The following is a 141322-nucleotide window of genomic DNA, read 5'->3' on the forward strand; positions in this document are numbered from 1 at the left end:
AAAAACAGAAGCTCACTCATTCTCTGCAATTTAAGTGATTTCTAAATCTATTAATTGGTATTTCTCTGCAACAAAACAAAGGAAAAAAGGTTACTGTACCAGACTTCTTTTTCAGAAGGGGAAAAAAAAAGAAAAAAAAGGAAGAAAAAAAAAGAAAAAACAACCAAACACACACATCACTGAAGGAAGTGGACCCTACCTGTTACTAAGAAGTACGATACAGACACGGCCAGCCCCTCTCCTTCCCCCAAAGAAGCAATTTACAACAGTGAGAGGACGTAAGTCAGGGGATCAAACACAAGAGAAGTTTAAAAGCAGGTTTTGGCTGCAGTAGTGATGCAACCTAATGGGGGCAAGAGCAACTTAATGCCACACAAATCCACTTTTCTGGTAGGGCCATAAGGCTCTGAGGCAGCCTGACAGCTGATTCCAGCTCTCCGGGATGTCAGTAGGCAATGCTCTTTAGAAAAGCACAGCCCAGACTTAAGAAGCTTTACTCACTCTTACTTGCTCGTGATGAGTTGCAGTATGTACCACATCAAGAGGCACAGACTTTCAGCATTGCCATGTCTAGTGCTCCTAGCATTAAGCTCGTGAAACAGACTGGGTTTTTTTCTGAAAATTCTGCTTCTAAACTCCATTCTTGCTTACAAAAAAATGAAAAAAGAAAAAGACAGGGTAATATAAACTTAGCAAATTAAAGTTAAATAAAAACACACTACCATAAAATTATCATCACAAACATCAAGAGATAAGACAAGTTCATGATTTTGGAAATAACTGTTTTTTGACTGCTTTAGTCTGACAATAATGGCTATTTGAGAATCTAATATGAAGTGGATCATTTTCTGTTCATATCTGTATGTTTCCCCATATGTCCAGTTCTGGGCTCCCCGGTTGAAGGACAGGGAACTGCTGGAGAGGGTGCAGCAAAGGGCTACCAAGATGATTAGGGGGCTGGAACATCTCTCTTATGAAGAAAGGCTGAGAGATTTGGGTCTTTTCAGTCTGCAAAAAAGACAACTGGGATCTTATCAATGCTTATAAATACTTAAAGGGTGGGTGTCAGGAGGATGGGGCCAGTCTTTTTTCCGTGGTGCCCAGTGACAGGACAAGGGGTAACGGGCACAAACTTGAACATAGGAAGTTCCATCTAAACATAAGAAGGAGCTTCTTTACTGTGAGGGTGGCAGAGCCCTGGCACAGGCTGCCCAGAGAGGTGGTAGAGCCTCCAACTCTGGAGACATTCAAACCCCGCCTGGACGCGTTCCTGTGCAACCTCTCTGGGTGACCCTGTTCTGGCAGGGGGGTTGGACTAGAAGACCTCCAGAGGTCCCTTCCAAGCCCTACCATTTTGTGATTCTGTGATTCTGTAATTAATGGAAAAAGTTTAGGAAGAAAAGCGTATATGAGTTTCTGGTTTGCTTTATTTTGCCAAAACAGGCATTGCCAAGTGGGAACTCGACTGACCTTTTGTGGATGACTAACTTCAAAACACATTGGCTTAGTCTGCTTTACAGTAGTCATTGGTTTATTTCTCCAGTACTACAGTAACGAGGTAAAATTTTTAGTCACAACAGCTCCAGACATCAGCCAACATAAATGTCACATTGGTACTTCATTTCCAAGGGTCAGTGCTGTGTGATAAGCCAAAAATCAGGTATCCCTATTTTAGCCCTTGCCTACAGTCTAGTCAGTCAAGATATATGTATGAAGACAGTAAAATATCCGTAATCTTTTCTATGCATTAATATCCTCTATACCCTGTTTTCTTTAAAAAAGCATTTGGCTTTATATACTTTGTCCACAGCAGCAGCAGATCCACTACAAAACAACAACAAAATCTATACCTATAATGCACATTTTCTCTGATTGTATTGGTACGCCAGCTTCCAGCCATCAGCAATAACAGCTTACTAGTTTTTTTTCTCTTCCTCTACCTTAGTCAGAAGAGGAAAAAAGAAAAACACACTTTTTTTTTCCCTCTAAAACCTATCTATTGATTCTAAAAGCATCTCCTCCTTACTTTGTTTATTCCAATAGATTGTTGTTTGCTTTAGTCCACTATTCTTCTCCTATACAGTTATACTTTAAAAGGAGCAGTTACTTTCTTCTAAGTTTTATATGGATTTTTGTCTTTTACTTATGGCAGTGCTTTATCCTTAATATGGTTGAGGAATATACCACATTTTGCCCTTTTTTCACATTTTCATTTGGTAGCTGCACTTTTTTCTGAATAGTGTAATCCCTCATAGCATTTTTTTTAAACAAATGCATGAAATCTAACAGTTTTAATTCATTAACAAATGCAATTGACAAATATACCAAACATAATATAAGACAACTGTCAATCTGAAAAAAAAATGTTGCTAATAACGAACTATTATTCAATGCTATTACATATCTGAAAAAGCCTAAACAAGCATTTTATTTAAGCATATTTAAGATGTCTGAACCTCTCTTAGCAATACAGCCATCTGTCTTCCATTGCACGTGTAGCTATGAAAAACAATTGTTCATGACTTCAGCGGCCTTGCCCAGTGCACAAGTCAAGCTGATTTTTGCTGAATCAGGGTCTTAGTTCTAAATGATACCAATTTTTCTTTTCAGACTTCAGATTTGCTCTCTTTAAAAAAAATAAAGGGGAGGGGGGGCAGCTTGTTTACATGTTCAGAAACGCTGGAAGAGTAGAAGCTCTGGCAGTGAATAAAAAAATAAAATTAAAAACAGGATGAGATGTACCTTTACCAGAAATTACCAGTAGATTTACTCTGGTAAAAAGTCATTAGTCTTAAAAAATAAAATGGAAACACATAATTCCCATGATTAAGAATAATACACCAACTGTTAGACTAGCAGCATAGCTACTTCCTTATGCTAGAAAATATTTACAGCATTATCCTGTACTTTTAGCCTTCACCACCATGATAAGAGAAAATTATCTGATAGGGGCATGGTACAAATTCATTCATATTGTTTTTCACTTTGGAGGAAAGTACATCAGAATAATCATGTCAGACAACTAAGAGTTTCTATAATGGCAAATGTCACTTTGAAATATTCTGGGACGCAGAGGCTGAGAAAGTATGCCAATTTTGAGTGGTTTTTATTTTCTTATTAAATCCTAAAGGACTGTTGGAGTTGGCATTTCCCAATTCCTATAAAAATAACTTTTTATCATTAAAAAACTTAATATTTTGCTAAAGGAAATGCTTACAACACTAATACTATTAGTCCGTGTCAGAAACTTAACTTTACTAAGTATGTTTTATTACCAAAACATTATATTGCCACTGAAGTGAATTATTATTCTCTCGGTACTTTTCAGTTGACACAACACTGTCATTAGAAAATTAGCTTTCACATTAATATATCGCCAGAGATACATGTACCTCTTCCTGTAACTTGTATGTACACTTACATCCATACATTTCATCCAAACTACAACTAAACACAAATACATTTGTATTCTTGCCTTTTGTCCTTTTCATCCTCATTTTCCTCAGTAGTCCAAACAATCAAGAATTGCACATTTCGTCTGTTGCCAGTGCCTTAATAATTATGATGGAGCTGTAAAGGAAATTATACACTCCGCGGATGATTAAATCAGCCTAAACATTCTACTCTTATGATTCATTGTGGCGTGAATGAAGACACCATGTTCTTAGCCTTATATCTGTCCTGCTAATTTTCCTTCGCTTCATTATTTTTTTTGCCTGGTATCTTTGACCCTTCTTTTGCTTCCCCCCATCATCTGTCTCTCTATTTTTTCTTCTAATTAGGCCACTTCTTTTTTTCTATCCTTCTTGCTCCAGGTATACTTCTGTCCCTGCTCTCACCTCTTTTCCACATTATCTCTTTCTAAGCACAATACCAATGCCACATTTTTTTTCCCTTTCTGATTTGTGAAAGTCTTTCTTTCCTCTGTCCCTGCCCAGGCTTCCTACCCCCTGCCTAAGCTTTTCCTTTCTCCTCTATTATGAGGTATAGTCTCTCTTATATTTCTAGCTCTAAAGTTCACTGAGCTTTTGGGAAGAGAAAACTACAGCTGTGGTGAAACAACATAGGTTTGTCCAAAACTACTGCTGTCAATTCAATTCAGTTATCATCTCTGTTTGTTCTCAAGTAATAGTATAATTGCCCTAATTACTGGAAATTTAGGAATTAAATAAAGTAAAAAACACATACACACACCAAAAAAAAAAAAAAAAAAAATCGAACACCAACAAAAAAACATCAAACCAAAAAAAAAAAAAAAAACCACAAACGCAAACACCAAGACAAATCTCTTGGGGAAACGCACTTACAGAAATCCTTTTGCCAGGAGTTTCACAGACCGCCTATGCTGTGTGGTTGCTTTTTAGATGATTATAACACAGTAAAGCTTAACAGAAATTGCTAGACTAAAGTGATGTACGTTGAAGCATCTCTACTAACAACAAAACGGTACTAACATAATCCAGGTGAAGAGCTTGATCTTAAAGTATACGGTTGTGTGGTTATAACCCTCGTGTAATATACACACTCTACATCTATTCGGTTCAGCTTTTCTGCCACCTAATATTTCAAATCAAGGAGAATGTTATTATATTATTTTGTTTGCAGTACTACCTAAATTGTGAGAAGACTGAGGAAAGCAATGATCAATCAGCAGCCATTTGCAAAGACCCTAGATAAAAGCACATGGAGGAAGAAATGCCATAATAGTAGATTCAGTCTCATACTTAGTCTGTCTTGAAGTATGCTGCATTAAGGCTGTTGTAACATTATCAGTACTTACACGCTTTTGTAAAACAAAATTACACACCTGCACAATGATCCGTACAAAACACCCTCTTTTTCAAGACAACTCTTGAAACTAAATGTGGGCACTTCTATAAATTTTTCCTGATTTGGGTCCTACATTTTAATTTTCTTGTAACCTTCCTATTTATATTTTATAAAGACATTCCTATTTCTTCTCCCATATTGAGAATATTATCTTCTATCTATACACCTTTTCAGCAGGAACACCCATTGCTACAATAACCTCTACTGCCTTATATCTTGCTACAAAACAAAAGGACAGGGAAAATCTTCTGGAAAATTGAGTGACCATAAATTACTATTAGATTAATGGATTCCTTTAAATGTTGCCTTTAGCTTTCTTTTTGTTTTGCCTAAGGGAAGAAGTCAGAAATAGGCCTATGCAAAATAATCTGTGAAGTCAAACAGAGTTTTGTTGGATTAATAGCTTCACAATTTAGTATCTTTTCCTTCTTTTCTTGACTAAAAATATATTACCAATATTTCCAAAGCTGGGTATTAATATATCAAAAAAAAAAAAAAAAAAAGAAGTAGCCAGTTCTCAGAACTATTAAACACCTAAAGAAATCTTAACAATCACATGGAACACATTGAAAAGAGGCTAGCAGTTCCCAAGGCATAAAAGGTTTATTTAGGCATCTAATTTTACATATCCAATATTAGAAGTTTTGAAACGCAAAAATTATGGCAAACTTTACCGGGAAAATATACCTGTGCATAAATGTATTAATGACTGAACAGAAACCATTCCAGTGTATTTATGGTCTGCTACACTTCATATTCAGCAGAAACATATTTGAAAGCAATTCAAAAGAGCTAAAGCGCAAACTGTGAGAAAGAATGAAGAATCTAGCCTTTACTATAAAATGGCATAAACTGGCATAGTGTTAATGAAGAAACAATATCTAACATACAAACTCTGGAAGGACTTTAATAAAGACGGAGAAGGAAATATTAATTTCGGCTGCTTCTGAATGCTGTACACTGGATGAAGTTTTGCATTCACCCATAAATTAGAAGCAGAATTTGAAATCTTACATTGCAGTAATCTAGTTGATGAAATTCTACATCCCACTTTAGGAAAACTGTTAGCACAAGCTTTTAAAAAATTATATTCCGTTCACCGCCCCTCTATATTTTAGAGTCACTTTAAGATAAATAGTGCTGTGATAAGAGGAAAAAAAGCATTAGCGCTAGCATTTCAGCAAAACTATTTTATTCTGAAAAGTTCTGCAGAAATTACACTATGCCAGTGATATTTAATTGTAACATAAAAATTAAACACCATTTACTTGATATAAAATTGGGATAGTATGTAAATTAAGGAAGTTTCAATTCATGTCTTCATACTCACATCTGTTGGCAGTTTAAATAGTTTTAGTGTCATTAATTGTTACAAAAGTGCAAGATTTGCTGTATGCTTGCCACTTAGGACCAAAGGCACAAAAGTCTAATTGAACTAAGTAATTAGTAATTTGTCATTTCCTATTGTCAGCAATTACTTTCCATTAGAAATCCTCACTGAAAATTCTAATTTGAAGTGAGGTTTGCATTTTATTGCTGTCCATCCAAATTAGTTTAAAATTGACAGCTACATTTTCATTTAAAAATTTAAAGATATTAAATGTGCTTGAAGACACTGAGGCATATTATTCCCCATGTGTAGTTGTGATAACATATCTGGACTCAAAAGAATGAGAAGAAAAATCAAAAATACTTCTTTCTTTTCCTCAATTATGAAGTATGTACCAGCATGACATAGTAGGCCGCATCACACTCTTGTTCATGCGAATAGTCCCCTTAAATGGCAATTGAAATGGGTAACACAAACAGAGTATGACACACAAAATTATATAAGGATTCATTGGATTTCTTATCCCTTTTACACAGGGAACCAGAGATAGGTATTGAAAGTGCAGGTGTAACTGGAATGGAACTGTGTATTTTCATACCTTGTCCTGGAGGCTTTTCCTTGTGGTTTTACTGCAAGAGCTATTTTTCTTTTGCTATTTTTCAGACTTTTGTTATTTTTCAGACTTTTCAGACACTGCAGTCAGTTGCAAATGCTCAGCAAGCAGCACGAGGCAGCACTTGGGAGCGCAGGAATGCTGCAGGTTCCCCAGAAACGCACACGGCTGATTAGCCATGAGAAGGTAGAGATTTATAATTGAGACATGTCGAACCGATATGTGCCATCGTTTCAGGGCTCATAACACGAAACTGCTTAGCAAGCAGCAACTTGGTGCCTGGTAAAACGCTTCTACTGCCAGTCCAACACAGTCCTGAAACTATAGGACAACTGGATGTCCCAAAAGGCAAAATGGTTCAACTTTACACAGTTGGCAGAAAGGCAAAAATAATAATGATGTAAATTCACCACTGCCCCAGAGCTCTTTTGCAAGCAAGTTACAAATACAAAAGTAAAGAGCATGGGGTTTTAGTGTGTGGTTTTTTTAATGTAAAAACTGCCAGTTGACAAATGTTTCAACAGTAAAGCTAACAGTTTAGCAGAGGTTCATACTAAACGTGTTCAGAAGCCACCACCTGGATATCAGTTGCTATCCACTTATAAGCCTGCCTCTCATAAAAACACGAACGGAAGATAAAAGGTATATGAAAAGTTTTCGCAACAAAACAGGGGGAGGGAATTTGATGTATTAAGAGTTGGCCAAGTGTGTAGTGATATTTTAATGTATTAATTTACAGAATTAGAAAACTATTAAGACCAGAAGACAACAGAACTGCACGATTGTATGTCTAATAATGGAACAGTTATTAGAGGTGGTATCAAGCACATTTACACTTTAACTGCAGTTCTATAGTATACTGCCATCTCTCTCTTTTTTTATGTGATATGATAATTAACCTTTAAATCCAGCAATGGTGATGAATTTCCCTTAAATAGTTATTCTACATTCATATTTCCTGAAAGCACACATCTTTCATTGAAAATCTCTCTGATAACAAGTTAACACCCATCACACATCACTAGCCCTCTATATTAATTACTGTTAAGTTAGGATATAATTCCTATGAAGAAACATATCCACGTGCTTACAAAAAGCTCCTCACAATTAATACTATAAAAAAGAAAAGTGAAGAATTCTACTGATTCATCAGCAGTAAGTAACAGGCATTGTCCACAATGCTTTCATAGCTGAAGTGGACTGTACCAGAGAGTGCCATAGGCCGCTTTCCTTAAACTGATTCAAGCGCTACCTTCACTAGGAGTAGATTTGTTCATGGTTAAGGGAGGAAGGGGAAAAAAAAAACATGGTACAAAAGAAAACAGAAGGGGAAAAGGTCAACTGGACTCTCAACACAAGTCCACTGGACTGGCAGAAACCTCACTTCAACTGACCTGCTACATTCCACTGCAATCAGTTTTACTTCATACTGCATTGGTAGGAGCTGATTATAATTAGATGTTTGATATGTATTAAAGAAAAAAACTGATCTCCAAATGCATAGACTGCTTCCCAATTATGTGTTTCCTAATTCCATGGGGTGTTCAAAGCTAGGATTTTGAGGTATTTTCAGAATAATAAAGATAGTAGGTATATTACAAACCATTATTCTGCCATTTCTGCAGCTGTGTTTAATTGCCAATAAGGCACTGAACAAAACAGAGAATTAAATTAAAAGTTCGATAAACACTGATCAATATTGTTGTAAATACCAAGTCTATAAAATGATCTTCTCTTTAAATGTAGTTATACTACAGGTACCATGTAGATGATCCGCATTTGAATTTCATGTGTTGCTTGAAAGTTAAATTTCTTTCCAGTAAAATCATTTTGAATCTAGGAACGCTGTCAAAAAAGATTATAAACCTGCCTTTATTTTAAAACTGTTGCTGCCTTATGATTTCGCATTAGCTCACGATCAGCTGAATAAAGAAGTCATCTTCTGTCTAACATGTAAATAAATCATCAGCTTCAGTTACTTTACCACTAGCTGTTTGTCATTCAGAAAAATAATGGTTAATCAATGACTAATCAATGAAGATGTGTAACGTATTAGTTTGCAGTCCTTCATCATCCTATTTTCCTCAATTGCCTGGGGGTTTGTGTTCAGTACTTACAGAATCGATTACAATTGTGAGTGATCATTCAGCTCATGTTGAGAGCTGTCAGCTGTGCTTTCTGCTAGGAGTTTTTACTCTCCTGTTTAATACGAGATGCTAATATTTAGCTGCATCTGACAAGCTAGATACCGTAGTAGAAAATTTTATAAGAAGTGCTTAAGTAACTAATTGCAACACTACATGTCACTTGATGAAGCTAAACTTTTCCTGACTCCTCAATAATCATAAGCATTACTGGCTTGCTGTGGAAAATTAAAGGAAAATAGCTGTCTGCTTGAGTCTGATCATGCCTGCAGCGAAGGTCTAAGAAAGGCAACTGACAATGATGCCTTTGTGCATAACTGCAGGGGGAAAACAGATAATTCTTCAATTTTCATATAAACTGACATTCTTCACCATATGATATTCGTGTGTGTGCTCAATTTCCTACCGGAGCCACTAGAAAAGTTGTACCCACAGACTTTTGATACACAACAACATAAATGAGTAACAAAGGTTTCTATAACAAAAGTAATGTTTCACTGCTTGACAAGACTGTTTGCTTTGAAGCAGATTTAAGCTTGTCACCAACATAAGGAGAAAAGATTGGCTGTTGTTCCCACACACGCCAAATATATTGCTACCAATGTATAGGTTTATTCGCTTTAATTATTGTTTTCATACTTCTCTTAGAAAATGCACGTCAGTGGTAGTCATAGGGTGTGATGGTGGAAACTAATAATTGTTAATGTATTTCATTAAATATTTAGAACTGAGCAGTATTGATTAAAACGGCATGTGGAAGTGCGCGCTTCTAGTAGTTTTAGCTCCAACAGCTCCCTCTTGTGATTGAAATGTCAAAGCTCCCCTGCCTAAACTGAGCTGCATTTGGATGCCCCGCTAAGCTCACCGGCTCTCTTTCCATAGCCAATATTAAGAAAAAGAGGGAGAGAATAGTTGCCTCACCAGAAAATCTTGCTAATGTATCTTTTTAACTTAAAAATTGCAATGTAATTCAATAATCACGGTTAATATCCAAATTTATTCTAGAAAAGCAAAAAGAGTCATTTCTCCATTAATTTAAGGAATATAACTCACCTAAGAATTATTTTCACATTGTAGGGGTTTGTTCAGTTGTGTGGGTTTTTTTAGCTGATGCAATGGACAGGGAAGACAGCAACAGATTTTGGGCAACAAACACTTTCCTACCACAGAGGCTAAAAGCTGCCTTGATACCCATGGTTCTGAAAACAATCAGTGCCTGGTTAACACATAGTGCACAGAAACAGTCCAAATACATCCTCTAATTCAAAATAATATGTGACCCATTAAAAATAGCTACAAAGCAATATTATTACCTTGCTATAGAGAAGACCATTGCCAGCCTTAAATCTTATTTTATTTATATAATTGTGCCCCTCATCTGTATTGGAAATAAAATTACCTTTTAGAAAAGAATAGATATTCAGAATTTTTTGCTTTACATGCAGATTGATATAAATTACCAATTTCTAATACGATCAGAGAAACTGCTAGCATATTTAGTATTACTGCATACAGCTAAATTAAAACCAATTCACTATTATCTACAAGACCAGTATTAGACAAATGAAAATATAAGGCCTACAAATTATGGGTAGCAATAATCTCCCTACAATGAAATAACAGGCAAATACTGTAAAGGAGTAAAACTTCATGCAGCTATGTAGTCACGTTATCCTCAACAGTTGTAAAAACGTGCCAACAATCATTTTATTTAGCCTCCATTTAGAAGAAACTGGTGTTTTAATTTAAGATTGCTTGGTTAAGCTGCCCCCAAGGATCTGAATAAAATTCCTACTGGTAGCTCGGTTGTCTTGCCCCTAAAGCTTCCTATATTACACAGAAATATTTAGATATGGTCAACTCATCTTGAACACCCACCCCAGCTCCCAGCCCTTCCGAATGAAAACACAAATAATTGGTCTGAAATCACAAAGTAAAGGAAACACCAGTTTAAAATCGTGGATGGCATTTTTAATGCAAATTCCTATTGCTTTTTATTTCTTAAGTTCCTTCCCAAAGACTCAAGAACACAAATTGGCAAAACAGACCCATTCCCTCTTAGTTATTTGGTATCTACAGAATAGCCGTATTTTGTTGGACCAGTGAAGAGAGGAACAAAAATACTTGCCCGGTTATATCAAGTTCATACTCTGACTTACCTTGCTTTGTCAGCTCACACTTTTTCTTTTGGTCTGGAAGGCCCGAGCTCATGGTAATACTATTGTCAATAACAGCCAGAGTATAGCGACTAAAATCTTCTCATTTATGACTTTGCAATCCAAACTCTGTTCTGATATTTCATGAAAATGCTTTTCTAACGTACTCTTCTTGAGTGATATTGCTAATCTTTGTGTTTAAAATGAAACATTTACACCAAAACATCTAAGCAGTCACATTACAGAAGAATGAAAAAAGTGCTAACTTTATCCAAACAATTGATAAGAAAAGTCTTATGATTCCTGATGCACAGAACATTTTTCTTTTTTTTTTTAGCTTTTTTTTTTAAAGATATAATCATCAAAACAATGACAAATGAAAGACTCAGAAAAGGTTATGACTTGACAAAGTAACATTTTTAAAACTTGGACACCAATCAAATTGATATAAGCATCAGTGATGCAACACTTTCTGACACTAAAGTCTTTACCACTGTCTAAAATATATAGAATAGCCTATTGTGATTGCTTAATGTCAACTTTTGTTCATAAGCTCTTTCATAAAAGTGAAACAGGGAAAAATGATTTAAAGCAGTTCAATTTGTCTATTTACCTTAATCTTTAACTATTCCCATATGTCTTAGCTACATGATGTATGACTCGCCATAAACCAATTTTTCAAAGATATACAAGACAGAAAAAAGTCAGGCTCCTAACCTTTTATGCACTGAACTTTCATAGACAGCTGGCAAAACAAAACACTTCTAGGCTTCAGAAAAAGCTGAAAGGTTATTTTGCTCTCTTGCTTTTACAAAACATTTGCATCTGTTAAATAAGATACAGTTGAAATATTTCATCATGGCAAACAATCTCAAGGGACAAAGGTCTTTTTAAAAATTTGAATTAAACCAAAAAGTTGATGGCTGCTATTTTAATAGAACAATTAGACTTCCATTTGGGAAGCAAGCACTAGGGTTGTGCACTCTTTTCTGAAAACCAGCCAGTGACACCATATGAATCCTGACATTAAAAATTGAAAGTGGTGTAATCTCACTTTATGGTCATATGCATAACTCAAGGCACTTAGTCTAATGACTGTTTTTCTAAGTATTTAGTAGTAACGCTCACTTTAATATGCATCGGTCTGAAGCACAGGGCAATGTAACACATACCTTTGCTTTAGTTTAGCAAGACTGACAATTTAAAAATTAAGAAACACATTGCAGAATAAAGGCGTCTAACTTACCTAGAATGGTCGGTAAACTGGAGCAAGGCTGAGATGTGTTAATTAGCAGGAAGTTTGAGTTCCATACAAGAAGTTGCAGCACAGGATCCATTTGGGGATTAGGAGTAAGCAGGATACCAGGTAGGATTACTCAAAACTTATTACTCCCACTCTAAAAAAAATTCAAAACAAAACCAGAGAATAAAAATATGCAAAGATGGAAATGGGTTTAGTTTTCTTTTACACATTAAAAAATTGCCTACTGTGGTAAACAATTAAGAAATATAATATGCTCTTTATATTTTAAAATGTCATTCGTATTTTTAATTTCAATTTGAAATATTTAAATAAACTTTTACATTAACGGGCAGAATTATTAACTTCATAACTCAAGACAGCTTCTGATATCAACAGGAGCTAAAGCTTTTCAGTAAGTCTAACAACATACATATTGTCTGTAATTTGGTATCGCTACGCATTTCAAAAACTTTGGTGTCAGACCAGGTAGAGATACGTGACAAAGCATGGGGGGGAAACTGCCTGTAAATTTTCTAAGACTGTATTTTCATAAACCTCACTGGCATAAAATCTGTTTGTGCTAAAACAAAACAGCAAGAACGTACGGGGTGGGGGAGCAAAACAAACGTCTCCTCACCTTGCAACTTTAGAGAAAGAAAAATAGTTTTAATCCAGAATATATGTTTTTATATATATATATATATATTTTGAATCCTAGACTTAAAATGCCTGTTTTTTAAACTTCAAGTAAGCTTGAGAAACTGACTGCAGATCATGTATACAATGTAGGGTCAATGCTGTATTGAATTTCTAGACCATTTTCAGACTACCTTCTGGCAATGGAAGCATTTTGACCACTGACACTCCCTATGGGTATATCTGACTATCCTGGTACAATGCACCATTCCCCATTATTGAATCTACAACAAACTGCTGTAGGTTATTCATTGATTGAGTGTTTAAGTGTATTCTTTGGGAGCAAATGGAGAACGAAATCTGTAAACAATCACACACACAAAATCACCAGAATTCTTCACTCGGAGATGGTTTTCAGTTTCAGCACTTAATTATCTGTATTCTTTGATAAAAACTCTGTCACTTTAAATAAAGATGCACAGGAATTTTGCTTTTAAAAGATACATCAAGCTACAACGTGGAGCTGCACATTTTATCTCAGAGAAAAATTAAGCCATCATTGGCCAATATGACTACATAGGGACATAAGGTTTAAGCACATCTGCCATGCTTTATGCTAACATCTTTATCTAGATCAATTACAATATGCACTATCACCATTAAATAACCAATACAGATGCAGACTGCAACTCTATAATATTCCTAATGGGGGTTAGAACAGATATTAAGAGCTACATTTTCATAAGCTCAAGCAGTAATTGTGTGTGCTTGTACGCCAGTGCATATCTTCAATCAAGCTGTATTTTGATATCACAGGAACATGTTCCTTTTTCTACTTTAACCAGTGCAAAAACCTCTTTCTTTCTCAAATATATATATAGCTCTGAGTTCATTTGTACAGTTTGTCTGCCACTATGTATTTATAGCTATTGCCTGAATGAGTGGTTCATATGGTACTAGGGAGAAAAAAATTTAAAAAAAAAGACATTTGAAGCTTACTTCATCATAATTTCCACCTTTGATTTAACAAAAAATTAGAAAAGGGATCATCCTGAGAATATATACAAATTATATGATTTCAGCTTGAGAAAAAAGTATTTGTTTATGTCACTACAGTACAAAAGCATAATAGAAAGCTTGTATTTCTTAGAGTTAAATCTTTAATTTTACCATGAATCTACAATGCAGCTTTATTATTCCTTCCCATTCTCACTGAAAAACTGTAACTACAATATCATTACTTTCTATTTCAATACAGCACTAGGGATATACAGCAAAATAGCCAGGGATACAGGAGTTTTTGTCCTGTGAAGTCCTTTCCATACAGGTAGCGAAGATTTGACTGCGCTTCAAAGAGATCACAGCCGAGTAGTTTGGAGCCAAACACACAGCAATAACTTTTTTGCTCTATGAACTGAACATACACTGAACTACATTATGATTCCGTTACGCTAATGTATTGAAGAAGGAGGAGAACCTTCATGCTCTGTGCATGAAGACATTGCGACATAAGTTGAGCATAGACTAGGTTAAAAAAAATAGTGTCTGATCTGTCTATAAACCATCTAACTATGCATATTCGCAGAATAGAAAACATGAGGGTGCAGCACAGCAGGACTCCCCAGGTATCATAATTCAAGCATTTTAGCTGCATACGCTCAGCAAGACAACGCTCCCCTGTGCCTGCTGGCACCCAGACACGCGTGGCTGTGTTCAGACTGCGAGTTGGAGGGAGGTCTTCAGCACGGTCCCCTTGGAGAGGTCCCCTCAGAGAGAGCCTTAAGTTCACTGTCAATCCAGAAGGGTTCGGTTCAGACAACCAGGGAGTAAGACTGCAAGTTGCAGCATGGAGAGCATCTGTTCTGCAACTCAGACACTCCCAATAGGCACTTTTGAGTGTACGCTCAAGTGTATTATTAAATTGTGGTAAGGTATCTATTTCCTCTGCTGTCTGATGAGGTTCAAATCCATACCTCCTACCTCCCCACGGGGTAGCTCAGCCATCTGTCAGTAACCCCAGCCTATGCCTTCCCTTCCACTTCACTGGAATCATGCACACATACTTACTTGCTGGGTTAGCGTGGGACTGGGCAGATTCATGTTCAGAAATCCAACCACGCCAGCCTCTAGATGCTTGTCAAATTCCATAGATGTCCAAAGCTGTGCCCAGGAATAGGATTCAGATGCATCCTATTACAAGTACTTTTGTAGGAATCCTAGAATATTTTTCCTGGTCTCCAGCTGCCAGTCCAGAAACATGCAGGTTTCCCATAGCACATCTTCTGGCCACGTGCAGATATGTTGAATGCTCCAAGACTGTCTGAAACAGCACAAAGTATCTACATTTTGACACAGCCTACACTTAAGCCAGCAATAGCCCATAAGGTTCCCAGTCCATCTCAGATACCAGAAGTAGTCTAACCATATTAGCTTTCTTGAGATGTGATGATTAGCACAGTCAGGGTTGACACAGCTAATACGGTTTCATTTTCTTAGCTTATAGTTGCAGGTATCTCTTCACAACAGTCATTGGACTATGGAGACTTACTCTCTTGTTCTGCTTCTAAATACGCTTAGAAGTATCTTATTCTTGAGCACTGAATGACCATGTATTCATACAGCCCACCAGGAAGCTGCTTTCATGAACAAGATTTCACGCACTTTACATGAAACAGTTAACAGGTAAAATACAAACAGCCACTAGAGTAAGGAGCAAAGCACAGATTTCCCTTTCCCAGCAGAGTGCTCCAGCCAGGAATCCTGCTTCTTCCCTTCAGGCCAACACATCTTTTCTGCAAAGAAGGGGAAAAGCAACCTAGATATAGTATAACATAGTGAGGCCTCTCACTGAAAAAGAAGATATGGGTGTGAACCTGATAGAGGTTCAAGTCTCTGCCAGTCTGACCGATGCTCCTTCTGCCGAACACCTCTTACCAGTGGATAGAAATCACTTTCAGGAAAGGAATATCCTGTTTCGTTTTTTGTAAAGAAACAGCTCCAAGGATCAAACACCAAGAGATAAATTACAGTTATAAATACCACATAGAGGTAGATGTTCAAGCTCTGAAAAATTAATGTAATGTTTCAATACCACTTGTAATCACGATTTCTTATTGACTAATTCAGATGATTGCCTTATAAGTGTCTTTGCATAGAAGAGATCAGTAAATCTGATGGCTTATGCTATCAGTAAATCTCTATCAGTCAAACAAGCCAAAGTAGAGGTTTTGTGTTGCAAATGAGGCCCCTAAATGTTAGTTATTGCTACATCCAGTGTCACAACAGCTGTACTGTGACGCTTTAAGGGCATATATACCTGCAGGTCCAAACCCACAACTGTGTAGGCTATACAGAGGACTTAGAAGCCCTTTAAACCACACCTTGAATGTCTTGTGGCTAACTAACTTCATGTTAATAAATCTAATAACAGCAGTATTTTTAAAAAGTAACTCTCAAATTTTTTATTCTTGTATTTTAGCTGGTAGGTGAAGAAGAGAAAAAGGACTTTCTTCCTCCGCATACCAAACACGTATAACAAAGCAAACTATCTTCATAAAGAATTTTTCCTTTGAGACAGTTCTCTGCACATACCTATCTTTAAATTATATTAACACAGAAAAACTAGGGCATTCGGCACCTTTCTGCACAAAAATCTATTATGTTCTATTTCCCATACTGAGGAAGACATCAAGACTGCATGTAATCACCTTGTCACTGTTCCAATTTAAGTGTGGTCAGAACTTGTGTTGTAAACTCCCCTAAGTGGGGCTTAGTCATTTGACAGCAGACGTTTCACTCCCCAAGTCAAGGTTGTTGATTTGTTGAAAGAAATTTGCTCTGCTGCAATATTTATGTCAAAGTTGCTTTGTTTTAAACATAGGGATGACCTTATGTGTAATTACATCAAGAGAGTCACATGAAAGAAGTCGGAGCCCAGTTGGGTGAGCAAGTTGAAATCTAGCAGGGATGTTGTGCTTGCCATTAAGGCTGCGCTGGGAAGAACTCACAATCAAGAAGTGACAAAGCCTGAGACTGCACACACTACGATAGCTCTGCTCCCTGATGCGTGTGTATTACAACACAGTCTTGAAATATATGATCACTTCTTTTTTCAGTCATAATATGTACTTTCTATAGGCAAACATGTGTAGCATCCTATGTTACATATTCCATGCGGAGAAAGTCTTCTAGAACATACACAATGTACACTTACAATAAGGAATATCATTCTAGAATACAGTAAACCAAGTGCAAACAACTTTTATGTTTTCATTCTGCCAAATGTCTAGTTACCTGCTCCCACCTTTTTTGTTGCACTTAAGGGAGTTCTCACTGATGGCTGAAAAGAAATTTGTACCATGGTTGCTACTTCAGTCCATAAGCTTGCCACAGGGAAGACAGACATCTTTAGGGAGTACTGCTGCCACTGCTGAAAATGTGTTACTAAGATCATCCCAGGTTTTACCAAGCATGTGTTAGTAGGCGCTGTTTTAGGAACTATGGGGTAAAGGACAAACAGATTAAGTTTGCTTTTCACAAATAGACATAGTCAAGAGGGAGAACAATTATTATTTTGCTTTCCTTCCAGGGGATGAGAGGAATGCATGATACACAGAAAACTCACTGAAGATTATTTAAACAGGGGTTTGGCTTGACTCCATAGTGCCTGGAAGTTACCCCCCACCTTCTCTTTCTCATCCAGGAAAGCTTCTTCAGTTCCAATTATCGCAACTCAGATATATTCTATAAAATTCTGTAGCAAGAAAGGACGAAGGAATAATTTTTTTAATAATATTGTGTTACTTGTACTGTGAAACTTAAGAGGGGATGGCAGAAGTAGGTAGGGCAATTTGCAAGAATCCTGGTGAATCATAGAATCACTTAGATTGAGAAAGACTCAAGATCATCAAGTCCAACTGTTAACATAACAATACAAAGTCTGCCACTAAAAATGATGAAATATGAATAGTCTGGTTCTCTGCCTGGACAACTGTTAAAGTCTTGCATTTCGAAGATAAGACCTAAGAATTAAGTAAAAGTAAGAATAACCTGAGCCCTATGCCAGGAAATCTAAAGAGCAAAATACCTCAGAAACAGCCTTTTGAAAGGATTGAGCTCTGATCCACCCCAACCCGACTAAGAACAATTTATTTCTTAAGAAACTATTTGAAGAGAAAAAAGTGACTGTCTTCCCTGATTTCTGTATTTTTGAAAATTTATTACTTGCAATTATTAGATTTTCTGGGTACAAGTTAGTCTTTTAATAATCTAAGACCCTTTTCTACGTTAAAGGTTTGTTGGTCTTGCACCTTGACAGATTCAAAAGGCCCAAAATAGAAGCAATACAAGCATATATCTTATATCTTTAAGTGTTTTGTGGTACTAAAGGAGAAAAGTAATATTAGAAGCTAGACTATGACACCTGAGAACAATAAAGTGACTTCTGAAGGTGCTATATTTCGTTTGTATAGAGTATAAGTGAGGTGAGTGCTTTTTTTTTTTTCATCACAGCTCAGAAAATAACTGTTGATCTAGAACAGCTGGAAAAAATTAGTTATTGACATATCAGCTTAGGAAAGGCTTAATGCAGAAGGACAAGGAAAGGGTTGCACATTTAACATTAGCATCGCAGAGTGACACTTATTGCAAATTTAATTACCTAATATGCATATTTGAAAGTTGTCTGAAAATAATCACTGATGACTTATTGTAGTTACAGAAAAATTAGCAGCTCCAACTGCTAAGGACGCTAGAGGCTGGCAGAGGCAATGCTTGCTTCTGTCAGAACAAAGGGAGAAGATGGTGGGAACGTTGCACGTTTTGGTTAACGAAGGTAAGATTATTGCTAATCTGGTGCAGATGGTAGGTAATCAGTCAGTTCTTATGGTGGATTAACAGCTAGGAATAATATCTGGTAGACCCTGAAGAACTTTCTCTTCTTCCTTCTTCTAATAACTCTGCTACATCCAAGTTAGAAAGAAAAAGCCAAATATGTCTAACGTGGTGGGGAATCCAGATGAGAAATATAAGGCCATCTGATTGTTGCTCACCAAATTGACCCTTTACTAACCTATGAGAAACTAGTCAAAATAAACAGACTTTGCCCGTAGCCATCTGAATGCACAAGGTGAGCAGGGATGCCTGTGATTGATAAAACATACAACACTTAGAAGCCCTAGAGCAGAGAGACTAATCCATGAAATAAAAACCTGAAGAAGGGGAAAAAGGCCTCCCAGTCCTGGCTGCAAGCCCCTCCCAGGGATAAGAGCTGTATAAATTTTATCCCATCCCTCTTGATGAGAATGGCTCTGATGATAGTAAATCTACATTGTTGTCACAGAGGTACCTGCCACGTAAGCACCAGCAGCCACCAAATTAGCTTGGTCAAGGCCAAAAGGCGACATAAAACTCAGCAAGAGCTATTTTAGTTTCCTCCAAAAATACTTGAGTATTTCTGCTAAAAATCACTGACATATTAAACTAAACTAAGTTACGTACCTGCTACTAGACAACAGAAGTCAAATTTAATTATGTTTGGCTGCTTCATTCAAATATTGCTTCCAGACATCAGATAACACGACTCAGAAATTGGGAAGTTTAGATTGTAATTATATTTACCTGATATAAATAGTTGCAAAGATTTCACTAGGACTATTTAAATGGAAGCGTGATTGCTGTTACAATAATTCATTCTTACCTGTTACTTTCACTACCTAAATAATCTCCAAATGCCAAGGCATAAGATGACACCTACAGTCACACAACAGAGTTGCCTTACCCTTCTTTACATTGACTAGGATAAGCGTTTAGCCATGTTAGGATCACAGAAACGAACAAGGGTTGACACAATCCTAACTTGCCCTCTTTTTTTTTCAACTATAGCATAAATAAGGTCATCTCCTCTGTAACACAGAGACTGGGCATGGAGAAGAGCCCCTTTAAGGGTTGTCCTTAATTCAGGAAATTAAATTGGGGCCCTTTCTATCCCACCACTCTCCAGCAAAAGGGAGCCCAGAAGGGGAGAGATGTAAATTTGTAAATCAGATTAAAAGCATGTTTGATTTCTTAGGGATCTGAGCTAGACACTGTCACTTACAAGAAAAAAAATTGCTTATGAGTGATCTACTGCACAGCAGGACTTTGGTTGTGGTTACTTGCAACCTGCTCCCTGACAGCTACTCATCCATTCTGTGCTCTGTGAGTCTCAGAGCAGAAGGAAATACTGTCCTGAACGCTTGCTGTTAAAATTAAACTGTTCTTAACAAAACAAGTGGACATCAAGCATCCAGCCCTATTAAAATATACACGAGAGTCACTTGGCTCCTTCGAATGCTGTTTAATATACACTGAGTTTCTGATCAACAGAAGATTGTTTTTCTTCATACAGGCACAACTGCAAAGGGAGCATTTGTTTGAAATTGATCTCCCCAGTGCAAGTTTTAATGTGTTGTTAAGCTCAGCCATTTAAACCAGAACCAGTGAAATAAAACTCTGATGACTCTTAAAGAATTTAAGATTAATGCAGGAGGAAATTACCTTGCCTAGTCATGCCTACTTTTATTAGTACCCTGCAGTTGTGTTTCATTTTGGATGTGGCAAAAGTATGATTTGAAAGTCAAGAAGGCAACTTCTTGCATTTTGTATTTAATTATTGAACACAGAACAATGCTAAAGCTGCATTTCCAAAGTTTGTGGTGTTGTGTTTTGCAAGATTTACTTAACAAAACTGCAGTCATGGCAGTAAGAAAATATGTCTTCCCATGATCATGCAGAGAAATAGCATGTGCATTTTTGAATACTTGTGTCCAGTAATCATTATGCCAGCATTGCAGAATGTGACAATCTGCTTTTTCTTTTCTTATTTTTAGATTGGAATTTTTTTTCTTTAATACACAGATGCAGTCTCCAAACATTTCAATAGGTTCCACTGATTACACACATGGAGTACAAACTTTGAGATTATTCCTGGTATATTACTTTCAATTTTTATTGTAGTATGTGTTTTTAAGGAGAGAGGTGGTTTCAGCTTATGGTGAAGTTGGTTTTATTTATAAGGCTACAGCGTACAGGGAATTCATTAGCAAAACGGCAAAACAAACTTGACCAACTGGGTTAGAGAAGTTCTAAAACATTTATCAAGTTCTCCAGATGAACTGTACTCCTCTTGGCACATCCCAGCACACCATGTGGACTTCTCCCCAACTCTCTGCTCATGAGAGCTACACAGCTATACTCTTGTGCAAACATTTCAGTGCCTAATCATTAGCTACATAGCTCAGAAGACATTCAATATATAAATGGATTTGATTTTAAATTAAGATACCTTTCTGCCGTTTACTTAGGCCTGCGTTTAAATACAAAGCTGAACTGAATGATCTTATCCTTTCCCTACCCACAAAAGCAAGCCTCCAGAAGATGCCTTATCAAAATACACATATAGTAAATAGGAATAGGCTGGTGGAAGGCAGTATACTGGAGAGAAACATTGAAGAGAAACAATTTTTATTTTAGCATAGGTGAATACAAGGACCATGCAAGAATCTCATTTGGTGCTTCATAATTATATTTTTATGGTTGTTCACATGACCAAGAACTGGTCCAAGTAGGAGTATAAGATTTCTAAACATTTCCTAAATATTCTTTTCTTCCTTTTCTGGCCATAAAAAAAAAAAAAAAAAAAAAATAGAAACTTTACAGAGAAGAGTAGCAAGCATTCTTGAAAGTACTTTGAACTCTTCATAAAGAAACATGAGACAAATAGTAAAAATCCTCTGAGGTATGAAATGCTTTCATCATGAAAGGAACTATTACATGCTGAGATTCAAACTTTAACTATGAATTACGCAGAACTCCTTTTAGCTATTTGTGTGTGTGCAAGTATTTAGCACAAAGTCGACAGCTCCAGAGAGACCCAAGCAAATGGTGACTGCCTGAGTCCATGCTTAAACCTGTCTGGTCCACACTGAAGGTTTTTAGAGCAGTCAGCATCACGAGGCAGTATTTTTGGGAACAAAATGAAGAGTAGATTTTTTCCATTTGAAAACAGCAAAGATATTTTTAGAAAGGCAGAATGTAATTACTGAAGCTGGAATTTGGCCAGGTCATTGGCGTTAACTTTCCTCCTTTTGCAAAAAAGTGCCATGAAATCTATAATGACCACAGGTGGTCAGGACCTTGAATTTGCATCTTGTCCAAAAGACCTGAAGTGTGTTATGCAAGTATGCATGGAAAAAGAAAGTATTGAGCTGTCAAAAGGGTAAATTATTCTAGTTAAATTTAAATGTCAAGAAGACTTAAAAACAATATAACAATCTGATCCCTGAATCCCTAAACTCAGTGAGCACTTTTCATTAAGTCACTAAAAGGAATAAACAGAAACAATTTTTAGAGGCTGTAATTTTGTCTCAGAAATTTTACGTGCAGATTGGACCTTCATAAGCAAGAACACCAGCAATTTATTAAATCCAGAATCTTGGGGGGGTAAAAAGAAAGAGGGAGTAAGAGAAAAAACACTGCAACACTATGAGTATCGGCAGTTCCAGGTCAGTCCATGACAGCCATCACTTCTTGTTCTCACCAAGAGAGGGGACTGAACGTGCACTGGAGTCTTCGCCGCAAGAGGTAGCTGTCACACACCAAAGCAATTCCTGTCCTCAAACTCTGGCAGCAGTAGGGACCAGGAATTTTTCTACCACACAGCTCCCGTTGGGATGAGCCCTTTCTCTGCCTGTAATAAGAGCCATCACTGTCCATCTTCCCAGCAGTACAGGAAGGTGCCGGAACTCATGCTTACAAAGAGAATGTAAGGAGTGGAGGTAATGAAGGTGTCTCGTGGAAAAATAATTAATACACATTCTGAAGAAATGGTAAGGGATGGATCATCCTGGGAGGATGAAAGTAAAGAAAGCTGTTTCCCCTAACACCTGCATTCATTCCAGGACCTCAAAAGCAGCCCTTCTCCCCAACTCTTCCTCAAAATCTGTCCCTACCATCACCAAAGTTACTTAAATTCTGCTTATACCACAAAGAAGTCTTATGTCAGCTGAATATCTAGTAGCATCAGTCTTCAGCAAGACATAAAAAATGCATACAACTAAATAAACACACAACTTCAGCTTTATTGTGGAATGCTTTCAGGAAACATTTGCTGCAAATCTCTGTTTGCCTAACTGCAGCCTTTTGCTAATATTGAAGATTCCCCTTCCCTCTTGCTGCTTGCTCTTAAGCCCTTGCCATGTCTAATATTTCATTTGCATAGCCAAACTATGCATGACTACAACAGAATTATTTTTTTAAACTCATCTTCAAAAGTCAGTTCCTCCCACGCACATACACCTGACCCAAGATTTTTCTCTTTATCCGAACTCCTCTTGGTTTGTTACTGTATGTGACTAGCACTGGATGGCAAGAACATCTAGATTTTACCACTACTTTGGCCTGAGTAATTAGATAATTCCTAGGTTCTTGAAGATAGCTTCTTTACTTCTCTTTCTGAGGATTTCTGGTCATGTTTTTTCTTAACAGCCATCACGCTTATTACACAGAATATAATCCCATCTCTTTGAACACAGTAGGAGAAAATCATACTAGGAAAGTTTATTTCTTCATAGTGGAAGACTTTCTAGTCACACAGGAACAAAAAAAAATTGTCCCTGTTTAGCTGAGAGAAACTGTTGTATCTATACGTATGGGGGGGGTTCGTCCTATATTTACACACCACTAGCATATAGCTGCAATTAAACTGAATTTGCACTGCTTACCTATGGCATGAGAAAACCTCTCTATACCACAGTTCATATGCAGTCCTGGACAGCAGCTGATTTGCTTGGCCGATAGTTACATCTCCATTCAGACATCATTAAACAAGTATTTAATCATTCCCTCCTGCAGCATGTCAGAAGGCAGTTTGCACAACCAATATCTCTGCGGAGATGATGTGATTGTACTGCCAAGGGTTGGGCAACACTTACTGATGTGAAACTGTGTTAAACTTTGTGGTGTTCCTACTACTTATCTGTGTGATATCTAAGTATTTCTAGGGTTTATGCCATTGCAACATGTAAGCCTACACTTAAAAGCTTCTCTCTGTACTCTGAAAAATTATTTTCACTCTACAATGAGAGGGAAACAGCCGAAACCACTGAAAGCACAGCAGGACAGGGTTGGGGACATCAAAGGAGCAACAGTTGTGTCACCAGCCAGGTTAGCAGAGACAGCAGGGAAGCTGCACAGAGGATAGAGGACATTAGATGTAATGAATTTCAAATTTTGAAGAGTGCCATAAAAATTCAAAATCAGACAGAAATAGTACAGTTTGAGCAAAACTAAAAAGAAAGCAAGCCAAATATACCATGGAGAGAAGGGACAAGTATTTCCAAAGAAGAAAATAGGAAGAATTAAACAACGAAGGCTGTGGCGAACAAAGAAACAAAGAACAGCACGCAGCATTTCTCTAGGCACGCTAATAGTATCACGGTATTACCAGTTACAGTCAGGATGTCCAGAAGCAAAATTTGCCTGAGCTCATGCACAAGGATAAACACTCAGGAGAAGATCTGAGACTTCAAATATGCACCTCTGGTTGCTGACAGTGGTGCTGTTGTACTCATGATGTTCTACAGCTGTAAGTAGAAGAGATGACCCTTCCTTGGAAACGTAGCTTTAATCAAACTACACAAAATCGTATTTTTAACAATGGTGAGATGTCAGACAAGTTTCCAAGCACAGAAGCCCTTCTTCAGGTGTTTTGACTTGTTTGTAAATTGTGAGCTACCACTAAGTTTCATTTGATTAATTTGGAAGATTAATAATGTAATCCCTCTAACAGTTTAACAGTTTCTGAAACAGCAGTATCAAAAGTACAGTCTACCCAAGCTGCAAGAACATGAAAAACCTACTCCACAAAAGCCTCAGGCCTCCAAACACATCAAAAATTGCCAGAGGACAAAGACAGGCTCTCAAACACCTCACTTGATCTCAGAACACCTTGAGCAACCCAAGAACACCTCGCAGATACTCCTTAAACCCAGACGCTTGGGACTATCCCAGCTCCTCTAGCAGACATGTGGCTCCTTCAAAGATGTACTATGTATATACTCAAGATAAAGAAGCACCCAATACATCTATATCCCAGATTGTCATCTGCCAGCCTTCCTTGAAACCCCACATTAAGCCATTATAATTTATGCTAGAAGATGATCACACCTCAGAAGAAATTCACTTCACAGTAGAAGATTCTGCTTTTAGTCTTCAAACCCCGTGAGTCTAAAGTAAAACCCATCACTGGAATCAAATACCCAACACAAGCTATCCTTTACCTAATGGAAGCAGGCAATCACAGACCAGTCAAGACAGAAGATGACATTAATTGCCGTAACTACACCCTGCTAAAATTATTTATGCCTCTTACAAAGTGGTCCATGGTTTCAGCTAACTAATTCCTAACAACCACTGTGAACTTAAACGCAAATAAAGAACTGACAAAAGGGACAGAAATACTAATAATTACCGCAGAATAATTTTCACAAAAGAACCATTCCATATCTAATTTCTCAGCCCTGAAGTGAGGAAGACCTGAAGAAACAAGTAAGAGACAAGACAGGAACTAACATTCATGCCTCTACAGTGATAACTATAGTGACAAAACAAAGTGACAATGTTTTTTTGGAATATTACAGTTTATTCACCAACCTTCTACCCCCAAATATTGCCTTAATGTTCCACAAATGATAATTATCTGTCTCTTTCTCTGTGCCATGGAGGTTAGTGACCTTGTCACCCCTCTCCTTGTTAATACTTCCCCTTTGCTCCACAGGTCCAATCACCTTTTCTTTCAAATTGCCTAATTGATGAACATAATCAAGTTAAGCTCAGAGCAATTGTTCTCAACCTATATTTAATTTTGAAGGGGTTTTTTTGCTTCTATTTCAGACAGTAAGAATGGCTTTGTGTTCAAAAGCTTGTTTGTCCCTCCCCTCCAACCCTGCAGCTATATCAGTTTTCTTCTTATCAGTCTTATCAAAGAGCTTGAGATAGGGAATAAAATTTGTTCAAACTAACAAAAAAGCTGAAAAACATACCATTATTACCTTACTTAAGCCTTCAGATATGTGGAAACTTTACCTAAAGAGTCAATTTATATCTGTAACCTAAAGTTCTAGAAGAAGAGAGAGGAGAGCACCACAGTTTTCTGTAGTTATTTTGTTCTATAACAATAAAAAAAAAAAGCTAAGACCAAGATGTATCTAATGCAATGATAATAGCCCTAAGACTTATGCAGAGTCCCATGTTAAGACAATTCCCTCCCCCTCAAGTTTTAAACCAAACTTATCATGGCTGCAGCAGCAGGCTTTATGCTAAGCAGAACACTATGCGAAGAATTTTCCAAGCGTCAGTGGTACAGAGCTATGGCTTTTAAAAAAAAAAAAAAAAAAAAAAGGAGAGAGAGAACCTTAAACCTTCTTCTGCCTTATTTCCAACAAAGCTGGGGCTCCTAAGTATCTCATCTCCTTTGAAAAAATTGATAGAGTTTCTGTTGATGTCATGAGACTCTGCTTCTCTGCTTTAAGCCAAGCCATCAGAGGCACAGACCTTCCCTTCTGAGTTCAGGGAACTGACGCCAACTAATGTTAAGAGTCCCAGAATTGTGTATTGTTCCAATGTTGGGCCACCAGGCGCAGGTCCAAAGAATCAAGCTGAACTTTGCAAGTCTTAATACACACTACTGTCTGCTGGAAAAATGCATGTGCTCTGTACTATCAGTGGGGCTGCTGAAGACTAAGTATCATTTTAAAGTTAACCCTTGTATCTTTTCATTTTGGAGCTTTTTTTTTTTTTTCCTTCAAACTAGCACTGATGCTTCGGGTCCTTTCTCCATATCAAGTGACTCAAGGTATACATTTGTCATACTTTAGCATTATATCCTTAAACAGTATACATTTTAACAGTTAGTCCAACATTATCAACAAACCATTCCAAATCACTTCTGTGGCTCTCAATTTTAAATGCCCTGAAAAGAAAAATAGCCATTTTGCAGCTGAGGTGAGACTAATCTATTGCTTCCCTCCCCTCTCAATGCTTTGGGGTTATTTTATTTCTGCTGGAAGCAACTATTGATTTATATTTGCCAACTTGCTTGTCACTGAATAGGCATCTTCATGTAAGCACACCAAGCTATCCGAGAGCTGTACTATCCTTGCTTTCCAGCTCTCAACATGCTTATAATTGAAGCTGCCAATAATACTGAATTTTATGGTTTTCGATGGCAGCTATACCAGCAGCAAGAGAGAAACCACCAAACTGTTCAGCACCTGCAATATCAATAAGATCTGAAAGCAGGTCTCCTGAGGTGAAAGGAGAGTGTATCAAGCCCACCATGCCACCTAGCCCTCAGTGTATTAAGATATTAATTAGTCACTTTCCTTATTATTCAGTCAAAATATGCTGGATTGAAACAAATTAGATTTTTAGCACATATTTCACACATTGGATCAAGTCTTGCAAGGGTTTTCTTTTATTATTTATAAGATCATGTGCTGTCTTCCTGCTGAAAATGAGATGGTCTGCATGAGGAAAAAGGTAAAAGAAAAGCAGAGAAATGAAAATCAGATATTCCCTAATGATATTTAAAAATAGAAATTTTGCTACTGTTACATACAGCATGTTCCATCTTTTGAGATTTAATGGCTCTCTTGTGGTTTAATGGAGAATTACTTTCAGTAATTGATTATTAAAATTTAAAATTGCTAACCATCTTCATTATTAGATGAGCGAACATGTTATCCTTGTAATTAAAAAAGCTTGAGATTCACTTTCATCCTGTTGACAGAACGGGCAGATAGGCTCAGCACTGCAGTGTGATGGTTTCAGGGTTCTTGTTTGACAAAAATAGCCAGCAAGTTATTTGATGATGAAAATACAGAATATCCACAGAGACTGAGCAAAAAAATAACGAACAAAGATAAAATAATAATAAAAAGCCCTACAGACTAATTAAAGTTTTCAGTCCAAACTATCATAAGGCAGAATGCACAGAGTGTTTTCCAATGAATTTCAGTTGAGTTTAGTAAAAAAAGAAAAAATATGCATATTGTTTATGTTACAAATATATATTATGTGATAATTGGAAATTTTTTTTCTGAGATGCAGGGCTATTTTCACCTTTGGGGATTCACTGCTGGACTTCCTACCTGCAGTAGTACAGAGACATGTCCGGGATGAGTCCAAAGACTACAACCGTCCCCCTTAAGAAAGCCTTATAGCTGTACAAAGGTAAGCAGATCAACCTGCTACCTTCAGTCTTCCCAGATCATAAGGAAGGAGAACCAATTTTAAGACAACCTAGTAAGTACAATCCAAAGAGATGAGGGTATGCACAAGAAAAGTAGTACATTTGCCTTTCTGTTGAGACTACCAACAACATTTTAGGCCCTAATTTTAATACCAAAGGCAGAACATAAGAAAAATTGAAAGAAAAGAAATATATTTAATACAAAATTTTAAAGTTAAAAAGCATACCACCTTTCTGGAGCTGTCTGCGTTATGCTGTCAGTTCCCACACTTTGCAAAATTGATACAGGACCATCAAAAGTTCAAGACTGTTACACAGTAGTGGAGCTTCAATCAGCCTGAAAATCATCTTTTCGTCCTATATATTTAATAGCAGTTTCTTTGCCAAAGACATCACTTATATGAATGTGTCAGTATAATTTCTCCAGTTTCTTCAGTGAGACAATTACCACCTACATTGCTTATCATGAAAAGCACAAAGAAGTTTCCAAAATATATTGCAAAGATGTTGAAGAACAATTTTCCCATTGTAATTAGAGTATGAAATATGTTTTTTATGATATTGTGTGATCTTTCTAACCAAATGGTAATATCAGTGTCAAATCTCTGAACTATGGCAAGAGCACAGTCCACAAGCCCCGCAGTATTTATAAACACATTCTCCTCGCTGTTGCAGGTTCTGTTTTTTTCTACTCAGTTCTTGCCCAAGACGGTTCTTTTCACCTCCTCCCCAAAGCACAGGAACGCTACTTACTGTATGTATACGTTATCATATACATTGCACTGTATCAGCACAATGCAATGGCAGATTGAGAATAGTTAACGGCAGGCATTGACACCTCATTCACCAGCAACACCCTGGGATGAAATGTCAATAATACTTTCAAAATACGCCGTGGAAGGAAATCCCAGATCCTCAACAGAGTATGCCCCAATAATAACGTATAAAGTAGTACCAGTTTTGCTCCATATAACTACTAGCAAATGAAGAACAGTAAGTATATGAACTCTGAAATATATACTGTATTATGTTCCAGTCTTAACAATACGTTCACGTTCATTACTGCATCCTGAGCAGCTTACCCAGAAGCAGTCTTTCTAAGCACTATTGCTGCCTTTGCATTACTGCTTCAAGGTGTATTATACCACATCCCTGGTCCAACACTACAAGAATTATGCAAGAGGGGCATTAAACTATTGTTTGAATCACAGAGTAGGATTAAACGAACAGAGCTCGCTAACTTCAGTGTACCTACAAACCTACTAGCTAAAGTGTATTAGTAAATACAAAATACGGAGCTGTCAATATCTGGTCACACAGCCGCTCTTTCTGATTCCATGTCTGTAGGACAAGAGAAATGTGCTTTAAGGTTCCATTCTTCTATTTACATTATCCCAATGAGATAAAAGACCTTATAGAATTTTCCTATTTGAAAAGAAAAATGAGTACGGTTTTCCTGTCTAACAGGATGCAAGATGTACATAGCCATTCAAAAAAACCTATGGTTTGTTTTTAAACATAGACAAACTGGAGCTTAAGGTGTTATGATTTCACACGGCTGGTGTTACATGTATAGCTCTGAAAATTACCTACATTTTACACAGATCTGAGATTCTCTTTATCCTCCAAACTGCAAAAATATTTCCATCAGAAACGACAGAATCACAGAACAAATTAGAATGGATTGCAATGAAGAAAGAGTTCGCTATTTCAAGCTTATCTACATGAATCATTTTGCGTTTTTATGCATCCCTTATTTGAACACTAGACACCTTGAGACTCAGTGGCAAATAACAAAATTCCAAAGTTAAAGTATTCCTGAGAGTGAGTACAGCAGGGTAAGGTCCAGGGAATTAAAAATTGAGAAGGCGATAGGACTATTTGCAGGGATAGAACCACAAGAACTGTATCTTTCATTACAAAAAACAAGTTATCCCTGTGGCTTCAAAAATTATGTGGAAGTTGTTTGTGCATTCCTGTGATATTCCACAATATTAACAACCCTGATGTCCATTCTACTTCATTGTGCCGGCACTTAATACCAGTATTAAATGCCTTAGCAGTGCAAGATTGAGGACCAGCTTTCACCCTCTTTTGTGATAGGCAAATCTATATCACAAAGGCATCCTAATGCTAAAGACATGGATGGGATTAGGAACATTAAAAAAAAATAGTTCTTGTATAGCTCTGTTTTCTTTATCCTGTGAGGCACAGAGCAAGCAGAATACTGGCAGACAACAGCAACATCTAAATCATAACACTTTTGCACACTCAAAACATCAGCAGATTACCTGTTAGGCTCAGTCTACAGCTGAGATTAAGGTTAAACAGAAGGATGTGAAAAAGTTAGATTTGTTGATTCATTTGAGCAGGCTGTCATGGATAGCAGGAAGTATTTCGTAGGCATCCAATGGATTTTGCTTCCTTTTGGTCCTGTACTGTTCAGTTATGAAGGCTTAGAGAGATGGGTGTTGAATGGACTACATTTGATAATCATAGAATCACCAAGTAGTCCCACAACTTTGTGGGATAGGGGGTGGAGGAAATCAGGAAAGGGCCAGGTGGAAGCAAGTCTCAAAGGCTTTATATAAATAGTAATCCCACTATGGTCCACAGAGCCTGAAAGCTGAGTCAAAGAAGATGGGTAAAGAAAAGGCAATTTACATTTGCTGCAATTTGCCCTTTCCTTTAAGGGCATTGAATTCCATGTAACAAGCTCTTCCATAAACAGTGCCAGCATGAAGCATCTTTTCAGATGTCTAGATGTAAAGATCTTAACTCTAAGGTTTGTTTCGAGGAGGGGAGGGATGTGCAGGGGGTTAACACTCTAAAAAGGTACAGAATACAGCTTGGCAAAAGAGCCTCAAGGTCCAACTGTCCATGATATGGAGTGACACAAAGCTAGTGCAAATATCCATAGAATCACACAACCACATAAAGCACATGTAAAAATCAAAACCCTGGGCATGCTCGTGCTTATCTTTTCTTAAGAAACTCATCACATTCTCCTGCATGAAAACACTAAATCCCTTGAACTTCACCAAAGGATCTATTTCCATAAGACACTTATTAAAATTACAGATTGCTCTAATTTAGTATGTCATTAACTAATGTTGTTGTGGTTGGATTACAAACCCACTGTCACCCTTACACGTGATACACCGGGTATCAGTTGGATGTTTGGCTCTGTGCCTGGTTACAGCATGGGAGACCCAAACCTTCAAAGCTGGCCTTGTGTCCTTCTTCCCTCCTGAGAGGGTTTCTCCTTGTCCTTACATGGCTCTTATTATAGCAACAGAATACCTAAAACCTAGTGCAAAGACAAATAAATCTCTATCAGCAAGGACAGAGTAGAAATGAACTAAATTAGGCAATATATTTATTCCAGGAGTCCATTAATGTTAGACTCACATCATCCTGCGCTTACTTTATGTAATGTACATGCATTGCTTATGCATGCAGGAAACCCTTTTTCCTCTCCTTGTTTTGGTCTTGGGTCTTACACACATCACCCTCCATCCAAGCCACTTTCCACTCTACTAATATTCTAAATGACTAGCTTATAGTAAGAAGCTCCTTGGATTTTATAGTTTTATGTACAATGAGACAGGAAAGAAAAAAAACTGGGTGGTTTTTTTTTTTCAAGTGAATCAGCTGAAATTACGTATAATTTAACAAGGATGTTTCTTTAACCAGGATGCAGAGAAAAAAATTGATTCTTAAACTTGCTTAGCAGTATCAGAAGACTACTTGTACTGACTACAAAAATGTGGGTTTATGGAGAAACATTTTTTAAAAAAAATACAGGAGCATTTACAATGGAAAATTCTACATTAAGTTTCATAGAGGAATAAAAACCAAACACATATTAAAGCAGGGAATTTACTTCCAACATCAATCAGAATCTCAGAGATCTGAGAGAATACAAAACCAAAAACCAACCAAACTCCACCACACGAAAAAAGCCCATACATCTTTTTTGCTTCTTCTGGATGCAGGTGAAATCTGATGCTAGTGAAACTTGCACTATTATTATATACTGTTAAACATTACTGTTAAATTTTCTTATGCATATCTACATTAGTTCAGGTAATGAAAGAATCTATCACATGGCAATTAACACTTCATTTACAAAAGGATGCACAAGTTCTTAGGTACTGCATTGGAAAGGGGCTATTAGTATGTTTTTCAATAGCTTAACTACCGAGACAGATCAAATTCACAACATTACAACTGAAGTACCAGTTTGAATACTGTTCCAAAAAGATAAAAGGGAAAGGTGGGGTACCTTGAAGACTTTTTTCCAGATAGTGCCAGTGACACAGACAGATATGATACGATCTTATTCTACTGACAACTTTCAAATAAGCCTGAAAAATAGCGTTCCAATTAAATCGATAATCTTGTTAAAAACTAATAACTTCAGCTGATAATTACAACAAGCCACCACAGAATATTTTTCTCCCTATCAAGCTATATTCTATATGTGCTCTAGATTTAGAGGTCTATGCCACAACCTGCACAAGTAAAGTAAAGCAGAGTATCAACAACTGAAAATAAGACTTCATTAAGAGAGGCACGCTTTAGTTTTATAATAAACTGCTAAGTGATTGAAGTTTCACACCGTTGTCTTCACCCAGAAAGTTTCTGATAGGCTTTTTCTTTCTGTTGTTGTAACCATGACAATTGCTAACTATAATATAGCTATCCATTTAAAAATATCGTCATTAACATAAAGTTTGATCTTGCTGTAGGGAGTACAACCTTCAAAAGATTGATAACTACCTCAGTTAACAAAATTTTCATGCCATAGCAAATGAAACAATTGGTTTACAGATACATTCAGCAAAAAGGATTTTCAAAATTCCCTGTCAGGTTTTTCCGTTGCTTTAAATCTATACCTGCTCAACTTGCAGGATCTACTTTAGCTTGCTGAACTCCTTCAAATCCAGCTCTATTACAGCGCCAGAGGGATTTACACGTGGGTTTGCTTTTATAAACCACAGGCTGAAGACAAGCAATGTGTGACACCTCCGAGACAGCGACCCAGTCTAGCACAGCGATGACTGTGAATCTGGACTACATTTACTGACAGACAGGGGGAACCTCCTCAGGGTATATGGAGGTACAGTCAGTCACCCACCCCCACCACCTCCAAGGACCTCAAAGCTTCACAACACCAGTCCCACAGCACTCACGCCCTGGGGCAGGAGACAATTCAAGCCTCTGAACCCTAAAAGCAACTCTGGATGCTCCTGACTTCCATCAGCTTGCTGACTTCCTGCTACCACCGTGCAAGGAACTCTGCTCAGCCCCACCAAGGACTTCTATCAGGATATCACGTCCCTCTCCAAATCATAACTGAGCTGCAAAAATGCATCCCTTGGATCTTAGATCAAAGTACCATAGAGCCTTCTGTCCCACATGCTCTGATTGCTCTGCTTTTGTACTCCTTTCCCAGCAGAAAAGAGTCAGTGGTTCTCAGCCAACAGTAAGCTCCCATTTAACTAAGTTGTTCATGAGCATAAACTACTAGCAACACTTGGATTTTATGAAGATACCAAGTGTCACTGCAGTAAAGTGTCTCCAAAAAATCCAATTTTAATTTGGTTGTTTTAGCAGAATAAAGAAGTGGAAATAAACAAGTAAATAAAAGTAATTTAAAAAAAAATTAAACGTACACAGGTAAGTCCAGAAACAAAGAATAGCAAGCATACTCATATCAATGCTTTGCTAATTAAGCATATATCCACTAACTGTACAGTAACTAAATTAATTAATTCCCATCCCTGGAAGGGTTCAAGACAAGGTTGGATGCGCCTTTCAGCAGCCTGGTCTAGTAGGAGGTGTCCCTGCCCATGGCAGCAGGGTTGGAACTAGATGGTCTTTAAGGTCCCTTCTAACCTGAACCATTCTGTGATTCTATGAAAAGTAGCATGTAGCCCACAAGATTTAAACAATTTTTTCTTCTTAAAATAAACAGAAAACCTGATGTACGTGCCTACACAAACAAAATATTCTTAGCTCTTTATAGAAATCATACAATGTACTATCAAAAAGCATGCAAACTGAGGACCAAGTTCTAGTCTGATAGCACACCCAAAGCATAGCATTTGCCTCTACGGGAAGCAAGATGATGGGTGTACGGATGTGCAGAATCCAACCAACATGGTGTAGGGAACAGATATCATTTCATGTTGCACAGTGAAAGCAGTTTTTATTTGCTCTCTCTGCTGAAAATATTTTTTTTTTCCTCTCTGCAATATTTTTATGAACTTTGTCACTCTTCCTCACAGAATCAATGAATGAGTTTTGTTTGTGGTTTGAGGTTTGTTTTGTTTTGCTCTGCTTGTGGAGTTTTGGGAGAGGTTTTTTGTGGGGTTTTTTTTGTTTGTTTTGTTTTGGTGTTTGGGGTTTTTTTGTTTGTTTTGTTTTTTGTTGGTTTTTTTTTTTTTTTTTTTTAATTCAGAGTGGTCACGCACACACACTGACTCACCACCTTGGGAGCCACATACCCTTTACTACGAAATGTTGTTGGTCCAAGAGTAGAGCCACATGGTAGCCCTCATTTAGAGCCACAGGAAACAGTGGTTAAACTACAATTGTGTTAACTAAAAGCACAGTGCATTGAAAATAATTCATTTTCCATTGCTTATAATTTATATTTTTTTCTATTCCATACTTTTGCACAAGTACTGCGATCGCAACATCCAAACTGTTGTACACGGTTTAGCACTCAGAGCTTATAATTTAAGGAGCATGACAAATCACAAATATACAAGGAGTACTGAAAATATTAACCATCCTGACAAAAAAAAAAATATCAGTGCAACGATTATAAAAGTATGCTGATCTCTGAACTTGTGGCTAGTGTTTAGTCATGGACTCTACAAGCATTTTGTTATTGCTTTATAACATACCAAACGGTGTAGGTTACAGATGTTCAGTTTCTCAGTCCCGCTTTTGCAAGCGGAGTGCCGAAAGCCTGTAGCCAGTCTCAGACTGCAGCCCAGCAGCAGAGTATGTTACAGTTCCCTGCTGTGCCCAGCACACTGATGTGAGAAGTGTAAGAGAACAAGGACAAAGCTTTGCCTCTCCAGCTCTAACAGTTCTGGAGTGCCCCATATAACAGCCAAGACAGCAGGGCTTTTATTTAGCTAGACCAACCTAGAACCTAGAGTACCAGCTGTCCAAAAAAGGACACCATCTCGCATTAACTAAGAAAATGAATTGAACTATCACGTTTTATCTGGAGCCAAAGCAGTGCAGAAAAGCAGTTCAGTGGCTGCCAGGAAGAAATACGTGCTGCTTCCAAAACTGATTAGGTAAAGAACTGCAATTTTAACAGTTGTCTTGTCTTTGGGGGTTGAGGGGGAGAAAGAACAGACTGAGAGACATTTTAGCATTGTAAATATGTGTCTTATTACACACACATGCTGCAAGCTGCCAGCTCAAATGGGATGATTTCCCCCTTCTGAAGGATTTTGAAAGAGACACCATTTTGATTAAAACCCAGGGAAAACTTGAAGCCATAAGAGCAGAGGGAACAGCTCCTGCTCAGAACAGGAGAAAACAAAGATCCTGTTGTTTGTAACTGCCCTGATCCCAGGTCATGTTAGCTTTTTTGTGGCATTAGGCAATGGCTGCTTAAAGACTGTCTTTCTGCAGTCCAGGGGACAAAAACACAGCAGTGTAGATCATTACTTTTCTGATAACACTAAAAAACCTAGGGTACAGTTGAGCTGCTAATAAAGCCTGCAAAAGCCATTTTCTCACACCCCACATACTCTTCTGGTGTGTCTTCAAGGCACAGTTATTCCTTTTTAATCATAGATTACCTGTTAGCAGCTCTTCGTCAAAAGATTCCCAGCCTCTCTTCCTTTGCTGCGTAGGAGGTAGCTATCACCTAGTCTTTTAGCTTTCTCCCTCAATTCCTGCAGAAAAATCTCACCCTCCAATCCTCGAGTCACAAGTGTTCCTCTCTGCTCAGGGACCGTCACCACCTATCTTCTCTTGTCTGGTTGCCCAGTACATTTGATTCTCCCTCTCTTGAGGCAGAGCTCACCACAGTCTTTTATGCCTGCCTCCTTAGGACTCAGCCAACCGGGAAGGTTTCTAGGCTTCTCTTGCCAACCAGGAAGGTTTCTAGGCTTCTCTTCGGCCTGGTGGAAAGGAAGTTGCTCTGTAACGCATGCTGAAGCAAGTATTACTAAAGCTTATGATCCTTTTGGATCTTCCCATCACTTTTGCAGTTTTTCATCAGTAAACCAAGTACAGATCTGTGACCTTCCTCCAATCTCTCCTGCATTGGAATTTCAAATGCGATAATTGCCACATTTTGTTTCAATAGGATTTTTACTTCTATTAAATTTAAACCAAGTATGAGTTGCAAATTGCTTCTAGCCTAGGGCAGACACATCTTACTCCAGGGCTTAATACTTTATTTGACCCTAGTTTGACTTCATATCAGGATCTACAAGACTAATCAGAGGGGTAGCTTCAAAGAAGCTTCAGGCATTAGCGTTTTAGACCTTTTGCTTAGAAATTGTTCCTCTAAGAACAACCACAACATGAATAGTAGTCAGTGTAAGAACAAGGCAACTGTTTCCACAAGCTTTTTCTTCCAAACAGGAACAAAAGATTCAAGGAGCAGCAAGTCCTCTACACACAGCAGTGATCTTATCTAAGAAAGGTTACACATAAGGCAGTAACACAGGTACCACGAGGTAGAATACCAATGCGCACAAGCACCTTAATATGTGCAATTGTCAGTTTCTCCTCCTCAGGAATTCCAGCCTCCTACAAACACAGTCAAGAATACAGACCGCGCCTACAATAAATATGCCTATAAGTAGCAGTAGTCATATTTTGCATTTACAGTAAACTCTAATGGATGCAGATACACAGCACTTAAAAAGGTCTGAAAGCTTCTGATCTTCTTGTTCAGTTCATTGCTTTGCATCTGGAAGGGCTATAGGAAATCTTTCCCCTGCACATTTTTGACCCTTTTGCCAAAATTCACACACTTGATATCTTATATACAGTGATAGATGAAGCTGCTTTTTCACCTCTGTTTGCATGCCATCCCTAAAACTCCGGACATTATTAACCTCTGTTTTTCAGCATCTAATAGATGTCATCAGAAAAACAGTTTTAATAAATGCATCCTGGAACATTCCGTTTGGAGCTATGGTACAATATGTGAAAGGAAAAATAATGATAAGTGATAAATGGGATAAAGATTTTAGGGAAATTTTATTGTATTTAATTAATCTACCATTTTTACTTAGTTGCTTTCAAGTGAAATGGCTTTTTACCAACTCCTTTTGAAAAGGTTAGAAGGGTATTCCCTGAGCTACAATCATTAGCATATAGATGTCTCTAAGTGTTAATTTCTGTTTTCACTGAATGAATGTAATTTAAAATGAGGCCCTTTCAAATCAGTTAACTTTGGCCATTTGAGAAAGATAAGAAAAACGGACTCAAGCATGAACCCCAGCAAAACCTGCTTCTTAAGGATAAACATATGTCACTTTTTAAGACTCTGCATTGCCACAAGCTGCAAATGATAGATTTCAGGGAAATTATGGGAAAGGGCGGGTGCTGGGATTAGAGTCCTACCACTAGGTGACAGAATCCATTGATAGGGTTAACAATAACAAAAAAGAAGGGTTATTTTTATGGTTCTTTTTTTAAGAGAGTTGAAAACCAGCCTAGAAATTAGAGTTGTGGCAATTAGTTTCATACCTACAGCAAAACTTGTTGAATTTCTTCTTTTTCAGTTTTATGCAACAAAGGAAGGATAATTTAGGAGCTGATCCAGCTCCTAAATTAATAAATGATATACCAACTATCATCTTCAGCTGGATCAGGCTCAAGAACGTTCTGAAGTTCTCATTTTAAAATCACCTAATACAGGTTCAGTATGATGTACAATGAACCTCTGACACAGCTGTCCATCCAGGCATGCCACATTTCCCAGGAAGAGAGGATTTCTCTTCAGCAGGTCTCCAGCGTATATACACTCTATAACATAGTCAATAAAGACAGAGAGCATTCATAGTTAAACATGTCTCATTCTCCATCATAAAATTATATCCTCATCAGATCATAAATTTCCTGAAACTACATTTTTTCCCCCAGAGTTATCATTTCTTGCTTGAATATCTTTTAACTCACAGGAGGAAAAAAAAGAAAAGAAACAACCAACCAACGTCAGTCTTGGAGAACATGCTTTCTCATGAGAAATATGAAATTTGGGAAAGTGAGGAAAGGAAATATGCCCTAACCTACGTAGAAATTCCACTTGTTCTGGCAAATCTACAAGGATTAGATTCTATTTAGTTTGCACATACTGAAATGATCATTGCCATATTTTGGCAGTCAAAGTCCTCAGAAAGCGTGTTTGCTCTGAACATACCAGGATCTGGAGAAGTCACAAGCCACACTGTTTTCTTGGCAGCAGGAAATCCCTACGGTGTGGCAAGCACTAGAAAGGAAACCAGGAAGACCATTTGTTGTTTTCACCCATACAAGATATAACTATATTAGGGAAGGGAACAGCACAATGATCTGAAAATCAAAACCAAGAGTCAATAAAAGGAGAGACTAATGCCTTGTCAGCCCTCTTTCCATAAGGAGAAAGCAACAGCAGCCAGAAGGTTGAGTCTAATAGATGAAAGTTGAAGGGACAGAAAGTCAGACCATGAATTCATCAGACACATCAAAAACATAAATTAAAAAAAATCCCTGAAACCCAGGTTCTACACTCTTGTCCATCAACGGAGATTAATATTTTTCTCCTTCTAAATTACTTCTTTTTGCCGCTTCTACAAGTTGCTGCATTAAGTCAAGTGAAGTAAAGATTCATACTGTAGGATATACCAGATAGATTGGCCAAGAGAAGTCAACGTTGTTCCTTACATACAAGTTTTCTCTTGTTCCCTACTTTATAATCAAAACCAACTAATTATACTGAAATGGCATTGAGGTTGCAAAGTCAATATTCAACAGGGAGGAAACACTACATTTAATGAGCACTGACAATTATATGTGTGTCCAACCTACTCTTTTGAGTTCAAATGAAGTTGTCTTCCTGAGAAACATAATGTCAGTGCAAACTTTCACATCTAAATACTCTAGTCAATGTGTCTCAGCCATGCTTGAGATCAGTTCCTCTTGCCTTGGCCTTCCCTCTCCTCTACCAACAAGCAAACGGCAGGCCAGCTCACACCAGCTGTAGTAAGGATACAAGTGTATTTGGACTTGGACTAAAAGCAGCAATATGGTATATGAAATAAATTGAACAGATGGTAACATTCAGCTTTGATATTCTTTTTTACCCCAGACACTTTTCTGCATCAGACTTGCTTGAAATATGCTGATTATGCAAACCCTGAAAATGAGCTTTATACTCTTCAAATAAATATACATACATTATCGAATCTAATACTGTGCAGCAAATATGTAAACAGACCAACCCCTAGCTGGTATTGCTATGAATCCTTGCTAATAAATCCAGCTTGTTTCAACAAGTCATGCAGTGGCACTGCAGGTAACTCCAGTCTCTGCTCTTGGATACGAGTTGGCCACAGAGGGAGGGATTTCCCACCCATGGAATTCTTCACAAGATTTCCCCAAATTTATGCTATGTATGAACATTGTCTACGCTATATATTGGCTTCGACAGCCCTGTTCTATGAATAAGAAGCATTTACACGTAAAAGGCTGAGTGAAAGTTATGAAATCACCTTCCACACTTATGAGTATATCTACGCCATCCTTTGCCTAGTGCTTTAAACGAATTCCAAGTTAGACTTTTATTTTGGTTTCCACCCTGGAAGATATTCAGGAAAAGCATGATATACTTTTCACCCTTATTTAAATCCCTGAGATTCTATTTTGCTTTTTAAGTTTTTCTACATATAGTTCCCATACAGTTTCAAAAAAGTTCAATAGCTAAAGTTCTTCACATTATCTCTTCCACAACAAAAACGTAAGCATGTTTTTAGCAGAGCTGTAAATAAAAAATGTCACTGTATTCTGTATTTTTTTGCAAGGCCCTTCATGTAAGCAGAATCCTTGTGCTCTGTTCTTAGTGTGTATGAAATGTGCACAGTCTTTAGAAATGCAGATAATCAAAAAAAGAGCCACTAGGGAAACAAAGTAATAACATTAGCTAATGCCACACAGTAATGTTTATTTAACAAATCTGTGTTGCATGCCTGACATTTCCCCTGGCATCAATTTATTTTGTTTTGCTTTTCTCTGATAGCAGCACAAATGCATTTAAAATGTAAACTTATTTTACACCTACCAAAGTGTATACACAATATAATAAAAACATATACATCTTTTTTAATATCTTATGGGAATACATACTGGAGATGTGCAGAAAGCCCAACAGCCAAAGTAAATGATCTAGATTATGGAAAATGTTCATTTTTAGCTTTCCCAATAGCTACTAAAACTGCAATTGTCAGTGCACTGTACATCACTGCATTATGTTATTTATAAAGTGCCACAATGTGACAAAATGATGCTATCCATCAGGATCCAATCTTAACTGAAAGTGGCAGGGGAAGTGGAGTGGATGGAAAGATATCTTCACAGTCCGTTCAAACTGGCAGTTTGGAATAGTTACCAATGGCAATTTTCAGAAGTTTAATTTACTGGTCATTTGTAAAAGTGTACACAAATGATTCTTTGAACCAAATTAGAAAAAAGTTTCTACTTTCAAACTTCTCTGTAACCAAGCTATCTCTTGCTCCATTTTCCTCCCAGCCAAATATCATACCATTTTATTCATGCCACTCTTGCTTTCTTCTTTAGAGTCCTAGATTTGTCAGCCTTTCTTTTCAGGATCAGTACCTTTCTTCACTTAGAAAGCCAGCCCAACCAGCTATCTCCAAGAAATCCTCTTTAATTTCCCTTTTCTTTGTTGTCCAGCAGCTTCTTATCTTTGCTGCCTCACTGGACATTTTCAGAATGTTGAAATGCCAAATTTTATGTCTTCTCTTCTAAAATATTCAAGTTGTGTCAGACAACACTGGACAACACACCAGGCAGGACAACATCATCTCTCTCACATATACCCACATTCTGCTTTCACACTAACTAGAAGTTTTTTAAAATAGAAAAATAAAAAAGGTGTCATTAAATTCAAAGTAATGAGAAAGAATAACCTGAAGCACACACATGCAACGATTGGCCATAAGTTAGACACTACCACTCCAAAAATGTCAGTTCACTGCCCAGCAGAGGTCAGAAAAATAAATGGAGTATTAAAAACTGTAAAGAAGGAAAACAAGAACAGAAACAAACAAAAGTCTCAAAACATTACGTGACTTTGTAAAGCCAAATACACACAGATCTTTCACTCTAAGTGCAGCTCTGATAACCTCATTAAAGGAAAGCAGAGAGTTCAGAAAAGCACAAGAAGAATCATCAGGAATATAGAAAATGTCCAGAAGGGAGGGAGTTCAACTCTTCTACAAGTCTCTTTCCCCAGCAAAAGAGAACTACACCCCCATCTGTGAAGTAACAAACAGTGAGGTAAAGGTGATGACGGGTCATCTGCTCACTTATAAACATCTGGTAAACATATCAAGCAGCATGTTTAAAAACCCACAAAGAACTTCTTCCACACGAGAAGTGCAACTCTTTGCCTGAGAGGTGGTGTAAGTCAAGAGTATAAATGGGACCAAACAGAGCTGAAAATAGCTTCTGGTCCAGTAATGACTAATTAAGAACAGATAAGATGCAGCCTACAGTAAGAAAGTTCTCTAATGACAGACTGGCTGCAGAAGGATGTGCAACAGGGAGGGTCTCCATATAGCTCCTCTTTCCTCTACCAGCATTTACGTTGACCACTGATAGGAAGAGAATATCCAGTCCATTAAATTAATTTGGAAATACTACCAAAAATCACAACGAGCATTTCCCCACCCTGACCAGTATTTGGGGGATGAGGGGAAGAAAAATGCTCTTTAAGTAGCTGTTCCTAGAGGCAAAGGGTACTCGACTTTTCAGACTGTTTAATCTCATTTCTTCAATGCTCCATTCTGCTTTCTCCATCTCTCATACAGAGCCAGTCAGCCTGCCTTTCCACCTCCAGTGATCATTAGCAGATTTCCAGGTGCAGGAATCTGGGGCAGAAGGTTTCACAGGAGAGAGGATACATCAAAATTATTTGTTGACCCAAAGGAAATTATAGCCTTCAACTAATCTGCATGGGCCCACACCTCCAGTTATCAGCCAAAGTATTCGGGAACTGAAGAATGAAAGTAAACTGACTGGAAAAGGTGGTTTAACAAGGAATCATACACACATAGGTAATTTTTGGCTAGACTGAAATTAATACTGCAAGGTTTATGTTTTGTTAAACTATCCTTAAGAAAAAGGCCTAGATAGAGAAGCTATTTTATATCATGGCAGTCTTACTGCTATTGCTGCCACAGCGGAATCTGGAAGGATATGCTGCCATATGGTCATATTTGCTCAGTTGCCCAGCTCCATCTATTTTCTTCTCCAATACAAGAGCAGCTTGTGTTGTGCAAAAAAAAAAAACCCCACCAACAAAGAACACCATTAAATGAAAAGGTATTCTTATAGGTATAATTCATCATTTTAAAATCTGTTAGCACAGACATAAATATCACTGTTTACTTATTTGACTGATAACTCTTTTACCTGCCATAAAGCCAGAACGTGACTGCTTACCCATAGCAGTGTTCTGCATTATTAAAAAAAATAATTAAAAAGTCTGTATGCAATAATAGTGACAACTGAATGCCATTAAATATACTAATAGCACATTGATATATTTGGTATAGTGTTAGTAGGTACACGGTACATTGGGTACCAGCAGTATAACACTTGAACAAGTTCTATGCAATTATTTTGAGTCTGCCACCTTAAAAACAGTTTAGCTAATATTCGATGGAAAGCAAACAACCAAAACCACACCTCCTTATCTGACCCCAGTGTATCACACCAGCATGATTCTCTTCCTTCTATCACCAGGATCAACACTGAGTAATTTGGCAGATATCTCAATTACGAAGTGGAAGACGCCTTCAATGTCAAGCACCTAGTTCTTTGGTACACTTTTCCACAGTTTCATGTACTTTTGCTCTTTATTACCTCTGCAGAAAACTCTTATCTTGTTCAGTCAGCAGAGGAAAACTAAAAGTCTTACACAAGTAAGAATTTTAGTCACTATATTTATTACACATTCAGCAGCTTGATATAATGAGCCTTTATCATTCTTCCTTCTAAAGATGTTTTTTCCAGCACAAACACTGGGCAATATAGAAGTGTTTGTGTCAGACTAACATGTTACTCGCTGTAGTCTATGCTGTTTTCTTTCTCTTCTTCAGTGCCAGTGTTGTCTATCCTCACATGGCATCCCTCTAGTCCTTTCTCTACCACAACCGTTTTTCCTAAACTGTTAGTTGTCCTTCCCTGGCTCTATCCCAAGTTCAAAAACCTTGAAAAGTTACAGGCAAGATCTCCTATTGGATGTCCATGGTGTAATCATTACATGATTTTGGAAGAGTCAATCGTAGAGAATGTGCCAGAGCCACTACTCCTTGAAGCTTCACTTTTTCTTGGGTTTCTACTACGCAAAGTATCTCCCATGCATACATGAATCCTTTGGTTTGGATGGAAACGGTGGGTTGTTTTTTTTAAATTATTCATCATCAAAAAAAAAAATTTTTATACACTCATATTGGGGGTTGTTTCCCTGCCCCTGCTTATGCCAGAGATACTAGAATGTGTTACAAAACATAAAACCAAGGCAGGAATCTAATTTAATACACCGGAAGCAGTAATGCCCTGGAACCAACAGAGAACTGCTGCTGACACACTTCATTTAGATAAGAAATTTACTCCTCTTCCCACGACTCACAAATAACGTACACATATATTTTCAGCGAGATGAAAATCTGTTTAAGATCACTAACTAGAAATTAAGAACTACTTTGCACGAACAGATTTTCCCTTACCAGATGGTTTCCACTAATATTCACTAATAAAAAGCCTGTTTGAGGAGCTTACGTTCACTTAGAATGGAAGAGGCCAGAAACAGCACAACTATGTCAGCAATTAATTTCATTAGAAAGATTCTGTGTCAGTTCTGTCTGGGAACTCCATTTTACAACCTCCATTACTCTGTGCAGATTTCAGTTCTGCAGTGCAACATACCTGACAACCTTTCTGTAGCAAAACTGTATTTTTGGGCTGTTAAGACAAAGCCTTAAATGGAATCTTATCAATTTTTTAATATGCATGTATTAACATGAATCCTTGAGGATTCACCTCATAGTATGTTTAATTTGATAATAAATGGAAGACCAAGGTAGAACTATCTACCTATCAAAAGTTTTGAACCACTATACTATGACAAAGTTCAGTCACCATATCAAAATCTTCATCATAAATACTGTTTCTGTTGGTGAGGTACCAATTTATCTTAAGTGTCAAAGCTCAAAATGATTCTCAGCAGTTTTTTTTATTACATCACCACTCAGACAGGAAGTAAGAGGAATATATTTCCTATGAAAAATATTTCAGTTCAAGTAATAGGGAAAACAACACACCACTGGCCATTTGTCAGAAGGGCTAAGGCAACATACACATTTAAGCACAAAATGCAACCCTTTCCCAAGCAAATATAAAGTATCATCATGTAAAACCTACAGGTATTTGCTAAATATGGCACAAATACAAGAAATCAGATTGCATGCACATATTTTGAGTATGAAAAGTAGCCACAAAAATCCCTACCTATTGGGGAAGAAAAGGGACGCGCACGCACCCAAAAAAAAAGGGGGGGAAAACCAAACAAAAACAACACCAAAAAACCCCAAACAAATCACACTTTATGTTTCTTAATGCCCAAGAACCATTCCAACCCAAGGTCTTATCCCTTGCTCAGCTTCTCTCAGTCACCTTATGACTTTTTGGCATCTTTCCATGCTCTTTGTGATGGGATTTCTCATTACTGATCTTCATTTAAAATTATTCTAGCTTCTGAGTACCATCTTATCTCCACCCACACAGAGCAGACCAAGTGAATCGTTCCTCCTCCTTCCTCCCACACTGACGAGAAAACAAACCTGAGGTCACGACTGGTTGTTTCTCGTTCCTCAACAGAGTCTGCATCCACAGGCAGACTATTCAAGTCTCTGTACCAGTTACACTTCTCCAAACTGGGTTAATGTTAAGTCCCTACTTTACTGAAACCAACTTAAATATGCACGTACCTTGAATGTGCTCTGACAGAAAGGTACTGAAAGAAGAGATTGTCCAAGATCTTCTTATGCTCACTCTGAGACTTTATTATGTGTGCAGATACAGTATGAATAGAACAAGAGAACCTCTTCACCAAGACTAGTGCTGGAGCCAAGAGACTTAAACTCACACCACTTCTCCTGGGAAAAATTGGTTCTTGGCAAGAATATTGTACAGAGGTACAGTTTATGGACAGGTCATTTTGTTTCTTCAAAAGGGAAAAGAATGGCATTATTGAGCGTATTTGACACTTTGAGTCATTATGTAACGTGTGTATTTTTAAAAATAATCACCTGCATTATGAAGTTTGTGACATCATGAAAGATTCTTTAAAGTACTTTTTAAACTGTCCCAGTTATATATGTGAAAAGAAACTATAAAAATCAGAATGAAAGAACAATTCTTAAATTAGTACAAGGGCAGAGCAACAGCTTTTTTCTAAAATGGCTTTTATGCTGAACATGTTTGCAGTTTTCAAATTTATGGGTGTAGCTGTCAACATGTATATTCACTTTTAGAATATCGTCCTGGCTTAATGAGGTCTCCTGGAATGATTTCTTTTAATAAAAAGTTAACATGCTTACATATCTGGTTTCCACCTTTCTCTCCTTTTTTTTTTTTAAAAAAAAAAAAAGTCTACACTACTCTGTAGCAGAGACACCACAGCAAAGTTTACTTTAGAACTTTACAGTGCATTCAACTACTTCAGCATTTCAAAGTCAGGCAGCTTCCAATGAAACTTTCACGTAACAATTGTTATAGCTAACTGTTAACAAGTATAGATCCATATCTCCGGCATAAGAAACCTAAGCCAGAAAAAAGTCACAAGACAACTGCATTTTAGTTACAACTACATACCACCAGCAAGTGGTGCCGCATTACTAAATAGAAATAAGACTTCTGACCAGTCTCTCCATCTTTGGTCAAGCCCCATAATTGCAACACATACACAACACATCTACCTCACTTTCTGTCTCACCATCTCTCCACCTGTCTCCAGTTTATGCTGTTGTTTCTGTTAGGCAGAGCATAAGAAGATGAGATTCGGAAAACAAACACAGACACCCCTCAGAACAAAACTTCCCCTGCAACATCAGGCTACTGAGTGACAAGCTCAGAGTTATTCAGTAAAAATACTGGTGTTTTACTAGCTCAGAATTGCTCCATGAGATTCCACAGGTGACTGACAGACTTGGTGACAATTTTTAAGTCCATGCACATCCCTGCAAAGATGCCTCATAATCACCGGTCAAACAGATTAAGACTTCTCCCTCACCCCAAGCAACTGAAGCAGTTGTTCTTCTCTAACTTCTTCCTTTCCATTTCCTCTTGTCATTCACTCTTCCACTTTTTTTGTGTTTTTCAGGGTTGAAACTGCCACAGACTACTTAGCTAAACTGCCACAGTTCTCTAGCTTTTACTTGGAGCTCATTTCCTCCAACCTCTTCATCATCAGAGTTCTCTTCTTCAGGACCTCTTCATTTGTTTCATTTTTCTTCTCTTGAGCTACCCGCAGCCAGTCTGATATGCTATATGTCAAACCACTCCACTATAAGGATGTCCATTTCTTTGTCTGTACAACCTAATATAGCAGAATTCCTCCACCACCACATTTGTTTATGAAGAGTCTGCGTAACGTCAAATACATTTTTCTCCTACTGTTATGACTTTGAAAGCATCCTGAACAGTACATGTGCACTAATACATGCAGTATTACGCTTTCAGCACTAGGTTCATCAACTGTAGATACAGAACCAACACTTCTTCCAGATTACATCAAAAAAATTGTTAAAAGAACTGCAAACCAACAATACTCTTCGTATAGCAAAGGTATTTCCTCTTTTTTAAAGAATAAATCCTGGGAAGATAAGTAACTGACAAAATATTTCAAAGAGAAAGAGACAAGTTTCTGTAAGTAATAAAAAGACAATCTAGAAAGAATTATATACAGAGGGAAAGAAAAGTTGAAAGCCTAGTGAATGTCAATAGTTAGTGTTCTTGCAGCTCCTTGGGTCAACATGATGACAAAAGCATGTTCATTCTTCCCTGTGTCTCTAAATTCATGCTGAGTGATATGGCCTTATTTCAAGTGGAAGTAGGAGCAGAAGTGAAACACACATTCCTGAAGACAAAGCAGCATTTCACTTCATCACGGAACAACCCAGAATTCGTTTGTTGCAAATCCCCATTATCTTAAAAAAAGGGGTAATACAACTCAGCTGTATTTCTTTGCTATGGGGAGGCCCTTTTAAAAGGCCACCTATATTGCTGATACTCTGAATTACTGTTAGTTTTATTTCTAGCAGAGAAATAGAAGCAATTAGACCATCCCAATAATGTTTTTTTAGTTCCTAACACTATAGTGATGAGGAATGAGGAACTTTTTCTTGAAACATATCCTACATCTTACACTTGCACAAAGCCAAGGCCACTTCAAATATAAATTTCTACTTCAAATCCTTGCTTGTAAAGAAGGCTTTGGTTTTTGTTTTTTTTTTTTTTTTTTTTTTTTATTTAGGTTTATTGTGTGTTTTTTCTTAAATACACAATACGAGATAATAAGTGCAAATAGGTTTATCAACATGCAAGTATTAAAGAGGAAAAACATTCCTAATTTTTAGTTCAACTTTATGTACTGTTCTTCATTTACCGCAAGAATAGAGATGGATATTTTTCAGTCACAGTGAACCCAGTGACCACAGTCCATCATTAAATATAATATCAGCTACAATTTCCACTTCAGCACCAATTGAAGTATCACCTTATTACACTTTGTGAATTTCCACAAGCCCTCCAAGTTATTTTTGACGTCTTTGACTCTGATCCTGCCAACACTTACACACATTATCTTAAGCATACTGAAATCCATAGCATTATGTACAGCATACAGACAAGCACATGCATCATTTCAGAAATGAATACTTTGTTAATTGTCCAGTACAGAAGCAAACCCCTTCAGATGTGATGTGTACAGGTTAGGAAAAATCACTCCAACAGCATATCTATTGTTGTTCCAAGTGTTAGTATCTCTTTTAAAATTCTTTCCTTACCCTTCCACCCTCCTACACATATCACCTCCTTTACATTCTCCTTAAATGCCTAAAAATAACTAACTATGCATATGGTCTGAGCACCACAGCCCTATACCATGTAACTGGGGAGAAAGTATTTTAGTCTGAATAGCTGACCTCACATCCATCATTAGAAGAGATTTTTCCATGAGTTATTTCCCAAAACTTAAACATTTAACATAGGCTGTAGATTCGGCAATTGCAGAGTTCTGCACAATTTAACACAATAAGTTTTTTGGTTAAAAAAATACCACAACAAACTACAGAATACCTCAACCAGTGAGAACTTCATGCATTCTTTTCCTCCCACCTGCATCCTCTCTTGCATTGTAAAAAGATTTGAAGTTATGTATTTCCTTTCCCTCAGTTTAAGGATTTTTCTTCACATTAAAAAGTTTTCACTGATGTTAAAAATCAGTCTAAACTTATGATCCCACTTGGGAGCACACCCCATATTCAGCAATACAAAACTAAGGACTCATTCTTTTGTTCAGCTTCAGCCAGAAAAGCAGGAAACGCCTTATTCAGTGTCCTCTCAACTTTTTCTACCAACTTGCTTACCCTAGTTAGTGTTCCTTCCTCTGCTCCTTCTCTTTCCTCAAATAGGTAGCTAGCATAATAGAAGGGGAAACTGAAAAACATTTATGAAGAGTGGTGTTTTGACTTAGCTCAGAGCAAGAAGAAAGCAAGAAAGGAAAGTTGTACATCTGAGTCAATGCACCTCCCAGGGCTACGCTCTGCTAAGGAAGTTCCTAGGCCACAGTCTAATTTCACACCATCAAAGAAGCACACCTACTATTTTGTATAAAGAACAACCATTTTTACTTAGACTTAACCTCCACAGCAAGATTCTAGCGACAGAAATTCAGTAGTGATAGCAATACAACTACCTTCCTTGGATCTCGCTCTAGACAAGGCTGCTTGCTCCAGTTCTGCTGCCTACTATAGCCAGGGCCACAAACACACACTGCACTTCACATAACTGAAGCCTAAAGAACACTGCATAGAGCTTAGTATTTGAAACTCATAAACCGAACAGGAAAAAAAAAGGGGGGGGGGGGGGGGGGACGGACACGACAGGACACAACACACAGGTACATGACAACCTTCCCCTCATGCTTCTGCTTCCCCTTCCCTACCTTGAGCCCTCAATCATTAAAAAATAAACATGGACACTGACTGTTCATACAGACCTCAATTAGATACCTACCATACCCCCTCCAAGCACACACCTACTAGTCAAACCCAGAGCACCTATCTTTATTAAGGGCAACTCATTACCTCTGACAATCTCCAGCTGGTGGGGCTCATCGGCCTCACCTGAGGGGTGACTCCTCCCTTTCCAGGAGGTAAAGGGCACAGGAGCAGCTCTTGGGCTGCTCACACCCCTCTGCACAGGGTCTGCAGGAGAAGCTGGGGCAGGCCCTCCCCTTCCTTTGAGCCTTGTCTACAGCAGCTCACTGCCATAGGGTGCCTGGGGCCATTGGCCATGGTCTTCAGTAGCACTGCACCAGGGCTCCCTCCGTGCCACAGCTGGTGCCCACTGCCTTTGCTCTCTAGGCAGCTCCTACGCTGCTGTGAGGGTTCACTGCTCTCACGGAGAGAGCAAGCAGCCAGGGCCACCTCCCCGCTCTATCTACTCATTTATTTGTTGAGGGGAGGAGGGGCCATCTCCTCCAGAGCTGGCCCTGCAGGTTCATCAGCACCAGGCTGCTCCTGCTCACCCCTTGGTCGTTTTTCCCCAGGCCAAGTGTGCTCAACTGGAGCCTTGGGCACAGCTGTGAGGACACAGGCTCTGCTCACCACCCCCAAAAGCTGGCGCGGGGGTCAGCCCCTCTTTTGGAAACTCTGCCTGGCATTTGCCACGCTGGCCAGCAGTTCCCTGGTGACATTAATGTACCCGAGCAGCTCCTGCAGAAACCCTGGTGTTACCTGCACACCTAAAATCCAGCATATGCTTAAATGTCGTTGACACCACATCTTGATACGGTTTAGGTTTTTAACCGTAAAGTTTAGGGGAATTGTCTGTATTATCAGCGTTAATCACATAAAGTTCTGTTTCAAAAATACGACTCACTAGTGGATAGAGTTTTCCCAAATTGCTTAAAAGATTAATAAAATAATCAACTTAGCAGAGGGGGGAAAAAAACCACAACTATTCCTGTAAGGAAATCGCTTTATTGCCTATACATGTGAATGAGCTGTTTTAATACTCAGGTTCACTGCCTCCTCTGCATTTAATCTCTTCCCTTTTATGTCCTACTCTGATTTTTTTTAAAAGACTTTCAGGCTTTTTTAAAATTAATTATACAAATCATTAGTATTAAAAAGGTAATATAATGGTTTCAAGAACAAGCTTCACAGACTATCTGCATATTTAATCATCTCTGCTAATAAATTTTTAATCACTCATTGAGTTCAGGTTCTTGTCTTGAAGCTTAACTTGATAACAAACCTAGCAACTGGTAGAACTAATTGGTACAGAGTAAGTGAATAATTTATAAGAGGAAAAAGCACTGGGTGTTCTGGAGGTGTGCGGAGACCACAAGTCACAGATATTTCTGGGAGGAAGCAGGAAAACAGCAGCTGATTACAGGAATTTCGTGATACGCTGCTGACATCCAGAGGCCAACAGTCAATACTGTTCACATATGTGAACCAGGCTGTAAAACGCACTGTAAAGCTAGATTCATTAAGTTTTAAATATTCATGCATTTCATTAAAGTTAACATTAATTGCACTACCATACACATTGATTATGCATAGACCATAAGTGTTTAACCTCTGAAAGCTTGCAAGTATATTCAAGTAATGGGGTATGTCCCATCTTCGATGATTTCAGTGAAAGCTTCAGCTACAAAGTTGAAATTAGAAACAGAATGCATTACAGTGCTAAGGAACAGTAGTTTGAAATATCAGAACGGCAATAAAAATAATTATTTTACTAACCAAACAGAAATGCTGACGTAAGCTGTAAGTCGCTCTGTATTTTTCTACAGTAAGGTAATAAAGGTAACAAAAATTATGTATAAGATTCATTACTGACAAATGCTAGACCGATTTGCAAGCTACGTCTATTAAATAGATTTAAACAGTTAAAACAATTTAATTGGTGCCTGAGTGGCTTCTATTTAGATGAAGATGAGTAGTTTTTAAAGAACATAACAACAAAAAAAAAAGGCTATTCTCTTGAAATAAGCTGATTTGTGTCTTAAAATGAGACACCCCAAACCCACTTACACTACAGAATAATTCTACCCCCAGGGAAGCACAAAACGCTACCATTCTTAAACCAGGATAGAACAGACAACATTTGACAGAAATTCAATTATCCTTGAAAGATCCCACTTGTAGTTAGTTACATACGTAATCCTCTTTTATTTAACGGGTTAAAGCTCTCTTTCAAAACATTTAGTTTGATGAACTGGAGACTTGCTACATGTCAAAAAATTCATTAAGTGACTTAATAAGATTGTTAAGTAAAAACACTCAGAAGTTAAAAAATGTCATTTAATGCTGCCCATGCAACCTTAATTCTAACCGTGTATGTATATGCATTATGAAACACCAGTGAATTAACTTTTAATCTCCTCCGAGCCAAAAAGATTTTAAGATTGGAAACTAAGGCACAAAGGGCATGCCAACAAATACAATGCTGCGCTTCAGAGCAATCTCTGAACTAGCTCACATCTTGCAGAGCATACCCCTGCAGGGCTAATTACCCCAGATAGAAAGCCGGGCTTGTACAGTTCCACTGCTTCTGGTACCTCTGCATGGCAAGCTTCATTCTCTCTTCCTAGCACTGTGCTGCACTACACAGATAACTCACAGAAGCACCAACATTGTAAATCTGATGAAAATATGAACCGTTTTTCAAATATCATGCTTCAAACCTAGGTGCTTTGACACTGATTTTACACAAGAAGTTTAAGACTAGATTCTGACCTCCCCAAAGTAAAGGTTAAAACACACTGCTTTCTAATGTATTAAAAAATAAACCGCTGCAAAAATTACCAATTGCAATTATAACTTTTTTTTGCAAATCAGTTGTTAAATCCTCTGTGAGGTAGACATAAAATTGTCCGCATTTTGTAGAGAAGCAAACCGTTGGAGACAGATAGACTGGTTTGCCCAAAATAGTACTGATTTCTCCCTGAGCTGTTAACAACTCCTGATTAGCCAATTTTCTTTGTGAAGGTGGGCACTAGAGAAGTGTAGTATTCCTAATTAGAAGCCACAGTTAACACACTGAAATTCTGTTTAAACAGCATTGCCTACACCCTCAAACAACTTTATGGTGGTAGCATAAAGAACCTTGCCATTTTTCTGACAAGAAATACTGGTTGCTAGCAAGGATCTTACAAGACATATATCAACCACCTGTACCATGTTTTAAAGTAGTCTGGGATATCAGAGTTTTGTTTTGGAGGAGTGTGTTCTTGGTTTTTGGCTTTGTTTTTCCAAATTAAGACTACCTCCTTCACGCTGCTTCCTTCAGTAATATTTAAACAAGGAGGTAGCCTCTTAACTCATTTAAATACCAAACTAGATTTTATTAGCTTTACTATTTTGCTTTTATGGCATAGTCACAACCAACCATACAGCTCAGGAAAGGTATGCAGATAAGATTTTGTATTTTTGTATTCTCAGTTTAGATTTTAATTAAGAGAGCTGTCAAAATGCAGGAGACAACACTTTACAGAGTTAGAATGCTTTGAATACTTGTCACTTAAACTTTCAAATGTCCAAAACCCATGCTCATTAAGCAATACTTCCTTTTACTTGGGGTTTTTTCATGTTGGTTTCTTGTTTGCAGGGTTTTTTTGTTGTGGTTTTTTTTTTTTTCTTTTCAATTTCACTTGTGAAAAACCCCTGAAAAAGCAGGCAAGATTCTTGATGGTTGATGTCTCTCCACCACACGGCATAATCCCCATATTCTGTTTTCTTTTCTGATAAACCCAAAGGTGACAGATACTCACTCACCGAGCAGTTAGCTTCTCTACCAAACGTGCTAGCAAACACACAAATACAAATAAAAATTATGGCAAAACTTTCACGTGTCCAAGTAGAAGTGGACTACAGTAGACAACTCATTTAATTTGTCAGATGATCAAAAAAATATGGTTGCAGAGAACGTTTCTCCTTATTCTATACCAATCTCTGAAATAATACTAGGCCTGAGAGGTAATCACATTGTTAAGTTAAATCGGAAGAGGTTTTAATTAAAACTATGTTTTTCTAATTACAATTTGAAATTATATTTGAGGTTTAAGAGTTAAATTTATTAGACTGTGAAGAGTTTTACAAGGCATTTCTAATGTAATGAGCTCAGGCACCACATATGTTGCATCTTTGGTACACGTTATGAAGAGTTGCTTTTTTAATGAGCTTTAAAAACTGTATTTGCATACCAGAGGAAAAGGTCAGTGATGTGTGGATCAAGTCAGTAAATTAAGTATCACAGTATTATGTTATTATGATTGCCTTCCACAGACACACAATAACAAAACCATAGGCTATAGTTACCACACTATCCTAATGCTTCCGTCTACACGACCTTGTTGCCTTACGCGTAAGGCACTGCTGTGCTTCAAGTCCACGTTACTCCGTCTCTTGCCTCCTTCACCTTCTCTCCCCACCAACTCCTAGAGCAGAACAGCTGGCATGTGTGACACCGTCAAAGAACCAAAGCAAGCACAGGAAGGAGGGGCCGGATTCAGTGTGATGGCCCGTCTCCAAGTACCAGTCTTTACCCCGAGCAAAGATCCCCAGGGCCAGGTCCTGAACCCTCATAACAAGATCAAACCTATTGGACAGCTCTTTCAATCCAAGCCACATTCTCGAGTCTTCGTTCAAGGATGCAGCAGTGTCATCTCTCTTTCAAAACACAGATACTAAAAGGATTTCTAATGCTGTGGTCCAAAATTTGACTCTGTGTACTGTCATGCTTCTTTTTAGTTGGGATGTTAGGTGTTTGGCAATCTCTAAAGACTGGTAGCTATATTGAAAGTTTTATTCTGCGATAAATAATAAAATAAGCTAGGAACTGACTGCAAACACATTCTCATCAGGTTTTCAGCAAAGAGTAAAGCTCACTGGATTTACCTTTATTTGTAAATATTGTAAATATTTGTTAATATTGTAAATATTATAATGTTACCTTTATTTTTTGAGGGCAATTGAAGTTGATTGCCTCTCCCAACAATCCACAGTACTTAACAGCACTCTCATTCTCTCTCAGAGACTGTAGGTATACACTAAACCACCTTATGCACTACGTGATATTTTATGCATGTTTATACATATCACAGCCAAGTGACGCTCCAGCTTTGTAAAAAGATGTAGATCTAGTCATTAGAGAAAAAATCCATTAAAATATTACAACAGTAAGAGCAATGCAACTGATCAGTTGTAAGTAGTTTTAATGATTTTTTTTAACTTTTTGTATGATAATACTCAAAGTAGCATTCAAAAATATAGTGCAAAATATTTATTCATTTTATTTACAAATAAAATGTGCAGTTCAGCTTCTTATCCTCACCACAATAAATGTTATTCTTCTATGTGATGAATAGAAATTATGAGAAACATTTGAAGAGACAAAAAGTTAATTTTAAACCTAAGAACAAAGATCTTCCCTTCAGTTATACTGTTGTAGAAGTTACACAATATTACCTTTTTTAAAATTATTTTCAGCTGAAAAAAAAAACGCAAAGAAGTCCAAGAGAACACTAAAGAATTACATAGGAAAGAATGTTTTTTTAAAACCATAAAGTTAATTTTGCTGTGACAATCACAATGCAAAGTTCTTATCCATATAGAATATAAATTTTTTGCATCTAAAACATAGAATCTTTACAATGTAATGCTTTGTCCCTTCTTACTATACAAATTGCCTTTAGGGGAAAAAGTATTCCAGTATCTTCCTTTCCTTCTGATGAGACAACAGATGCTTTGGTTAAAGAGCAATTCGTGCGCAATAGTGTTTTAACTTGCAAGGCAGTACTCCTTTATTAAGTTGGTAGAATTCCACTAGCTGGATGAGATCAGTAAATCTTGTATGACCATCATCAAGGGTATAGAATAGCTTCCCATCATCTTCCAACTGTAAAAATTATAAAAATAAAGATAGAATAAAATCCTCTTTTGCGATGGTATTTCTTCCTGACTGAAATACTTGTTTGAGAATTCTTCTTGTAGACCAAGATATTCATAACCTTATGACTATTGAGAGAGGGAAAAATACAGCAAGATCAAAAATAAACAACAGAAAGATAATGCATTCTTTAACTTCTCTTTTAAGTTAGGTACATGCCTAAAAGAAAAGAACAAGTTAAATAAATACAGGAATATTATTTCTGCACTAATAGTACTACTTTGTGCCTTTGGCATGATAGCTGGTTAACATGAACACTTGAGTTTTTACAGATTGACAAGAAACAACCAAGTTTCAACTTACTGATGTTACTTACTCATGGATTTCGACCTTTGCTCCATTCATATGCTGTGTAACTGCTACATTTTATATCACTTATTTTGTAAGGTCCAATGCGGCTACACATTGTGCACGGGTGTACTGGATGCTACTTGCTATACCAAAAACTGCCCACCACAAAAGTAACATGCTTGGTATATTCTTTGTTGTAGGAGAAAGAACTGCTGCAGCTCCAAATGCATGTGTTAGCACAGGTACAAGAGAGAAAGAAGAAACTGCAAAACATACCTTGAAAGATTACTTTTGACTTTTAGATGCTTAAAAATTTACGAACATTTCCCTATGCTATTTAATGAACATTAGCTCTTGCACGATTTGTATTGCACTGCTGACAATATACTTTCTTGATTTATTTCTTCTACTGCTGACATGTCTAATATCAAGAAGCTTCAGTGCAATAGGAACTAGTCAGTATTAATGTAAATAGAAGATAAAAAAACACGTTTAAACTATTCTAAAAAAGGGAAAAAAAAGATACTTTACAAGATTGAGAGCATAGTGAACAGAAGATACTGAAGAAGGGCTAGCTAGTAACAGATGGTGTGCTAGGGAAAGATGCAACTATCCCTCTTGAGTACAGGGGAAGGGAGAACATATAATTAGCTCTCTTACCTGTAATTAAGGTTTCTCATCTGAAGCAGTTGTTGAACTGCTTATGACTCCTGGTTATTCTACCCCTTCCTACCATATCTGGAAGTAGTTTGTAATTTCTTTATTCTCAGACTTTGGTTAACCCAGGTCAAACACTGATAGTTGAGGAACAATCAATGTGTACATGTGTAAATTCCTGTGCTCCAGCCAAGAACCTGAAAATGGATTATCATCCATCGGACTTTCCTTATGCATGCAATTTTCCTGCCAACACACTGAAGACAAGGAAGAGCTGACAATTCAGATGTCTGTTGACCAAGATTTCATTTTTAGCTTATTTTTCTCCTTCCAAGTTAATCCCAAACCTCAAAGTGAATACTAGACAGATTGCTAATTCTAAAGCCATCAATATTTTGGAAAGTAAAAACTCATATCAAAGTTATGTTGCCCAGGAACCTAACATCTTCTGCAAGCTATCAAGGCCGTTATGAGAGAACATTTATTGGAAAAAGACAATCTCAGAAATGTATATCAATTCTTCTTCTTTTGCATGGACTACAGAACAGCTAATTTTGGGATAGATTACACAGAAGTTAATTTGTATCAACTCAGAGTAGTAAGGATGAAAAATACATTTAAGCTATCAAGTTCTCCAGTTTTCACAGTATGGGATCCCAAACGGATCCCAAAGCTAAGATGTAAGAGAAAAGTAATTACTTTAGAGACTGAATGATTTTTAACTTGTAAGAAGACTTTCTAAATGCTGTTAACTTATTTACATTTAGTAGGAAATTTATATTCTCTTAGCAGTAGCTGGAAAAGGGCAAGAGTTTGGAAGAACAGTAGAATGTGAAGTTCAAAAAGGTAGCCTTGGTCTCCAACTAATAAGCTAACAACTTACTGCAGTAACACAAAATGCCTTGTTTCTTAGAAAACTGTAACTTCATTTAGAAGATCAGCAGCAACTGGAAACAAAACTTTTCCCGCATTAAAAAGTAATTTTCTGAACTCCTTAAAGACTATTGTTCTAGCAAAAACAGAGCATGCGGTAAGTCAGGGTGTTGAGAATGCCATGAGGGGTACTGAATGCGACTGGAAAATAAATGACAGAAAGGAACTGAAATATACCTAAATTTGGGGAACTAACAGTTTCCATATTCACATTCTCTCTCTGGATTAGATTGTTCTCATCACAGATACCTTTTTTCCTGTAACTAAGGGTAAACTGCTTTACTGGTTTAGAGGTTTTGCAACTGAAGCAGTACAGGTCATCTAGACAATCAGCATGGAGAAACTGACCCAAGTCTGTAGACACTCTATATCAAAACAAAGATTCCCCATTCCTCCAAAGATCCTACAACAGGAGAGCAAGGGTTTGGAATGTGTGTATATGGTTAATTCCTCAACGCACTGCTTACATCTGCAGAAGAACATTAGAATTGACTGGATAAGTTTTTTGAAGGGAAGAGGAGAATCATCCAGCTCAGAGGAAATTGAAGATAATTGCAGCTTCCTGCTACATCTGCTCTTAGAGAAGAGAGGGTCTGTTTTCTAATAGGGCAAGAAAAAGTGGTCTCTCAAATTTGAGAGTTAAATTACATCCCAATGAAGCAGAATCATACAGTATTTGTACAGAGTTCAGAAGGCTTTCTAAACCACACAACAGTTATCCCAAAGTAAATACTAGAAGCAACCACAGTCAATAGACGCACAGAGATCTTACACCTGTGATTCTGATTACAGAGCATACGTTGATGCTCGCGTGGGATCCAGGGCACAGGTACCACTGTTGGATGAAGGACTCCTCCATTGTTTGTACCTAACACAATGAAAATCCTGGCCCATTCTTTTAAATAACATTGATTCACTCCTTTCCTCCTCCCAAATAACACTTCAGTTTTATTCTACAGGAACTTTTTTAGGGGAGGATATCAGCTACAAGCCCTAAGTAAGGCATACAGAAATTTGATGAACAATTACAGGGGATCACCAGATCAGAAATAAACAAAAAAAAATGCCACTACACTGATTTTTACTGAGAAACAGCAGAATCTCCTAGAAACTTCAGTAGGAAGAAATATGGAGGGTAGAGTACTATGTGGTCTGAAAGAAAGGTTCTTGTGAAGAGAGAAGAAAAAGCTATGTTTGCTCCATTATGTCAAGCATCTGTAGCTAAAACACATAATGCTGAAGTGTACCCCATCTCAACAGAAGTAGCCTGTAAAGAAAACAGTACGAACCATCTCTGGAGGGAGTGGAAGAGATGGGGAAAGCTGGCCACCCTGGCAAGAGAATTGGATGATATCTGCAATGAAAACTGATGGAAATATGATTTCAATTTAGGAAATCTCAGCTTACCTATAAGTAGCTGGACTAAATAAATGTATCAATTTTTTGCTAAAATTTTCCCCCTGAAGAAGACTTGGACATGAATATATCACAATAACATGAATCAAGAGGAAAGGTCAGCAAAAAATGTTTGACTCCAAATATTGAGAGAAACTATCCTGAACAGATGAGTCAGTGAGATATACACACACATCGTCCACAGTCCACCTAAACAGATGAGTAAAAAGAAATTGTGCACATATTGGAAAATGAAAAGGCAATATGACCTTTATTAATACATGACTTCCATGCCATCAGGATTGCTTCTATTCCAGTTCAAATAGATTTGCCTATTTTTTCAAGATACTTTTTAGGATTTCATAATACTAGTCAAGCTTTATAATAAATCAAACAGCAAAGTTAAAAAATGTTCAACTCAATTATTTTTAGTGATGCAGGTATTATGTTTACACCTTCCATATAACAGCAAAAGAAAAAAAATGCATCAATATTCTATCACAATTATTCAATTGTTCTGTTTTACGACTGTATGTATAAACTGAAAAATTTACTTACTGGTACAATTTGAAAATGCTTTATTTTTAATCCATGACTCAATGACAATACAAATGTTTTGGGGTTACTTTGGCTATCACGTACCAGGAATACCCTAAAAGAGATTGAAAATTTTCACAGTAAGATCACTCTGGAAAGCCTTTTGTAAACATCCAGTTAAAACTGTTGTAAATTCATTATAGTAAGTATTAGTGAAAAGGAAAAATAATATTAATTACATAAGTTACACTTTTAATCGGTATTTCTTTGCAAACGTGTCACTGGATATACTTTTTCTTAAATTCTTCTTCACTTTGTCTATTATATGAAAAATACGCATTCTCAGAATGACTGACACTGTAGGTGTTAGTTTTTACACTGCATAGAATTACAGTCTATCTCTTCAGACAGAAAAGCACCCTCAAAGTTTGTGCTTCGGACAAAACTTTTCATTGGACTCTGACAGTTACCAAAATCACAAGCATTACAGGGAAAATTCGAAAGGTAGTTCAACAGGAAGTTTACAGAAAAGGTAACGCAAGATATACCAGAATGATTTTCACATCTGGCCAATATTCATAAATGCACACTCACTTCTGCACATCAGCAAAATTCCCACTGAGACCGAGCTACACTCTGCTCACTATGGCATCGTTATTCAAACCGCAACGCTCTCAATGGCCAACAGTGTCACTGCAACTAGTTCACTGATAATTTATTGCAGCCAAATTATGGACAGACGTAATTTTGGCATAATCCTGGCAGGATAATCTGGTACAGGCAAAGGATGAATACCAGTAAGAGACAACTTTCATTGAATCACCGGGTTTGGAATATCAGCAGATAACAGTCTGGAGGACAGAGGGAAGTACCTGATGCACAGCTTTGTAGTGGACAGAGTCTGAACTGTTTGTACTGTGCAGGACTGAACAGATACAGCTAACCAATGTACCAAAGAAGGGAAATGGAGGGAAAGCTGTTGGCAAGCACGCTCCTCTTTGAGGACACCAAAGAAACGGGCAAGAACGACTTGCAGGTATCAACCAAGTGAGCACTAGTGGCCGCCTACTTTTGCCCAATCACATATCAGGAATGTGAACACAACTACATGAAAATAAAGGACTTCTGGAGAAGAAAGCAGACAGAGGCTTACAGTGGATTTTCACTGACTAACAGCATGGTTTCAAACTACTAATTTAATCCTCAAAGATTTTAGAGTTCTATATGTACAGAGTAAGAAAATACCTGGAATTAAGAAATTTGAAGTCCATAATCATTAACATTTCGACCAAAATCCCCATCCAGTCTAATTCAGAGCCCTGAGAGACTAATTCAGCTATTAAAGAGGGATAAATGCCAACTCAGCATATGGCTTGTAAGAGCACACAGAAAGTATAAGGACAAGTAAAACTTCTCAATAGACTTGGGCTCTCCTAACAAGCTCTCTCTCACCACCTAGTGGCCTTTCACCCTCTCCAGGACATGAATGAAAATTTTCAGAGCACAGTTAGATATATCCTTTGCATAAACTGAAATCTCTTGTACGTTTGTTATTAAGGACTGGCATTTTATTTTATTCAAGAAAAAGACACTATAAGAATGTGCCACTTTGCAGATATTGAAAACGGGGTCTCTACACCCAAATACTGAGATGTACATTAAACAATACACAAAGTAATCACATGGGGTAGGAAACAAAATAAAGGTTGATTAGGATTTATGTTGCCATTCATCAATTCCTTTAAAGTCCATTTTCTTACTTTTTTCCTTGTTTTAACAGCAAAGATAAGCAACATTTGTCCTCCTTCACATAAAAAGATCTTTACTCTTTTGCAACCTTATCACAACAGACCTACTTCAGTTGTCAAAGAACTTTTAAAAAGATCACTTCATTATGAAGAAAAGGTTGTAGTTCACAGAATCTTAGAAATGCTGGTTGTAAGGGAGCATTTTAGACATGCTGGATTACTCCAAACTGCTCTTTCATAAACTTATAAGGAATTTGCTGAATGACCAGTTGCATTTTGTCATGGGCCTTTTGGTAATGCTATTACCCCATTCATCAATCAAATGCCAATCAGTTCGCAATCCTGTCAACCATTTATCACTGAAAAGTCTTCAAATGTCCTTTAGGGAGTAAAGTATGAAATCTACAATATTGTTACATAAACTTCTTTAAGAAAGTTGGTTTTAACACCAGAACAATAGGTCTAAAGAATTTATTTATTCATAGCACACCTTAAGATTGTTGCTGTACCTAATTCTGTTACTGGGTTACTCAAATACTGAGACTACTGTAGATCCTTTATATAACAGTCTCTTTTTCTTCTATAAGCATATTTGTTGGTACATGCAGTATTACGGAGGTCTTACCACCTCTGTCATATATGCAGGAGATCTCCCTGCTTGGGATCACCTTAAAAGGTGATCTGGATCATGGATTATTTTCTCTGCCTAGCCCCCTGTCCCCAGAAGCTAAAAACCTTACTATTCCCATTAAAAACTTCCATATTTCTGGTGACAATTCATTCTTTCAGCCCATCAAAAAGCACAGCATTTGTCACATGCTGTAACGTATTCATGACTTCATTGTAACTCCTGAGTGTGTACCCAACAGCTCATACTACCATGTTCTAATCAATTCTAGACAGTCTACACAAGAGCATCATCCTCACCAAAAACCCAATGCGTATCTATGAATAGATCCAAGAATATAACATAAACAACACTACTAAACTAACATTAGCAAGGTATTCACTTCCTCATCTCAAACACCATTGCTCTTTACTTGTCAAATCTACCGGTTTTCATTTAACAGTATGTATGTGTACCCCCTGAAAGACACTGGGAGATTCGTCATCCCTAGAATGACATACTGCTCAGAAATACATATTGGATTCTTCCCCATGTCCCATCCCTCTCATGTAACAAATGCAAAAATGAATGCAGAGTACAGAAGCAGTTTCAGGATGAATAGACAGGTTTAAAAACAGGGGCCTGAAATTAAAAAAAGAAGTAAAAATACAAAAGGAGAAGTCCAATTAGCCATTCTTGCTGATTATGACTATTTTTGTCTCCCTTTCCTTCCCATCTCTTTTTTTTCCTAGAGCCCTTTCTGTAGATGTAGAAAACAGTATTACAACATACTTAATCTAAAACTGAAGGAATTAAATGAGTAATCTGATGTTACAGGTACCTAACTAGAAACAGACTCAGAAAAACTTAGAGTTTTATGGAATTACTTATTGAATAAAGGAGGCTCAAGTTTCCATTTCATACGGGAGTAAGGATAAAAATACAGAAATGAAAACCAGGAGGATTTCAACATAAAATACCTACTTGCTGTGTCATTTTTTTAAATTAATATTTAAATGAGACAAAAATAAAAGTGAATAGTCTTATCCTAATGTTTATTGTTTACCATTAAGGGATAACATAATTTTTAGTCATTTCATGAGGAAAAGCATACTTTTTTTTTTCCAACGGCCGTCCCTGCATAGTTCATCTTATAATAAGGTTAGTCAATGTTTTCAGGCTTGCTTTCATTCTTTCATCACTAATAAGAGATACAAAAGACACTGGTGCCAAAGTTGACAGTTCCCAGAGAATATTGTGCAAATACAGCGCTCAAGTGCCTGGCTCTGAGCAGACATAAGTAATCTGTCAGTGACAGAATCGAAGTGTTAGATCACCACTTTATTGCTTCCAAAAGATATAAAATAGAAACCAACTGATCCCCAGATAGCCCTATATAAAAGAATTTTTATTTCTATTAGGTAAGTGCAAAATCTTCCTTCCTCCATCACCCCCCCAGTAAGAAGTACGTGAAAATAGCAGTTGTTGACTAGAAATGTCTCAGAAGAGTTATGTAAAGAATTAACTCACCCATCTACAAGTCCATGCTGCAAAATAAGTCTCTGAGCCTCTTCTCTAGAGATTTTATGATGGAACCATGACTGAGATCTGTGTATAGCTGTAGAAATAACGATTTTAAAAAACATTTTGCCTTTATTGAAAGAACCAGCTATTGCATTTCTCTGGCAATGAATTAACTCACACGTACCCATGTTAGACATGGCAATAGGACTACCATGTGAGTTGAGTCGTAGACACCCTCTCCTCTGTATGAGAGAGAAGTAAAAACGTGATTTCAAAGCTTTTTTGATAAAAAAATAAAACAAAACAAAACAAAACTATTCTGATAAAGCAAAGGTGTTTATACCCGCCATGCTAATCCTTCTTCAACTGCAACTGAAAGGGCTTCCGTTGGATTTTCTATAATTCTGCTTCTGTGTCCTGAGAAATCCATTGCTACTAAAGAATTTTCTGAAATGCTTCTCTGCAACAAAGAAAAATAATTTAGTTAATTTTTTAAAAGATCCATCATTTAAAAGACAGCTTCTGAGAAAACATTATGGTTTGTAAGTGGTGTTTCAAGTATCTGCAGCGTTTCCCATCAGAGCCAAACTCATTTTACCCTAGGGAGCATTTGTAATTCCAGTACGCTGCTGCAAAGCTTAATTTTACAGTCTGGCAGGACAGATCATCTTTTTGCATCACTTTACCATAAACTCTATTTATATTTTTAACTATACCTAGCCCTTTGCATGTCAAAAACAAGCTAGAAAACTGTTATTAAGTTGGCCAAGAAACAGAAAAAAGATAAAATACAAAAGTCTTATACATAACCATCAAATGAACAAGGATTTGAAATATTTTGCTATAAATAGGTCACAAATTTATGTATTTTCTATATAAACTTTCACTCAAAGTTTACCAGATTTAAGCATCGAAACCAGCTAGTTCTATGGAGTTTAACTTCTATTTTAATACAGCCTTTCTAACTCTTGTCACAGACTCAACAAACTGCTTGGTTTTTTTCTCTCAGTGAAGATCAAGTTTGTTACAATAGAATAAAAAGCATTGAAGTTTGACAAAACAGTCTTAAAACTCACCAAGATACTTCTCAGAAACCAAGGTTTACAAAATCGAGTTTAATATGGATTGTAATGGCTCAAATGCTGGCAGGCACTGGAATATCAAATAATTCAAAGAACATTCTAGCATTCTATAAGTTAAAGTAACATCTGGAACACAGGAGGCCCAGATTTCTGTACAGTTAGCAAAGCTTCCCAGTCCAAAACCAAAGCAGCTCTGTTTTGTTCCTGTTTGGTTACAAGCATGAATATAACCAGAAATGGAAGACAGCAGTTCTGCAGTTCACTGTTAATTCTTGACACTGTAGTCTAACGTCTGCCTGAGTAACTGTAACTTGTAAACAACTTTGCAAAAGTAAAAAAACAGGTTAAACAAGAGAAAATGTTTGCCTCTAGGAGAGTGGAGGGAACTCCTTGTAGCTGACATGGTTGTGAATTATTGAGAACATGAAACGTGGAGGTGGTTCCCCTATGAAGTACGTTCATTAGCTTGTGCACTTAATTCCCAAGTTTATCCAATTTGCTGTTTAATTAATGAATTATACGCAAGTAGAAAAACACTGCCATGCTTAATACTGGTTACAGATTCTGCCTGTGTTAGAAGCTACATGAGCCAAAATGCACGCAACAGTGCAAGAGGAGAGAGAATCAGCAATGGCTTCCAGATCCGTTACAAAAGCAGCAGCTGGCTACTGTAACAGCTTCACATAACAGAAAGTAAAGACACGGTCAGCGTATTAAGAACAATTTCCAAGCCATGCTTATTAGCAATATCACTGAAAACTATTTTTGTGAATACCTATGATAGCAAATGCATATTTTTAGGCATTTTAACAGCAAGAATTGTAGTAAAAGCTCAAAAAATCCACCATAAAATCACTGTCACAAGTCCCGGCAACAAGTAATTTTTACCCAATTTAGCCAACAAAAACCACAAAAGTGATATAAATCATCCATGAAAAAGTCTGAAATCAAATGACTCATAAAGAATTGGGATAACGTAAGATGTTAAAGGACAAATGGATCCAATCCCAACTATCTGATTGAGGACATGGACACAGCAACGCTTGTTCCTCCAAAACCCGGTTCTGGCAAATTATGGTGTTCCTCTGAAGTCCAGTCAGTATTACACCAGCTGAAATTCATCTTAAGTACTTAATATTTTATATTTTTAAAAAAATAAAATGGAAGTATTACTGTATACCAAAAAGGACTTGTTATAGCTTTCTTATTTGTCATTTACAGCATGTGTAACCTTGACTACCTTAAACACTTTGCTTCTTTTTTAATGCATTTATAGTTCTGCTGCTCTGTTTTCAAAATCCTCTTTCCATTATTTTTCACAGTGATAATAAGCTGAACTCCCAAAATACTGGGAAAAAGCCTGTTAACTCGTCTGAACTACCCAATTTGTATTAAGTAAGTAAATTAATAAATTAGCTCTCTAGCCAAGCCTGTCAGCCCTAAAGATTTCGGCAAGCATTTGCACATGCAAAGATCTGCAGGATCAGGTCAGTAGTATAACTGACACAACTTACTTAAAAATAGCATAATGGCAGAAACAAGGTATTTATTCATGGAGCTACTGTGGGACATACCATAGGTGTTACATTCAAAGGGCTGCAGCCACTTCTACCTTGATATGGTTGCATGTAATTCTGATACAGCTGCATCCCATACTAAAACCAGAAAATAACATGGTTAGCATTTTAAAAACCTAAGCCAAGTAAATTTTTTCCAGATGTAAAAGATAACGCATGCTTTTCTTTACCATTAAAAACCAGGGACAAATGGTGTTTGGATAAGGAAATGCACAGCATTGTCGTTGCTGCTGCCTTTATAAATGTACACTCTGCATTAAATACTACCCATTTAATACACCAACTGACCTATTCCTATTTTGACACAAACAGACACATTTTAAAAACTTATTAAAGTTCCCTTCTTGTGTATTCCTGTAGCTTTGTTCAACGTTACTGAACAATCTCACTGAATTCAACATGGTTACATATAAGCATATGTTTAATGCTGAGTATTTGCAGGACTAAGGCTTCAAAATAATCCCATCCCCTACAATGATTCCAGTAATATGGTCTCTCTCTGTTTGTTGGGATGAAGAAAAACAAGCTTTCACAGTACAAAATTGATACTGCTATTGCATGTGAATCTAGAATTGGGTTACTTCTCTACCGCACAGTATCAAATATTCACATAGTAAATTTCAGCAAAAAGTTAACTCCACACTGAAAAATTACCTTAAGCAACCTAATTGCTGTCATCCAACAGGTCCTACTTTGTTCATCATCTGCACAGAGCAGTTTCAGGTCTCTGGTTCCTCCTGATTTGTTAGGCTAGAAGGCCACAGCACATTTTTTTAGCATTAATGCATATCTTGAAGATAATACCTGTTGAAATAAAAGCCACTAATTCTCCTATTTTATAACAGACAGCTGAATATTGTTTTCAAAAACCTTAAAGAAACTTAAGCTTACCTAAAAACTGTGGCTTGCTTTAATATGTATCAGAATAATAAGCTTGTACCTTAAAGCAGAATCCATAGTTAGTTGGTGCTCCAAAAATCTTTTTGCCTGTCAAAGACATGTACATATCACTATTGCTGAATTCACAGAAAAACTGCAGATGTCTTGGCTCCTAAAAAGAAAAGCAATGTAATACAGTTAGATTATTTTTAGCCAGCCTCTCCAGATAAGAAACTCAAGAAGAGTATAGAAGTTAATCTTGTTCCAAAATACAGTCTTACATACTGCAGTTTTAACTGTGATATCATGAAATCTAGAAAGAGACAACTCAACGTTAATTTTATAATGCCGAGTAAAAACCCCTCTAGTCAAAGAGTTCGTTCTTCCAGAGAGGGAGAAAAACCAAAGTACAAGTGATATTGTTTCTGGGAAAACATCCACTAACTTCAAGCCACAATAATATTACAGTAGGAGTCAAGTTTTGAGAGCAGTATGCATTTCAAACATCAAAATAAAATATACTCTCATAATCTGAAAACCAACATACTGTCCAGTCCTAGTTCTAACCATTATCTCCATCCTCTAAGGTTAATTAAGTCAAGGAAGCAAATAAAAGAAATTTGCTGAAGGATATAAAAACATTTCAGTGAATACTCTGGCAGTAACACAGAAAATTCAGAATAACAAAAAACATTGTTTTAAGTGGATTGTGCAAAGGGTATCTCAACTCCATTATATCCTGTTTCATATAATCAGATTTAAAGTACTGCCATCAAACGTTGAACTAGTAAAATGAAATGTACCCCGTGACAAAATTTGAGAACTCTCAAAATCTTCCTGTAAAATCCTTTTATACATAGGTTTTTGTTTATTTTAGACAATGAAGTATTATGTCCACCTTTCAGCGCATCTACTTATACTTCAGGATTTTAACTATTATTTGAAAAATCATTTTAAAAGGGCACTCTGTTAACTGATTGAAGAATATTAACCAGAATGAAGCAAACTTAGGCAAAAAGAAACCACTGTTTCTAAGACAATACTTTCCGAGTTTTATACCTCAATATCTCTCTAGATTTTATCTTCAATAAATAGATTATTTTTATTCCTTTTTATCACAGAAAGTTGATATTCAAATTTTCATTACAATTACAACAAACGATAAATACATACACATTTGCTCTAACTTCATAACTTCATAGTTCTCTCTCTCTCTTTTTTTTTTTTTCTTCCCTTACCTTAGAAGTACCTTTAGTGGAAAAATACAGGCCAGATCGTCTCAAGAGAAAGTACAATTTTTTCCATGATTTTTTCCCCTGCTCCTTTGCATGCAAATAACCATGAATCTCAGGATATGTGCTGGAGCTTAGGAACATCTGAAAGAAAATATCAAACGTGCATTTTTCTTTTCACCTGAAACGAGCTTTCTTCTTCATTAACATACTTAGACAAGACTAAGGGGAATAAACCCCTAAATCCACTATCACACCACAGTAATTCAGTTATGATTGCATCTAATCCCATTAAGAGTGCCTCTGATTTAAGGCATGTAGAATGTTACACAACTCCAAGGTATGATAAGCAAGTTACATATTTATATGGAACATATGGTTTGAAATGAGAACGTTAGTTATGCAATATGTTGACTTCAGCAACAAAACCAGTGTAAGAAGTTCTGATCCCATGCCTCAGACCCTATTTATATAAAACTGCAAATCAGTGCTTCCAAAAGAAGAAAAAAAAAAAAATGCCATCCCTCCCCCTGCCATGTTACAAACTAGATAAGGGAACTGATCTGAGTTAAAACTAATTCAGCGAACAAACCAGAAAACATGAATCACAAAACCACGCAGGTCAGGCAGATTTTACCATTTTCAAAAGGAGGGAACAAAGGTCTCGGGACCTGAAGTGATGCTTAAGTGATGCTTTAATAGAACCAAAAAGAGGAGGCTGGGCCAGCCACCAAGACAGCTCCTGTCTGTGCCCAAGTTCATGTGGCAGAGTATTGAAAAAAGCTGCATCAGGAGGAAGGAAAGAGGATTTAAAAGTCTGAGAGATCAGCCATTTTGCCTCCAGAACTGCAAGAAAAATGTGCGTACCCTCACAAGCCATAGAAAGGCATAACGAGATGCATAGACAGAGAAGTTAACTAATGCACTGAGAGAAGCTAACTGATGCACTGCCTCTACTCGGGGTATTCAATGGCTTCTCTTTCGCCATTTCAAACAGACACCGTCAGGGCACAACCCAGCTGTTACCTTGCTAAGGCCAAGTACACAGTGCTACTCAGGCTGCAGAAGTACCCACTAAAAGCTGGCAACCATGTTAACTTTATTCTAATTCCATGTAATGCATTCATTTTTATTATTCTTCTTCCAATAAAAATACTCAGACCTATGACTCACATGTAAATAGACTAACCTAGAATTCTTCAGTTTCCAGACATGCAAAGTAATCTGTGTTACCAGAAGCTCTTCGAGGAACCTTGCCCCAGACCGGCCTGCAGCATCATAAATACTATCTAGGCTTATACAGAAGTAGGGAACAAGGCATTTTTTGGTTGATATCTGCAGCTTTCATTGACACGTTTTCCTCCTGTGCACTGGCACTTCCAGAAAATTTGATTTGAGTACAAGAAGCACCAGATTCCCAGGCAAGAGACAGACTGGCCAGTACCAGACTGCATCAAAATGATGACGTGAACATGATTTTGAAAGTACACCAAGTTCCTCGGCCACTAAATAATGCAGTCCAACCAAGACACACAAGGTTGCCTTCACTTTTATTGTTGTCCTACCTTGCAGTCAGGTGCATGACTCTACCACCTGTAGACCATCCTGAGCTAATTAAATTCAGCTGCTGTGAATGCAATAATATGGGCAGGCTTCATTTGACAGGGGAGTGCCCTAGCCCACAACTAGGAATGCATTATCAATAGCTTCACGGCTATTCACCTGAATAGTTAAATTACAATAAGACTAGGTGTATCTATCTACATGTACTGCTGGCACACAGCTGCGTGCCAATGCAGTTCAAGCTATTTCAGCCAGACTGAAGCAGATGAGTAGGTCCTGGTAGGTGTTCCAGCCTGTTAATCTTCCCATTTGCCACGTATTAGCAGGTTCACTGATGGTGAATATAAAGGCTGCATTGAAAAAGTATTTTAACTCCATAAACAAGTCAAATGGAAGCTTTAGGATAATCTAAAAAAGTGAATGTATGTAAAGCCAAAAGAGCATCTTTGCAGGCTTTAGTATCGCTGCTAAAGATGAAAGGAGTGGCTGGCTCCCAGCCTGCACAAGGATCTTCCCTAGGATTTCTGCCATAAGAGCTTCAAACCAGAAGCGCTGTCATGAAAAACGCTTTTCTTACTCAGCAGACCAAAGTGGAGGAGCAATACAAAGCTCAGCTTTGACAGTTGTACTCATGCCTGTTGTACTCATGCTATCAATTAAAATAAAGTAGCAATAACGTTAGGAAAAAGGCAATCCTAGATCCATCTTTCTCTTTCTAAGACAGCTGAGGACTGCGTGAGAAAATATAACATGAACAAGCTGTAGTCAAAACCATTAACTGTCACCAGGAATGAGCATTAAAAATATCTGAGTGAGAACTGAACGTCTGTAATAAATACCTAGAACTAAAGATAGTAAAAAAGATAACTTCTTTTTCTTGTGGGTTGGTTTGTTTGGGTTTTTTTGTTGTTGGGTTGGTTCGTTGTTTTTTTAATGGAAGTACATGCAAGTTTATTATAGGATGGAATGGATGCCTGCATTGTGCAGATAAGAGGTAATCAAAATAAGACAAATCAAGAAAAATAAAAAAGTCTTTAATATAGGAAGAAATGGGGAGAGTTACATGATGGTATGCTGCAGACAGGGATATTGGTCACACAATACGCAGAAATAATCTTCTACCCTCTCCCCCGTGCAGTGAAATGTATAACATGATACATAGGGTTGTGTCAAATGTTACTATGTCTTCAGATACTTATATATGACAGCACCAAGGACTCAATTATGATTTGATTAGATGTAAAACCAACCAATTTAAAACCAACCTGAACAAAATCCAAAGCAAATAAATGTCTTGGGGGGAGGGGGAGAGGTGGGGGGTGAGGGTGTGTCAAATCAATAAACAAGTGAAAAAACAATGGAAAGGAAAAAACACCCCACTGTCTCAGATGAATATAACAGTAAAAAATGCAGAAATACTAGATGTCACCGAAAGCAATAAAGATTGACAGGTGCATTCCTAACTATACAAGTTATTCGTCTGCACCTTCAACATATTAAATGAAAGAATGGCTGCAGTAGCAAAGACAACAACATTTGCTAAGGTGGGTGCTTCTTGAGCACTTACTTACACACTATTTTAGAGAGTTAAAGAAGCCATCGTGTCCCCAAGACTCTGTGAATTACATTTCAATTTGATGACTGATTTCTTCAAAAATGTGATGACAGCCGGCCACCATCCAGCCCAATGCTACTGGGAATGAGCAGGATTTTCCCCTGAACCAGCTCATAAATTTTGGGGGCATCAAGTAATTCCAGCGAAGAACTGATACCGATTCTCAGTATTGTTTCCTATAGACTTCTGTCAATATCTGAGGGGATTAGACTGGGAGAAAGGCCAGCAAAACCTAGAGTGGAAGATGGGGAAAGGCAGCAGGCAGACTAGAACACATCTAGGAGATTGACAAGAGACTAAAATTCAGTGCATGGCTATTTCAGCCTGAAGACTGGAACAGAGCCAGATGAGAAACTGGCCGTGGAAAGATGGACTTGATCTGGCAGAGAGCTTAAAGAAATGAAGCTTGAATCTTAAATCTGTGAAGGCAGAGAATGGGAACAACTAAGAACATGGGGCAAGAGATGGCAATGGGGAAAGGGCAATAATTCTACCTCTTACAAAATTATGAGTGTTTGTCTTGGAAATCCTGTTCTGTCTTTAACTTAATTTTTGCATATATAGCATTTATTTTTTTACCTTTATTTAGGAAAGACATATGCTCCATTGTTTAATATATTCTACATCAGGTGCAAGGTTTTTTTCATTGCTCTGGAAGATGGCTTGGACAGTACCTGAAGGGGTCCTATAAGAAAGCTGTGGAGGGGCTGTTTGCAAGGGCATGTAGCGATAGGACGAGGGGCAATGGTTTTAAACTAGAGCAGGGTAGGTTTAGATTAGACATTAGGAAGAAGTTCTTTACGATGAAGGTGGTGAGACACTGGAACAGGTTGCCCAGAGAGGTGGTGGAGACCCCATCCCTGGAGACATTCAAGGCCAGGCTGGATGAGGCTCTGAGCAACCTGATCTAGTTGAAGATGTCCCTACTTACTGCAGGGGCGTTGGACTAGATGGCCTTTGAAGGTCCCTTCCAACCCAACACATTCTATGATTCTGTGTGCTATCTACATTAGCTTTTTTTAATGTATTCACATCATACATAAAAAGCTATTAGAAAGAAGCAGCCAAATTGGTGAATACAAGGCTCAAACTCTGAACTTCAAGTCTACTTACCCAACCTGAATATCAACTGCATCTATTAAACAATAAGGAAGAGGGGGGGATATGTCTTTTCTTAAAGCAAAACCAGAAAAAACTGTAATTACCCAAGTAATTTCAAAATTTTTTGAAGATGCAACTGTTAAATTTGAAACACTGACTGACATACTGCATAGTGAAAAAAATTTGACTACAAATACAGTTAAAGATTTAAAAAACAGAATTAGAAAATTGGAGAAATGTTGTTCACAGACCAAAAGAACATGAAAGAAACCTAGGATAAAATTATGACCCTCCAAAGGAATTTTAAAAAAATATTTATTGACTTCAGTGAGCGTAGGATTTCACCTACTAACTCAGAAGGACTCAATTCTGTCAATACCATATATGCTGTGCAGTCTATTCATTGGAAATGCTGTCATGAATAAAAATATGAAAGGATCTAGTACATACACGAATTCATCTAAACTAAGAGTTGTTCTAATAAGCAGACAATGTTTTAAACAAGTCATAAGCCCCATTTAAAATTACATTCAACGACAGTTTTATATCTTATTAGATCAAGCGAATTGATTTCTTGCCCAACCATGAAAGTCGTTCATTCTCAAAAAATAACCAACGGACCCACCCCAAAATCTGAAAATAATAGAATATTTCATTACTATGGGGAGAGGCCTTAGACTATGTTAATTTTTGACATGTTTTAAAGCATCCAATTTGCAAAAATAACCTAAAGTAAATTCCAAATGATCCATACTGCCTACCACTTGACAGGTACATACAGTGTTGTGTCTCAGAGCAGCCATACTCTAATCAATACTGTAACACACTTCTTTTCTTTTTTTAGGCTAAAGATCTTCATGGCAGAGATTAAACCTTTCTCTTTGGTATACATACCCATTCAATATATGTCAGACCTAGTAATTTTACTTAGCACGTGCTAAATGGATAGGAGACAGGTAAACTTTTTTTTTTTTGCTTTTGAGGCTATTTAGATGCTTTAAAGTCATCAGCCAAAATACTCACTCTTTCACTTTCAATGAAAGTCAAGAAAAACATACTTGAAAAACATTTTACTTGCTTACAGCTCAAACCACAAAAAGCTCTAAAAGTATCAGAAGTGATTTTTTTAATCACTCGTAAGCATTGAGTTGTTAAAACTAATGTCTCTCTTGATACTTGACCAAGCACATCACAAATAATAATGCAAGGCCATTAACTTGTCTTAATGAAAGTTTCCAAGGAAATAGCGACACACTGTAAACAATTTACCCAACAGTTTCTGCTGAAACATGCATAACGGCTGCACAATCCACAAATGTGTTCTCTACTTTGTGCCTAGGAAGTTTTATTGGATGAAATACAATTAAACAGACAACACAACATAAAATGGCAACAGAGGAGAGTTTGTAACAAATTTTTTAAGCTATCAAACTGGGATGTAACTATTTATATTTAGATTGACTCCTAATCTCAACCACAAGCTCTGCACATGTTCAACAAATCACAATGTGGGCTTAAGGAAGTTCTGTGCAACAGTATACGGCAAAGAGTTCCATTATAAAAGTCTTCATGATTTATTTTTTTAACTACCAAATTACATTTGCGAGCAAGAAATACTAAGTTCTATTAACACAGGAGACAAGATTTTCTAAATTAAATGTTAACGTTAGACTGCAAAACCTATTTGCTATTTAGGTAGCAAAAGTGAACCAATTTTCAGTAGATATGTAGCATCATTTGAAATTACAAGGTTTTTATCTAGGTTTGTAAAAATTATTTACGGAATCTAGCAGGTGTCAATTAAATTTAATTTGAAACATTTTTTACTATATTTGGGATAATCTTAACCTCCTGACTTACATTAGCTTCTATAAGGATTTAACTATTTAATACAGAAGAATGTTTTGAGAATTAGTTCTTAAATGTTTTTCATTCACTGGTGGACACTAAGGTAAAATTTATTATATAGATGCAAAAAAAATTTAGTATTTTTCTATATTTATTTTAGTTCTACCTTAAATATCTCGTGTTACTATGTTGCCTTTCCAATCATTCTTTATCCTCAAAACCCACACATAGGGTTGTTGTCTTAAGGCCAGTGAAAGTTCTTCTATTAATTAATTTTTCTAGTGACAAGCAAACAAGAGTGATGTGTATGTTTCCACCTTTATTACTCATTTTTCCCCTCTTTGAGAAGTAAGACGATGATCCCTGATATGGTCATTCTGTGAAATTATTCCCACTGTAAATTAAAATCTTGTGTCCGCTTAAAAGATGACTAACACTGAGTGACCTACCATATTTTTTTTTCGAAGGCTACAGTAGCCTTCAAGCTAACAAATCACACTAGTCAGTCTAAATTTTCTACTCATTAAGTTTAACCATTTTAACTCTTTTCTTATATCCATTTGTGTTACATTACCAGTTCCTCAGTATTCTACCAAGCCCTGCTGTTAAGGCGGAGTACTACAGCAATCCACCTTTTTAAGGAAACGGGGTCTTTCATCTAAAATACCCAACAAAGGTATGAACCATTTTTACTGCATTTTGTCTGTTTCGGCACTCCTTGATTCTGAAAGAATGGGCAAGTTTCCAAGTGTGGTCATATAACAACTGTTCAGAAGGGACACATCGCTTCGTATGTCATAAGGAAAAAAAGTAATTAACCATGTTTTGCGTTATTCAAAACCTAGCAAGAGATCCAACAGTGACAAAGAGCGACGCTCACACAACACAGACAATGGGAAATTCTGAGCTATGCTGGCTCGTCTTCATTCAAAGATTACATACCTGCAATACCCCAGAGTGGCTTACAGCTGCATTGGTCTCATTTGGAAAAGATATCATATGATCTGGAAAAAAGCTCTGTAACAAGAACAATTTGTATCAAATTTCTGTAAAAAAAAAAATTAAACTTCCTATCTCTTTTGGACATAAAATTAAAGTTCTCAATGCAGTGCAAGACACTGCAGATTTTCTGACCGAATAATTTAAGCTTACCTTAATATCATTTCTAAATTTGTGACATCTTATATATTATTTGCTGAAAAACTTAGAATTTTGAGAAAAAAAATCAACAAACTCTGGAAGCAAGAGGGTTTCATAAACCAGTGCAAATCATATTGCAGTACTTGGCCCTTAGTGTTGTTTTTCTAGCAGTAATTTATGTTGCTGTTGACATATAAGACTTGCCTGGGGCTTCAATATGCTACAAAGTAGGGAGGATATACACCAGCATGCTGAAAAATACATTGTTTTCTATTGTTTTCACTACACTAGAACACCAGTAAAATATTTTGGAGTAACTTCCACTAATAAAGAACAAGCCATCTCAGGTTTTTTTAATTGTCCTTTCTGTATGATATGAATTAACATCAAAATCTGACAACACCAATACGGTGTAGTTAAAAAGTCCACATTTAAAGTGCCAATTTCATTACCAAGGGGTAATTCATGGGACAGACCTGCGGCTGGAGAGTTCAATATAGTCATGCAGATATGAACCAGCGAGAGTTTGACCATTACTAATAAAGTTTCCTCAAGACTTGGACAAGTTTGCAGTTAATATTCCCTTGATCATCTAATGTCCACTGACTCATTTTTGATAATGGTAGGGTTAATTCATATCAACTCATTTCTCATTAAGTATTCTCACTACACTACACCTGGGACCACAGTACCCAGAAGAGTGACTCAACAGCAACAGTAAGGACTCTGATTAGCCACAGCCGCTGATACCAGTCGTAGTTGCATGTCTGTCACACTCCACAGCTGGTTCAACTCACTGGTTAACCAATACACAAACATACTTATTCTTCAAAAGCGTCTGTTCTGTACTAACTGGAGACCATCTCAAGCTTAGAATTTTTTGCTAGTGCAATGATATCTCCACGTCAGGGGAGTACATGATTTGCCCAGATAAACACACATGGAGCAAGAAAAAAACTCTCAGATCTCTTCTATCTTTTGGTATCTTAATATTTACCTTTCCATCCTGTTCACAGGTAGACAATTCGAGTTCCCTTCCACTTTTCACCTTTCAAGTCCTCATACATTTCTGCTATTTCTCCCTTTGACATCTGAAACAAGCTGGCTTTATCAGAGACAGCATTAGGAGTGATCCAGATGGTGAGTTTCTCCTGCTCAGCCAGGACTGCTTCCATGGCCTTTGCCATCAGCCAAGGTCTGAATCAGCAGCATTAACCTTTGGCAACATCCTTGTGTTACGAGTTGTCTCTGCTCTCTTTCCATACCTTACATACACTAACTTTAGCTTCACTTTCTCTTTCTCCTAATAGGTTATGGCTGCTCATGGCCTTTTGTGTCAGTTGTCATTTAGCTGCAGCTGTGAGAAGCTGCCATTGGGCAGTGCCGGGCCATAACATTCGATTTCACGGTAAAATCATCTTTGCTACAGATGCCCCCTCCTCACACTGCTTTACTTTATATTTTGTTGTCACTTGATGGAAACTTCACTCAATTTCAAAAATTTTATTTTGTTGCAGGTCCGTGCGGAAACTTCAATAAAGTTAAACCCATGTCTGCCCCCCTCACCGAAAAAACCCAAAGTACGAACATGGATGTTTTACAATTGCAACAAAGGGACTGGCCAACAGTTACACGCACTAGAAAACATTCCTATATCCCATATATTCCCTCCCAGTTATTCCTTTTGACTCACGTTATGTGAACAGCATTACACTCTGCCCATCTGTGTGTAACAGAAAAGACTATTTTGCAGCAACAGCAATTGCACCACTTCACAGATACAACATTAGGACTTACCAGTGGATTTTTAAAAAACTCATACTTGGCATAATTTTTTCTAAAATACAGTTTGTTTTCCTCCTCCATTGCCCAATTTGACTGGACTTCCATCACTAATTCATGGTCCTCTATAGCTCTTCCTGTAAAAAAAACAACAAATTTTAAAAAAAAACAACACATAACCTGCACCTAAGGGCAGAACGTGAAAACACAAAGGTTAGATAATAAAAATTTTATTAAATTAAATTATTTTCAATGAATACAAAACATGAAACAAGCAATCTGAACACAGTCCATTAATCAAGTCCATGTTACACCAAATTTCTGCTCCACCTCAGTAGGGCCCAACTTCTGAGGTAGGTCACACGTGGGTTTTTTGTTTGTGTTTTGTTGTTGTTTTCTCTTAGAGGGGCAGATGAGGGCTTTATTCTACACCGTGGACAAATCCACGTTCTCCCTGCAGAAGCCAGGCGGTTCCTGCTGTGTGACGCATGGGGCACCACGTCAGCCATTCACTCACCCTGTCTGGGGTGTCAGGAATGTCTTTCTAACACTCCTTTCTCTAACGCATCATTCGTAAAGTGAAAGTTATCTGCAATATAGAAAAGCATTAATTTGTCGTCTTCTCCCCAGGTCCCTACTGTGTCCTCAAGCATTTCTAAAACTACAAACGAACTTAGGGCATTTCAGTGTTTTAATGATTTTGCACAAACTAGAGATTACTAAGAATTTTATCAGCCATAGAACTAGCATATGCAAAAGGAATGGTAAAAGTAAGCCAGGAAAAAAACTAAAAAAGAAAATAAAACAAAAAAATAACCCACAAAGTGAATCCTAATGTGTAGTTTGGCTTTGCAGTGGGGCAAGGGGAAGAAAAGGCAAAGAATTCATTTATTTGTACCACAGCACTGGCATTCAGAATCGGTATTCTCACTGCTTGAGACTGCTTCTGCCGCACAGATTCTGGAGGGAATTTTTCCATTTTACTGCAATATGAAATGCACTTAAAGGAAAGAACTGTCCTGTAGATGTGTTGTGCATGTTTACGTGTTTCACACTCTGAGTAATGCAATGGGACTACTCATAGCGCAGGGAGTTAAGCATAAACCCTGAAAGACTATGGATAATTTCTGTACAATACTATCTATACTGCCTTCTTTCTTTTTTTTCTTTTTAAATAAATTACAGCAGCTTACGAAATCATGTTAGAAAAAAAAGGATGAATGTGCTTCCAAATGAGTATAGAGTTTTTGTGGCCAATTGTACTTTGTTGCGGACTCAAAACTAATGAGAAGATGATGAACGAAGTTGTAGATTTTATTTAAATGATCACTGACACCTCCAAATTTAAATTACACCCCAACAATGAGTTACAGGTTAAGAAGAGGTTTGAGATCTAAACTTATGCCTCCCTGCCACTTACAGGGTTTTAACATCCAATTCTGATCATGGTTCCAAAGGGAAAAGGCAACTAAAAATGTATTATAATGTTATAAAACCCATGTAACTCACAGTTTTCTGATCACTTTTTCCACACTTCATTGCATATCATAAGGGATCTTATGATATACTTTAAATGAATGTTGATGCTCTCATGTAACTGCCTGTTGATAGAAACTTTTTTAAAAATCATAACAGATAAAAGAATAGTATAGATTTTTTTTAAAACTTAATTATGCATAACATTAAATTAATAGAAATGGTAAATTTTTACAAGTGGTCCTGGCTAAACCAAGGCTAACTTTCATAAGGTGTAGCATGCACCACCGTCTAAGAGATAAAAATCAAACCTCAAATTTGCAATCATTAAAGCCTCTTTAGAACTACAGCATCTTTTTATTTATCTTCTCTTGCCACCTCTTTTGCCCGTCACTGCTTCATGCTTCCACACTGTCCAATCTGGTGGGTAACAGCCTGATTGTAGCCGGGAAATCTATAAGCTTCTTCAGGAATGTTTCAGCTAGCAAATTCAGAGACAATAGACTCATACAGCTCAATTTCACCTTAGCAGGAAAACATCAAGTTTAAGACTAGCAGAAGACAAAGCGCTCTCGTGACCTACTGATCTGATCATGTAGGGAAAAGTTAAACTTTTGAGTTAACTCATTCTTCATTGAATTTCACTCATTCTTGAGCCCATAAAGACAGGGGTTAAGGATCCTATGTGAAACTCACATTTTATAACCACATCAAATGCAGCAAATAAAAACAGGAAGCAATTCAGAAAACAAAAAATACCCCAAAAATACTGAAAGAAAACCGAGCATTTTAAAATCTTGTACAGGCTGCTCTACTTCAGAACACATTTTTCAGACGCAGGAGTAAAGACACACTAAAGAACTAAAGCTCTTACTCAAAACCAGCGGGTTTTTTCCTTTCAGTTTTATAGAGAGAAAGTGCTCCTCTGGGATGACATTTAAAACTCTTAAATGCTTGGCATCGTGACATTTAAGAAAATACCATTTCCTCAAGACTCAGTTCTTGGTACCAAAATAAGACATTCTGCATCACCCCAATGGATGGGTAAGGATGCTGGTATTTCTTTATTTTTAAGGTGTCATATCACAGAATATTTTACAATTGATTCAATTTCGTTTCTTGAAGGAAATAGGTTAGTGACCTCCAAAACACAGCCCTGTAATCAAATCCCTAAATGCTGCCATGAAAAAGCTGCACTTCTTTGGTTTAGTTAGATCATTTTTTCTCTTCCAGCTAGACTGGAGAGTTTCTACCTTCCTCTCTACCATCTCTTTATTACTACTATCTCTAACATGAGGAACACCTGCTACCGTCCAAAACAAAGTCTCCTTAGGTATGGAAAGTAACTAATGCACATGAAAGAAGATTTAATACTGAAATACATGACAGAACACATTTCAAATAGCCTTCTCTCTAGCCATCCAGTGGGGGAAAAAAAATTGAATTAAAAAACCAGAAAACCATTGCCCAGTACTATTGCCCAGAGTGCTTTGTGAGCCTTCCCACAGGCTACCTAAAAGAATGCAGATAGTGAAATCAAAATGAGAGACTGAGACACAACGATGATGCGCCTGGCTAAGGCACTATCACCTACTCAAAGAGGAACCCTAGAACGCAAGTCTATTGAGCTGCAGAAGCAAATGGAAAACTGTTTATAGTCAATACAAAAATGTATCACTAGAAAAGGTAAAATTTCAGGATGAAGACAGTATTTTCCTTGAAAAGGAGAACAGCTATGGAAAACTGTTCTGTTTGCACAGTCCGCCCTGTACAGGGGAATTGCAGTGGAAGTATGGGACTCCAACACCAAGGTACCTGGTGGAAGGGATGACATGGCATCATCCAAATCTAGGTATACCTCAGCTGCCTTCAGTAATCTTAGACTAGGTGAAAAACCTCCAAGAATTTCTTTGACTTCAATAGCTTGGGACAAAATGGCCACATACCAGAAGCACAGAGTTCTGAAATATCTGCAATTTACAGTGCTGTAATAATTGTCATACTTCAGATATTTGAAATAAAGCCCAACTTCAAAACTTCCTGCCCAGGTGTGTAGGAAGGCTGAGCGTCCTGGGTGATGAGGCAGCGGCACTGGGCTGTGCGCAGTGTGGGTACCCCACGGCAGGCAGACGGGGTGCACCGGCCGGCACCCCACGGGTGCGACGCAGGTGGAGGAACCATCTCACCTGCCCCCTTGCCCCAAGTCAACACCACCTGGTCAGCACTTGCCATGCAATGCAGTGAGGAGACGACCACGCTTAATGTTCAACAATATAGTTCCATACTAAGGAAGAGCATATAGGTTTGTGGAAACAGGAATATACAGACCATGGTTTTATGTGTTCTTTTGGGTGGGATTTTTTTTTTTTTTTTATTTTGTAACCTTCACATGAAGATACCTCCACACAGCAATGAAGGCACACTCCAGTGATGTAATTAATGTCTGTCTTGATTAAAAGCAGAATGCTGTGCTCAGCTCACTAAGATTCATGCAATCATATCTAATTCAGGAGTATTCAGACAGCTGTTAGATATTAAAGAAGCTGTTCACTAATTGATGAATGAATTCTTAATCCCCATCATACTGGAATTTACACAGACATACACACTCACTCACAGTACTTCTCCTTTCTGTATCTATTCATTTAACTTGGGAGCAGAGAAAGATTGTCCAAATTTCCATGGGTAAAAAATACAACAGAATAATAAATAGCAAATGGTCCAAAACTAAATCATCATTTGAAAAATATTTGTTCATGCTACTCATCCAGTGCTTAAGAATATACTTAAAGCAAGTCAAGATCAATATGTTAAGCCTTTCAAACAAAATCAGATCTAATAGTTTAATAAAAATAAATCCATTATTATTCAGTATTATTAAAAAAAAAAAAAAAGATACTCAAGTTGTTCCTTTCCTTGTCTATTAACATTGAATTGCCATCCTCACCATCTACGAAATATTTTTAATTTAAAATAAACAATCACCTATTTCTAAAATTATGCCCAAAACAGCTAGAGCAATCAGAAGACTATATGGTGAATGCAGGTCTTCAGACCTGCACGCCAGCAATTTTGAGAATTTCAGAATCTTAGGAAAAGCAACTTCACTAATGATTTGATATTGAAATCTTCCAAGAAATCCTTCAGGTTGAAGCAAACACAGTGTTTGACAAAAAGTGTATTGCACAAATAAATAAACCTGGAGAAACAATGCCACTATTGTTCTGGCATGGTTTATCAAAAGTGTCTTCTTCAATAGTTACTACACTGCTTAAACACCAGCCACACTATAAAACACAGAAAACACTTCTACTATTTATATAGTAGTGTTGTCTAAAGCCATTTTTATACCTCCTCTTCTGTAGCAGTCAGTCATTTACAGTCTCGACCTAGATTTAACTCTGACCTTACTCTGAGCTGGAAGCATCTTACAACTGATACATTCAGTGCAAAAGGTTATAAATATCTTTGAAATGTTTCAAAGCAAGAAAAAAAAAAAAAGAAAAACGTTTGTGCCTGCCTTCATAGGATAAAGGAGCAGAAAAGGGCAGAAAACAGCTTTAGCTTTTGTAGTTCATCTTTAAAATACGGCTGTTAAACGTAATACAGTCAGATATGCACATCAAGTTTATTTTACACAAATGCACGAGACCAGATTCCCTAGGTACATACACAGAAAGGGAGTTTAACAATAGCTTTTAACCATATATAAATATTGAAGGGGAGTTGTTGGTTTTTTTGTTGGTGGTGTGTATTTTCTTTTAAAATAACAGTACTGGAGTTACCAGGTACCAGGTGCAGTCTCTTCTAAGAATTAAGGACTTCAAGGAGTTTTCTATGTATTTTAGAATGCGGGAAAGGCCCCCTTTTTCTCAAGTCACACTTTGCACTAGCAGCTGGAACTGCCCTTGACGTTGCAGAAGTACTACCTTTGTTAACTTTGGTACAGTGACAAAGTTCAAGAATAATATGGAAACTTTGAGTGATATGAAATTAAATCCAGATTTTTTTATGGCATTTGTCTTCCAGTAGGTTTTTCTGATATAATTCCCTATCAAAACCAAACTGTACACTACTGAAACCTAGTGCTGTAAAAAGAAGTAAGATTGTCTGACTACAGTATCAGTTCAATACTACATCCTAGCAGTGGGGTTCTAAACTTGTCTTTTGCTGACTAAAGTCTTCCCTGTGTTCCACTTTTTTTTACATCTCTGCAAACATCCCCTTTCTCCCTATATTTAATTTGTCTTAATGTGGTTTTATACTGCAAAATTACATCTATACACTACAAAAAGGAACAGAGACTATAAATTAAAATTATAGTTGTAATCTGAAACCACAGATTACACCTTTTAAACTGTGTAATAGAAAAAGAGGATTTTTACAACACTAGAAGAACACTGACAATGTGGAAGAAGTTCAGAGTGTTTTGTTTCCAGCAACGTAAAATACTAAGCATAAAGTCACTTCAACACAGTTCATTGGTCCATAAGTGGAAGTTTAGAAGAATAATTTTGTTTTGCTTTTTAAGTAGTCCTGTCCCAGAGTTCACAATAAATCTAGCCAAACTGATTGTATTGAAAGAAAATACCAACAGCCTACTCTGATGTGGTTTCTGAAGAATGAGTCCTGTTGTCCAGATAGAATAGCACTGTGTAACTCCTTTCTGTCCTTGATGTCAGAGATTTCACTCTGGTGTGCTGGGGACCACAAAGATTTTATTTGCAACGAAAAGAACACAAGTCTTGCTAGAGATCAGCAGGAAATACCAGTAAAAGATAAAGAACTGCCAAAGAAAAGCAAGCAAGAGTGAGGAACAATTTCCAGTGAGAACCTTAACAGTCAATGTCTTCCAAATCACTCTTACAGATGCAGATCAAGCAGCACGAGGCAAACGTACTATGACAAAATGTCCTTTATAGCTACGCTTTCAAAAAGAGAAAGAAGCAAAAAAACCCCAAAAGAACAAATTCACACAAACCCTTGTCTTCATTTTGCTTCCAAGCCTTTCTATTACAATTACAATTCTACACGAAAATTAAAACCAAACACCTTATTTACTGCCATATCATTCTACAGTGTCAGTCTTACCTAACCCTGTGTGGGTAAGTTGTTCAAACAGAGTCCAGCTGTGGTCATCAATATAGTGGTTCTTCAATATCAACAGCTGACATACATCCCTTGCTGTTATATCACTTGGTACTTCCAAAGCTCTGCTAGTATCATCTTCACTATACACTTTAATTACCTGCAATGAATAAAGAAATAAAATATCCAGAAGTTTAATCTCTGATTCCGTTAGCCCAAATACGTTCCTCTCTCAGCCTTATGACTGAGACAAGAACCTATACACATAGGATTCTCTCTAGTGAAACGGCATAATCGAGAACAAAACAGTTGAGCAAAGCATATCCCACTTCTAAATTTGGCTACTGGACATCCCTTGCCACAGAACATTGGACAGACTGATGCATTCACTTTAAAAAAAAATTGTAATGGAGAGGTAAATAAAGCTGGTGAAACTTTGCATTCTTATATAACCTAAAGAAGAAACCACAGAGGATAAACAGCAAAACTCAACAACTCTGTGACTGCAGAACTGTAGAAAGATTTGATAAACTTAGAGTTACTTCAGAGAACAGCAGTCAGACTCGAGATGCTCACAATTCTATAGACAATAAAAACAGGAGATGCTACAGAGCTGCTCCAAATTTTGACAGGCAAGAACTGGAACTATGAGTAAATAAAGCCACATATACATACACACAAAATCAAAAATGTCATACATGGAAAATATTCTAGAAGATCTACAATTATCACAAAGTAAACAATTTTTATCATCTTTTATCTCAGTAGTTTTTCCAAGTTTCTTTATTCTATTAAGCATGTTGCGGGGAGAGCTGAAGAAGGCAACATAAACTCTCATGACTTATCCTTGTCATTTACATTGTTTAAATTTCAGCTAAAAAAATTTTATTTTTCAATATTGGTACACATTTTAGAATCCTGAAGAATAGGTGTCCATTAAGTTTTGAAGATGTGAAGCTAAACCTGGTTATGATTAGTTTCAAATTAAGAGGCTGAGGAAGTCTTATTGCATATTGACCAAAAGAAGGCACGACCATTTAAGTATTTCTTTCTGTATTTTCTTTCTCTGAAGGAGAATTAATCAAATGAATCAGACGAATCAGTGAATTGGATGGAATTGATGCCAAACTCTAGTGCTCTGTCTTTGTAAGCTCTGCACAGTGACTAAACCCATTAAAGTCAACACAGAAGTTTTTTTTGTATAAGAGTAGAAAATAATTTCGTATTCCTCACAGCAGTCAAGAAACTCAATACTCTGTTAGATTTCCTCTATTTCTCATTTTTTAAAAGTAAACAAAACACAAATAGGAAAAAAAATTGAGGTTCCTGAAACAAGGATCAACTCTTATCTATGGTGGTGTATGTTGAAATAGTAACATAGTTCCTAAAATAAAACAGACGTTTGAGATTTTACTAGAAGCACAAACAGGCAGGCTAACATGAACAGCAGGTATAGAAGATTTAACGCAACATTAAACATGACACAGAAGTCTTCCAGGTACTCAGAAACACACTAAGTAATCAAGTCTGGAATACATCTTTTTTACTCTTTGTATTTTCAAACAAGCATTTTCACCCAAAACAACTCAATGTCATGAGACTGGAAAGTGAATACAGTAATTCATCTTTAAGAATGGGATTTATTCCCCAGCGTTTACATTTTCCAGTAGTGTCAAGTAACACCAAGCAACATTATTCCCTCTCTATCAAAACAGCAGGAGTCTGGATGTGCGTCCCCAGAGCAGTGCCTGCTGTGTGCTGTGCCAATGGAAACACTAAGCTGCTCATCTGCTAGTGACAGTCCAGCCACAACAGCAAGGAACTCGGCACAGGTCAAACTACCCGCCCTACCCTGTCTGTGACATGCTCAAGACAAAGGGCGTCCAAGATGTTTTTAATTTATCTCAAAAATACTCCTCTCACTTTATTCAATTTATCCATACTCATCAGAATACATGACATACCTCACCTCAACTTCATGCACAAAACCTAAATACCATTGTAAAGCCTTCATTAAACAAGACACAAGTTCTTACTTCAAAAACAAACAAGCATGTTATTATTGTCAGTCAGTGCTTGGTTGCTACCCTATTAAACACAAGCTCATTTCAAATACCTAACGAATATCAGCAACATATTGTTGCCCTAACTTGTTACAGCAGCTCCTTTCTGGTTTGTGCCGAAGTGGGTAGGAAAGTGAGCAAGGAGCTGCAACTCCATCTCCTGCCACCTGCTTCTCTCCCACCAATGGCAAAAATATAAAAATAAAACCAAACCAAAACAAAAAATCAGGTCAGCTCACCCATGCTTTCCAAGCATCAGAACGAGGAAAAAGGAGTCCATTTGAAAACCACATAGAGATTAAAGCACATTGATGGCCTTACTCCTCTCCAAAAACCTGCTTTTCTCTATGGAACTACATACACAGCAGTTCTGTTATAAACTTTGGCCCTGCATATTAAATCAGCATGAAGTCCATGATGATTTGCTTTAGTATTTCAGCTAATAAATGATGACAGCTCGAAAGTGCCACACGAGGTTCAGCCACCCTTGCCATGACACTGATCTTCAGGATACGGCAAACATTAAAATCACGCTTCTAAAGTGTAAAAATCTCTCTGTACTCATGAATCAACCACCTCAAAGCAGAGTCTTCCAGGGAAAGCAGGCAGACCTTGGAGAAAGTCGATCCAAAGTTTCCACAAGTCTAAGCTACAGCCCAGTACTTGGATTTAAAACAAAAGCCAAAAAGACCACATGGATATTGAGTTCAATGACTGATACCACCACAGCAGCCGTGGGTGATGGCTATGGTTGGTTTTATAAGATGCCTATGCTTTGGCAGTGTTCCCACTGCTAAGCAAGTGAGACCGGTAGCAATGCAGCCTGCTTGCAGTAAGGTCTTGCTCCACACGTACAACAAACTCCTACTCCAGTCACACAGAAATGATGTTCTGCAGTTCAGGATAAACAGGCACGAATTATTTAAATTCCCGCGGTATTTACAAGGATTCAAAGATGAAATTAAAAGAGGTGTCTGGCAGGGTGTGCCGTGAATGGGATGGAGGGCCGTACAGGCGAGTAGACAAAACAGCATCGCGTCACCTTAAAACATGTCCTACTCCAGGCAGCTCTGAAGGTCAGGGACAGCTTCATTAGACTCTCCAGTAAGCCTGTGTCAGGTTGAATCTAAAAGATTTTACAGGCAGAAGTGCCAGAAAGGAGAGAGACAGCATAGAAGGGGAAAGGAAAGGAGAGAATGAAAGCGACTTTCCTAGTATTGAACTAGATGATCATTGTAGTTCCCTTCCAACTGAAATATTCTATTCTATTCTATTCTATTCTATTCTATTCTATTCTATTCTATTCTATTCTATTCCATTCCATTCCATTCCATTCCATTCCATTCCATTCCTCAATATTCTTGCAAGAAAGCCAGGGTATGAATCCATGCCAGCGCCTTGGCTAGGGACCCTGCCGGCACTTACTAGCAACTAGTTTTCTCCAGGTACTCATCAAGTTAGGTGGTGTGCTTGTTTTACAGCAAGAGCACGTTCAGCCCATGCTGAGGCCCTTGACGGACGATTTTTACAGAAATTCTTTTTAAAAGGGTTAAGAGTCGCAGTGCAGATGACTACACTCTTATTGCTGAAGAAATAGAAAAAGACTTTTTAAAATGCTGAAGACAGCAACACAAGTCATGATAATGAGCTGCCTGCGGCCATTCAACTCAGGGAGCGGGAAACCTTGGAGGTGGCCTTGGACTACAGGAGCACAGCTAAAACAAAACAAAACAACAACGAAAAACAACTGAAAAAACCTCCAGAGTTTATGTTCTCTGTGAGTATTCTCACTCGGCTTTCTCAGTATAGGGAAATAAATCCTGAGCAAGTCTAGGAAACGGATCACCCCAGCTCACAGCTATGACGTGCTACCTTATAAAACACAAATGCTGTGCCCTTTTTCTCTTCCTTGCAAGGGATTCAAATACAGCAGGAGACAACAGACAGGCAGTCACCTCACAGACCCTTCTGCACTTCTGTTACAGTTTTAGTTTAATGAATTGAATGTGATGGTGTAAATCTCATCAGTTAGAGTGACCTTTGAGGGGGTTTTTAATTAGAAAAAGTTGCTCAGTCTGCACTTCCTGCTGTGTTTGAAGTAAAGTCTCTTGTAGGATTTGCTGGGAATGTATTTGTTCCAAGGGGAGTAGATCCAATGAAAAAGGATAAATTCAAAATTCCATTTTTCCTTGGAAATATGTTGCAACAAATGCTTCTCTTCCCAAAAGTAGAGGATGCCCCAAGAATTAAAGGGTGTCACGATTATGCTAAAGATGCAGTTATGAGAAGAAATAAGGAAACCTGCGTGACCACTTCTTTATTTTTATTAGCGGTTACCATCATGTATTAGGCTGGCCAGTCATCCCCATTCTCCTCCATTTTTTCCCCTAAAAATTTGTCTGAGGAGTAGCACACAAGAAAAGAGCTGCTAATTGAGAACAAGCTGTCATTATAGTTTTCATTACCGTACACCCTCAAGCTTTTTTCTAAAGCTGGCTATTTAACTTCTCTTGACTATACCTATTAGTAGACAGTTAGAAAAAGTGCCTCAGTAGCACTCAAATCATCTTCGTTCCTGTCTAGTTCATAAATACAAGGAGATTTTAGTTCTTCCCAAGGTCAGAAAAAGAAGCATCTCAATAGCTTCCATTTAAGCCACTGGAAGTAAGAAATTATCAGCTCCAAGATCTTATAAGAGGGTAGCACCAAGCTGAGCCTGACAGGCATTAATAATTTGCCTTGCCTATGGGAGCAGCCAAGGAGCTACAGCTTTCCTGCACGTTCTCTTTCCATTTTTCAATATATTAAAAATCAGCCAAGATTCCAGAAGAATGTGCAATGTATCTTTATCCCTCCAAAAAATTAGTTTGATAAGAAATGTTGCTTCAAAATAAAATACATTATTGTTTGTGTTTCACTAATCATCTGAACTCAGAATGTAAAAGCAACGTTGACGTATATAACCTAGTATTTAATACAAAAAAGGAAAAAGGAGACCCTAGCTTTTACACTAAAAAAATAATCAGAAGGAAAAAAAAAAAATCAGAAACTGTTTAAAAGAATGAGTAAAAGAGCACATAAGGTAATCAGTGTGGGAGGAGGGAGGAGCAAGAGAAGGCTGGACTCTACTCCCCCGAGCCTTCTTCAACACTCAACCGCCATCTCCACCACAATAATTAAATAATGTGTTTCACAGACGTTTAAGAGAGAGTGCCCAAGTCTGATTCTTCAGAATCTTCAAGCCATCTGTTTTGGAAGTTCCAATCTGCAGAAACAGCACAAACATATGGAAAGACCATACCCTGCAACAAGGAATTTCAAATTTCAAACTAAGTTCTAGCATGTGAAAAAAGCCAGGTAGATCCAACAGAAAAAGAAACCGCTCAGCACATGGAGTCCGTATTTAGGTGTCTACATCAAAATGACCTAAAATTTACATGATTCTTAATGCTCCTGCACAGCCATTAAGACAGTGGATAGTCAGCGCTTTTGGGGAAAAAAGAAAAATCAGGCCACTTTTATTTATAAAGATACAAGCACCTAACTTTAGCTTATCGTTTCCACAATTATTTTTCCCCCATGAATAAAACATTGCACATTTTGTACTTACATTACAATTTCAGTCACATTTATGTTAAATGCACAGTTATTGTATGCAAAACCAGGCCTTAAAAAGTCTTACACTCCAGGGTGCCATACTTCCCCTGAGATCCTGCCTGATACTGTGCTAACCTCTGTCTTTAGTGTTAACTAACAGGCTATTTGCCTGAAGCATTTGTTCTCCAACTTCCAACCTTGCCTCCTGCTAGACAAAGTTTTTTGCTTATTGATATTGGCAGAGGGTAGGGGAATTCGGAGTGTATTTGAACTACAATGGAAGCACTTGGAAATTTCCAGCATTTTGAACTATTTTATGACTTCTAGCAATAGTCTGTCTTGGTTTTAGAGAGAATCAGCAAAATTCCGCATTCATAAAAATATTTAAGGGCAGGTTAACTCACAACTAGTTTTAAAAAAAAAAAAAGGGTGTTAGTAAAATTTACTGTCTTCATTATCAGGTGTGAATGCAAGACTTTCCCTTTAAATATATGAGTCTACAGTTAAAAGGCCAGCTTCCAATATTTCCTCCAAATGGAAAATTTCCAGGCCAAAAGGATTCTCAGAGCTTGCAGAAATTCCTACACCTGTCATTAAAACAAAACAAAACAAAACAAAAAAAAAGAAAAAGGTGTGCACAATGATAAACTGTAGCTGCTTGTTGTAAAGCAACCATTTTCTCAATCACCTCAACAGGAGCTTTCAAAAATTTGGCCTGTACGTGTCCCTGTGAGAAACGAGCAGAGAGAACTGCAGCACAGACACAAAACAACAGAGGATTCATTCACATTTTAGGCACCAAAATCCAAAGTGGTGGTTGTTAATCCTGTGAACCTCTCTTCTGAGGAGGGTTCACAAGGCACCACGTGATGTCTGGACAGACTTCTCAATGTGTATAATTGGATAGGTAGAAACTGTCACCCAGTGATTAGGGACAAATACCTGGAAGCCCGTCCACGGAGGAAGAGGGCAAATCTGAATTCCAGCATGCAATCCAAAGAACAAATTTATGTGAAATACATGTCCCAGTGAATCCTGACTTCTTATTTGGAACACAGCATAGATTCAAGAGGCAGAGGAAACCCTGCTCCCATGCAGAAAAATATACAGGATATGTATACAGTAGCTCAGGTGACATGAGCATTAGACTTAAAATCTCTTTCATGATAGACTCCCTGTATTCCTATCAACTTCAGGAAGGGAAACTTTAAGATCCTCTTGCCAGCAACATTTTCTATACTATGGCTCCAATGTTCTAAAATACTTTGCTTTCTTCTCAAGGTACAAAACAGAAAATTTATTAAAAACGGCCAAAATAGGCAGATTGGACACTTCAGAAGTAACATGAAATGAAATGAAACTGTCATCTTCTTCAATAGGACCATCAAGGCTATTAAGGAAACATTAAGCACTTTGTACGGCTTGTGAAGCCATACACTGAAGACTTGGGAGATCAAGTAAAAGAAACTGAAGGTAAAGCCAAGTCACTGATTACAAGGACAGCGAACATCAAAGAATGAAGTAATTGCCCAAAGGAGGAAGAACTTCTTCCAAGTAACCAAAAGTAAACTTTGCATACATTTACCTATTATTGATAGATGAAGGTGTGGTCTCACAAGCACTAAAAAATATAAAAACACTACTAATCAATTATGTCTGTCTTGAAACGAAACCAAAGTGCCAAGAAAGGAAGAGCAAAGTCTAGGAAAATTGCCTACCTTTCCTACCACAACCTAGAAAATTCTCATATTGTTTCTAAAATCTAACCATTTTTAAAATTTCATTTCAAAGAGCAAGAATGTAAATTTCCAGCCTTTATTCAAATATAAGACAACTGACAAGAACAATTTCTCTAGCAACTCATGATTTTTTTGCATCAAAACACAATAAAATTTTTTAGACCTAAATAATGTGAAAAAGTAGCAAAAAATATTTGAGATTACCTACAGGCAAAAAAGGTCCAGCTCTTAGTTTTAAACTATGTATTTGACATGTGACTTTGGGCAAGTCAGTATTAGTCCCTCAGTTTCCTTTTTGTAAAATGGGTCAGAGGAACTGAAATCTGTTTCTGTACAGCAGGGTAACAGATTGAACTCATTAAGATTTGTAAAGCACTTAGACTTGCTCATATGACTACTGCTTTAGATGTGTAAATATGTTGTATTATAAAAAGGGAGGTTAAATTATGCAGATCTCCAAATTATAATAAGCTATGTGCAAAAATATACCAGCAAAATTCTTTCAAACAAAGGTTATGACAATCACATTATGATAGAAAAAATGGCAGAATGAGGACAATGCTGACATGCAATCATCTCAAAGACAACGTCAGTAAAACTGAAGAGAAACAAGGTTTGAAAGACAACAGGAAAGTTAAAGTATAAATATCATTATTTAATCCTGAATTTGATACATTCAGTTTTACAATGTCGGTCAACAGAAGCAAAATATAGTTATAAATAGTAATAAAACAGTTACAGAAGATTTCGTTTCTCTGTGTAAACTGAACAAAAGGCAAGGTCCAGAGAAAGCAACTTCCATGCTTTGGAAAATAGACTCACAGTACAACTACTTTTAGAGCAAAAAGCAAGATTATTGTCAACTATACGATAACTATAATTATATGATACTTTGCTCAAAAAGTTACTATAGTTGGAGAATTAAATAACAAGAGCTACATTGTGAAGTTCAACATACTGTAAGTAAGAACTGCAGTAATAAATAACATGTAGATGAAACATAGAAAGTTAAAGATTTAGCACTATCAACAGCCATTACCACAACAAAGGACCAAATCAAGAGTAAGAAATGCAAAGGGATCTATAGAAGTAAAAACCACAATAAAGTCCTTAAAAAGAATGCACATTATTTATAAGCAAAGGCGGGGGTGGACGGGACAATTTATTTAAATAGAGAGTCTCAAATTATTCTGCCTTACCAGACATGTTTTTCAGACTATGGAGATTCCAAACAAAAGCAGCTAAAGAGGCATTTCAAGTACAACTGGTAAGGTGTGTATGAATAACTAGAAAGCTGTGAGGAAATTTAAACATCATTAGGAAAAATTTCAAACAACACAATTCCATGCAATAGCAAAAATGAAAGAAAATTAGCAGGTTTGCTAGATGATTAAGCAGTCAAAGGATCACTTATACAAGACAAACACACTGCAGAGCAGCTAAATGATTTCTTTGCATTAATTATTCACAACAGATATGGAAGAATATGTTCCTAGATCTACTCTTTACAGGTGAAATAAAATTGCCAGTTTAAAAAGAGGGGACTCTGGAAATGAAAAAGCAAAAAACCAATAGTTAACAGAGGGTTATACAGTCTAAAACTTAAAGAAACTTAAATGTCAAACCACAGTCTATCCTAACATCATTATAAACAGAAGCTTAGGCTCCATCTATTACTTCATCTGATGTGCATAGAGTATAAACTTCGGTTCAGTCCTGAGAAAGAGGAAAAGCCCAAAGGCTATTGTGGCAGATTAATTTTGGGGTGTTTCGTTGTGAATTTGTGAGCCACTGTTGCCAGGCAGATAGGTAAGAATCTACTAACATTACATAAATCTTTTTCTTCCTAGAAGAAAATCCACTCTTATATTCATGAAAACTTTTCCCCACCTTGTTCATAGCAGTTACTAGAACGTAACTAGTAATGAAGTTCACATTGATTGGTATAAATAACTTTTCCCAAGTGCTTCAAAAGAAGAGCTGTTATGAAGATTAAACGGTCATGGAGTAAGAGAATGCAAAATAAAGATAAACTGGGAACGAACAGTTCATTTTTAGAACAGCTGGCTATAGTCAAGTAATTTCAGACTCTTACTCATACTAACCTTTAAATCAGAGTGGACAACCCATGCCTTACAAGCCATAATAAACACAAGTCTTAGTTATTATTCATTACATTATTGAGTAATGCTAAGTGTGCACATTAACATCTGACACAAAGCTATTTGAAAAACCTCTTGGCCCTGGGAAACGTAAAAGGTTCCACATTCTGTCTTCTGTGTATCACTTACTTACAGACAGCTAATCAAACACAGGTCATTTCTGAACGTCCGTGCGCAATACGCAGAGCTCCCCGGCTAACCTAAACCCAGTACATAGACACGTAGTTCTCAATTAGAAAGAGAGAGTTTACGTCTTCCTATCCACTAAAAATAAAGAAATGTTGACAACAATCCAGCGAAACTTGGGTAAATTCTTTAACCAAGGAAAGTAATTGTAAAACTCAGTGGAGAACATAACATAATCCAACTTCTGAACAAGTACATTTGTCCACAAGCTATTCTCCCTTCTAGCCACACATCACCACCTCTTAGTGTCAGAATCACCACGCTTTTTCATATAGTTCAGTATGTCCAACCAATACAGCTCACAGTATGAAGCTTAAGTTATTTAGGCTAAATGTACATGCTTTATGACCCATTATCTTCACTCAGAGCTACCTTAATATTTCTCATGAAATCCAGAGAAAATTGATAAAATAACTAGCAAGGTACAAAACTCATCTTGGTAGTGGCTAAGAGTTTCATATCTTGCCCCCAAAACACATTCTTCATGATGAAAGTTCAAAAGCCCTATTGTTTGATTTAAAGAGTTCAATATTCACACTGGAACTTGACTATTGCATTACGGTTAATAAGAGTGTACTTTCATATGAGCTTTTCTTCATGAAAAGTTAATTTAACGCAAGTGAATAGCTTATTAGCCCCATTAGTAAACTTAATGTTATTTACTATCTTCAGTCCTTTGCTTCCACACCGCCTGCTCTTAACTTTACATAGCTTTTATGGATTTAATAGTAACATAGAGCTTTACATTTTACTATATACAATAGCAACATTTAGAATGCACTTACCATATATGGATGGAAAAATATCCACTTACACTAACTGGAGTTAAAAAGAGGGATAAGATGGAAAATCATGCTAGAGGATTCAAAGAATCTGACTTGAAGGAAGAACTTCAGTATTTCATTTAAAAAAAAAAAGTTTGTGAAATACAAAAGGAACAGAAAATGAAAACGTTCCCAGCGCACCAGTGTTCTTTATCCCCCAAACTAGAAATATAGTAGAAATTACACACACACTACTCTACTTTCCAAAGAAGTCATGTATGAAGATTGGGGGAGAAAGAAATTTCAACATAAAGACACTAAAATACACTTCTGTTTTTTGTTTTCTGTGTACAACAAAGTTAAGGGCAGAATGTTATCAGCCTCATGTTTGAATAGCTTGTCCCTATTTATGTCAAAGCACCAATATTTAAATGAGGCTTTCTGTATTTAATAGTGCAGTTTGTCCAACATATCCTTCGCTTGTCAGAGATAAATAGAATGCTGTGTTCCAGCACAAGAAAAAGCAAATCTGTTACTGCCATATTCTGGCTGCACTCTATGTTTCTGAAGAGATACCAGCTATAAAAAGAAGTACCTATTGTTTCTACCAGGTTTTTCACACTCTGTTGCTGGTTTCTCAGTAGAGCTGATCTCTTGCTGAAGCTGAAAAAGACCAAATCTCTGAGTAACACCATTAAGAGACCAGTTAGTTTCCCATTTCCTTTGCAGCAGTCCTAAAATACATTTCTAAAATTAAAAAAAAAATATGTATCTTTCTTAAAATGCTCTTTCACTTTTACAATTTTAGACAGAAGTTCTGGCCTAAACAACAACAGAGCTTCAAAGCAAAGAATGCCTTTGTCATCACCTTTATCACCCATGTATTCCCATGGAGGTCACTAGAGGCGAAAAGAATGTAGACTTACTCTGTAAGACTAAGCAAAGTTTAGATTTTTAGCTAAAGAAGATTAGTTTGGAAATTTTCTCGGAATTTCTGGAGTGGTACAAGGAATGTCCAGAGCTATGACAAAGGCTATGTAGGTTAAACCACTATAATAATTGCTGGTTTAGACTGCTGAAGCACTTTCCATTTGGTATAAGATGAAAAAACCTGCTTTGCTGGGTCAGATTACGACATGCTATCAGCCCAGCACTGTCTCTGCGTACCTGTTTCTAGTAAATGGTGGTATATAACAGCAAGGTTCAACTGCTGTAGAATAGTTATTCTGACATAACATTTTATCCCTCGGCACTTTTCAACTTGCCTTTCATTTTATTCACATAGCATTGTACCCTCTGGCCAAAGCATAAAATCCAAATAAAGAGTAAATCCTGCAATAAAGCTAGTAAGTCTACTGAAACCATGTAAAACCTTCAACTATACATTGCTGCATTATCACAGATTTGTCAGCAAATTTTGCCAACAAATACAAACTACTACGGGATCAGAAAAATAGACCAGGAGCACCTGGGCATGGAAATTAGGCCCTGTAATTGTCGGCAAAAATATAATTGTCAGCAAAAATGTAATTGTCATCTAATGAAGGAGACACTCACTAAAACAAGTGAACAAAGTGGAACAAAAAGATAATGCTAAATGGATGATGTAGTAATAAATAGAGACTAATCATTTCAGAAAATCGGTGTATTTTGACAATATTTACTTCTAATCATTTGTTCTAAAATGAAAATGAGGAAAACTGAGAAGTCAGTAGCACATTTCCCATCTCTACGCATGCTGTAATACCCTACATTCAGAGGTCTTCTGGGTTGTCTGGCTGCCGCTTCGGTTCCACACACACAAGCCTTGTTCCTATCATCATGACTGTACATATTTTATTTGTGTCATGATCATCCTAAAAGTCTTGTCAACCAGGATACCTAAAAGGATGGTGACAGACACCAATCCACCAAGTTACAATCAACAGGACCAAAGGAAAATCGGCAACATTGAGGGCTTGCATACACAGCTGGTGGATAATTTGATGAGCTAGTTAAGTCTGGCTGCCAAGCTAGTACAAGACAAGCAGAGGGCTCCAATTGCTATTCAGTCTAGATACCATTTAATTGGTAACTTCTTGGAGAAGGGAATTAACTGGTTCAGAAACGCAGTCTAAGTGGTCTAAGAAAAAAAGCACAATATTACGTTAGGGTAAAGTTCGGGGGTGGAAATGACACAGTATGCAACAAGAGTGATGAAAAAGACTGTGAAGAAATCAGAGTATGCTGAGGAATAGCAAAAAAAAAGAGGATTCTAGTAGGAAATAAAGGAAAAGCATTAAGGGTGTCAGCTGAACATTTCCTCCCAGCTCTCAGTCCTTCATAAGAATTCTAGTGGTGCCAAACAAAAAGCAAAGACACAAATAGCAGGAAGCTGTAACCTCAGGGATATGTAAGGCATGGGAAAGAAAGGAACCAAAGATGCCTCTCCAAGTTAACGTTTTTGATGGCCAAGGATGTGTATTGGTAGAGCTACAGGTCAGCAGCCCAAGGCAGCCATTAGGATCTGCCAGAGAGAGAAGATGAAATATGTTATGAGAAATATGATGAAATATGAAAAATACGATGAGAGCCTACCAACTCTGGCTCAAGAAACTGGGTATGTATTCTTGGAAAGTGTGACTTGGGAAGTTTGACTCGCCTTGCTTTGTACTGTTCTCTAGGCACCCATTATGCTCCACACTGTGCCAGAATACATCTGTTCTCATATAACTACTTTATAACTACTTTTGCCTTGAAATAATGTAATCAAAAATAAAGGGTTGAAAGCAACTGAATAAGGGCAACTTCAAAAAAGAAACTTTAGGACGTCACTACCAAGTGTAAGATACTAAGATGGACTGGAACCAGGGTAAAATTTCCAGTGTTACAACAGAATTATATTGGTTCACAAGTTTTGATCATACAGTCATAACTTCTTTTTTAGGTCCTTAAGGCAGCTGGTGTTTTCTTGGGTTGGTCCTGCCTGTTTCTGACCCACAGGCAGAAAAACAAGGAGTGGGGCAGTACGGTGCATGGCCAGTACCCATAGCAACAGCATGAAAATGAGGAAGAAAGCGAGCTTAAATATGATTAATTCCTTGGTGCAAGGTGATGCATTTTCTTGTACACATCAGCATATCTTCGATTTACCAAAAGTAAATAAAATCTAATTTTTCAGTTACTTGCTTATGTATTGTAGAATGTTGAAAGTAACAGACACAGAAGACATACAAGTAAGGGAAATTCGATTTTTTGCACAGGACTGGCACCAACACCTTGTGTGCAGTTTGTTTCGCTTCTCTCTTCATACACAGCAATGCAACATAATCAGTACAGGTTTTACTACCAGTAGAAATAACCATTCAGCAATAGCCCTTGATATACTTCAAGGCTAGATAACACAGTCTGAAGGTCAAGTTCTGACTTCGTGAAGCCTAATTTATTCAAGAGGAGACTAAAGTACTAGAGCTAGAAAATGGCCAAGCACTTTCTTCAACTGATGAAAAAGTGTTTTTTTTCCAAAGGATTTCTGCCAACAGAAAAGGATTATGAGCAGAGTAGGGCACTAAACACTGCCAATTTCCTTGGTTACTGTATGAAGAATGTTAGATGTTCAAAGAAGGCAAGAAGGAACTGAAAAACATATCAAAGATTTGTTCAAGAACTGAAGACAGAGAGGAGACAGAGTGCAACGTTAATTGTGCCACTAAACCTTGTCAAGCTGTACAAGGGACAAGTAATGACCAAGTGTATTAAACCATTGATATTTTAAAAGACTTTTCAGAAAGCTCTGTGCACTTATTATTCACTCTGTCATACACACTCAGACACACATACATCCCTATCTACCTTTCATGGCAACTATGCAGCATAGGGCTTTATATTTTAAATTCCAAGATCATTGACAATTTTGTGTGCAAAATATTCTATAAATTTTGATTGCTTGTAGAAACTGGAATGTCACAGGATAGAAAAGACCTTCATCTCCACCCAGTAGCTGAACCATAGGGACTGCTAAAGTTAGTCCCATTTTTATTTCATTTATAAATGTGGGATCATATTTATACACAATAAAAATGGTAGGAAGCTTTACTGGTTTCATGTAATTCAAAGCAGGAAATATGACTGGCAAACCGGTATACAACTGCTATGCCAGAATCCATTTTTAGGTACCTGCTTGAGTATAAAGAGTACATATTCAAAGCAAAAATTGGTCCCAGAACCCTTCCCAAGTATAGTATCAGATCTAGATTTATTTGGCCAACATCACCAGGGAGAGGAAAAGTCCTGCAATACCTTCCTCTAAGAAAGCCCTGTCAGTATCTCCTAAACAGTCCCTGGACCTGACCAGATCCCTTCCACAATGACAGAAAATGCTAGTCTGCCACCCTCCTTCTTCCCTATCAACCGAACCTCTATCATCACGTCAGCCTCTATCATGAGTAGGTAATTTAGTATCTTCAAGTACAGTACGACAGATGACTGAAGTCTAGGCAGTTCATGAATCTCTTCATAGCTAACATGAAAGCTGTATGCTCCCTCAAACAAATATCTGAAGGAGATACTTGTAAAACTAGTTTCACAAGTTTTTATGTATTATCAAGAGGAAGCAAGAATTCCAGATCCCCCCAAACAAAATGCAGCTATCTTAGCACATGTTAAATACATAAAGGCAGCAAGACCTCTCCTTGAGCCTGCATACTAGCTTGGCCTTCTAGCAATTTTAAACACAAACTTCTTCCAGAAAACACACTACCAGTCTCCTGAATTCAGTTTGGGTCTCTGTCCATTCCCAAATACGTTCTTCAACTCTTATTCTGGCTCAAAACCCATACTATTTGTGTCAAACTCTGCAGATACAGTAGCAGCATATCCTGATGCTTTATCCTAGTAATTTATTTCTAAGATCTAATTCTACACTGAATTTCCACTTAGGCCCATGCTTTACTTGTGGTTATCCCCATTATCTTCTCTCAGATCCCTCAGTAAGTCATGAAACAAAACATTCCATTAAGAATGAGACCTTACAGTGATTCAAATAATTCACCTCAACCACCACAGGTTTTCTGACCATTGTTCCTAAATATTTAAAGCACACTCAACTCCATCCCCCGCTTAAACCTCTCATCTGTCTTCAAATCTTTGTGGGATGTTACCCTTCCTTTTACTTCATTATTGTATTTATTATTATATTATTTATTATTATATTTCTTTTATTTTTATTAAAAAGACAAAGAGGGCATGGGTGTTGTTTATTCATCTTTAAATGACTATTTTTCAAACTGTCCTTACAAAGAGATGTTTCATACATGAACGCTTAGTCTGCCTCCGGTTATTTTATAAAAGGTATCCATTTAATGACACCATTATCATGTCACTTAAAGTGCCTTATGTAAAATCCCTGGATTAGCACATTGGCCTTTCATCTCGGGGAACCCAAATGCAAAACCGAAAAATTACTTTCATGCTCTTAGCCTTGCAGACAGACATTACTAATTCTCAGTACAATTTGGCTTAAGTGACCATTTTTCCTTGGGGGAGGGGCGAGCGTTGATTAAAGCGGTGTGTGATTTCAGGCCAGAAAAATAGATGGAATAAAGATGCAAGAGAATCTTGACATTTGCAAGCTTATACCAGTCCTAGATTTGAGCAATCTAAACCACATTCTCATTTTCTAATCAATATTTCTTCCATTTAAAAGACACTATGCAATCTCTTCAAGAATCACTCGGAATTATTCAGCTGCAATAAACACCGCCTTTGTATGCAGGGCTTTCTAAAGTTGTGTGACCTAGTATGCTATGAAATTCCCAGCCACTGTGGAAAAATCTACAACTCTCACCGTTTATACACCTTGCATTCAACATCAGGTGCATAAGCACTCTTGTACTTACCACATAACAAGTCTAGTAGACTTATGAGTGTTTATCTTGAATAAATGATTGGTCTTTGACTGTAAAACAATGTTTTGAATGCATTGTGACATTTTAAATCTCATTTCTTAAAAAAAATTTAGAGGAGTACAAAGTTATTCACACAAAAGATAAAGACGACATTTACTCTAACTGTGTCAGATTAATTGTGTGTCTAGTCCATATACACACGACAAATCTGGTTTTAATAGTATTCAATATGCATAATTCCCCATGCTTATTAAGCAAGTCATTTTTCTGCTTGTGCTAAAAGACCCCTTAGAATCTAAACGAGGCCTTGTGGCTTTAGTTAAAAATATATTAGTTAAGAATAAAACACATCAGCTGTGGTAAGTACTTCATATCAGATTTTAAAACAGAAAGAAGTATGAAATAACTTTGAACATAGCCTATATTATTGGAATGAAAATGAGAAAAAACTACGTATTCAAGAAACTGGCACAACACTCAGATTAGCACATTGATAATGCAAAATTTTACCTTTTATGAGGGAGGGGGAAAAAAAAAAAGAAAAAAAAAAGACTTGCAATTTTTGCAGTACCATAATTAAACTAGACTTCTTACACAATTACCTATTCCATTAATTTAAGAAATAATGATTGGGGATGATCAATAGCCTAAAACAATACTTTATAAGCTAATGCTTAAGTTTCTCTTGACTATGTAGTGCTAATGTAACATTTTTACATTTCCGGGTCCTTCTTGCATTACAAAAAAAATAGAATTTGCACTACTTGAAGTCAAAGGTTATGTCTGAGGTTCTAATGTCCATGAGAAACAGAAACAAATTTACACATGTGCATGCATGCACAAACGTCACCCCTTACAGGCAAAGCTCTTTCTTGCCTCCCTCCCTGCAGTATTCCAGCTCCAGAAATTAGGGTGTTGCTACAGAAATAACAAATGCACCTTCTGGATAAAGAGAAGAGACAGTTTCAGGAGGAATTCTACATGCATAGAAACAGACATCACAAGCATAAACAGGACAATTAAATTTGGCATACAGTGAGCCCTCAGTGAGGACACATGCCTTTGAGAATTTCTGCAACTGTGTGTAACCCAATACCTACCTAAGGCAACATCCTGTGCTGCTTCCTCCTACTAATTCCATTATTTTTATTTTGGGCTTACAAAGTGCACAGATAAAAAGAAGTAAAGCCAGTAACTGTTGACAGCTAATTTGATAGCAGTGTGAAGATATTTGTGTTTTAAAATAGGAGAGAATGCACAGAAAACGATCTTACTTACCGTGCATTTGCCAAAAGAGAAAAATCCTTAAGTTTCCTCAGAGGATGATGCTCACCTCTCAACAGTAGAAAAGAAAAGCAAGCCAATAAAATATACAGTACAGTTAAAACTGAGTTTCCTAGCCTTCTGATGGCTAGATTGAGCAAAATTACACATCTCTCCCCTCCCACGTAGCACCAAGTACTGCTGTGCGCATACCGGAGGAGTCCAACACAACTACATACTGCAAGAACAAAGATCTTCATCTCCTAACATACAAATAACCAAGGAACAGCCAAAAATAAAAACTTTTTTTTTTCCCACCAGGTTTGAAACCAGGTGGGATACTGGGGGGAGGAAGAGAGGAAGGGGAGGGAACCACAGGATTGAGAGCATGAGAGCTGAGAAATTAAACTTAAACCACAATTTTTAAAAGAGTATTTTTGAGGAGTGTAACAGAGATATACCAAATTGTTAGGCTAAAACTGTGTAAGAACACGTTGCACATATCTAAATCTGAAAGGGAAGTTACTATACCAGAAAAGTAGTATATGATCATGTTATTAAGACAGTAGCATAAAATAATCTGTACCAATCAATCCCACTAAAATTGTACGTGGCTTCCCCTCCAACTCAAACAATGAAGTAATCTGAAAGAATACCATAGATCCCAAATCAATAAGAGCTATGTATTCATATACTACTTTACACCCATTGGATTTATGCCATAAGACGTATATGCTGTGTCCTGTGTAAATTGCTCATGAGAACTATTTAATACTTAGCAATATTTCATTGAAATTTCATTTTTCACGCTGCTGGTACATTAAAAGCTTCTGAGTAACAGAAGATTATTAACAGTGATTCAGGCATATTAGGCAGCAATGAATTTTTGAAAAATATCTACACATTTACAAAATAAATCAAACTAATTAATTACACTTTGTTTGAACTAATTTCTTAGAAATTAATATATCTGGCTTAGCAGAGAGTCATATTTCCATACTTAACTTCCTGTGTATTTTTAACCTAATAAATACCCCCAGCACCTAGAGTTACACTAGGCAATGCTAGTGCACACAGGCTTAATAATTTTGCATTGCTTCCCCTTTTTAGTGAGACAACAGAAAAAGGCAAGCTACAGTGGCTGCGCAGAAACACTGTACAGCGTTACCCTGATTCCCAAAAAACACGATGGACCATCCATTCTTAAGGTGTTAGCCAGAGAGGGTGAGGAAAAAGTATGTTGTGTTTAAGACTGATCCAAAGCCTGTGGAAGTGGACCCCAATAAACATCCATTAGGAACAGTACATAAGCCTTCCACAGACGCATATTTTAATATTCTGAAATGTAATTATGACATTTTATATTTAAAAAATATGTTAATCTGTAAGCAAAATCAATTTCTTGCAGAAGGTACAGAACTAAAGAGAAAAAAGCACAGTAACAAATATTCAATTACGTACACATATCTATTGATGTGCATTATGTAAACATCTATTTCACAACACGAAATAAAAAGTCTACATTTATCAGAAAAGAAAAATTCTTATTACACTAGAGAAATAAAAAAAAATAAGTGAAAATTTAAATACAGCCCTGTTTATTTTAAACATTGTTTATTTACACTAAGCAAATGTATTGCCAACCCATACTAAAGTCAGAATTACAAGACTGATTTAAATGCCATACCCATTTCTGCAGAGTTATTGGCATAACTGCAGGCAATGTTACTCTTCTTGAAGACAAACTCATGTCTGCTTTTCACAGAACTTGCCAACCTTCATCCAGGTGACAGAACAAAGCAGAACGAAGTAGTTAGCAATATTCCTTGAAGCCTAATTTCTCATAACCCAACTATTGGAGAGTCAGTGCAAAGAACAGACTAAGGATGTAGTAAATGTCACTCTGTTTATGTGAATCCAGTCCTACTCAAAGCCAATTACAGACACTGGGGTAGGACTAACCAGAAATCAACCAACCAAAGAGCTTGAAAACTTGTCTTCTGTCCTTGGAAAGGCCCACACTGATATCTCTGGATATAAAAATAAGCAGAACAACATGCATTTCTATCTCTCAGAACTCTGCCTTAACTGTCAAAACAAAAACAAAAAGCAGACCGTGAAAGACTGTATTCTAGCACTTCACAGAGGGTTGTTGGGGTTTTTTCCTGGCTTCTTCCAGCAAACAAAATATTCTTCGGTGCTTCTGACCTTAGGGTTTCAGGAAAGAATAAACGCACTGAATCCACAGAGTTTAATTCTGTGATGCCTAACTACCTTTATTCAAAGCAGCAGCAAAACTCCCCTTTTACTTAAAGTAATGCAATTTCTACCATTGCAATGCAACAAACGCCTGAAAACGTGGCACATATAATGTTACAAGTGAGTGAAATTTAAGACTGTTTTATGAACTCAAGTTGTTGATCGCCCCCACTCACATATTTACTTTATGTATCAAATATCTGCATAACAAATCTGGTTTCATTAACATGGTTCTACTAAGGAAGCCAGGGTTTTTTCTTTCCTTCTTTGTCAAAAAGGGTAAGATCTTACATTGCTCATATGATAAGGCAAGCTATAATCTTTTTTTAAGGTCTCGTAACATGCTTAATAGCAGAAAAACAGTTTTGTTTTTAATGCAGCATGAGTAAGCAATAATCCTGTTGTAAACCAAATTATTAAACAGATGTTGGGACTGTGATACTCGATGCTTCTTTTGAGCAAGCAGTTCACATCAGAAACATTGCTCACTATAGGTGAAGACTGCAGACATTCTGCAAAAATTATTTGTATTAAGTATTCATAACATCACAAACAGCAATATATCAGATATGCAGACTACTGTAGTTTCATAGAAAGTTAATGCAAACACATTATTTAGCAGACATCTGTCGTATATGTCCTAGAAGCATTCAGAACTGACTTGGCAATTATTATAATAATACATGCTAAAATTCACTAGATCTTACTGATAGTGTTTTCCCCTCGGTAACTAGAGATGAGCATACTCTGTAGTAATCCCAAAATGTCTAGGAAAAAAATCTCGTCCCCAGGACATAAGAAACTATATACTGGAGAGTTAAACAACGCGATTTCATGTAATTTTCTGTTTCTAGAGTTTTATAAGTGGCAAAAACTACATATCAAGTCACCGGCAGCAGTAAGATATTTCAGAATCCATGGATTCAAAGCATTTCTTTTCATGCTAAATTACTTTCCTGAAATCCTAAAATCAGTAGGGCTTCGGTAAATTCTGTTGACGAACAATAACAAACACCATAAATACCAAAAGAATACAGCTCCCTCCCAAAAACTAAAACCTGCAATGCACTGGCATTTTACCTGCAGCTCTCAAATAGTAATAAAATACCGCCAAGGAATAGGAAGTCAAGACAAGTATTTTCCTAAACTTTCAAAACCTCACATCCTTGATTGAGACACATACATGGTGGAAAAAACCCGACAAGAAACTGATGCCAAGTCAAAAAGAGAATTTGTTTGGAGACAGACATTTGATCCTTGTTCAGTTAGCTTTAAAACAAGAGCTTTTAATAAAGCCATAAAATCAGCTAAAATACAGCAGATACTAGCCATTTCCTTGGCTCAATAATAGAGGTTCAGTTCTAACTTTGTCTGATTTTACATTGAGTCTATAGCAGCAATGGATGCATAGCAACTAATCTTCTAGGTTTAAGGTATTTATTTACTTTTATTTTTCTCTCTTAAGCTCCAGTCCAAAATCCTTATGACTGTTTTGAGAAATCAGAAGAATAAAAAGCTGTTCTAGAGATCAAGTTTAAAGTATTAATTCTGTACCATTTGGAACGAACATCCTTTTCTACTAGAGATAGCTATGATAAATGTCAAGTGTTTGCAATTAGGTTTTTACCTTTCAGGCACAAAGTTTTTATTTCCTGTGGGAGCATGTTCTCAAAATTCTCTAATACAGCTTCAAAATTTTGCTGTAAGATTCAGAAAACAACTTGTGGTACCAGAGCCTGATCCTGTAGGCATTTTACTCCTAGGAATATTAGACACACATATGTTTGCAGCACCAGAACAGAAAAACTCCCTCTACAATCCTTTTTCCTTGGATCTTATGGAAAAATGTTTGGGAAACAGGAACTGTAAATCTCGGTGCATTGCATTAATGGTTTTATTGGAAAAGAAACAAAAATAACCGAAGCCATTTTTCCTTACCCCTGGGTACTGAAGGTCCTTGGCTCTTGAAAAGCACATGCAGCTTTTTGTTCTATGAATAATATTGACCTATTTGTCTGCAAGGTGAAGCAGAGGATTATTTTCCTCAGTGTATTTTATCTTCTCCAGTCAGATATACAGACCAGACCTATTTAGAAAGTAAGCAAACACTTACATGTTGTGTTTGACTTTGTAATAAAATTCCAATATTCAGATCTGGTTTGACTAGCAGCCTGATCTAGTTGAAGATGTCCCTGCTCATTGCAGGGGGGGCGGACTAGATGACCTTTAAAAGTCCATTCCAACCCAAACTATTCTGATTCTATGATTTTAAATAAAAATGTAGTAATTTACTTACAGCAATGAAAGTACACATCAGTTGCACCCAAGAGTACTAAAAATGACATTGAGGAATACCTTAATCTCTTAAATTTAACAAACACCAATAAAATAAAAATAAAAATAAAATAAAATAATAAAAATAAATACATCTCAATTTCAAAGTGCAAGCCTTGCAGAATCACTTCCCCATCTGAAAGCCAAGAGGAGTTCTCTTGATAAATGTGAGATACAGAAAGGATTTGAAAGCTAATTATGCCTTCTGGGAAACATACATAATCACTTTTTTTTTTTTTCTACAGGTAAAAGATTTGACTTGTCCATGGCAGGTTTACAAAGAATTTTGCTGGTGCTGGTGGACAGGAAGGAAATCAGATCTAGCTCACTGGCTTGAGAGCTCTGTAAAATGAATATGTTCATGCAGCTTTTCACTCCTATTTTTGTCACTAAGCTACCAGATACAGTTCTGAAAACATTGTGCAGATACTCTTTAGATACTTCAAAATACAAACTACTTCTACTTCTTGCCACTAAAGAAAGCGTGACTAAATTGAGTGGGCAAGAATTGAAAAGCTCTTAGTAAGAGTTAGTAGCTCCAAGTAAGGGTTCTGTAACAACATATTGAATAGAGATATCCCGCTAGTAGAGGAAGGTCAGTGATGCACTTAAGGCACTGGATATGAAGTCACAACAGCTGATCTATTCCTGGCTCTGCCAGACATAATGCAGGAATGTGGGCATTTATAGGTAACAGAGCAAATCAGATTCAGCTTTTGCTTCTGTAGCTGAAAAAGCAGAAGATTATTACACAAGACCAACATAAAGTCAGGTAAGTTATTTGTGGTACTATCTGCACTTCCTTGACAGAGTGCCCCTGTCTGTTTGGCACATACGGTCACGTCGTCTCTTTACTAGAAGAAGAGTCAGTTAATACCATCAGCATGACTGTGGAAACACATACAGGGTATTTTTTGCATAGGTATATTTGCATACATTTGGCAAATAACTATTTTCTTTAAAACTGCCTCACAAAAGAAAGGTTTCAAAGTGATTCATTGAGTTGTTGTCTTTCTGCTCCTATAGTCGCTTATACAAGGAAATGTAACAAGGTCTTATTCCTCAAACAGAACATACAGTAGAGCCTCTTAGAGGGTTGATAGATTCCTATGCAGAAACAGTCACACCAAAACAGACTATATTACTTGTATGGCAACATACGTATTATGACATACTAAGGAATTTAACAATGAAGTTTCAGCCATCATGATCTCTCTTCTACTGTCTCTTCATATAATTATCCACCTATTAAATGCTTCTATTTTAAGAGACTAATGCAGCACAATTCATATCTTCTAGCCTTTCCATGGATGAGCCAGGCATTTACGAATAACTCACCATGTCAGAGCAGTTTAAGTGCAAAGCAAGATAACCCTAGATCCCAAACCCTGCACTGAAAAGCTGTCTCCATATATGTCACTTCATAGTTCTCAGCGGATGCCTGTCCTTTTGCTGGCTAAGAAACACGTACCACATGCACTCTGAACTCCTTCTTTTTAATGTTATCCTTCAATTACTATGTGTCAGCTTCCTTCTCCCCCCTGGTTATAGCTATGATATAACTGGGTCAAACTGACCCATAAACATAGTTAAAACAAGATTCTTGGATAAAAATTCTCAACAACTGTACTTTCTGACTGTCAAGATTACAGGCTGGTTGCATTAGAAAACACTTTGTTATCAAGTATACATTTTCTATAGGAAAATGTGTTTAATAATACACATAGAATCAAAGCAAAGAGAAACATAGGTTGCAGGAAGAAAGTGAGTGGACAAAGACACTTAAGGCAGCTTCTTAGTGCCATGGATGAATCACTGGCTTCAGTTTTACTGTCTCCGTACATTTGTCTTCCGAAGGAGCTAGTTTCATTTGAGAAAGAGAAGCCTTTCTCACATTAGTATTTCTGTTACACAGAAATCAACCAACAACAGCAGTCAGTCAAGCCAGTACCAGAGCTCCACAAACCACGTATTTTCCTCACTGTACATTGAGACTGCTTGGACTGCATCGCTAACATGTTTTATCTCTGTCACAACAGTATATATTCTCTTAAATCTTACTTAGAGGAGTCTATAGGAATAATTTCCCAGGTCATTATTTTTGTACTTATGTAAGTACAACCCTACTTCAAAACTGTAATGCTGCTGGAATAGTTTAGGAAGAGATTAAAAGAGATTCATATAAGGTTTGTACCAATGTATAAGGCCCGAATACAAAGATTGGGAGTATTTTTTCATCACTTCTCTCCAGTACCTCTGTAGAAGCAGCCTAGATCTACTCAATAAAGGATCCCTCTCCACTAACTTAAATACTGCTTATTTGCAGTTATCCTACAAATGCCCCTCCTTTGGACCTGAAAAGCTGAGGAGTTTCTGGTTTATAAACTCATTCGGGATTTGGAAAGTCCCCATCCCAGAAGGAAAATAACACCCAACCATGATGAGTTCATCATTCATCTGTTCAAAAGACCTCTTACTTTAGAGTATCTTATGTCCTCTATATGGCTTGGGTGACACAGCAGTTACACATTCCAATTTTCCATAAAGTCTATTCCTTATGTAGCTTTTGCCAGATACTGCCAAAGTGTTAACAGGAACGTGACAAGGCTGACATTATTTTTCATACCGAAGAGTCTTCTATCTGTTTGCCCAATGCCTGCTAAAAAAGAACAAAGTTACAAAACTCCTACTGAATACTGAACTTACTTCAAAAATGTATTACTGCTTAATCTTCAATTTTATTTAATAAGGTCATTGTCTCATGGGCAGAAGTACAAAGGACAACGTACAAAACTTTCTAAGAAGTAACTTAAGAGGAACCCTTTTCCAAAATCCTTTCAACTCACTTCTGATCTTACGTTAAGAAAAAGCCCCCAAAACCCACAGCATCTCCTTTTCACGGTTGCTCCTCATTTCCATGAATGAGAAGGACATTATCCTAAGATCATACTAATGAGTAGTTATGTGGACACCTGGGTAAAAATGGATCGCATTGTTGAGTGCTGCCCAGAGGAGACAACACACAAACTTCCTTTGAAAGCTTGATGTTCTGAAGTTACCTGAATAAACTCAAAGTAACTTACTATCACAAAAGTGACTAATCATGAACTAGACCCTATCAGAATACTACCAATTAAAATTTTAGCTGTGAAGCATCTCTTTTTGTTCAGAATTATTCGTTACAAAAACACTAGGAAGAGCCAGCTTTGCTCAATTTAAAGCAATGACTTGCTATCTAGATCACTTCAAATTAAGGAAAGGATTTAAACCTTCATCTTCAGCATCACAAGCAGGACTCTTAATCTTCAACTCTGTAAATCACTTCTTTTTCCCTATTTGAGAAGTCTAAATGACCTTGCTCTCTCTCAGGTCTATCCTAACTGAGCAATTCATATTTACCTAGAAAATTAACATCCTAACACAAATCTTAACACACTACACAGAAGTAAAACAGCTTTCCAGGACAAGCTAAATTAGACAGCTCCTGAATAAGACACACACACACAAACACCACATACTTTGAGAAAATTTCACAGAAAAAATCACTTTAACGTATAACTTAATGAGCACAATGAGATACAAATATAAAGTGCAACCAGTTAAAATTATAGGTATTGGAACTAAGTTGAAGTATGAAAACCAGGATATGGACACTTTTCCTTTAACCTTAATGAGTAATTAACTGTACTAGACAGAAACTAGGCAGATCCTGTGTGCTTACCAAAATGGAAGAGACTATTCCTGTGTTCTCACGCTACAACATACTAATCAGCGAGGGGCTGATGTCAGAGAAAAGCCTAATAATGAAAATCACACCATCCTGGAAAAAATATTCTTTTACCAGATTGTTCATTTCCCCTGAAATTATTATGGAAGGGTTCACATGGCAAGAACAATGGCAAAAAGCTGAACACAGCTCTAAATTTCACAGCATCAAAGAGCATAATGCAGTTTTCCATCCTTGTCAATTCTCCTCACAAACTTGTGGTATCTTCAAGCCTTGTTACACATGCTCCTTGCAATGTTTTTCAGCTGCCTGGCTTCACAATCAATAGGTTGAAGCCCGATTGAAAAGTACACTGATAACAAAGTTCTGTCAATTAAGTTATAAGAAAACCCTCATGTTGCATGGGCCTCCCTCTCACTACATAGCAGTAAGTTTGAGTGATTATGAGAAATTCTTGCAAACTTTCAGCCTGTTTCTCAGCAGTTGATACCATTTCTGTGCCATTATCAAGTGCTTGCAGCTGTTCATAAACTCCAGGTCTTAATGTAATCAGTAACAGGAGTTATCATAACATAACTCATATAAGAGGCTATTTATAGCCGAAGAATGCACTCATTGAAAAATCCAATTCTGATCACAAGGCGATCTCTTGTATCTTGTTTTTCTGTGGATATAATATCAAGTTAAAGAAGCAAACAGATAGACATACGGGTATGCAGCATATGCATACATACCAGAAATAGGCAAGAACAACCCGTCAGTATCCTAATTAGAAGCACAGGCACACCTCTAAGATAACCGATATACATTTCTCTCTTGAGACTTAAGTATTAAATATCATGTACACTATTGGGCTAAAATATGAGCTGATTAGCTGCAAATGAATGTTCTGTGACTGAAACAGGAGAAAAGAAAGTTCACACTGTTACTAGAGCAAAGAGGTCTAATTTCTTCTCCCTCTTAATTCCTCCTCCCACAACTGCCCTTCTTGAAAAATTTTCTTTGGCCTGATTAGCATTTTTTTTAATCTTTCCACTTGAGGTGACTCCCATCTAACATGAGAGACACACTTAAGTACTCTGTCTTTAAGGTTTCCTTTTATCTTCTTGCTGGAGTGCGTCCAGAGAAGGGCAACGAAGCTGGTGAGGGGTCTGGAGAATAAATCTTATGAGGAGCGGCTGATGGAACTGGGATTGTTTAGCCTGAAGAAAAGGAGGCTGAGGGGAGACCTCATCGCTCTCTACATGCACCTGAAAGGAGGTTGTAGCGCGGTGGGGGTCGGTCTCTTCTCCCAAGTAACAGGTGATAGGACAAGAGGAAACAGCCTAAAGTTGCACCGGGGAGGTTTAGACTGGATATTAGGAAAAATTTTTACACTGAAAGGGTTATTAAGCATTGGAACAGGCTGCCCAGGGAAGTGGTTGAGTCACCATCCCTGGAGGTGTTTAAAAGATGGGTAGGCACAGTGCTTAGAGATATGGTTTAGATTAGTGATGGTTTTTGTCAGAGTTAGGTTGATGGTTGGACTAGGTGATCTGAAAGGTCCCTTCCAACCTAGGCAGTTCTATGATTCTATTATTCTTTCCCAAATTAAAGGCAGTCACAAAGGCGTGAATTTCCTCATAAGTAACAGCTTTAAACATGTTGAAGACAAACAAGGAGAATATGGCCAGTGGTCAACTGTCATCTCACGCTTATCATTGCAGGATTTCACCACTGGCTAGAGATATATCCCATCTTGTTAACAGAAAAAATCAGCTGCTAGGAAAATCTGGAATCTCTGAGCTCTAAAATCCCCAACTGAAAGCTGCATTGGTTCTTGCCTTTGTACCCACACACACAAGATCAACATCAACTGCCAGTAACAGGATTTTGATGCCCTTCCACTGCCTGGCTATCGTGGTTCCTGCTATACAAGTACCAAACAGAAGAGTACTCTTACCCTAAAGATACCCATCTAAGTAGTCTGCAGATGTCAAGACACGGATATCAGCTGTCTGCTACTATACCGTATGAAAAAGGGTGGTGAGAAGGGTGAGAAACCCCAGGTTTAGTGTCAGTTTCTATACTTTTTCTTATACAAGGGAAACAGTCCTGAAAGCAAAGGCAAGTAAAGCATGGAAGAGATGTAAGGAGGCAACTTAAAAAATGAGGAGACCTTCTTCTATCCCAATAGTCCCATTGGTCCAATTTCCATTACAATTCTAGCTAGATCTCTTAAATACATTGGCATGACATAAAGATTAGCACTGCAAAGAGTTAAAAAGATCATGAAGCAAAAACTGGGGGTGGGGGGAAGCAATACTGTATTAGTATTTTTGAAATTATCATGTGATAGAACAAATAAGTCCTCAGCTATCTATGGTACATAACTTACAAAAAGATACAAATGTATAATGAATAGAAAATTCTTTTATTAACCACAAATATTTGAGACTATTCTATATTTCTTCAATGTGAAGCATCTAAGTTGCCAGCTTTACCAAACCCATCGCATTTCAGCTATTCATCATTGCCTACTCTCATCTCATTCGATACTATGCAACTATTAAATTTTTTATGTTATAAAAATAGCAGAACATGAAACAATACTGGTCTTTACAATACCAGTCTTTACGATACTGGTCAATGAGATAACAAAAGTAGATCAGAACAGGACCACAGTGGTTTTGTAAGACCGGAAAAGAAAGTTGAAGAAAAAGAAATGGAGAAAAAACAGAAGATACACAAAAATACATAAGGTTCGGTCTCATTTTTATTTGGTTGAAAATGAAAACTGCTGTGGCAACAGAAAAGGAAGATGATTTACGGAGCTCTCACACGTGCAGACAGGAACTTTAATTCTAAATGTACATGCTTAAAAACACTGTCATTTTATCATTTTAAGATGGTAAAGCAGTCTTCAGGAATAGAAAAAGCTCCCAATATGAGTACACTGCTTCAAAAAGTAACAGGAAAAAAGAAGAAACAGGTCTTCTAGTTTAATAATGCCTTTAAACAGCAGTCCACGTAATTTCTTCAATACGAATCATAAAGTTAATCCAGAATAAATGATACAAATTATGTTACTAAACACTATTCTGATTAACCTACATTGTGTGTCCCTGGAAGTCAGATGGGAATATTTATCTGTTTTGATCACAAGACAGTTCAGACAGTCATCTGTAAAGGGAAGATGTCAATAGTGTTCTGTTGTTACAATACTGATGTCTTGCATGCCCCACGTATCACTTACTGACAATGCTACCAATGAGAAGCCACCTGGAAAAAGATCTGTCAATAAAATATTTATTTAATCATGGATCTGTCTATGGCAGGTATGGAGCTGGTACAAAATGACCTAAACTTCTCAGTTCTCCAGTCTAACCCCACACAAAGGCACCTATCTCTGGGAACAATTATGAATAAGAAGTTAGTATCTATCACATCTCATTCCCTTCTGAAAATTGTAAGGATTCAAGCTCCATTCATCAGAGTTTAATCTTTTAAAGCCAAACTCAATAAAACTGAGTTATCAAAAGTGACTCAGCAACACCAGAGAAGTTCCCTGCAGGTTCAGCTGGCTTTAAGTGTCAAGCTTCTCATATATTCAAATAAATTGAGACTGTTTTTATCATTGTCCACTCTGGCCACCTCATATTATGTAGTACTAGAGAGGTGCTACGGGACCAAAATACCAGGTAGCCAACTCAGAATTCAACAGATTAATATTAAAGAATCACTTTTAGGATAACCAAGGTTTACAAATTTACAGAGAAGGTTTTCTACACAAAGAAGCAGATCTACTGCAACGTACCACAGGTTTCTTGTTCCAAACGTAACTTCCTAAATGGCACAGAAGAGGCAGTTTATCTTACTAAGAAAATAGTCCTAACAGAAAAGATAAGAAACTTCAGTTTTGCCTTCCAGACTGATGACGCCCAAAGCAATCAAAATCAAAAGGACGATTAAAATCATTCCAATTTGACAAACATTGGCAAAATGTCTACCAGAATCTTTGACAGTACTGACGATTTTTTAATATTTTATATAGCTACAAATAGTAAAAATTTAAGCCTAACATTTGCCTGATGTGAATTAAGCAACGAGCTTGCTGGGGTAATATCTTAGTAACCAGAAAAGTTAGAGTGACCTTGTTTTCTTGCTCATTAGAAAGGAAGGAAAAAAAAAAAAAAAAAGACACGCTATTTCTGTGGAGTTAGAATGTTTAGAGTCTCTGCTTGGGTTGTTTTGGGACAGTAACAAAGTACAAGGTTAATTTGTAACAACATTGAGAGTTGATGTGAAGCCTGACAGAAAGTGATTTCTTTTCGCTATAGGAAAAACACACTAATGAATGAACCAACGTAAAGAAGATAAAATACAAAAAGAAAAAGAAAAGACACAAACAGGTGATTATTCTGAAGTTTGCCCAGACTGGTGTACCAGTCGGCTTGTGCTAGGCCACTTCAGTATAAACCAGGTGATATTCCTTATCGCTAAAATGAGAAATTGTCCAACTCTGCCTCCTGATTTTTATCTATATAAACCTGTGACTTTCTGACACTGCGTTAAGGCGACTGGTCAAAGCACAAAGGTACACGCATGCAAGTTTTAATAGGGCTCTAAATAATTTTAATCTAATGTAATAGCAATAAATCTTTCCTCGGTGGGAGGGTACAGCCATTCAAATGAAAAACTGAGCAGGGAAGCTGGAGCAGAAGACCAGTAGATGAGACACCACAAAAAGGAGACCAACTGAATCAAGTCTTTTATCAGAGACTCAAGAATAAACCTTGAGCTCTTTAGGTTGGTTCTGTATAGGATGTTTTTTCTGCCTTTCAAACTAAGAGTCTTTTTTTTGTGGTATTTAAGGCGAAGACATGGGAAAGACTGATATATGTTTAGGAGCTGGCAGGAAAAAAGATTGAGAATTGATAAAGGCGGGTATGTGCAGCGCTCTCCAACCTGGAAAGAAATGAGGCAAAAAACAGACAGGCTGGAATTAAAGAGTAAATTTAATGAAAGCATCTTTTGGTTGGAAAAGATATCTCAACCCTTGGACGTTGCTTGGAAATTCATGAATTATTACATTTCAATAAAAAAATCCTTGCATTTTTGCATTGTTTAAAAGTCAAGAGAAAACAGGTATTTCTGCTAAAAAACCTGTCACCAAAAGTATCAGATATTTAGCCATTTATGTCTCCTAATAGAATTATATGCAAAATTTTGAAGAATGAGGCTTCAAGCGGGTACACTAGAAGACCCTGAACTATAGCTGTAAAAAAAATAAATTGTACTCAAATTACAACAGCCAATGCTCAATATTATTCATAAACTTGGACTAGCACACATTTAAAGAAATATCTGCTCTTTGTCATAAAGTTCCTCTCAGTTCTTCTCTGCCAAAGAGCTTTACATAAAAATCTTTGTTAATGCAAAAAAGAGAAGCGACGTTCCACTACAATCAAATGTGTATTTGAGGTTTTGAGGTCTCTCTATACAATTGATTTCCTGGAAGGAACATTGTGGGAGTACATTTGGATTCTAAATGATAAAAATATCTACTTGTTTAGTAACATACAGAAAGACAAAAGATGCAAGATAAAATTCCAAAGATCTGAGTGTTCTTCACCTTGAGATTTTCTTGAGTTTTATTTTTGCACTTCTAATTTAATTTAAAGAAACAAGGCACTAATTACCTTGAACTACTTTTGTGATGAAACACTTTTTGGCTTACCCTTGAGCAGGGCAAGAACTGTCACTCCAGTGCAAATGATTCCAGTTAAGTCAGAAAGACTTAAAAACTAAACTTTCATAAAACTATAGTAACCTCTTTTTAGTTCATTTGTCCAGAGAAAAATCAAAAGTATACTAAAAACCAGAACATTTTTTCTTACAGTTTAGTTTTCCCTACTAATACCCATTTTGATCATAATTAGAGACAAAAGTACAAAGTGTTTTATATTTTCAGTTCCTTGTCACTTCTTAGAGAATACAGACTCTGAAACACAATTAGATTTTCCAGACGAGTTCACATACTTCACCTAATAACAGAAAATGATCGATTCCTCAGAGGAATGCAACATTTCCCACGACGCACCTAGTTGGCTGTGCTGTGTTGCACATGAAGGAAAAGCTGAGGGTTTTGGTCTTTTCAGACAAAAGTCTTCAACCATGAAGGATAAAATTCAGTTTATTTGAACATATATAAACATAACGTTATTCATGCCAAAAGCACCCTACCCCCTCCTACATTTCTTCCAAGGATACCAAACTTGATGATTTCCTTCAGAATGGATTACGCAATCCACAAAGTGGTCTTGCCATCCATATGTTCAGTTCTTGATTTCACCTCCGTGTTATTCTCTTGAGGATGAGGATGTTAAATACATAACCCCACTCCCACTTGGGATACATCTCAAAGTTCCACCTTCTCAAACATGGGTGTGATACCGTAACAGCTCCACGGGGTCACCAACATGAAATGCTCCACTGAGAACAGGTCATCTGAGGCACAAGTCTGCATGTTCTCAGCAGCTCAATGGAGACCCGTTCTTTCCATTCTCCCAGATCCCAGTCCTCCCTCTAGGATAATAAAATTTGTCATTATACTGACTCTACATTTTTACTCCCTATTTTGATCCCCGTCATTCCTTCTTCATTCATTTTTTAAATGAGAAGAGAAAAAAATAGTCAAGGCTGCCTTTTAAAGAAAGTTTTTTCTAATTACCGTTAACATGTCAGGATTATGAGCCTCTGAGGATATAACACAAAAACTCTCCAAACTGCAGGGGGGAAAGGAGATGGGTAGCTGTGTTGACGAGGCAGACTGAATAATGTTCGGACACACAGATGTTCTAGTTCCCAAGCACAGAGGCTACCCACTATTCTGCTTACGTGGCTTTTACTAATTCGCTTTTAAAAACTTGTTTCCAGTAAGTCAACCCCACGAACAGACATACTGTTCAAGTGGAATGTTCAACGTTTTGAGAGACTTATGATAAAAGATCATCAGAAGACAGCAAGTACTTCAGCTTAAAAAACCAAGAATTTAAAATAATGTTAATAATCTATTCAGAAGAGGAAAGATTTTAGATGTCACAGGTGCTATGAATAAGAAAGCAGATATTTGTGACAACTTATTGTTTCCCTGGAAGAAGAAATTCTTTTCTGGAGAGAACAACAAGTCAGAAAAGGCAGAACTTTTTTTTTTTCTTTTAGAAACACCTATTTTGATAATAGTTACCTGCTAGACATAAGTAGAAATTCACTCTGTAATTTTTCTTTATTATGCCTGAAATTAAAAACACTGCAGAAAAAGAAACTAAATGAGAAAGAAAGCAATCTAAAAGAAGAATCATTGAAAACATGTAGATCATCACAGAGCCAACAGAAAAAATTCTGGCAGCTGTCAGCACTGTAAAAAAAAAAAGAAAGCGCTCAAGTGTAGCTGGTTTCTCTGAAGAGTTAGGAAACTATCAAACTGTAACAGTAATATGCATGACCTCAGGGGCTATATTCAATGAAATCTTTGTATATGGATTAGGTATTTGCAGACAGAGCTGTTACAAAGTTGGCAAAACAAGAACACAGGGTGGGAATATGACATTTCCAAGCACAGCCTCCACAGCCAACTGTGGGAAGTCAAAGTCAGCCAGTTCACTTTTCTTTGCACACCTGCTTAGCATTTCCTTTCTCCTTTTTAAATCTAAGTAATTTTATAAACATATTAGAAGACTTCAACCTGAATTTCAAAGATAAAAGTTTAACTCAACAGTTGTGGTTTGGCCTTAACCTTTAATAACTTCAGATGAAGAACATAAGAACAGGTCGTGCTGAGTCTGACAAAAGGTCTGCTTAGCCCAGTACCATTTCTCCTACAGTGCCATAAACAGATGCCTAGGTGAAAGGCTTTTTGACAGAAACCATGGTCTTGTTAAAAGGCCCCCAGAAAATAATAGGAAGAATCCTCTCAGTTTTTCTGGTAACTGGAAAATGGATCAAGCCCTCCATCGATACTATTATTAGTTTAGCTCATTTCTGTCAGCAAACTACTTGTTCTTGATCCTGCTTTTACCAAAGCGAGCACTGCGTGCTTAATGGAAAACCAGGAGAAACAGAAGGGCTGTGAGCGGAAATGGTCACAAAAGGTATGACAAGAAGTGACATGAAGAAACACAAGTGAAATCAGTGAAGCTATGAACTTCAGCTTCTGAGAGACTACAGCTAATACTTAGCTGGCTTAACAGATCAAGCCAGTCAGTAATTTTAAACACGACAGGCCACAAAAGCAGATAGTTGACCTTTGTGTGTTAAATCATGCTTGGGAAATCTACTTTCCAGTTCCAAGCACAAAGATTACCACAACGAGTGCAATTTAAGCCAGCAACATGAGTAATTCAAACTAATTTTTTTAAATACGACTTCTAGTCCTTATGTTGGAAAGATAAGGTTACCGATTCAGTGTTTTTCCTGCCTCTGCAGAGACAGTCAACGCTTCCACCCTGCCCAAGCACCAAACTAGCACCATTTTATCCCACTGCATTGGCAATGTTTAGATACACACTGACCAGAAATGCTTCAGGTTAGTATTGCTGCTGCAGGAAAGAACTAAAAGCAATAAAAGTAGTCCAGAAAGACACGATAGCTATTTTTAGAGAACATGCAAAATATGGCAAGATAGAATCAGTGCAGCTTCCCAGAAACATATGTGTTTTTCACTGGAGAAGAGGGGAGAAGGTTCCTCCTTAAGGTGCCGGCCAAGACTTCGCTAGGTAAAGTTCTCTGGCAGGTGCACAGAAACCGTCATGGCTGGTCAGCTTCAGAAAAGTTAATGTAACTACAAGAAACTTCAACTTCCAGACAATTTCTTAATGCAAATCTAAAAACTAAATAAGCAGCAGCAGTGTAAGTTCTTACACCCCCAATATCACCCCTAAAACTATTAAGACAGGGATCTCACAGACGACTAGAAAAGAGAATGTGAAGGAGGTAGTACCCTTAATCCCACAGGTGTTCCTCATCAGAACTCTTTCCAGTCTCAAGAAAAGAAAAGAGAAATGAAACAGGTAAGCTTTCAAAGAGTGAAAAACAGATCTTCAACACCAGTAACCTCCATTAACTGGAAACTCTTCCTCTTTAACCTGTACGTCCGCTCAGGGTAACAAATACACTGCATGTGAACAGTACTAAGACACAGCACTGCCAGGTCTGTCTGCCCACTCACAACTTCCCTTGACCTACAGTTATAAGGTATTTATGGAAATATAGTAACGCCAGCCACACACAGATAAACAAACATGCATAAAAAATATAGCCATGTACACAGCATTTGCTCCCTCCCCATCAATTTTGGTTTTATTCAATTATCCTATCAAAATTAGACCTTCAGACAAAAGAAGCTGCTCTGTGACTATTAAAACCTTCCATGCTATAGCATTGATATCAGTAATTGGAGGTGGGAAGGAAGGGAAGACAGAAATTAACTTCTCATTTAAGGACATAAAGTACTGCCTGCTTGCCCCTGGTTCTGTTCTAACCGAAAAATTTGCACAGTCACACGTAGACTCTGTGAAAGAACAGTCACATCTTAAGCCACAGATTCCGAAACCTCATTTTCCACAGCCATCAATGACCTACTGAGAAAATTTCACCAAATTACAGAAATATGGAACACCTTTATTAGAAAAATAACTTAATAGGTAACTGGGCTTTTCTTCAAGCTTTCATGAAACCAATTTAGAATTCGTCAAATAATAATTTATAAATCTTACCTGCTTTTTCCTTGAAGTTGCCTTGGGCAACAGACTGGCTGACAAAACTGATGCAAACGGAGAGCAACACAGCTCGGGAAAAGGATTTGGAATTGATGGGATCTCCAAAATATTGTCATCTTTCTTTTTTCTCCTGTTTCAACAGAATACATAATATCAAGCGATAATTGTAACAACTGCTGTTAAAATTGCAATATCCAACCACAATGCATGAAATACTAAAGCACTAATACTCACCACGACACTTGCTGGTTGCAGCAATTAGCTTTTTAGTGCAGTTATTTTCTTTAATCAGTAGGCTGAATGCATTAACATACAGTGCTTAACACTACTTGGAAGCGATCCAAGTATTCAGCTCTGAATATAAAGTTGTTTGAATATGTGTAAGTCTTTGCAGAGTAAGAGCACAGATATATTTATATTGGCTCCTAAGGACATCAGTAAATATTTTGTTGTCCCCGTGTTCATGCCGTTCCCTGTGTACACATATTACAACAGTGGATGCATGTAACTTCTCAGTAACGCTTCCCGAGTACATCACAATTGTATTTTAAACAAATGGAAACTTTTTTCCCTACAATCAGGAGTCAAAGTGACAGACAAGACAAAATAATGGAAAGGAATAAACTCATTTCTATTTTCAATTACTTTTGTATTTGAATCTCCATAGCTCCATCATAAAATAGAAATCTCGGTAGTTTCTGGCTACTTAAATCTGACTGTGCCGCAAACATCACCAAGCAGCATTTGCAAGAGTAGTGAAGATAATCACCGCTGTATTTGCTGAAGAGCTCAGTTTTGCACTGGTTTAAAGTATCACATTAATAATGCGGCTGTTTATAGACTGCTGTGTACATTACAGTGCATGGTTTTCTCACGTAAAATATTGAACAGCACTTTGTCTACTTGATCTCATTTGGAGAGCCGTACCCAAAGCACCCCAAGTATTTGAGTCTGCCAACATATAATAGGCTTTTTCTGTGTGTGTGAGTCGATTGCCCCAAGCTTAATATTTAACTTTATCACCTTCATTATTATCATTCCAGATCTCACGCACTAATTGGTACAGAGTGGGGAAAACCATCATAGTAAGGTAATGATGCAGAATGAAGATGCTTTACATTCTCAAAATCCTCACCGAACATTCATTTAAAGTGATATTTAGTGTTAAGAAGGAGTGAAAAATCCTGTATGCGGTATTTTAAGATTTTTCTAAACTTCAGTCTACCAAAATTAATCAGACGCTTCACAGAAAACCTAGCTCACAGTTTCCTCTACTAAGAATAGAGGCCAATGCCTACAAGAGCAACCCGAGAGGTAACAAATACAGGGTGCACATCACTGACAGCAATTACAGCGGCATCGCTAGCGGAGAAGCAGTTTAGCTGACGAATGGTATAAAAAAGACACTGCAACGAAAAAGTGGGTTCCGTTTGACGAGGCAGGATCGCCTCTTTCCACCTCAAAATGGGAAACCTCTAAAAAAAAAAAAAAAAAAAAAAAAAAGAAACCAAAGAGGCGGCGCGGGGGGAGACTCATCCGCACCGCAGGGAAGTGTCTGCAGGGCCGGGAAACAACTTTTGAGTTCCAGGGAGGAGCGGGCCGGTCCCGGGCCAGGCCGCCCCCCACTCCTGCCGCTTCGCCCCCTCCCCAAACCGCCGCTGCCAAGCCGCGGGACCCCCGCGCCCTCAGGCCCCGCCGGGCCCCCGCTCCCGCCCGCAGGACGCCTGCCCGCCCCTAGACGGCAGCGGGCGGGCCCTCGAGGGAGCGGGCAGGGCCGGCGGCGCCCGCCCGGGCTCCGGCCTTACCTGTCGGGGGGCGAGGGCGGCGGGTCCCCCCCGGGGGGCCGGGGAGGCGGACGGGGGGAGCCTGCCGCGCCGCGGGGGTTGCCGCCCGCGGGCTCCGCCGCCCGCCCTGCGCCGCGCGGCACACCGGCCAGCGGGGCGGCCATCGGCGGCGGCGACGTCCTGGCCCGGGAGGCACGTCGGCGAGCGGCCCCGGCGCTGCCGGGCGCGTCGGGCGGAGGCTGCTCTCCGCTCCCGCTGCGGAGGAGGGGGGGAGGCGGCGGGGAGGGGGGTGGGGGGTGGAAGCGCCGCCCGGGCGGCGAGCGGCACCGAGCGCCTTCCCCGGCACACGTGCGCGGGCGGCGGCGGGGGCGGGCGGGCGGCCGCCGGCTCCGCGCTGCGACGGGGAGGCAGCGCGGGGCGGGCGGGGGCTGAGCCGTGCCCCCCCGGCTGCGCCCCGCTCCCTGGCGGCAGGGCAGGGCGGGCGCCGGCAGGTGCGCGGCCCACCAGGCCGCGGTGTGACCCGGGGCGTCGGGTTGGGCCTGCCCGGGGGGTTCGGGGCGGCTGAGGGGACGGAGCGCTGCCGGTTGTCTCCTCAAGAGGCGGCGAGTGTCCGCCCCGCCGAGGGGAGCCTTCGCCTGGGCGGAGAGGAAACGCGGGCCCGGCCGGGAGCCTCTTCCCGCGGGCAGGGCCGGACCCTCGGGCAGCGGTGCGCAACGTGCCCCAGGCGCGCAGCGCTGTAGGGGCCTGGCACTTGTCTCGGCGCCCGAGAAATCATTAACTAAGCAGCCCCATCCCGGCTGTGAGGTCGGGAATTCATGGTTGTGCCTTGGAGAAATGAGGAATGAACGAGGCCGGGAGACAGGCCCGTTACCTTTGGGCCGAGCTCCCAGCTGGGCCTGGGCCTCGCCTTGGGCCACAAGGTCATCCCAGTGCAGAAAGTGGGAAGGTTTTTCCTTGTGCCTCCGGCTCCTCCACAGCAGCCAGTGCTGCCGAGGAAGCTGGCTCCTGCCCTGCTTTATGTACCCAAAATCCTATGTGGAAATTCCATGGCTGTCCTTACCAGCCTTGGAACCTTACTTTACCTATTGCAAAATAAAAATGACCACCTTGCCGTATGAAGAACAGTTTCATGGCACCAAGCAGAGTGGGTAAAATCGTGTGAGTCAGTCAATTTGATAGAAAGTCAAATAATTAAAGCCCAGCCCCTGGTAAACACAGCTGTATGTAGAAACCTTCTGTCTGTACCTGGCATGCTCAGGGGCAGTAACTGGGATGTCAGACTTGTGAAAATAGAGAATGTTTAGGGACATAAGTGCTTAGCTGTTTTTACTGAAGCCACCGAAGAAATCATCACACACAAGCCAAAATTTCGATTCTAGAGAAAGATTTTTTTTCTGACATAGAAGCAAAACTCACAGTTTTCGTTTTGGCTGAGTCACAGATGATTTTGCAGCGTGTTTATTTTCAAGGATACGAAGGATTCCTTGTCCTCTGAACAGCTCATTCTCTATTATGCTGACAGCAGAAGTGCAAGTCCGAGTTGATTAACAATTCATATATACAGAGACTGGCAAACATTTGGAATTTTACAGTGTCAGATAATTGACTGGATTTGCTCGTTGGTTGCGAACAGCTATCTTTTTACACAATTGCACAGACCAGACCACTGTTTTTTGCATAATTGATTCACTGTCATAATTGTGGGATGTTAAATCTCACTGTCTTCAAAAAAATGGAAGGAAGGACAACTGGTGTAGGTGCTCTAGGTAGAAGACTGGGAGGAGGAGGGATGTCGGGAAGAGATAAAAACCTTCAAGTGGCACCTGTATGCTGATATTAATAATCATTTAAAAAGTTCAGCTATGAAAAAAAAAATACATTTTGACATTTCACCCAGTCTGTGCAACTTCTTACATAGCTGCAACCTGATGTACATGGTATGTTTTTGTGTCTTTGGATTAGTCATGTAATTGTTTTAAACTGGCAGGCAAATAAAAAATACAATTAAAAGGAATATTAGCAAATAAATTAAATACTTGTGTGTTTCAAAATAACTTTGCTAGGATTCTAATGAGTCATGACAGCAAAAATGCCACATCTAGGAAAGATCAACAAAAAATTTAATGCTATTTCACTTGAACGTAGTAATTTAAGAAACAAATTGACTTAAAAAGAGTATTTTCTGCTTCTCGTAGTCTGTCCTAATGTTTGCTGCTTTCAGTGCTTTCTGTGGAAATAGTATTGTAAGAGAAAAATACAGCCGTTGGAAAACTGAGACACAGAAGGACCTACGTGATTGTTCCGGTGTAGCATTGGAAACGTTGCATAGGTGAGAATGCAAAAATAAAGTTTCTCTGACTTACTGTCAATAGGATAAAAAAGATTCCCTGATTGGCTAAAGATATCTGAGAACATTTTAGTTAGACTCTGTTCAAGTGTAACCTTTTTTAACTCTTTCTTTGAACAAGTACAAAGCCAGTAATCTCTGGACAATTAATAGCGTGGATAATAAAAGACTAGCAGATTTCTGCTAGTGGATTTCTGCTAAATCCTGACACCAAAATGTTTGTTGAGCTGTGTGACTAGGCTTCCTTTTTATCATAAATGCACCTAAGCTGCCTAGTCTTTTTTTTTTTTTTTTAATACTTGCTGTGCTTCTGCAGCATAGCGGTCCTTGTTCTAAGACTTAGATTTCTCTAAAACTAAATTTCTGGGCATTCTTCAATCCTTAACTCAGTAGTTTTGTTTTCTCTTTTAATTTAATCTTTGTTAGCTCTAATCAGGTCCAGGTGTTTATCAAGTAAAATTAAAAATATATATTGAGAAAAACCCCAATGGATTCAAGCTATTCAGTATGCACCCCACTTCCAGAAAATCAACCTCTCGAGTTCTCAAAAGCCTGTGTGCTATTTAGAATCATGGCACTTGATTAGTGTGACAAAATTATGCCTTTAATTGGAGTAAACTTTCACAGTTATTACTGACAAAGTGAAGGTTTAAAAACTTCAAACTATCTGTGATTATCTCTGGAAACTGTAGAATGTTTTTGTTGCGTATTTTTATTTCACCCTTCCACATATCCCTCCTTGCTTTTATCAAGATATTTTCAATGCAGTTTTATATGTATAATGGCTTCACCACAAAAAGATTCACTGTAATTTCTTAAATATGGTTACACTAAGAGAACTAGTATCATACCTTTACACCGTCTTCTGTCATAGCTGCAGTAGCAGAGAAAAGAATTATCTCTACTGAAGTACTAGATTGAAGCCATAGAAGTAGCTGGTTTTTCCAGTGCAAGGCTATAACCAGGCATAAGTCTTGTCTCCCAATACAATGTTTGCTCTACAAGCACCCCAAAATAAATTGCGTCAAATGTAATGATACAGAGGATCACCTTAAGGAAAAAGAAAAAAATAATTTGTCCAGTAAAAAAAAAGCATGGCCCAAGATAAAGCCTGAATTTGTAATTTATGCGTATTTATTAACTCAACGTACTTAGACTATGTTGAACACATGTTATGGTCCTGATACAACTAGCTGTGCATCCTTGCTGCTTCTTGAGCATTTCAAAAGCCCATTTTTAACTTTGAAAACTGGCCCATCTGTTTGGGCAGTACTTCATGAGAGCCAGATTTATCTGATGAACACAAGTAGAGATATCACTAGCTGACTTCTTGGCAGTAGTGCATAACTCTGAAAATTAGCCGTGGTTGAATGTTTTGTGAGAAGTCTTGCCTATTGTTACAGGTCGCATTGAATGTTAAGTTTAGAGTTACTGTTAAAATGGATATCTTTTATTGTAGGTAAAGAAAAGGTTCCAAGGGATTAAATCAGTAGTGCTGGTCCCAGTCATTTCCAGAAGCTGCTTTTCAACCTAATCTGAAATTCCCTCTGTGCGCACTTACACAAACCACAGGATGGTAATACTCTGGTGTTTCCCCTGACTTAATTCTCCTTTTCTCCACCTACTATCAAGAAGCAGATTTGCAGTGTGTTTTCTGTTGTTGTTTGGTTTGGGTTTGGGATTTTTTACCCATTGAAAAGCATGAATACTTTAGTATTTTGTAAGAAACTTGAGTACACGGATGGATTTTATTGCTAGCTTTGACAACAGTGTTTGCTATTTCAATAGTAAGTTCTGTGATTCCCTGTGACAGCTTTGTCCTCAGCCGAGAACATCCCCCTGCTGGAATTTTGGCTTGAACTGTAGCACAACAGAATTAAATTCTGTGCAGGGTTTTGAGACTAAGAAAGATATCCTTCAAATCAAACAAACCAAATCAAGAGCTTGTGATTTCTGAAAGGTCGTTGTAGCTAAAAACAAATAATTAGGTTCAGCATAGGGTTGACTGGGTGGCTTGTAGGGCTTGTGAGATGCAGGTCAGGCAGTGTGACATACTGGCTTCTGCACCCTCGCACTAAAGCTGCATGAAATCAATCATTCAGCAGTGTCTATAATAAACTCTGCATTAGGTGGTGTGATCCGCACTGGCCAACCTTGAACTTCTACAAGGCATAAAGTTTCTTCCCAGAGAGAACTGCAGTAGTCCAGGGTGAATGTTACATATGTATGGATTACAGTGGCTAGATCTTCATCTAATGGGTCTAAATCTGCTGGACTAGATGTAATCTTCTGGTAGTTACGGATGAATGAACCGTATAATATACTGCTGCAGTTATTTGTGGAAGTGAATTGACGAGTCTCAGGGAACTGATTTAGCAGTGCCAAACATTTGTAATGACAGTATTGTAATGGAAGAAACATTTTTCTTTTAATACATTTCTCTATTCTTATTAATCCCTTGTAAATATTTGTGATAATTAATGCTTTATAATAATAACTACTGTGAAGAGTGGACAACTTTAAACATCACATAAGTGAGAAAATATTTAGATAAATTAAACAGGAGTCATTTCACAACAGCAGAGTACTGCTGATAATTTTTGCAGCCCTTTTTCTGGAACTCCACCTTACACAAAGCACACAATTTCTGACCTTACATACCTTCAGAATACTGCACACAAATATGTGATTATTATGGAAGGCAGGGTGCAGGTGACTATGCTATCTGGTACTCCTTGTGTTTATCCAGTTCAGTTTCCGTAACGTGAGTTGCTGGGAAATCAGATTCAAAATCCTTTAACACTAGTCATTTTGTAGAGTACGAAATAAAATACAAGCATTAAAAAAAAAAAAATACCAAACCCAAAAACCAAACAACAAGAAATGTAAAGCTAAAATGACTTTTCACGAACAGCCACACCATTCGTAAGTCTCAGCCATTTCTGAGCTGCTGCCAAGGACGCTGAAGCAAGAGTACCAGACAAAGCGCGGTAAGAGTCTCCAGACATATGCAAAGAGGAAGGGAGATGTGGAGTTATTTTGGACAAAAAGAAACAACGTGCCTGCTCAGACTCAAGGCAGGCAGCATTCCACTTCTTTTATCAGAGTACAAGGCTGATATTTGAAAATTAAAGATGAAATTAATTCTGTATTTTGAAAAAATGATGTGTAGAGGTTTGTTTGCCTAAATGCAGGGATCAAATGCGAATTTAGATATCTGTTCTACCATGCCCTAAGAAGGCATAGGCATGGGTTTCCTGTTCATCCTATGTCACATGTGACAGCCTAGTGTGGATGTTTCAGATGTCCTTAGACGTTAAATATGGCACCAGACACTTGTATTTAGGTGCCTCAATTTTACTTATATTGTTTCTTTTCTGCTTCTGTAACATGCAGCTCACAACAGGCTATCCATGACTCTAGGAAACAAAATTAGTCGAGTAACTTCAGAAATGCTGCATTGTGAAACTGGATTTTGGAAGCTTTCATTAGATCTGAGGAGATTTTTCTCTAATTCTGGGAATAGTAAGAAATTTAAAATGTGATTCTATGTATATCTACATACATGTGAGGGGAGGAGGAATTTTTCTCTTCCAAAATCACTGGAGTAACTTAGTCCAGATTTGCACCCCCAAATTTGCACCAGCCCTGATTGAGCAAAGCAATTTCCAAATCAATCTACCTGTGCATGTGCAATTTAGGATGCCTTTAAAATGGGCTCTGAAATGGAAAGCTCTGCTGAACCTTAATGATGGAGTCATTATGTTCATCCCAAATGACAGAAAGTGAACAAATGCTTATCTGGGCAGCTGGAATTCCAATGGTAGTGGCACTGTATGGTAACGTGTCTGCCACCATTTTAATACATCACCTGGTAGGACATTTAGGACTCTTTAGAATTAATTAATTCCACAGGGTTTACACAGAGAAGGTGCATTTGCTCTGTCTCAAGAGTTTTTCCAAGAAAACTATATTCAGGGAATGAGTTATTCAATAAACCTTTGAAAAAACAACCTACCGTTCATGTTTTAAAAGCATTGTGCTGACTACTTGGAAGTTATTATATTAAAAGGTTATTAATGCAAATGTCTGTAATTCAGAAAGCCTATCTAACAATGACAATATCAGCACTTATTATGAACTTAATTATCACAACATCAGTGCATCTAACATTTTAATGTACTTATTCCCTTCATACGGATGAGTAAATGTTTGCATCTTTATATGCCTGAACATGTTTTAAAATTAACCCTAAGTGGGTATCCAGAGTACCTGACTTTAGACGCTATACCAGCTTAGTTTGGCCATTTGACATAGAGGCATAGAACTTCCATGAAGAGAAACAGAAGACTGCAGAGGTCAACTAAAAAACACGTAGGGGTTTTAGTGCTGACAGCCATCCCCGAATAACTTTTTGTTTCTTCTGACTACATAGGAAACCTAGGGAGAACTGTCTTCTGATTTAAGCGCCTCAGTTAGCTGTTGAAAATTAGACAATGCAATTAATTTGCTAAGTGATTTTCTCAAGATCTAATGGAATTTGTGGCTGAGTAAGGAATGCAAACTCTGAGTCCAAAATTAGTACTCTGACAATCAGGCCGTCCTTCTTTGTAACTATAATGAAGGTTTCTTGTTTCTAAAAATAAAAAGGTAAAATGTATTAATACTTCAGTACTCCTGACAATAAGTCAGCTTTAAATCTGGACCAAAAGGTGATTTTCCTTTGAGCTGGAGAAAAAAGTACGTTTTCCTTTGATTTCATGTTACTGAAGCTGTGCTCTGGAGTTGTTCAGTAGCTATTCTACTTCATTTAGAAAGTGATTTTTTTCTAATAGTCCTAATTTTATCATGACAAATAGAACCATTTCATAACGTCCAACGTAAGCAATCTTCTAGTTCACTTTTGTGTGTTTACGAAGGAGACATTACACAATACATGAATAATAACATCCAAGATATTTCCAGACAATTGTGTTACACACGGTGGCTTTGTAAATTCTACTTAAAAGTCAAAAAGTCTTACAAAATCTTCCCTTGGGGTGAGAGGGGAAATGTGAAAAAATGCTGGCTACTGAACAAGTTCATAAATAATTTGCACCTGACTTCAAAGACTTTTAACATCTGATGTATCAGAAGCATTTGGGAAGCAGGAGTACAAACTGAGATCGCATCTAAAATTAGGAAAATTGTTATAGCCACTCAGCCCTTTTCAATTCAACCTTCGGTGTTCTCCGTCAGTTCCATAAATTTATCTCAATCCATTGTACTTGTCTGAGAATTCAACTATGAGAAAGCAATACATGTTTGGGGGGTTTTTTACATTCTTTGAACTTTGTTACTATAAAACAATAGCAAGGCAGTTTTCAGATTTCTGACTCACTTGAGCTTTTACCCTGTCATCCAAGAACTGCTGGACTAATATGTTCCTTTTTCCTGAAGTCCAGGCTTTTATAAATCCACAAAAGACACAAAAGTTGGTATTTTTTCTCATGACTGGATTTGTGTGCTACTGGATCGCTCAAGATGACATCCCCATTCCACAGAAGGAATGAACACATGGTCACATTTCTGTCAAATTAGCCACAGCACATGGTAAAGAATCAGTAGCAGCTTTATGTTTCTGTGTTGACTTTATGCAGGCTGTGGGAGGACAGACAACATCTGATCTGGCAAAAAGCCTACTGGTAAAAATTCAACCCATTGAAAGTCTCTTAACAAACCTGAACTAACAGAGGGAGTTTGGGGATTCTCCTTCCTGTGGCAGCTCTTTGAGGCCTGAAGCCCATTTTAGCACGTTGTCAAGCCATGGCCTCAGAAACGATACCAAGCTTGAAATCAGAATGAGAATCAAGAAATCCGCCTGAAGCCAGAAGGTGTTGCTGAAGGTGATACGTGAAACTTCTTAATCAATACATTGTACTTCATGCAAGTGTTAGATGGTGCCTTAACTAAATTCCAATTTATGTTACGCCAGCCTGTGTGGTTTTAGTCGATGTTACTTAGCATGGTAGGTAGAGGCAGCCCGTTGAATATAGCATTCAGTCCAAATGTAATTGCAGTTCAGCAATGGGTGAAGAGAGTTAATTGTCACGTGGGCTACATTTTACTTCATTGCAACTTGGATTCAGGCAAAAATGGACATACTGTCTTCATGTTTTGAGTTTCTGTGGGGTGTATGAGGCTACCATCCAAATTTGAGGCTTCCAAACATTCTGCTTTCAAAGTGGCTTTAAGAGAAAGGTATGTTCCGATCTCTTTTATTAGCACAGTCCCTTCAGAACATATCTCCTTTTGTTTATTTGAAGGGAAAATCTGCCATTGTGATTTGTTAAGACGTTAAAAACCCATTCCATTTTCTACAGATAGTTTGGCTGGCTCTCAAGCAAGAACGTAGGCTTCTATTATAACATATTGGGAGCTTTTAGAACCAAAGCAACTCATAATAAATTTATTCAAATTGACACATTTCTGGTTACAATGTCTTCATTATTTCTTCAGAGTTATGAAACATGAATTATATTACTGTAACCACAACACTAGTCAAGGAAATCTAATTTGCTGTGAAGTCTGTTTGTGCAGTCATCATGTAGCTCAAGGCATATATTCGATTATTTTCTTGTACTGTTTCGTATATTGGTGTTAGTCCAAAGGCTATAGTGGTATTATAACCTCATTACCTCTCATTTTAAAAAATACTCTTACACGGCAGGCTCTAAAAATATATAGCTACACAACAAATTAGAAATAATTACATCACTAAAATCTATTGGGCATACATTGAAGAGAAGTGCATTTCATAGAACTGTTAGAGTTGGAAGGGACCAGGTTGCCCAACACCCCATCCAACCTGGCCTTGAACACTTCCAGGGATGGGGCATCCACAGCCTCCCTGGGCAACCTGTTCCAGTGCCTCACCACCCTCAGAGGAAAGAATTTCTTCCTACTGTCTAATCTAAATATACCCTATTTCCATTTAAAACCTTTGCCCCTTGTCTTACCACTACGCTCCCCGGTAAAGAGTCCTTCCCCATCTTTCCTGTAGGCCCCCTTTAAGGTACTGGAAGGCTGGTATACGGTCTCCCTGGAGCCTTCTCTTCTCCAGGCTGAACAACCCCAACTCTCTCAGCCTGTCCTCATAGGAGAAGTGCTCCAGCCCTCTCATCATCTTCGTGGCTTTCCTCTGGATTTGCTCCAACAGGTCCATTTCAGATTATTTTATATATTTCAAACAGCTTCTGTTTAAGCAGTACATGCATTGTATCATCATAACCAGCAAGCTAGACGATATTTTATTCAATTGAAATTAAAGCTGAATCAAATTAACACAGCGTAGAATTCCTGAATCATGAGCACAGAATCATTAAAATGATCAACATAAACCAAAAAAGGACTTTTTAAAGCAAAATGAAAACGTTCTCCATAAGTATCTTTTCTCTCTTATACTTCGTTTATTAAATTCTTCTAACAAGAATGAAGTGAATTATAATTGAAAAAAAGAAGCTGATAGCCCCTTTTACAGCTTCTTAGAGTGGAAAGATTTTTTTTTTCCTCTCACTTTGCTGTCAGAAATGAAAGCCTGAGCTGCAATTATTAAAGGTCTGAATTTGCATTTTTCAGCAATCCAGAGAAATGAGAGCAGCTATTGTTATGATCATTATCATTATGAAGTTCTTTGTCTGTAGATCTTCTAACAAAGTTGTTGGTCAGCTGTTTGTTAGCTGCCTTGCCAGTTATCAGATAATCTCATAATAGATCAAAAAGAACAGCACATTAAAATGATACCTTTGTATACTCACAAATGATAAATCCTCTATAAACTAAAGCATCTGGATGCAGTGCGTAGTGCTAGAAGCTAAAGCAGGAAATTTGCAGAAACTAAAAATACATTGATGGATTTATTTGTAAATAGCTGATAGGATTTTGTCTCCAAAGCCGGTTCTCTTTCGCTCTAGTCCTTCTCATTGAGACAGCTGAACTAGACAACCTCTCAGAACTAGAAACTTCCCTAAGGCAAGACCTCTCAAGTTTACCATATTTTGAACAGCTGTTTGAGGAAGAATGTTAAAGACAAAAAGAATCTTGGAAAGATGTTGCTGGCATGAACTACCAGTGAGAAGCCAACTTGAGAGAATAGAGATTGCAAGATCCCTTCTGGAGTAGTGGAAGAGGGTATCTACTCTACCAAAAGTCAGACAAGGTCAGGTGGCACTTTAGGTAACCGAGATGATTGCGTAAAATGGGCAACCCCAGCCTTATTCGATGAATGAATCTTTACAGACCTGCCTTGGAACATCTCCAAAGCCAGCTCAAGGAGACACCCACTGAAACAGTGTGTCAGGAGCTTATCTGCTAGAAGTACCTGACAGGAAAAAGTGAAACCAAGCAGCAGTTTACTGTTCCTAGGGAGGTTTGAAGCATGCGTATTTTGTTTCCCGTTTTCCCTTAAAAGTGTATTTACTTGTATTAGTTTTTACTGTGATCAGATATGTGTATGTCCCTAGTCTTTGTGCAGAGACAGTCTGGAAAGATGGAGTCTTGCATATCATCCTCTGATGAGCCTCTGCCCTGTTTCACTCCAAATTCTGTTGCTGCAGCAATTGCCATGGAAGACCTCAGTGGAGGGCTACAATTACAGCCAGTCCTCTTGCCACTGGTAGCCTTTTACAGACCCGTCACCCCAGGGCTTGTGCAAGCAACTGCCCATGTTCAGTGCGTTACAAGGTAGAACAGGAGAGGTGAAGTGAGGTAGTAGGTCCTCACACTTTTGTAATACTTGGGAAGTGAGGCAAGATTATACTCATCTGCACAGGCTTTTAGGTCATCAACACCATGGAAATAAGTGTTTGCTTGCTTGTCCTACATGGGATGGGAGAACAGCTGAAAGACAGTATCTGCACTTGGTGTAGGTTCCCTCACCACCTCTTTGGCTACCTCTGGCAGACCAGTGGCATGGTCACTCTTGAAAAGCTCTCGGTCCACCTTGTTGTGCTATACAAGCACTGCAAGCGAGTCATGGATGTGCCATGGAAGGGCCTCCCACTGAGAGGTGACGTGACACCGTAGTGAGGCAGGCATTGTGGAGAACTCTTCTGAGTCTGCTGCACAGATGTGGACCAGGTATTCTGACCTGAAGAGGTCTTTGAACTGCTTGGCAGCAGTCATTTAGAGCAGTTGAGGTATTGCCATTGTTTCAAGAGTTCAGGGAATTAATGCTTTTCCAGTGTCCGGCTGCTGCATAACTAAGGGAACAGAAATAATTTAACAGGTACTGCAATTTGTTTTCATACTAGGATTCCATTTTTCAGGGAGTAATAGTGAGAATATATCAAATTGTTGACCCTTCGCAAGCAGGCTTCAACATAAATTAACTGTTGTGTAAAAAAATGAATTTAATGTTTACAGTGCAATTTGTCACCGAAATGGAGGCTCAATTAGAGTCTCAATGATTTACTAAAGACATTTTAAACATAACGTCCAAACAATGCTACATAAATTAAACATGATGTAATTGAGTGTAACACTAAGTGGCTCATCACTGTTGATTCATGTGGAAATCACAGAAATTTTACTGATCATTATGCAGTCATTCAGTATTAATGTAGGTACCATATGTGCTTCCATCGGGATTCTACTGTTACTCAGCATTCATTAAGTTTTAATGTACCATTAAAAAGGCATCAAAAGACCCATCTAAAAATACTTCCACAAAAGGTAGTTCATTTAAAGACAGTTAAAGAAACATGTTTCACTTCAACATTACAATACGAAGTAAGTTAATAATGAATCAGCGGAAATAGTTCAGGAGAAACCGCTGTCTTTGACTGCAAGCCAGACTGGAAAGAATGTTTGAACTAAAGGCAATACATTCTCCCTGTTCTAGACTTCTGGACAGCTGTATTTGTAGGCAAGAGTGCTCATCATGCAAGTATATAGTCTTCATTCAACTGATGCGTTACAGCAGCCTTCAGCTTAGTGACTGACTGTAGTGAAAAGATGATTTTAAAAAATGGGAGAGGGAGTACAAATTATGGTCACAGTGCCTACTGCATTCTGTTTGGTGGATGGGGATTGAAGGGGGATGAGAAAACCACAGCAGTATTAGTCACTTGCCCACAGCTTCTTGCTTTTCCTGCTAGGCCCGGTGTGCACCTGCGAGCAAAAGGGTAGAACTCAGCATACGTCAAGTATTACGTTGCTGTAGTAGATGTTGTAGATTTTATTTCGTTTTCTCTTACAAAGTGTATTTACTTGTATTAGTTTTTACTGTGATCAGATATGTGCCCTGCTCAGGGGCGTACTTTCCATCAGAGCAGGGTGTCAAGGCCCTAAGCACATCCTCCCTTATCTTGTGGGTTTGGCTCCCTGAGCTCGAGGCCAGGCCATTGCAGCTGGTGACCTTGGGACGAGCTCTTCAGACAGCTCGGTGGGGAGGCTGTAGTCAGGGCTGTCCCTTTCCTGGGGAGCTGCTCTTGATCTGAGGCTCTAGTGCTTTGTCCCCACTTGAGCTACAGTTCCTGCTGCATCCATGCCTGTGTCTTACCACAGACCTGCTGGTCTACACCCCGAGCCGCAGGCTTTTCCTCTTCTCTAGGGACTTGTCTGATGATCTGGACTCTTGGCTGACCCTGGCTGCTGTCTGCAGGCCTGCCCTGCTCCCTCACTCGGGGATGGTGGGACGGGGCCCTGCCCAGCAGGGTCGCTGTGTTACCACAATGGGTTCTGACTTGCCATCCCTTTGGGAGCAATAGCTCTTGGTGCTTAGGTGGGAGGTAAGATGAATGTTTTGTTGTTGTTAAGCTTCTTCATTTCTCATCTCATTGTTGCAAATCTTGTATGTTTATGCCTTGATAACTTCCTGAGAAAATTGCTAATGGATGAATTAGAAAGATTAGATGAGCTATTCTAATCAAATACAGTATGTTGGTAGTGGATTTCAGTAGAAATTCCTACCAGAAAAATGGATTGAAATTTCACATGTAAAGATGGCGCGTTTTAGCTGCCAAAGCAATCTCATTATTTTAAGTTGCAACTAATGAACAACTATCACAGTAAACCGAGCAACCTACGTATCACATCCGCAAGTTTTTAAACTCTTTTTTTCACTGGACAGAGAACTGAAAAGATCATCTGTGAATAAACAGGGCTTAGCAAGGTTCTATTCAGCTGGATATTTAGCACTTTAGAAGTGTGACACACAAAATTCTCTCAAAGTCTCGATCTTGTACAGAAGATAGTGGCATCCGGCAGGTGACCCACTACGGCAAATAGCTGCAGAAGGAGACAGATTTGAAACATAAACGTGGCCAAGAGAAAATATCCTCTTCCCAAGATACGGAGAGAAGTGAATCATAAGGCATGCTCAAGACCTACATCTTTGTTTTCACAAACCTCGATGACATCTAACAGATAAAATCACAAAAGCGTACAAGTCTCAAATAAATAAACGCCTATTTTACAAACCTTTACATTATGCAAAGACATGAGTGGTATAGAAAACATGAATGGCGATCGATGAGTTAATGTCTCTTTCAGCAAAAGAACTGGAGAGGATAAAATTAAGCTAGCAAGTGGAAGTTCACAACAAACAAAAAAAAGATGTTTCTTCAGACAGTGTGTCATTAAGTCAAAGAACTCCTTGTCACCCAGTACCGTCTGTTACTGCTCAGAGTTTACAGGAGTTGAAAGAACAAGTAGCTGAGTTCTTGAATGACTAAGACTATTAAATACATAGAAATCATCTTCACTTAGACATTCTCAGAACTAAAAATTGTTGAAGGTTGAGCATACCTGGGGTAAGTATTACTTTGCGCGGTTTATAATCTTATGTTTTTCCCTAGGCATGAATTTTTGATCGTTGTCAAAAGCCAGGTAACAGGTTACATGAACCTTCAGCTTGACCCAGTATAGCCGTTATTCCATTATGCTCTAAAGCTGGAGCAGACTATTGCTTGAAGATGCAATGATTAATCACTTGCCTTGGTGTAGCAACTTTTTTGTCTTGAAACATGGTTATGTCATCCTAATCAGTCTTTTTTTTTTTTTCTTTTTTTTTTTTTTTTTACACTAAACCAACCTCATTCCTTTAATCTTTCTTGACATGTTTTCTAAAGGTCTTATAACTCTTGTTTTATTCTCTCTCTCTCACCCAAATTGCCTTCCACCTTTAGATTATCAATCTAAAGAGTGAGAATTCAATCTAAAATATCTGTTGCTTTTAACCGCCTTTTTTTTCCCCATTTTCTGAGACAAAATCCTTCCTGCTGTGTTGCAGCTTGATTTCTGCTGTTTTCCCCACTGATGATCAGGCAACTTACCTTTTACAGCACCACTAAATTATGTTTTCAAATTAGTGTAATAGTTACAGAAGAAAAGACCTCACCTACTTCCTTTTCCTGACAATAGGGTCTATCAGAGCCTTCCTTACTTGTTTTTTCTGCCTTTTATCTTTAGTGGGCACCAAAGAATAAGCCTTTTACATTTACTGAACTTCCAAACACACCTCACGGCCCAGCATATTTTTTTTTTTTTATTTGCAAAATTTCTCATTTTTCACACAGGCATTAATAGCAGACACCATTTGAATAACAAAAAAAAAATTAAATCCACCATTTCCAGGTAGAGCCCCGAAGCCCACTTCCCCCAAACTTCCCTTCTCAGGGTGCCTTGTCCTGATGGTCCTGCCCCAGGTGAACTCCGTGCGTACAGCTCGTGCCTGGGCCTCACGGTGGCTTCTCTGGTAGAGACACAGCTGTGTGTAAGAGAGAAACCACACGGTTACCAGCAGCTACACAAACTGTATTGCTCTCCTCTTCCCATCCCTCGGTCGTCTTGGTAAAGGGAGACTCAGGTGAACAGTGTCTCTATCGGAGACCTTTCTGTCCTCAGCGCTCTGGAGGTGGTTAAAACATGCCAGCTGTAAGAGCCGGGGCCACCAGCAGCTTGACTGCCTGTCAGCTGGCTCCCGACAGACCTTCTGACCCTTCAAGAATGAACCCTAGCGGTACTGCAGCTTTTAATAAGGCTTAACAGTATGCTAGTCCTTGAAAGTGAGGCACCCAACTGCAGCTGCCTCGATGCCCATCCTTCTCCCAGTCCTCTCCCATTTAAAAAGGAAGTCACCTGCAATCCACTCCTTCAGCCATTGCCCCACCTCTTCGTATCACTTGGGTGCCGGAGTTTAGAATTGCAGCAGCTTGGCCTACACACCGTAGGGAGTTAGTTGCTTGGTACACGCACTTTGTAGCTGCAGGTGTCCCCCGATGTCATCCGCATTTGTGTGGCCAAATACACTTCAGTTTGCAGAGCGCAAGTGTTTAATTAGCTTTTAGCATTTGAAGAAGTGGAACAGCGTCTGCTGCTGGGATCAATCATGCTGTTTAACCAAGGTGACCAATTGCAGCTCTCTCCACATTCCTTCCCCTCTCCCCCTTAGTTTGAGTGTTTCATTTAGAAAATTGCAATCAGCTTAACTATTCTAAGAATTATTTTCACTGTATTTTTGATAAATCAGAGCTATATAAAGCCTTAAGCAACTGTGAAATAAATTCATTTGTCCTTGCTTTACCACTTCAGATTAAGTGTGACTGTAGCCATCGCGTCTTAGTTCTTGCTCACCATCACATAGGGAAAAACAAAAAACCAACATGAGAGTAAACAAACAGGCAGACGCACACATATAGCTGCAAAAAAATTATGGAATTCTGAGCCCAACAATAGTTTATTAATTATTTTTTCAAGTGGAAATACAGTAACTATTAGTAAGTAGCCTAGTGGTTAATGTACACCAGCACTAGTACACTAAGTACACTAGTACTTGCAAACAGCCACTGTTGGCCAGATTTATTCTTTAACAGCTGCTGCAACTGCGGGTTCCGTGGACTTAATTCTCTCCTGGCCCTGAGCTGATTGTATTCTTTAACTCCTTTACTCCTCTGGATGTTCATTATCACATACGCAAGACCATTCTTTAACATTCCCATTCTTTTAACTAGTCTGTCACTTGCAAAGATTTCCTTGTATGTGCTGTACTGTAGCGTGTTCTTGTTGCTCTGGCTATGATGATATCAAATATCACAGGCTACGCAAGGTCAGCCCTGCTTAGCACTCAGAGGGAAGACATTAAACAAGCGCGATTACCCTCTGGTGTGGTACAGGAGAGGGTGCTGCATTATTTGTAGCTGGTATTTTGCTTTTTGACTTACTGCATTACAGATTGGTAAACAGTACTAGAAAACCCTGCTGCATTAAAATTTGATTATTTATACAAAAGTGGGCACAAAAGGAGGACTAAGAGCTCTCTTCAGTCACTAGACATGACAAAGTCAATTCTGCAGAGGTGGAAACATCAGCTCTCCAGCCATACTGTATTCTAACTATATTCTCCACACCCAACTTTGACACTTGCAAAAGACTGTTCTACAACACTTTAATGCTAGAGTCTACACCTGACCGATCAGTACAAAACAATTATCCACAAACTTCAGTTTCAGTATTTCAATCATTCCAATCCTTATTTGAACAAAAAACCGTCAGCTGGAGACTTCTTTAAAGTACTCACGTGATTTGATGTTTTGTCTTTTCAATTAAACCTCACTATTTACAATACATCACTATGTTCTATGTTTTCTCCTCCGTGCTTCTGTATCAGTTTACGTCAAAATTAACACAATTTTCTGTGTTTTTCCATTGTTACCTGTAGGAATTCAGGTATCTGATACCCACATGATAATAAGGCGCCACTGTGACCATCTAATCCTATGCAGTGGTAATACTATATAACCTCATGCAACAATCTCTGCATCAAACTTGTAATTTGTAATCAAGTTAGATCTCAATTCACATACAGACTGTAAATAATGACTAAACATATTTTCTGTGGGAAGTTGCTTTAATGGTTAATTAATTTCTTTCATATTAATAATGTTGACTTCCTTATGCAAGTAACAGAGCAGCACTTACTCTTGCATTAGTGTCAGCAGCACACAATGTTCCCATTCATAAATCAGAACAGGCTTGAATTTACATCTTAAAAATGACCACAAACAGCTGTAAAGGAGCCATGACTACTAAAACAGGAACAGCTTAATAGTTCAAGAATCACTGACACAGTATAGACATCCTCAGGTCCATTTAATAAGGGAATGCCTTTAATCAAAGACACTGTATACCTTAAGTGACAGTATTTTGCCATTTATTAATGAATAAAGTGAACAGGTCCACCTAATTATATACTGTTAAACATCTGGGGATCCTTCACACTTAGAAGATGTTAAAACATTTTAACAATTGAACATTTGTTCAACATCTACGTTCAATATGAAATTCAGATGAAAAAAATCCAAATAGACTTCATACTATAAAAAAAGTGATGCCCCATTGCTTTGACATTCTCTGAGCACAGCAACAGCAGAAGCAGAACGCCTTATACCGACAATTGCTTTATTTTAAAGTTTAACTTGAAACTTCGAAGACTGGTAGAATATTGAGTGAGCATTTCTTGGCACAATGGCAATTCTCATCTTCACAGTTAACTGAGCTATAGGAGACTTTTACGGATTTACAATTCACATCACCTGATGCAACTAGATACCACAGCTGCAGAGAACTGTGGACAAATCATAAGATTAAATCTGTGAGTATTTAGTAGCTATGTGAATGCTTTTGAATATTCCACATGTTGATCTATCTCCATTTTTTATTACGGAATCATTTGAGTTGGACTAGTGTGGCAGGTGTTTATTTTTGCCACTAAATAGCTAAGGGAATATGATATTTAATTCATACACAGCACATGGTCAGGTATACTATGAAGAACCATGCCAATCCTGTGAAATCAAAGACAAAGGCCTTAAATTGTAGATGTTGCAGTTTATTCTCTCCAATGGAAGGAACAAGGGAATGGTCCATCAGCAAGTTGTGGGTTTTTTTCTGGAGGAGTTCAACTACATTGATCTCGAAGCTTTCCCTCCCTCACCCCAACCTCCCCCACCTCTTGATGCCCACTTTTTACTGAGAGAGTTGGGCCACTATCAATTAGAATAACAAAGCAATACCAACTTATATTTCATGTAAGACAAGACTAGAGTGTGTTCTTCAGAAAAGCCTAGTCTTCCACTCTGATTGAATAAGTTTTTCTTCAGCCTCTTCATCTATTTTACCAGTTGCTCTGAGGAGTATTCAAATGACTAAGGAGGAACCTAAGAATTAGCTTCCCACCCTACCCCTGAACTCCTCTTGTAAGCTTTGTCTGGGAATGCCCATGCACTCATGGAAACAAATGCTTTAGAAATCGCCAAGCAGATCATTGTTGAAACAGGAGACAGTTGTTCTTCACATGTAGCAGCTGATATCAACAAAACCGCTACTAAAAATACACTCATTATACAATCACAAACTGGTAACTAGTAAATGTCACTGTCATTTGTGTATAATCCCATTGGCTATAGTATGTTATTGGCAAAAGACAGTTCTCAAAGCTTGAGAAGTTCACAAAGGAATTAGCAACTTCCATCCAAATCCAACTCTTTTGGATTGTTTTTGGCACTGTAGTTATATCTATTTCTGCTGGAGATGACACAGCCCTTGTTATTTGCAGGCCCTAAGTTACACACGCACAGTCACTCTGAAATAGCGATTACCAATAGATGTACTTAAAATTTCCTAATAGTTTTAGTGTCCTTTTCAAATAGAGTTGTTTCTCCCTTTCCCAACGCTAAGAGATTTTCTTTCACTGCTACATTAGCGAGTGTGGAACAATGCCTGTCCTGCACAGAATTGCATTTTCAACATGGTACTGATGGTAACTGATCACAAGTTATCAGGCTTTCAGAGTTAAGCCTTTAGTTTCTGGCTTGTACCTACAAGTTCCAAAATGGTATAATATTTGTAGAACCCTGAAGCCAGAACAGAAAACACAGAACATGAAAGGTAGGGGGAGAAGCAGCACTTCCTATTGTAAGACATCGATGAAGAATACTAAATTCATTCAAAATCTTTCACTGGGGAGGTACTGGCATCATTCCTCAACTGATAATTTGCCTGTAGAAGGTTACTCTGTTGTGCATTAAACAGGGGAGGATCAGAAATATCCTTCTGCCTGTACTCACACAAGCGGTGATTCTCCAAACAAAGAAAAACAGAACTCCTTTTTCTCTACGTCATTCCCTCTCCTTCCCTCTCCCATTAATGTTATTCTCTTAAGCGTCTTGAATAATTTAGGGATAACTAAGTCCATTAACAGTTTCAGTAGTCTTTCCAGGGTGATGGAGGGAGGGGAACTGTTGTAGTTATGTGAATGTGAGGTTTAATATAGTTAAAAAGAGAAAACTACACATCTCTTCCAAATCAGCTCCTTGAAGATGCATACGCACCAAAAATGTTAAGGTGTTAGGTGCTTGTATTAACGAGCAGGAATAGCTGACAAAAAATACTGCAACTTCATGTGCAAGACATTGCAATGGATTGACAGAGAGTTTCTGTGTTAGTTACCATGACACACAGTTCTTGTAAGGAAGACAAACAAAAGGATGTATTTTTTAATAGTATCCTGTTACTTGCAAATTTCATGTCATTTTAACAAGGACACCTTCCCTCTCACACAGCTACCCAATCAGA

The 141322-nt window shown here is 37.8% G+C and overlaps 1 protein-coding gene across 5 annotated transcripts; it reads right to left on the minus strand.

The window, feature by feature from the left end:
* Positions 1 to 54893: 54893 nt before the first annotated feature.
* GRB14 (growth factor receptor bound protein 14) lies at positions 54894 to 121580 on the minus strand. 5 transcript variants are annotated; one of them, XM_063341995.1, is made up of 14 exons: positions 121384 to 121580; positions 119576 to 119708; positions 83845 to 84001; positions 77293 to 77414; positions 75298 to 75372; positions 68235 to 68372; positions 67058 to 67168; positions 66772 to 66867; positions 66115 to 66195; positions 63802 to 63918; positions 63643 to 63700; positions 63465 to 63552; positions 59601 to 59694; positions 54894 to 55715 (listed from the first exon to the last, which is right to left on the minus strand). In XM_063341995.1, exons 1-14 carry the CDS (start codon positions 121524 to 121526, stop codon positions 55569 to 55571), a joined length of 1560 nt encoding a protein of 519 aa, XP_063198065.1. In that variant the 5' UTR covers positions 121527 to 121580; the 3' UTR covers positions 54894 to 55568. The 5 variants fall into 5 exon arrangements, with proteins under 5 accessions (XP_063198065.1, XP_063198066.1, XP_063198067.1 ...); XM_063341996.1 differs by lacking the exon at positions 75298 to 75372; XM_063341997.1 differs by lacking the exon at positions 66115 to 66195.
* Positions 121581 to 141322: the final 19742 nt, after the last annotated feature.

Source organism: Chroicocephalus ridibundus, chromosome 7 (genome assembly GCF_963924245.1).
Source record: "Chroicocephalus ridibundus chromosome 7, bChrRid1.1, whole genome shotgun sequence".
Taxonomy (NCBI): Eukaryota; Metazoa; Chordata; class Aves; order Charadriiformes; family Laridae; genus Chroicocephalus; species Chroicocephalus ridibundus.

What these genes read in the sequence shown, in the direction of transcription:
- GRB14 (XM_063341995.1), bottom strand. Translation starts at nt 121,526, where the DNA reads ATGGCCGCCCCGCTGGCCGGTGTGCCGCGCGGCGCAGGGCGGGCGGCG. An exon ending in CAGCAATTAGGTTGCTTAAG is followed by an intron (nt 66,196 to 66,771) that starts GTAATTTTTCAG and finishes TTCTGGTTTTAG; the next exon opens with TATGGGATGCAGCTGTATCA. An exon ending in AGCATTTTCAAATTGTACCA is followed by an intron (nt 55,716 to 59,600) that starts GTAAGTAAATTT and finishes TAATTTTTACAG; the next exon opens with TTGGAAGATGATGGGAAGCT.